General features: G+C 51.0%; 3 protein-coding genes across 3 annotated transcripts in view; all 3 read right to left on the reverse strand.

Moving 5' to 3' along the window:
- Window positions 1-10,125: 10,125 nt before the first annotated feature.
- On the reverse strand, window positions 10,126-18,614 carry MRPL51 (mitochondrial ribosomal protein L51). The gene is made up of 4 exons (XM_072130025.1): window positions 18,474-18,614; window positions 15,869-15,941; window positions 12,149-12,259; window positions 10,126-10,421 (listed from the first exon to the last, which is right to left on the reverse strand). Exons 2-4 carry the CDS (start codon window positions 15,939-15,941, stop codon window positions 10,225-10,227), a joined length of 381 nt encoding a protein of 126 aa, XP_071986126.1. The 5' UTR covers window positions 18,474-18,614; the 3' UTR covers window positions 10,126-10,224.
- Window positions 18,615-23,978: 5,364 nt separating this feature from the next.
- Window positions 23,979-70,315, reverse strand: TNFRSF1A (TNF receptor superfamily member 1A). The gene is made up of 10 exons (XM_072131401.1): window positions 70,057-70,315; window positions 65,245-65,452; window positions 60,438-60,566; window positions 51,898-52,044; window positions 51,729-51,810; window positions 42,614-42,672; window positions 33,606-33,749; window positions 32,865-32,890; window positions 29,273-29,426; window positions 23,979-26,227 (listed from the first exon to the last, which is right to left on the reverse strand). Exons 1-10 carry the CDS (start codon window positions 70,075-70,077, stop codon window positions 25,968-25,970), a joined length of 1,230 nt encoding a protein of 409 aa, XP_071987502.1. The 5' UTR covers window positions 70,078-70,315; the 3' UTR covers window positions 23,979-25,967.
- A 32,012-nt stretch (window positions 70,316-102,327) lies between these two features.
- The window catches only part of SCNN1A (sodium channel epithelial 1 subunit alpha), a 191,677-nt gene continuing 150,304 nt past the window's right edge, over window positions 102,328-143,700 (reverse strand). The window contains exons 10-13 of the mRNA XM_072129606.1: window positions 114,551-114,608; window positions 112,677-112,720; window positions 109,708-109,783; window positions 102,328-103,564 (exon numbers count right to left, since the gene is read on the reverse strand). Of these exons, the coding sequence (XP_071985707.1) occupies window positions 103,169-103,564; window positions 109,708-109,783; window positions 112,677-112,720; window positions 114,551-114,608 (574 nt within the window). The 3' untranslated portion in view covers window positions 102,328-103,168. The remainder of the gene's footprint in view (window positions 103,565-109,707; window positions 109,784-112,676; window positions 112,721-114,550; window positions 114,609-143,700) is intronic.

A 143,700-nucleotide genomic window follows, 5' to 3' on the forward strand; every position in this document is an offset into this window, starting at 1 on the left:
TCCTCAGGGACAAACAATGGTGGTAAGAGGCTCCTCAGGGACACAGAATGGTGGTAAGAGGCTCCTCAGGGACACAGAATGGTGGTAAGAGGCTCCTCAGGGACACAGAATAGTGGTAAGAGGCTCCTCAGGGACACATAATGGTGGTAAGAGGCTCCTCAGGGACACAGAATGGTGGTACGAGGCTCCTCAGGGACACAATGGTGGTAAGAGGCTCCTCAGGGAAACAGAATGGTGGTAAGAGGCTCCTCGGTACACAGAATGGTGGTAAGAGGTTCCTCGGGACACAGAATGGTGGTAAGAGGCTCCTCAGGGAAACAGAATGGTGGTAAAATTCTCCTCAGGGACACAATGGTGGAAAGAGGCTCCTCAGGGAAACAGAATGGTGGTAAGAGGCTCCTCAGGGACACAATGGTGGTAAGAGGCTCCTCAGGGACACAATGGTGGTAAGAGGCTCCTCAGGGACACAATGGTGGTAAGAGGCTCCTCAGGGACACAATGGTGGTAAGAGGCTACTCAGGGAAACAGAATGGTGGTAAGAGGCTCCTCAGGGACAGAGAATGGTGGTAAGAGGCTCCTCAGGGACACAGAATGGTGGTAAGAGCCTCCTTAAGGACACAATGGTGGTAAGAGGCTCCTCAGGGACACAATGGTGGTAAGAGGCTCCTCAGGGACACAGAATGGTGGTAAGAGGCTCCTCAGGGACACAGAATGGTGGTAAGAGGCTCCTCAGGGACACAGAATGGTGGTAAGAGGCTCCTCAGGGACACAGAATGGTGGTAAGAGGCTCCTCAGGGACACAGAATGGTGGTAAGAGGCTCCTCGGGACACAGAATGGTGGTAAGAGGCTCCTCAGGGAAACAGAATGGTGGTAAGATTCTCCTCAGGGACACAATGGTGGAAAGAGGCTCCTCAGGGAAACAGAATGGTGGTAAGAGGCTCCTCAGGGACACAGAATGGTGGTAAGAGGCTCCTCAGGGACACAAAGGTGGTAAGAGGCTCCTTAGGGACACAATGGTGGTAAGAGGCTCCTCAGGGACACAATGGTGGTAAGAGGCTCCTCAGGGACACAGAATGGTGGTAAGAGCCTCCTCAGGGACACAGAATGATGGCAAGAGGCTCCTCAGGACACAGAATGGTGGTAAGAGGCTCCTCAGGGACACAATGGTGGTAATAGGCTCCTCAGGGACACAGAATGGTGGTAAGAGGCTCCTCAGGGACACAGAATGATGGCAAGAGGCTCCTCAGGACACAGAATGGTGGCAAGAGGCTCCTCAGGGACACAATGGTGGTAATAGGCTCCTCAGGGACACAGAATGGTGGTAAGAGGCTCCTCAGGGACACAGAATGGTGGTAAGAGGCTCCTCAGGGACACACAATGGTGGTAAGAGGCTCCTCAGGGACACACAATGGTGGTAAGAGGCTCCTCAGGGACACACAATGGTGGTAAGAGGCTCCTCAGGGACACACAATGGTGGTAAGAGGCTCCTCAGGGACAAACAATGGTGGTAAGAGGCTCCTCAGGGAAACAAAGGTGGTAAGAGGCTCCTCAGGGACACAGAATGGTGGTAAGAGGCTCCTCAGGGACACAGAATGGTGGTAAGAGGCTCCTCAGGGAAACAATGGTGGTAAGAGGCTCCTCAGGGAAACAATGGTGGTAAGAGGCTCCTCAGGGAAACAATGGTGGTAAGAGGCTCCTCAGGGACAGAGAATGGTGGTAAGAGGCTCCTCAGGGACACACAATGGTGGTAAGAGGCTCCTCAGGGACACACAATGGTGGTAAGAGGCTCCTCAGGGACACACAATGGTGGTAAGAGGCTCCTCAGGGACACAGAATGGTGGTAAGAGGCTCCTCAGGGAAACAAAGGTGGTAAGAGGCTCCTCAGGGACACAGAATGGTGGTAAGAGGCTCCTCAGGAAAACAATGGTGGTAAGAGGCTCCTCAGGGAAACAATGGTGGTAAGAGGCTCCTCAGGGAAACAATGGTGGTAAGAGGCTCCTCAGGGACACAGAATGGTGGTAAGAGGCTCCTCAGGGACAGAGAATGGTGGTAAGAGGCTCCTCAGGGACAGAGAATGGTGGTAAGAGGCTCCTCAGGGACACAGAATGGTGGTAAGAGGCTCCTCAGGGACACAGAATGGTGGTAAGAGGCTCCTCAGGGACACAGAATGGTGGTAAGAGGCTCCTCAGGGACACAGAATGGTGGTAAGAGGCTCCTCAGGGACACAGAATGGTGGTAAGAGACTCCTTAGGGACACAATGGTGGTAAGAGACTCCTCAGGGACACAATGGTGGTAAGTGGCTCCTCAGGGACACAGAATGGTGGTAAGAGGCTCCTCAGGGACACAGAATGGTGGTAAGAGGCTCCTCAGGGACACCGAATGGTGGTAAGAGGCTCCTCAGGGACACAGAATGGTGGTAAGAGCCTCCTCAGGACACAGAATGGTGGTAAGAGGCTCCTCAGGGACACAGAATGGTGGTAAGAGGCTCCTCAGGGACACAGAATGGTGGTAAGAGGCTCCTCAGGGACACAGAATGGTGGTAAGAGGCTCCTCAGGGACACACAATGGTGGTAAGAGGCTCATCAGGGACACAATGGTGGTAAGCGGCTCCTCTGGGACACAGAATGGTGGTAAGAGGCTCCTCAGGGACACAGAATGGTGGTAAGAGGCTCCTCAGGTACACAGAATGGTGGTAAGAGGCTCCTCAGGGACACAGAATGGTGGTAAGAGGCTCCTCAGGGACACAATGGTGGTAAGAGGCTCCTCAGGGACACAATGGTGGTAAGAGGCTCCTCAGGGACACAATGGTGGTAAGAGACTCCTCAGGGACACAGAATGGTGGTAAGAGGCTCCTCAGGGACACAGAATGGTAGTAAGAGGCTCCTCAGGGACACAGAATGGTGGTAAGAGGCTCCTCGGGGACACAGAATGGTGGTAAGAGGCTCCTCAGGACACAGAATGGTGGTAAGAGGCGCCTCAGGGACACAGAATGGTGGTAAGAGGATCCTCAGGGACTGAGAATGGTGGTAAGAGGCTCCTCAGGGACACAATGGTGGTAAGAGGCTCCTCAGGGAAACAGAGTGGTGGTAATAGCCTCCTTAGGGACACAGAATGGTGGTAAGAGGCTCCTTAGGGACACACAATGACAATGGTGGTAAGAGCCTCCTCAGGGACACAATGGTGGTAAGAGCCTCCTTCGGGACACAGAATGGTGGCAAGATTCTCCTCAGGGACACAGAATGGTGGTAAGAGGCTCCTCAGGGACACAGAATGGTGGTAAGAGGCTCCTCAGGGACACAATGGTGGTAATAGGCTCCTCAGGGACACAGAATGGTGGTAATAGGCTCCTCAGGGACACAGAATGGTGGTAAGAGGCTCCTCAGGGACACAGAATGGTGGTAAGAGGCTCCTCAGGGAAACAATGGTGGTAAGAGGCTCCTCAGGGACACAGAATGGTGGTAATAGGCTCCTCAGGGACACACAATGGTGGTAAGAGGCTCCTCAGGGACACACAATGGTGGTAAGAGGCTCCTCAGGGACACACAATGGTGGTAAGAGGCTCCTCAGGGACACAGAATGGTGGTAAGAGGCTCCTCAGGGAAACAATGGTGGTAAGAGGCTCCTCAGGGACACAGAATGGTGGTAAGAGGCTCCTCAGGGAAACAATGGTGGTAAGAGGCTCCTCAGGGAAACAATGGTGGTAAGAGGCTCCTCAGGGAAACAATGGTGGTAAGAGGCTCCTCAGGGAAACAATGGTGGTAAGAGGCTCCTCAGGGACACAGAATGGTGGTAAGAGGCTCCTCAGAGACACAGAATGGTGGTAAGAGGCTCCTCAGGGACACAGAATGGTGGTAAGAGGCTCCTCAGGGACACAGAATGGTGGTAAGAGGCTCCTCAGGGACACAGAATGGTGGTAAGAGGCTCCTCAGGGACACAGAATGGTGGTAAGAGGCTCCTCAGGGACACAGAATGGTGGTAAGAGGCTCCTCAGGGACACACAATGGTGGTAAGAGGCTCATCAGGGACACAATGGTGGTAAGCGGCTCCTCAGGGACACAGAATGGTGGTAAGAGGCTCCTCAGGGACACAGAATGGTGGTAAGAGGCTCCTCAGGGACACAGAATGGTGGTAAGAGGCTCCTCAGGGACACACAATGGTGGTAAGAGGCTCCTCAGGGACACACAATGGTGGTAAGAGGCTCCTCAGGGACGCAGAATGGTGGTAAGAGGCTCCTCAGGGACACAGAATGGTGGTAAGAGGCTCCTCAGGGACGCAGAATGGTGGTAAGAGGCTCCTCAGGGACGCAGAATGGTGGTAAGAGGCTCCTCAGGGACACAGAATGGTGGTAAGAGGCTCCTCAGGGACACAGAATGGTGGTAAGAGGCTCCTCAGGGACACAGAATGGTGGCAAGAGGCTCCTCAGGGACACAATGGTGGTAAGAGGCTCCTCAGGGACACAGAATGGTGGCAAGAGACTCCTCAGGGACACAGAGTGGTGGTAAGCGGCTCCTCAGGGACACAGAATGGTGGTAAGAGGCTCCTCAGGGACACAATGGTGGTAAGCGGCTCCTCAGGGACACAGAATGGTGGTAAGAGGCTCCTCAGGGACACAGAATGGTGGTAAGAGGCTCCTCAGGGACACAGAATGGTGGTAAGAGGCTCCTCAGGGAAACAATGGTGGTAAGAGGCTCCTCAGGGACACAGAATGGTGGTAAGAGGCTCCTCAGGGACGCAGAATGGTGGTAAGAGGCTCCTCAGGGACACAGAATGGTGGCAAGAGACTCCTCAGGGACACAGAATGGTGGTAAGAGGCTCCTCAGGGACACAATGGTGGCAAGAGGCTCCTCAGGGACGCAGAATGGAGTGAGAATGATTACGTTTCTGAATAAAGTAATGAAAGGTACAAAGATCCGGGATCAGCGTGAGACGTAGCTGGAGGCGGGCTCGGTTTTCCGCTAGAGAAGTAGTTAATCATAATGAGATAGCTGGAGGAGGGCTTGGCTTTTTGTAGCTCCAGGCAAAATTTTTCGGGTCTCTATGACTATTGGATTTTAACCCCTTACCGAAATGTGACGTAGTATTTCATCACATGCCGGGTGCATGGAGAGGGGGCACGGGCCAAGCCCTCTCCACAGCCGGTAAATCTTTGCTGCATATTGGTGCCGACATCTTTCCGAGGATCATTATGAGGGAGCGGCGATCTGTCGCCATGGTAGCCTCGGGTCTTTCGGGTTAACCCATGCATTACAATGTGCTATCGGCTATCAGCACATTGTAATGTATAAGGAGTAAAATCCCCATATACTGCCATACTGTAGTATGATAGGATTGTACAGACTCCCTACGGTTAAATTACCCTAGGGAGTCTGAAAAATAGTAAAAATAAAAAAAAAAAGTTACAAAAATTACAATAAAAAAACCTAAAAACTCAAATCCCCCTCCTTTTCCCTAGAACTGATATAAATATAAACACTAAAAATCATAAACACATTAGGTATCGCCGCGTCCGAAAATGCCCGATCGATCAAAATATGATAACGTTTTTTCACTGTGTTTAACCCCGTAACGGAAAATCGCGCCCAAAGTCCACAATGGCACTTTTTTGCCATTCAAAAAAAAATACAAAATTCGATAAAAAGTGATCAAAAGGTCGCACAGTCCTAAAAAAATAATAACACTGAAAATGTCATCAAAATCCACAAAAAACGGCACCTCCCACAACTCCATACACCAAAGTATGAAAAAGTTATTAGCGCCAGAAGACGGCAAAATCCCCCCCAAAATTTTGTACAGGAGGTTTTAATTTTTGTAAATGTATAAAAACATTATGAAACCTATGCAAATTTGGTATCTCTGTAATTGTACGGACTCAAAGAATAAAGTAGACATTTGGGTCGCACAGTGAAATCCTTAAAATCCAAGCCCACAAGAATACGGTGTAAAGCCAATTTTACACCAATTTTACTTCATTTGCCATTTTTTGCCGCTTCCCAGTACACGGCATGGAATATTAAATACCGCCATTTTGAAGTGTAATTTGTTACGTAGAAAATAAGCCGCCGCACAGCTCTGCACATGGAAAAATAAAAAAGTTATAGATTTTTGAAGGTGGGGAGTGAAAAATGAAAACGCAAAAACAAAAATGGGCTGCGGCAGGAAGGGGTTAGAAATGTTGGGTTGTCATAAGAACCAGGATTAACAATAAATCTTAATTACACCTGTGACATTACAGCTGATTATTGTGGCCTGGGACTAAAGTACAGTAAATTATCAAAATCCAGAGGTCCGTTTGTAACTAGGGGTCGCCTGTAAGTCGGGTGTTCTTAAGTAGGGGACGGCCTGTAATGAAAAAATTTAAAATTTTATATCCTACAAAAGGGGCCAATGAGGAAAGTAAAATCCCAGCAGCTGCAGGTCCCTCCTCCCCTCCTGCACCTCGCTGTGCCCCCATAACACAAATAACAGCCACATGTGGGGGGTCTCTGCACTCGGGAGAAGTAACGGCCACATGTGGGGGGTCTCTGCACTGGGGAGAAGTAACGGCCACATGTGGGGGGTCTCTGCACTCGGGACAAGTAACGGCCACATGTGGGGGGTCTCTGCACTCGGGACAAGTAACGGCCACATGTGGGGGGTCTCTGCACTCGGGATAAGTAACGGCCACATGTGGGGGGTCTCTGCACTCGGGACAAGTAACGGCCACATGTGGGGGGTCTCTGCACTCGGGACAAGTAACGGCCACATGTGGGGGGTCTCTGCACTCGGGAGAAGTATCAGCCACATGTGGGGGGTCTCTGCACTCGGGAGAAGTAACAGCCACATGTGGGGGGTCTCTGCACTCGGGAGAAGTAACAGCCACATGTGGGGGGTCTCTGCACTCGGGAGAAGTAACAGCCACATGTGGGGGGTCTCTGCACTCGGGAGAAGTAACAGCCACATGTGGGGGGTCTCTGCACTCGGGAGAAGTAACAGCCACATGTGGGGGGTCTCTGCACTCGGGAGAAGTAACAGCCACATGTGGGGGGTCTCTGCACTCGGGAGAAGTAACAGCCACATGTGGGGGGTCTCTGCACTCGGGAGAAGTAACAGCCACACGTGGGGGGTCTCTGCACTCGGGAGAAGTAACAGCCACACGTGGGGGGCCTCTGCACTCGGGAGAAGTAACAGCCACACGTGGGGGGGTCTCTGCACTCGGGAGAAATCACGGCCAAACGTGGGGGGGTCTCTGCACTCGGGAGAAGTCACGGCCACACAAGGGGGGGTCTCTGCACTCGGGAGAAGTCACGGCCACACAAGGGGGGGTCTCTGCACTCGGGAGAAGTCACGGCCACACAAGGGGGGGTCTCTGCACTCGGGAGAAGTCACGGCCACACAAGGGGGGGTCTCTGCACTCGGGAGAAGTCACGGCCACACAAGGGGGGGTCTCTGCACTCGGGAGAAGTCACGGCCACACAAGGGGGGGTCTCTGCACTCGGGAGAAGTCACGGCCACACAAGGGGGGGTCTCTGCACTCGGGAGAAGTCACGGCCACACAAGGGGGGGTCTCTGCACTCGGGAGAAGTCACGGCCACACAAGGGGGGGTCTCTGCACTCGGGAGAAGTCACGGCCACACAAGGGGGGGTCTCTGCACTCGGGAGAAGTCACGGCCACACAAGGGGGGGTCTCTGCACTCGGGAGAAGTCACGGCCACACAAGGGGGGGTCTCTGCACTCGGGAGAAGTCACGGCCACACAAGGGGGGGTCTCTGCACTCGGGAGAAGTCACGGCCACACAAGGGGGGGGTCTCTGCACTCGGGAGAAGTCACGGCCACACAAGGGGGGGTCTCTGCACTCGGGAGAAGTCACGGCCACACAAGGGGGGGTCTCTGCACTCGGGAGAAGTCACGGCCACACAAGGGGGGGTCTCTGCACTCGGGAGAAGTCACGGCCACACAAGGGGGGGTCTCTGCACTCGGGAGAAGTCACGGCCACACAAGGGGGGGTCTCTGCACTCGGGAGAAGTCACGGCCACACAAGGGGGGGTCTCTGCACTCGGGAGAAGTCACGGCCACACAAGGGGGGGTCTCTGCACTCGGGAGAAGTCACGGCCACACAAGGGGGGGTCTCTGCACTCGGGAGAAGTCACGGCCACACAAGGGGGGGTCTCTGCACTCGGGAGAAGTCACGGCCACACAAGGGGGGGTCTCTGCACTCGGGAGAAGTCACGGCCACACAAGGGGGGGTCTCTGCACTCGGGAGAAGTCACGGCCACACAAGGGGGGGTCTCTGCACTCGGGAGAAGTCACGGCCACACAAGGGGGGGTCTCTGCACTCGGGAGAAGTCACGGCCACACAAGGGGGGGTCTCTGCACTCGGGAGAAGTCAAAGCCACACAAGGGGGGGTCTCTGCACTCGGGAGAAGTCAAAGCCACACAAGGGGGGGTCTCTGCACTCGGGAGAAGTCACGGCCACACAAGGGGGGGGGTCTCTGCACTCGGGAGAAGTCACGGCCACACAAGGGGGGGGTCTCTGCACTCGGGAGAAGTCACGGCCACACAAGGGGGGGTCTCTGCACTCGGGAGAAGTCACGGCCACACAAGGGGGGGTCTCTGCACTCGGGAGAGGTAACGGCCACATGAAGGGATCATGAAGTGTCTGCTCAGAGAGTCCCCGCTCACAGCACAGAGGGATCATGAAGTGTCTGCTCAGAGAGTCCCCGCTCACAGCACAGAGGGATCATGAAGTGTCTGCTCAGAGAGTCCCCGCTCACAGCACAGAGGGATCATGAAGTGTCTTCTCAGAGAGTCCCCGCTCACAGCACAGAGGGATCATGAAGTGTCTGCTCAGAGAGTCCCCGCTCACAGCACAGAGGGATCATGAAGTGTCTGCTCAGAGAGTCCCCGCTCACACTCTGGGATCTTACACTGACATCACGGAGTGACATTGTAACGTTAGGGATCATAAATGATCTTTGTGTAAATATTACTGGGGGTTGAGATTAGGAATAGGGGGAGTCACGGCTCGTACCTTGTTCTTACGGATGGGAGGTTCCACATTGTTGCCGTTTCAGGTTTTGGATTGAATCCCTGGCGGATGATAGAGCGTCCAATCACATTCCGCCTTCCTCGGACTTTGGCGTCTTTGCGTCCTGTCCCTTCCGAGGTCTTTGGTTTAGGGAACCCCCTCGTCTGCGGCCTCTAATTCAGATCCAAAAACGTATCGACCAGACGACATAACTCGTTCTTTGATTTAACCCCTTGTTTTCCCGTGTAGCACATTGTACTTTTCATACCGAGCACCGGAATCGAATTCAAAAAGTGGAAAAATTGACATAAAGAGAATCACAGCTTTCACTGAGCTCTCCAGTCCAGGAATAGAAACCAAACATCAGGGAGCGGTCCCTTACAGGACTCTGTGCCCCGGGTACTGAGCAGGTCTGGGCCCAGTATAAGGCAGCACCTAGTGATGGGACCTCTAAGGCCACGTGGGACATATTATCCAGGTGTGGTCCCTTACAGGACTCTGTGCCCCGGGTACTGAGCAGGTCTGGGCCCAGTATAAGGCAGCACCTAGTGATGTGACCACTAAGGCCACGTGGGACATATTATCAGGGAGCGGTCCCTTACAGGACTCTGTGCCCCGGGTACTGAGCAGGTCTGGGCCCAGTATAAGGCAGCACCTAGTGATGGGACCTCTAAGGCCACGTGGGACATATTATCAGGTAGTGGTCCCTTACAGGACTCTGTGCCCCGGGTGCTGAGCAGGTCTGGGCCCAGTATAAGGCAGCACCTAGTGATGGGACCTCTAAGGCCACGTGGGACATATTATCCGGGTGTGGTCCCTTACAGGACTCTGTGCCCCGGGTACTGAGCAGGTCTGGGCCCAGTATAAGGCAGCACCTAGTGATGGGACCTCTAAGGCCACGTGGGACATATTATCCGGGTGTGGTCCCTTACAGGACTCTGTGCCCCGGGTACTGAGCAGGTCTGGGCCCAGTATAAGGCAGCACCTAGTGATGGGACCTCTAAGGCCACGTGGGACATATTATCAGGGACACGGCTCCAGGAGACTGCGGGGGGCAATGGCGTAAATCTTCTGTGTGGTCTGGCAGATAAAAGGAACAGAAAAAACCCGACACGTGACTACTAAAGAGCGATCATTTATTGGGGGGGGCGGCAGGTGAGGAGGGGGAGGGGCAGGTGAGGAGGGGAGGAGGGGGCGGCGGCAGGTGAGGGGGCGGGGTCATCGGTGCTTCCCGTAGCGGTTGAACCTCTTGTACAGGTAGCGGATCCTCTTGTTCAGGTTATGTCTCTCCTCGTAGAACATGCGACTTCCGATCATCATCTTCTTCCTGATGCATCTCTGCAGCTCGTTTCCCTTCCAGCCCCGGAGCCACGAGGGGCCCACAATCAGGTGCTTGGGGTGCGCCTTAAAGTCACCTGGAAATGGTACAAGATAAGAATCAGGACTTGTCTTAAAGGGATCTCCCTAGAATTCTGGAAAACCACATGAGGGCTGAGGCATAGGGTGTAGCTGTACTTCCCAGAGGTCACCAGATCCCGTCACTCCCAGCGGGGCAGAAAGTCTTAGGGTCAGGGAGCCGGTTGCCATTGACCTCCCCAGAGGGCTTAGTGCACAGCAGTGTGAGGACATACACAGAGCAGAAGTGATATATCACAGTCCTGCTGCTACTAACAGCATACAAAGGTCTGATGACACATCTCTCCAGGGACAATACATAACACTGGCTGCAGAGAGCACAGAGCACAGCAGTGTGAGGTCTGATTACACATCTCTCCAGGGACAATATATAACACTGGCTGCAGAGAGCACAGAGCACAGCAGTGTGAGGTCTGATTACACATCTCTCCAGGGACAATACATAACACTGGCTGCAGAGAGCACAGAACACAGCAGTGTGAGGTCTGATTACACATCTCTCCAGGGACAATACATAACACTGGCTGCAGAGAGCACAGAGCACAGCAGTGTGAGCTCTGATTACACATCTCTCCAGGGATAATACATAACACTGGCTGCAGAGAGCACAGAGCACAGCAGTGTGAGGTCTGATTACACATCTCTCCAGGGACAATACATAACACTGGCTGCAGAGAGCACAGAGCACAGCAGTGTGAGGTCTGATTACACATCTCTCCAGGGACAATACATAACACTGGCTGCAGAGAGCACAGAGCACAGCAGTGTGAGGTCTGATTACACATCTCTCCAGGGACATTACATAACACTGGCTGCAGAGAGCAGAGAGCACAGAGCACAGCAGTGTGAGGTCTGATTACACATCTCTCCAGGGACATTACATAACACTGGCTGCAGAGAGCAGAGAGCACAGAGCACAGCAGTGTGAGGTCTGATTACACATCTCTCCAGGGACAATACATAACACTGGCTGCAGAGAGCACAGAGCACAGCAGTGTGAGGTATGATTACACATCTCTCCAGGGACAATACATAACACTGGCTGCAGAGAGCACAGAGCACAGCAGTGTGAGGTCTGATTACACATCTCTCCAGGGACAATACATAACACTGGCTGCAGAGAGCACAGAGCACAGCAGTGTGAGGTCTGATTACACATCTCTCCAGGGACAATACATAACACTGGCTGCAGAGAGCACAGAGCACAGCAGTGTGAGGTCTGATTACACATCTCTCCAGGGACAGTACATAACACTGGCTGCAGAGAGCACAGAGCACAGCAGTGTGGGGATATAAATCCATATATACACAAAGATGGGATCACACATTTCTCCTGGGACAATACGTAACACATCTCAGAGGGGGAGGGGGGGATGTGTCTATATCTGTAGGATGTGTTTGGCCCATCTACTCATCCTGTGGCTGCCAGGCCACGCTGAGAGTTGTAGTTCTGAGCATAATAGGGTGCGAACCTAAAGTACAGACGGTCCCCGACTTACAGACGGACCTCTGGATGTTGGTAATTTCCTGGACTTTAGCCCCAGAATACAATAAGCATCCTGGTTCCCATGACAACGCAACATTTTTTAAATGAATCGTCACAGAGACCAAAAGCATTTTGGCTGTGGTTACAATTATAAAATATACAGATCCGAGTTACATACAAATTCAACTTACAAACTGATCTTGTACATAACCCGGGGCTGCCAGTTTACATCTTACTTACCCAATATCCCGATGTTATCGTACACCCCAAACTGCGCCCGCTTCCGCTCCCAGCGATCTGTATTCTTTGGCTCCGGCAAACCGGTCCAAGTCCGAGCAAGACTACAGCTCCCTGCAAAACACGACAGAGAGGGGTCATAAGGGGGTGACCTGCCTCCCCCCAAACATGTAGGGAACATTGCCCCTGCAGGATGTGGCCCTGACTGCAGCCCGGAGCAGGGGGACACGACGGCTGCCGCACCTCTAACACGACCCCTGATCTAGGGATTGATGGCTGCTTATCCTTTATCCTGTGGATGGGGGATTGTCCGCAGCATCTCGGGGGTTAACTGGCGGGTGCCTTCTATATAATCCGGCAGCTCCTGAACCCTCTGCCACATCAGAACAGTCCGGCAGGACACATTGTATCCCTGCACAGGGGAGAACTCAATGACTGAGCTGTGATTGGACGGGTCATGAGGTCACGTGTCTAACGGCTTCATGTGCCACTAACTGCGCTCATTCTCTATGTGCAGAGGACAGTGGTGGTGGTGGTGGGGGGTCCTTCAGGCAGAGGACAGTGGTGGTGGTGGGGGTCCTTCAGGCAGAGGACAGTGGTGGTGGTGGTGGAGGGTCCTTCAGGCAGAGGACAGTGGTGGTGGTGGGGGGGGTCCTTCAGGCAGAGGACAGTGGTGGTGGTGGAGGGGTCCTTCAGGCAGAGGACAGTGGTGGTGGTGGGGGGTCCTTCAGGCAGAGGACAGTGGTGGTGGTGGTGGTGGTGGAGGGTCCTTCAGGCAGAGGACAGTGGTGGTGGTGGTGGAGGGTCCTTCAGGCAGAGGACAGTGGTGGTGGTGGTGGAGGGTCCTTCAGGCAGAGGACAGTGGTGGTGGTGGTGGAGGGTCCTTCAGGCAGAGGACAGTGGTGGTGGTGGTGGTGGGGGTCCTTCAGGCAGAGGACAGTGGTGGTGGTGGTGGTGGGGGTCCTTCAGGCAGAGGACAGTGGTGGTGGTGGTGGTGGGGGTCCTTCAGGCAGAGGACAGTGGTGGTGGTGGTGGTGGGGGTCCTTCAGGCAGAGGACAGTGGTGGTGGTGGTGGTGGGGGTCCTTCAGGCAGAGGACAGTGGTGGTGGTGGTGGTGGGGGTCCTTCAGGCAGAGGACAGTGGTGGTGGTGGTGGTGGGGGTCCTTCAGGCAGAGGACAGTGGTGGTGGTGGTGGTGGGGGTCCTTCAGGCAGAGGACAGTGGTGGTGGTGGTGGTGGGGGTCCTTCAGGCAGAGGACAGTGGTGGTGGTGGTGGTGGGGGTCCTTCAGGCAGAGGACAGTGGTGGTGGTGGTGGTGGGGGTCCTTCAGGCAGAGGACAGTGGTGGTGGTGGTGGTGGGGGTCCTTCAGGCAGAGGACAGTGGTGGTGGTGGTGGGGGTCCTTCAGGCAGAGGACAGTGGTGGTGGTGGTGGGGGTCCTTCAGGCAGAGGACAGTGGTGGTGGTGGTGGGGGTCCTTCAGGCAGAGGACAGTGGTGGTGGTGGTGGGGGTCCTTCAGGCAGAGGACAGTGGTGGTGGTGGTGGGGGTCCTTCAGGCAGAGGACAGTGGTGGTGGTGGTGGGGGTCCTTCAGGCAGAGGACAGTGGTGGTGGTGGTGGGGGTCCTTCAGGCAGAGGACAGTGGTGGTGGTGGTGGGGGTCCTTCAGGCAGAGGACAGTGGTGGTGGTGGTGGTGGGGGTCCTTCAGGCAGAGGACAGTGGTGGTGGTGGTGGGGGTCCTTCAGGCAGAGGACAGTGGTGGTGGTGGTGGGGGTCCTTCAGGCAGAGGACAGTGGTGGTGGTGGTGGGGGTCCTTCAGGCAGAGGACAGTGGTGGTGGTGGTGGGGGTCCTTCAGGCAGAGGACAGTGGTGGTGGTGGTGGGGGTCCTTCAGGCAGAGGACAGTGGTGGTGGTGGTGGGGGTCCTTCAGGCAGAGGACAGTGGTGGTGGTGGTGGGGGTCCTTCAGGCAGAGGACAGTGGTGGTGGTGGTGGGGGTCCTTCAGGCAGAGGACAGTGGTGGTGGTGGTGGGGGTCCTTCAGGCAGAGGACAGTGGTGGTGGTGGTGGGGGTCCTTCAGGCAGAGGACAGTGGTGGTGGTGGTGGGGGTCCTTCAGGCAGAGGACAGTGGTGGTGGTGGTGGGGGTCCTTCAGGCAGAGGACAGTGGTGGTGGTGGTGGGGGTCCTTCAGGCAGAGGACAGTGGTGGTGGTGGTGGGGGTCCTTCAGGCAGAGGACAGTGGTGGTGGTGGTGGGGGTCCTTCAGGCAGAGGACAGTGGTGGTGGTGGTGGGGGTCCTTCAGGCAGAGGACAGTGGTGGTGGTGGTGGGGGTCCTTCAGGCAGAGGACAGTGGTGGTGGTGGTGGGGGTCCTTCAGGCAGAGGACAGTGGTGGTGGTGGTGGGGGTCCTTCAGGCAGAGGACAGTGGTGGTGGTGGTGGGGGTCCTTCAGGCAGAGGACAGTGGTGGTGGTGGTGGGGGTCCTTCAGGCAGAGGACAGTGGTGGTGGTGGGGGGGGTCCTTCAGGCAGAGGACAGTGGTGGTGGTGGGGGGGGTCCTTCAGGCAGAGGACAGTGGTGGTGGTGGTGGTGGGGGTCCTTCAGGCAGAGGACAGTGGTGGTGGTGGTGGGGGTCCTTCAGGCAGAGGACAGTGGTGGTGGTGGTGGTGGGGGTCCTTCAGGCAGAGGACAGTGGTGGTGGTGGTGGGGGTCCTTCAGGCAGAGGACAGTGGTGGTGGTGGTGGGGGTCCTTCAGGCAGAGGACAGTGGTGGTGGTGGTGGGGGTCCTTCAGGCAGAGGACAGTGGTGGTGGTGGTGGGGGTCCTTCAGGCAGAGGACAGTGGTGGTGGTGGTGGGGGTCCTTCAGGCAGAGGACAGTGGTGGTGGTGGTGGGGGTCCTTCAGGCAGAGGACAGTGGTGGTGGTGGTGGGGGTCCTTCAGGCAGAGGACAGTGGTGGTGGTGGTGGGGGTCCTTCAGGCAGAGGACAGTGGTGGTGGTGGTGGTGGGGGTCCTTCAGGCAGAGGACAGTGGTGGTGGTGGTGGTGGGGGTCCTTCAGGCAGAGGACAGTGGTGGTGGTGGTGGTGGGGGTCCTTCAGGCAGAGGACAGTGGTGGTGGTGGTGGTGGGGGTCCTTCAGGCAGAGGACAGTGGTGGTGGTGGTGGGGGGGGTCCTTCAGGCAGAGGACAGTGGTGGTGGTGGTGGTGGGGGTCCTTCAGGCAGAGGACAGTGGTGGTGGTGGTGGTGGGGGTCCTTCAGGCAGAGGACAGTGGTGGTGGTGGTGGGGGTCCTTCAGGCAGAGGACAGTGGTGGTGGTGGTGGTGGGGGTCCTTCAGGCAGAGGACAGTGGTGGTGGTGGGGGGGGGGGTCCTTCAGGCAGAGGACAGTGGTGGTGGTGGTGGGGGTCCTTCAGGCAGAGGACAGTGGTGGTGGTGGTGGGGGTCCTTCAGGCAGAGGACAGTGGTGGTGGTGGTGGGGGTCCTTCAGGCAGAGGACAGTGGTGGTGGTGGGGGGGGGGTCCTTCAGGCAGAGGACAGTGGTGGTGGTGGGGGGGGGTCCTTCAGGCAGAGGACAGTGGTGGTGGTGGGGGGGGGTCCTTCAGGCAGAGGACAGTTGTGGGGGGGGGGGGGGGGTCCTTCAGGCAGAGGACAGTTGTGGGGGGGGGGGGGGTCCTTCAGGCAGAGGACAGGTGTGTGTGTTTGTGGGGGGTCCTAGACTTTCTGAGGATCTCACCAGTAGATAATGTTCGTGCAGCCCCAGACAGCGGGGGGGCGCCCCCCCAGAACAGCCGCGTCACCGCCCACATCTACAACACACAAGAAAGACGATCAGTAATGACAGAAAGTGACAGCGAATCAGATACAATTCATAGGGGGGGGGGGGCCCGGGACACACACACACACACTACAGCCCAGCGGGCCCGGGGGACACACACACACACACTACAGCCCAGCGGGGCCGGGGGACACACACACACACTACAGCCCAGCGGGGCCGGGGGACACACACACACACTACAGCCCAGCGGGGCCGGGGGACACACACACACACTACAGCCCAGCGGGGCCGGGGGACACACACACACACTACAGCCCAGCGGGGCCGGGGGACACACACACACACTACAGCCCAGCGGGGCCGGGGGACACACACACACACTACAGCCCAGCGGGGCCGGGGGACACACACACACACTACAGCCCAGCGGGGCCGGGGGACACACACACACACACTACAGCCCAGCGGGGCCGGGGGACACACACACACACTACAGCCCAGCGGGGCCGGGGGACACACACACACACTACAGCCCAGCGGGGCCGGGGGACACACACACACACTACAGCCCAGCGGGGCCGGGGGACACACACACACACTACAGCCCAGCGGGGCCGGGGGACACACACACTACAGCCGGGACACACACACACACACTACAGCCCAGCGGGCCCGGGGGACACACACTACAGGGCCAGGGGGACACACACTACAGGGCCAGGGGGACACACACACACACTACAGCCCAGCGGGCCCGGGGGACACACACACACTACAGCCCAGCGGGGCCGGGGGACACACACACTACAGCCCAGCGGGGCCGGGGGACACACACACTACAGCCCAGCGGGCCCGGGGGACACACACACTACAGCCCAGCGGGGCCGGGGTACACACACTACAGCCCAGCGGGGCCGGGGGACACACACACACACTACAGCCCAGCGGGGCCGGGGGACACACACACACACTACAGCCCAGCGGGGCCGGGGGACACACACACACACACTACAGCCCAGCGGGGCCGGGGGACACACACACACACACTACAGCCCAGCGGGGCCGGGGGACACACACACACACACTACAGCCCAGCGGGGCCGGGGGACACACACACACACACACTACAGCCCAGCGGGGCCGGGGGACACACACACACACTACAGCCCAGCGGGGCCGGGGGACACACACACACACTACAGCCCAGCGGGGCCGGGGGACACACACACTACAGCCGGGACACACACACACACACACTACAGCCCAGCGGGCCCGGGGGACACACACTACAGGGCCAGGGGGACACACACTACAGGGCCAGGGGGACACACACACACACTACAGCCCAGCGGGCCCGGGGGACACACACACACTACAGCCCAGCGGGGCCGGGGGACACACACACTACAGCCCAGCGGGGCCGGGGGACACACACACTACAGCCCAGCGGGCCCGGGGGACACACACACTACAGCCCAGCGGGGCCGGGGTACACACACTACAGCCCAGCGGGGCCGGGGGACACACACACTACAGCCCATCGGGCCCGGGGGACACACACACTACAGCCCAGCGGGGCCGGGGGACACACACACACACTACAGCCCAGCGGGGCCGGGGGACACACACACTACAGCCCAGGGGGGCCGGGGGACACACACACACACTACAGCCCAGCGGGGCCGGGGGACACACACACACACTACAGCCCAGCGGGGCCGGGGGACACACACACTACAGCCCAGCGGGGCCGGGGGACACCACACTACAGCCCAGGGGGGCCGGGGGACACACACACACACTACAGCCCAGCGGGGCCGGGGGACACACACACACACTACAGCCCAGCGGGGCCGGGGGACACACACACTACAGCCCAGCGGGGCCGGGGGACACACACACTACAGCCCAGCGGGGCCGGGGGACACACACACTACAGCCCAGCGGGGCCGGGGGACACACACACTACAGCCCAGCGGGGCCGGGGGACACACACACTACAGCCCAGCGGGGCCGGGACACACACACACTACAGCCCAGCGGGGCCGGGACACACACACACACACTACAGCCCAGCGGGGCCGGGGGACACACACACTACAGCCCAGCGGGGCCGGGGGACACACACACTACAGCCCAGCGGGGCCGGGGGACACACACACTACAGCCCAGCGGGGCCGGGGGACACACACACTACAGCCCAGCAGGCCCGGGGGACACACACTACAGGGCCAGGGGGAGGGGGAAAGACTTCTCTGCTTCTGCATTATCTATTGTGAAGTAAGATCCGCCATATTGAGATACATCCAGGGTTATTATCACATATTATTATATCTTATTATAACATATTATTATATACATTATTATCACAGATTCGCCTGTGACATCAGATCAGTCATTATTAACCAAACTGCAAAGTGTTAAAGCACTACAACTCTCTGCGAGGTGGCACTGCATGCTGGGAGTTGTAGTCCTTCTCCCTCCAGTACACAGTGTAGGGGCCCTAGCGGGACAAGTCATGGAGGAGACCCGGGTGTGAGAGCGGGGAGCACGCGCATACCTCCGTGTGCCGCACAGGTCACAAGCTTCTCATGGAGGCCGCCATGTTTCTTTCCCAGGATGCACCACAATTTCCGCAATGGTGAAGTGACGTCACGGCGGCCTTTTTGTTGTAGTGGAAAACCATAACATGACAGAGATTGTTTGCGCGATGTAACCCCGCCCCTTACATCTGATTGGTTTATCCGTGTGTCTATCGTTCATGACGTCGGAAGACCCGCCCCCTTACTGTCCTGCAGCACGTGCAGAGGTCGTGTGAGGGTGATATGGGCGGTATTCATTATGTGGCGGCTCCATGGTCACACGTGACTACTGCAGCCAATCAGGAGCTTCAGTGATGATGTAAGGACCACAGATTGGCTAGTGACTGGTGAGGTCATGTGTGTGATGTCATCACCGGAGCCACAAGGGATTTCATGGGTTAATATTCAGTGGCCTCCGTGGACGATGCAGGAATGGGCGCCCAGTGCGCTGTCTGTTCAGAACCGCGGACCCGTTTCCCACGTGGCTCCTTTACTTCAGCGCGGCCGTAGGTGCTGGGGGCTTAGAGGAATCTTCCATGTGATGTGATATCTAACACAGACATAACATTCTGTCCTCTCCATGGCTGCTCCAGCGCTTGTCCTAGCGCGTGACTAACGCTGTACGATAGAAAACGCCGGAGCGCGCTGTGACGCCTTGGGTCATGATGGTCAAAGCCGCTTGTATCGCGGTGAGGTTGTTACAGAGGACCCGTCCCCTGTTTGTGCAGTCTCACCCCATACCCTATCATGGCCTCGTGCACGTGTCTGGCTGGGTGAGTGCTGCCCCCCTGCCAGGTCCACAGCACTGACCCTTCCTGCTGCTGTGTTGGCACATTTCTAGAGTTTGCACTGCAATTTGCTCAATAGTAGGCTATAGGGCGTGAGCTAGATGCAGTCTGTGTGGCAAGAGGGAATGCTTATAGGGAACCTGTCAGCAGGGGTGTCATTTCTAGCTGGTGACAGGTTCCTATAGCCTCTGATATGCTGATTTGACAATTCCTTTGTCAGCATTCTGAATCATTTCAGTACTTTTTAGAAGTTTAATTCCAATTACCTGGCTCCTCCGTACCCCCAGCACCTATCAACATATCTGGGCCTGATGACTACGGGGAAAGGGCAAGACCCCACTGAACCCCCAACACCTGTAGCACCTGCCGCGCCGTGTCTGCTCCGGGCCGCCTGCGCCTCTCATCCCCAGACTCCGACACCTCTCCGCTCCTCACCCACCAAAGCCTCTGTGGGCAGTCCACAGACACCTACCTGTTGTGAGATGGCGCAGGAAACCGCTGGCACATACGGCAGCAGTGCTACCACTTCACAGCCTGCCCGACACCCACTGCCAGGCAGCGGCATGCAGGAGAGACGTGATGCACCGGGGTCTACATCCGCGCTACATCCCGCCACAGTAATACTGCCACCTCTCCTGCCGCACAGGAACTCACCTCACTGGCTTCCTGCTCATCGGATGCCTCCCAGCACTTCATCCTGGCCCATCTGTCGTCTGCGAGAACTGCAGCGGCCCCAGACCCCTCCACATCAGCTTCCATGGGGTAGTGCACCAGACCCCCCTTTCTCCAGCCACTCAGTGCCCTCGGGCCCCACCATGTGTCATAGACACCCCCCTGGCCTGCAACATTCTCACCCCCCCTTCTCTATTGCCCACTTACCAGCTGACTGGAGCAGCCCCTGGAACCCCCCAAAGCACAGCCCCGGTCCATGCCCTGCTGGCAGTGCTCCCTCTACCAACCCCTTCTGGGGTTCAGACTTTCCACGATGCAGGACATTAAATCTCTACTTTCCTACCCACCAAGGAAGACACGTCACACTTTGCTTCACAAATCCTAGCTGAATGCCAACAAGAATTTGCTAATTTGCGTTCTGACGTTACTTCACTGGCGACTAGAATAGATGACCTGGATCAGGCACAATCCTCTACTAGCCGGGGTCTATAGGCCATGCAAGATACCCTGCAACAACACCAAATGCATCTACAGGCGCTGCAGCAACACATGGACGACACTGAGAATAGAAGCCGCGCAACAATTTGTGTATAAAAGTCCTGCCGCAATCCGTTCAACCTGCATCACTATTCTCCTCTGTTACAGAAATTCACGAAACGCGCATCGGGGTATCTCATCCACGCTCACCAAACAACCATACACCATGGGTAAGCTGACCTAGAAAATATAGGTGACATGAAATTATTAGGAATTTTTGTAATTACCCTGTTGTATCTTTGAAATACATTATTGGTAATATTCAGGCACTTTATGGGAATAGATGGAAAATCGGTTCACCCTAAGTTGACCTTGCAATAGAACTTTTTTGTGAAACCATCGCAATTTGCACATATTAAGATGCGATTTTCGTGATGCGGTGAGGAACTAGACGGACCTTCGGGAACCATTTATTTTGTGTTACACTTCAATGTTGTACCAGGTTTTTTAGATGTTGTGATGTGCTGTGTATGGACCGGTCTTCACTCATCTGCTTTTGGTAAAGTGTTGAATATTTTAATTGTACTAATCTTCTGGACTGCGCTGATCTCCCAACGTTACATCGGCCTCTTCCAGATGATGGAACTAAAGATCGCCTCCCTCAACGCCCAGATCAAAACGCTCACAGGTACAGACACAGGGCCCAGATCTTATGCTTACCGGAGACCCATTTCAAGAGCAACCATGGCCAAACAATCAAACACTACACTTCATGGTTTTATGCCAACAACCCACGGCCACAATCTGGTGGCGTAGCAATCGGTGTCCACAAGTCCTTTACACACACGATAGTGGATTGCACCACAGACCCCAATGGCAGGTATATTCTCCTGATGCCCCTAACCAAAACCAGTTTACATTCCTCACTCAACTCATAGACAACATCACCCCTTATCAAAGGAACACTGGTGCTAGGGGGCAACCTCAATCTGACTTTAGACCCCACACTAGACAATTCACCTGGCAGATCGAGTATACCCTACTCTGCCTTGAGGAAGATTAAACTTCTCTACTGCACCTCCAACTCTGTGACGCCTGGAGGCTGCAACATCCATTGAATAGGGACTTCAGCTTTTTCTCTGCTCCTCACGGGGTTTACAGTAGGCTGGATTATATCCTTTTCCAGCATAAAGCGCTCCATTGACTAATGTCCTCCTCCATCCGGAATATTGTCCTCTCGCACCCCCGTCTAGTGCCCATTTAAACTCCCATTCCTTAACAGGAAACAATGGTTGTGGAGACTCAACAAGTTGTACCACAGAGGTCACCCGTAACATTGCCCAATTTAACAACCGATCACATGTCAGACCCCACTCCCGCACTGTCACAATGGGAAACCCCTAAGGGATCCATACGACAGGGTTTTATCAATCATGGCGCTCGCATTAAGCGAGAAAGATCACACACGCTACGGACAGGAATCTGTTGCGGACAGTGCCTCTATGGAACTGAGACACAAACAGGTTCTATCCAACCCAATTCTACGTGACCTCCAAGCGGCTAGGCTAGAGGTTAAACGCCTATTAGAAAAAGCCTATGCAGGTTTGTCATAGCAAATTTTACCAGTACGTCAACAAATGAAGCTGCATGCTCACTAAAGGCCTCAGGAGTCGCACAGTCCTTCATTTCCTTCTTTAAATCCACCCAAAATAAAGTGGCACACACCACCCTAGAGATAGCAGACATCTTTCTCTCCTTCTACACATCGCTCAACAACCTAATGACCGAACCCCAAGACCCAACCCCTTGTCACCCCTCTCCACACCCTATGTCACTATTCACTACCCCACTGGCATGCTCCATCACTGATTTGGAGGAACCATTCACCCCATCAAAATTTGGATGGTAAAAGCCCAGGCCCAGACGGATTCACAGGCAAATTCTTTAAACATATTTTACTAATAAAGGCCTTTATTACAGTCTCCCCTGACTGGCCCTTCCTGTCACAACATCTGCTCATGTTGTTGTCATCCCCAAGCCCAGCAAAGACCCACAATTGTGTTCCAACTACCGTCCCCTCTCTGGCATTATGCCCAGTCGCACCAAACACCCTGATTGATTCTCTCACTAGATGCCGAAAATGCTTTCGATCTATTGGCCCTCCCTTAGACAGCCCCTTTTCCCGAACTTCCCGCTCTGATGACTTGGCTAGTGGTCCAACTTCAAGGTCAACATGACCAAATCTGAAGCCCTCAATGTCTCGCTCCCTCCTGCCGACCTGTCTCCCTTGATGTTTGCATTAAATACCTGGGGATCAAAATCTGCAAATACTTGTCCAAGCTATTTGCCGACATCTTTTCTCCCCTACTATTTTCCTGGTTCGGATGACTGGTCCGGATGCCTGAAGATGACCCCGCTGCCACGACTGTTCTATCTTGTACAGACTATCCCGATCTTCATACCCTTCTACTTCTGGAAGAAGGTCTGAAAATTCTTCAGGTCCTTCACCTGGTCCACTGGTCGCCCTAGAATCCGAATGGATACCCTGACTTGCCCCAAAGACATAGAATGAATTGGGCTACCCTAATGTCGTCTCTATTACTTGTCAGCAGCCTATTCAGAGGTCCTAGACTTTTTCCACGGCATGACCTCTAAGGCTTGTAAAGTACTCCCGAACACCCCTGAAGCAACTCTTCTGCTCATGTTTGACCTGCCATCTCACAAATATAGGAAGTCCCTCGCACGCCACCTTCTTTAAGCCGCCAAGACAGTAATTCCAAGGAGATAGCGTTCAGATCCCCCCCAATCTCTGAATGGTTGGCAGAAGTGGATGGAAGAACACACAGGATGGAAGAACTTATAGCACAGTCCCCCGAAGACCGTTCCCGATCCTCCGATACCTGGCTGCACTGCCAATCATTTCTATCCTCTCCTGAGCCGTCGGCTGCCCCCCTCCCCGATACCTCCCTAACCTTCCCCTCCTATCCACCCTGATCCCCCCCTTTTTTTCTTCTTTCTTCCCCCTGTTTTTCAGTTATCTCGAGTTATAGATATGACCATACAAGTTAATGTCATATTCTGCATTGTACCTGCACCATGCTGATGGCACCATCCTTGTTTGGCTTTGGATTCGCGGATTGCCCTAAAAGGTGTTATATTGCTACCATACGTATGTCATGCCAATGGTGATATGTCTGTTGTCTAATAAAGTTTTAAACTTCAATTAAATGTGGTAATACAGAATGGGATGGGGAAATGCTTCTGCACAGTGTAACAGCCTGGGAAGATATAGAATGCAGGGGCTCTGGTAGCTCCACCAGATGCTTTCTGGCGCATTAGCAAAACAATAACAGTTGATATTAGATGGCAGGAGACCATGGATAAGAAATACAAGAAGATCCCACAGTCCCGGTGCCAGCATCTATGAGTAATGTCCCTGGTCTATCAGGATGGATTTTCATGGTAGTTTTCTAATTTAGGTTATTACTATTTTTTTGAAGGGGGAGGGGGCTAAAGCAAGAAAAAAATTATACATCCAATTTAGAATAGGATTCACACTGTTATTTATTACAATGGAAGACTTGTCAAATCCTTTTTTTTTTTTTAGAAGTTTTGGAAATATTTCGTCAATGCTCAGGTTAGTAAATCTTTGTGCATGTTCACACCATGGGGAGATTTACCTCAGGAAGTGACCGAGGTAAAACGGTTCTAGTTGCCCATGGAAACCAACCAGAGCTCAGCTTTAGGCTAGCTTCACATGAATGCGTGCTGCACACCCGTCTCCATGTGGACACCTGGCGCGGCCGGACGGACTTACGGGAAGAGATCGAGCATGCTCACCTGACTACGGAGCGTTGGCGCATGTGTGTTCTTACCGTCGCATGTTCGGGCGCTGTAGGTCTCTATGGGGACACGTGTCCAGCTGAAAATATGCGGCCAGATATACATCCCACAATGTCCATGTGAATGGGGCCTTAAGAGGCAGCTGTGGGAAAATGAAAGCTGAGCTCTGATTGGCCGCCATAGGCAACTAGAACAGTTTTACCTCAGACATTGCTGCTAAATCTTCCCTAATGTTTTTTCTGGATTTACTAATAATATGCAACAAAATTCTCAGAATCTGCCTCCATTCATTCTAATTGGAGGAGGAGGAGGCAGCTTTTCACACAAGATAAAAAAAATTGACAGCGAGTAAAACTGTGAGTGAAGCCGGGAGCAACCTGGAGAAACTCACTGCATACAAAAATATACAACATCTAAACTTCCAAAAATAAATTCCTTTACATTGAGATATTTACATGGTAGTATAAGACAAACCATTTATAGGTGCACAGAGAGAATCTTCTTATCCACTGACGACGCGTCCTGCCGCGTTATCCGAGGCCGCCCCATTCTCCTAGGTTATCCGAGGCCGCCCCGTTCTCCTAGGTTATCCGAGGCCGCCCCGTTCTCCTAGGTTATCCGAGGCCGCCCCGTTCTCCTAGGTTATCCGAGGCCGCCCCGTTCTCCTAGGTTATCCGAGGCCGCCCCGTTCTCCTAGGTTATCCGAGGCCGCCCCGTTCTCCTAGGTTATCCGAGGCCGCCCCGTTCTCCTAGGTTATCCGAGGCCGCCCCGTTCTCCTAGGTTATCCGAGGCCGCCCCGTTCTCCTAGGTTATCCGAGGCCGCCCCGTTCTCCTAGGTTATCCGAGGCCGCCCCGTTCTCCTAGGTTATCCGAGGCCGCCCCGTTCTCCTAGGTTATCCGAGGCCGCCCCGTTCTCCTAGGTTATCCGAGGCCGCCCCGTTCTCCTAGGTTATCCGAGGCCGCCCCGTTCTCCTAGGTTATCCGAGGCCGCCCCGTTCTCCTAGGTTATCCGAGGCCGCCCCGTTCTCCTAGGTTATCCGAGGCCGCCCCGTTCTCCTAGGTTATCCGAGGCCGCCCCGTTCTCCTAGGTTATCCGAGGCCGCCCCGTTCTCCTAGGTTATCCGAGGCCGCCCCGTTCTCCTAGGTTATCCGAGGCCGCCCCGTTCTCCTAGGTTATCCGAGGCCGCCCCGTTCTCCTAGGTTATCCGAGGCCGCCCCATTCTCCTAGGTTATCCGAGGCCGCCCCATTCTCCTAGGTTATCCGAGGCCGCCCCATTCTCCTAGGTTATCCGAGGCCGCCCCATTCTCCTAGGTTATCCGAGGCCGCTCCATTCTCCTACTCGTTCTAAGTCCTTAGAGGTTTAGTTTTGGAGAAACCCCATGAAAACAGTCCGGCAGGTAACGGCATCCATGGGATTGTTGGTCCAGTATCCGGAGATTCATGTCCACCAGCACCAGACAATCCGAATGTGAAGATCCTTCTTGGCTCAGTCGCATTGTCCCGCTATTGTATCCTGGGTTTATAACCTCAGTCAAAGTTTTAGCTATAAATATAAGCATCGGATGGGTATTTCGAGATGAGCAGAAGTCGCCAATATGTCCTTGTTTTAGCTTTGACCTTAAATGAGAATGTAAAAAAGCAGAAGCAGCCTGAAAATCCTATTCTAATACATCTAGAGCAATGTGGTTCATCATAAGAACTCCTGGATCTTCTCCACGCATCCTCCTAGATGCATCTCTCTCAGCACATTGAAGAGCGTTTCCCTCGCCACTTGGGAGGAACCAGCACCATGAACCCAATAGGAGAGCATCTCATACTGGGCTTCCTTGTAATGTCTGTTCTCCTGCATACACCTCTCAATGTTGTTGTCACTGACACCCAGAAGACGGATCATCTCCTTCCATCTGGGGACCGGAATGCAGTCAATGATTTTGTAGAGGACTTCTGTGCCTAGAAGACAAAATAAAATACATTTCCACAAATGTTGTTCAGGTGTCATTTTCTGGTTCACATCTCATGGGGCTTTACTAACAGTCAACAAGTCAAAACTATTTTTGTCAAAGCCTAAAAACCGTTATTATTACTCTGGCCGAGTTATACTTCTCTCCATTCTAACTTTTCTCTAGAAATATACTCTACATATCCTGGAGTAGTCTTCTTTCTGGTCCTCCTTCTACTGGGCTGTCATTGAGATTTGTAGCTCTGGTAGAGACAAATGACCATAGATCCATGTTACATCTGTCTCGGTTTTCTGCAGTTCGTACTGTAAGGTGAAGCTTTTCAGCAGTCTGAACAGTGCTGTGGACCTCCCTTTGGTTTTATTTGTCTGTCTTTTGGGGGCTGTTTGGGAGGCTCAGAATTATGCCTCACAGTACATGTCCTGCCCTTACAATCTACTTGTCCACTTTCCTATCCATCTTCTCTTTAAAGGACAACAGGTTGTAGGGTTGTAACCCCAGCACACTGACACACTGGCATTTTATAAATAATGCATATTAGCTTGAGGGGCTCCATTAACAGCTGATGAGCCCGGAGCCCCTCATTTGCATTTTTTTTGTAGAAACCAGGATGTAAGAAGCTAAAAGAAGACAGGATCTTGCCAGAGGGGGCGCTCTCCAATATTTCCGTGTGCTGGCTTTACAATGCGGGTGTTAGATTTCCTCTAGACATCTCATTCATGGCCCCATGTATGGGGCAAAGCCTAACCCTAGATATAGGTATAGAGAGGTATGTATGGGGCAAAGCCTAACCCTAACCCTAGATATAGGTATAGAGAGGAATGTATGGGGCAAAGCCTAACCCTAGATATAGGTATAGAGAGGTATAAGACAAAGCCTAACCCTAGATATAGGTATAGAGAGGAATGTATGGTATAAAGCCTAACCCTAACCCTAGATATACACTCACCGGCCACTTTATTAGGTACACCTGTCCAACTGCTCGTTAACACTTAATTTCTAATCAGCCAATCACATGGCGGCAGTGCATTTAGGCATGTAGACATGGTCAAGACAATCTCCTGCAGTTCTCCCGAGCATCAGTATGGGGAAGAAAGGTGATTTGTGGCCTGTGAACGTGGCATGGTTGTTGGTGCCAGAAGGGCTGGTCTGAGTATTTCAGAAACTGCTGATCTACTGGGATTTTCACGCACAACCATCTCTAGGGTTTACAGAGAATGGTCCGAAAAAGAAAAAACATCCAGTGAGCGGCAGTTCTGTGGGCGGAAATGCCTTGTTGATGCCAGAGGTCAGGGGAGAATGGGCAGACTGGTTCGAGCTGATAGAAAGGCAACAGTGACTCAAATCGCCACCCGTTACACCCAAGGTAGGCAGAAGAGCATCTCTGAACGCACAGTACGTCCAACTCAGAGGCAGATGGGCTACAGCAGCAGAAGACCACACCGGGTGCCACTCCTTTCAGCTAAGAACAGGAAACTGAGGCTACAATTTGCACAAGCTCATGGAAATTGGACAGTAGAAGATTGGAAAAACGTTGCCTGGTCTGATGAGTCTCGATTTCTGCTGCGACATTCGGATGGTAGGGTCAGAATTTGGCGTCAACAACATGAAAGCATGGATCCATCCTGCCTTGTATCAGCGGGTCAGGCTGGTGGTGGTGGTGTCATGGATCCATCCTGCCTTGTATAAGCGGGTCAGGCTGGTGGTGGTGGTGTCATGGATCCATCCTGCCTTGTATCAGCGGGTCAGGCTGGTGGTGGTGGTGTCATGGATCCATCCTGCCTTGTATCAGCGGCTCAGGCTGGTGGTGGTGGTGTCATGGATCCACCCTGCCTTGTATCAGCGGGTCAGGCTGGTGGTGGTGGTGTCATGGTGTGGGGAATATTTTCTTGGCACTCTTTGGGCCCCTTGGTACAACGCCACAGCCTACCTGAGTATTGTTGCTGCCCATGTCCATCCCTTTATGAGCACAATGTACCCTGTAACATCTGATGGCTACTTTCAGCAGGATAATGCGCCATGTCATAAAGCTGGAAGCATCTCAGACTGGTTTCTTGAACATGACAATGAGGTCACTGGACACAAATGGCTCCACAGTCACCAGATCTCAGTCCAATAGAGCATCTTTGGGATGTGGTGGAACGGGAGATTCGCATCATGGATGTGCAGCCGACAAATCTGCGGCAACTGTGTGATGCCATCATGTCACTATGGAGCAAAATCTCTGAGGAGCTTCCAGCACCTTGTTGTATCTATGCCACGAAGAATTGAGGCAGTTCTGAAGGCAAAAGGGGGTCCAACCCGTTACTAGCATGGTGCACCTAATAAAGTGGCCGGTGAGTGTAGGTATAGGGAGGTATGCGACAAAGCCTAACCCTAGATATAGGTATAGAGAGGTATGTATAGGGCAAAGCCTAACCCTAACCCTAGATATAGGTATAGAGAGGTATGAGACAAAGCCTAACCCTAACCCTAGATATAGGTATAGAGAGGTATGAGACAAAGCCTAACCCTAGATATAGGTATAGAGAGGTATGTATGGGGCAAAGCCTAACCCTAACCCTAGATATAGGTATAGAGAGGAATGTATGGGGCAAAGCCTAACCCTAGATATAGGTATAGAGAGGTATAAGACAAAGCCTAACCCTAGATATAGGTATAGAGAGGTATAAGACAAAGCCTAACCCTAGATATAGGTATAGAGAGGTATGAGACAAAGCCTAACCCTAGATATAGGTATAGAGAGGAATGTATGGGGCAAAGCCTAACCCTCTCCCACGCAGGCAGGACAAGCCTTGGAGATTGATAACTTTCATTTGAAAAGGGGATTAGTCTCTCCAAAACGCGTTGTGACTCTGTACAGCATTAATTTGTAGTATTTATTCATAAACCGACTTCTATCCATACCTGGACCTTTGGAGAACATGGATACATTGGTGTGCGCCCCTTTGTCCCCAATTCTTGGCTCTGCTCTGATTTTACATCTACATGGTACCCAGGTATCTCCTCTTACATGGACTCTTGAATCTCCACTTACTCTTTAGGCTTGGAGTCTTTGTCTGTAATGTGATGTCCGGCAATGGAAGCGGAGTAGACTGAGCTTCATTTTGAATCTGAGGTCCACCATCAACAACATAAACTTTGTGTCCAGGGAGATATTCTGGTTTATCCGGAGAACTGTAGCTTTCCATCTAAACAAAGAAGAAAGGAGTTTTTAACGTTTTTGTTATTTTATACATTAGGTGCCGCTTAAAACCTACAGAATAGGTTATAGAGGGAACCACCAAGTCACTGTGACGGGATAGGGTGGCAATAGTTGACAGATGAGGAAGCTTGAAGGACTAAAGAAAGACTAGGCTGGAGACTAGACGGATGATGAGAATATCAAGGATGGGTTATGTTTACACAGGGAGGGGGCAATGACTTTTTGGTGTAGAATAAGGCATAAACCTCTGAATTGACACCATAAAACTGGCGTGAAAGTTTCTGCAATTGACTCCAGTCCCTTAATGGAAATAATAGTAGCGGATCTGTTCACCTAATGTATGACCTGTACCTCATCATAAATTGGGTGCACTGGGGTAACAGGGTGTCAAAAACGAGGGAGAAAAATGTTGGTCTTTATATGTTCCCTCCACGGTGTTTACTTAATAGAATGCAGAGGAGGTGAGAAAAATCCCTTTAAATCTGCCATTAAATCCAGTTAGTCCAGTTCCACCAGCTACATAGTGTTATATTATATATATAATAGTGTATTATATACCAGCTGTATATACTGTTAATGCTATTCAATAACAGGAACTGATCCCAATGTTCTATGGCGGAAAATCCCTTCAGCTTGTTTTATAGTCACACAGTTCCTGGAGTTACCGGCAGAACACACCGGTCCTTCCTATTCCAAGTACCGGCAGTAGCGGAACACACCGGTCCTTCCTATTCCAAGTACCGGCAGTAGCGGAACACACCGGTCCTTCCTATTCCAGGTACTGGCAGTAGCGGAACACAACGGTCCTTCCTATTCCAGGTACTGGCAGTAGCGGAACACACCGATCCTTCCTATTCCAAGTACCGGCAGTAGTGGAACACAACGGTCCTTCCTATTCCAAGTACCGGCAGTAGCGGAACACACCGGTCCTTCCTATTCCAGGTACTGGCAGTAGCGGAACACAACGGTCCTTCCTATTCCAAGTACCGGCAGTAGCGGAACACACCGGTCCTTCCTATTCCAAGTACCGGCAGTAGCGGAACACAACGGTCCTTCCTATTCCAAGTACCGGCAGTAGCGGAACACACCGGTCCTTCCTATTCCAGGTACCGGCAGTAGCGGAACACACCGGTCCTTCCTATTCCAAGTACCGGCAGTAGCGGAACACACCGGTCCTTCCTATTCCAGGTACCGGCAGTAGCGGAACACACCGGTCCTTCCTATTCCAGGTACCGGCAGTAGCAGAACACACCGGTCCTTCCTATTCCAGGTACCGGCAGTAGCGGAACACACCGGTCCTTCCTATTCCAAGTAGCGGAACACACCGGTCCTTCCTATTCCAAGTACCGGCAGTAGCGGAACACACCGGTCCTTCCTATTCCAAGTACCGGCAGTAGCGGAACACACCGGTCCTTCCTATTCCAGGTACCGGCAGTAGCGGAACACACCGGTCCTTCCTATTCCAAGTACTGGCAGTAGCGGAACACACCGGTCCTTCCTATTCCAAGTACCGGCAGTAGCGGAACACACCGGTCCTTCCTATTCCAAGTACCGGCAGTAGCGGAACACACCGGTCCTTCCTATTCCAAGTACCGGCAGTAGCGGAACACACCGGTCCTTCCTATTCCAAGTACCGGCAGTAGCGGAACACACCGGTCCTTCCTATTCCAAGTACCGGCAGTAGCGGAACACACCGGTCCTTCCTATTCCAGGTACTGGCAGTAGCGGAACACACCGGTCCTTCCTATTCCAAGTACCGGCAGTAGCGGAACACACCGGTCCTTCCTATTCCAAGTACCGGCAGTAGCGGAACACACCGGTCCTTCCTATTCCAAGTACCGGCAGTAGCGGAACACACCGGTCCTTCCTATTCCAAGTACCGGCAGTAGCGGAACACACCGGTCCTTCCTATTCCAGGTACTGGCAGTAGCGGAACACAACGGTCCTTCCTATTCCAGGTACTGGCAGTAGCGGAACACACCGGTCCTTCCTATTCCAGGTACTGGCAGTAGCGGAACACACCGATCCTTCCTATTCCAAGTACCGGCAGTAGCGGAACACAACGGTCCTTCCTATTCCAAGTACCGGCAGTAGCGGAACACACCGGTCCTTCCTATTCCAGGTACTGGCAGTAGCGGAACACAACGGTCCTTCCTATTCCAAGTACCGGCAGTAGCGGAACACACCGGTCCTTCCTATTCCAAGTACCGGCAGTAGCGGAACACAACGGTCCTTCCTATTCCAAGTACCGGCAGTAGCGGAACACACCGGTCCTTCCTATTCCAGGTACCGGCAGTAGCGGAACACACCGGTCCTTCCTATTCCAAGTACCGGCAGTAGCGGAACACACCGGTCCTTCCTATTCCAGGTACCGGCAGTAGCGGAACACACCGGTCCTTCCTATTCCAGGTACCGGCAGTAGCGGAACACACCGGTCCTTCCTATTCCAGGTACCGGCAGTAGCGGAACACACCGGTCCTTCCTATTCCAAGTAGCGGAACACACCGGTCCTTCCTATTCCAAGTACCGGCAGTAGCGGAACACACCGGTCCTTCCTATTCCAAGTACCGGCAGTAGCGGAACACACCGGTCCTTCCTATTCCAAGTACCGGCAGTAGCGGAACACACCGGTCCTTCCTATTCCAAGTACCGGCAGTAGCGGAACACACCGGTCCTTCCTATTCCAAGTACCGGCAGTAGCGGAACACACCGGTCCTTCCTATTCCAAGTACCGGCAGTAGCGGAACACACCGGTCCTTCCTATTCCAAGTACCGGCAGTAGCGGAACACACCGGTCCTTCCTATTCCAGGTACTGGCAGTAGCGGAACACACCGGTCCTTCCTATTCCAAGTACCGGCAGTAGCGAAACACACCGGTCCTTCCTATTCCAAGTACCGGCAGTAGCGGAACACACCGGTCCTTCCTATTCCAAGTACCGGCAGTAGCGGAACACACCGGTCCTTCCTAATCCAAGTACTGGCAGTAGTGGAACACACCGGTCCTTCCTATTCCAAGTACCGGCAGTAGCGGAACACACCGGTCCTTCCTATTCCAAGTACCGGCAGTAGCGGAACACACCGGTCCTTCCTATTCCAAGTACTGGCAGTAGCGGAACACACCGGTCCTTCCTATTCCAGGTACCGGCAGTAGTAGTAGGAGTAGAAAAGAGGCTATTGGGCCGTGGAGTAGCCGCGACGTGTAGCCTCATATCCGGCTAGTCCACGCCCCAGAAGCCACTTTACAAAATTTACATTTTAGGGCAATAAAGATTTTAAAAAGATGGTGGGACGTGAGGATTAGCTCTAAAAAGGTCTATCCTCACGTCCAATACATGCACCTACCACCTGTTCTATCTTTATAGGTAGAATCGTGGTGGTAGATTCTCTTTAGTAGGAGAACCCTTTAAATGCATCAGATACTTACCAGGGGGTTGCTCAGTTGGCTGCTTCCTGCAAAACAAATAGTCAAAGTTAATAAGTATAATATAATAATCCTACAGTGACACTGGAGCTTAAACTCTGGTACTAAAGGGACTAGCGGGATGACATCTGGGACCAACATAGTACAGTGATGCTGGCGTGTAAGTGAACCCCCAGCCAATTTCCAAGGGACCGAGTGCCACGTCTAGTTCAAACCTAAAAGCACCATGCTCAGCGTAATGCCCAAGTCACATTAAAGGACCCTAAGCCGCAGTAACCAAGTATGGCCACTACACAGAGAATTGTGCTGTGCATTCAGCTAGTGTGAGGCTGCTGCAAACTGATCGCTGGGGAGGTCTTAAGGATACGTCATCAGTATCAATTACCCCCAAAAAAATGATTGGGACAAGACATTCCCAGAAGTGTCCAATCAGATGACAACTCCATCAGAGTGGAAGTTCTTCTTACAAGTCAAAGTCCAACCCATTAGTTTTAGCTCTCAATAGGCTTCGGTTTTTACTGTTAGGCGTGGTGGTGAGAGGCAGCCGTTGTAGGACTTGAGGATACGGGACTGAAGATCTTAAAGGCAATGTTCCCTGTATGCAAATGTAAACTCTCAACTACATCTAACCATCTTGTAAGTTGATGCCAGACCCACTAAAAAGCCTTGGAGCAAACCAGAGTCTTGTATACAGCCAGCAGTGTCATGGCCCAGCTCTGGGGATCATACAGTCACGGTCTCTACCTGATTCCACGGTCACCGGGAGGGGGCTCTTTTTCTTGAAAGCAGAGACGAGTCTCTTACGATTCTTGAAAATGATTGTAGCCACCAGAGCCAGGATAATGAGCGCCATGACACCGGCTACGAGCGGCATCACCATGTCCAGTTCTGAAGAGGATGGATAAAAACAGGTTTATTGCAGCAGGAACTATCATTTTTATTCATTTCTTTGATCACTTTTAATTGGTCTTTTTCATTTTTGTTTGACAAAGTGACCAAAAATCAGTATAATAATAATAAAATCCATTTTTACTACAGCGTGTACATTATAATACATTATACTATAGTGTGTACATTATAATACATTATACTACAGCGTGTACATTATAATACATTATACTATAGTGTGTACATTATAATACATTATACTACAGCGTGTACATTATAATACATTATACTATAGTGTGTACATTATAATACATTATACTACAGCGTGTACATTATAATACATTATACTATAGTGTGTACATTATAATACATTATACTACAGCATGTACATTATAATACATTATACTACAGCATGTACATTATAATACATTATACTACAGCATGTACATTATAATACATTATACTATAGTGTGTACATTATAATACATTATACTACAGCGTGTACATTATAATACATTATACTACAGCGTGTACATTATAATACATTATACTACAGCGTGTACATTATAATACATTATACTATAGCGTGTACATTATAATACATTATACTACAGCGTGTACATTATAATACATTATACTACAGCATGTACATTATAATACATTATACTACAGCATGTACATTATACTACATTATACTACAGCATGTACATTATAATACATTATACTACAGCGTGTACATTATACTACATTATACTATAGCGTGTACATTATACTATATTATACTACAGCGTGTACATTATAATACATTATACTACAGCGTGTACATTATACTACATTATACTATAGCGTGTACATTATACTATATTATACTACAGCGTTTACATTATAATACATTATACTACAGCGTGTACATTATAATACATTATACTACAGCGTGTACATTATAATACATTATACTATAGCGTGTACATTATACTATATTATACTACAGCGTGTACATTATAATACATTATACTACAGCGTGTACATTATACTACATTATACTACAGCGTGTACATTATACTACATTATACTATAGCGTGTACATTATACTATATTATACTACAGCGTGTACATTATAATACATTATACTACAGCGTGTACATTATAATACATTATACTACAGCATGTACATTATAATACATTATACTATAGTGTGTACATTATAATACATTATACTATAGCGTGTACATTATACTACATTATACTATAGCGTGTACATTATACTATATTATACTACAGCGTGTACATTATAATACATTATACTACAGCGTGTACATTATAATACATTATACTATAGCGTGTACATTATAATACATTATACTACAGCGTGTACATTATACTACATTATACTACAGCGTGTACATTATACTACATTATACTACAGCGTGTACATTATAATACATTATACTATAGTGTGTACATTATAATACATTATACTACAGCGTGTACATTATAATACATTATACTACAGCGTGTACATTATAATACATTATACTACAGCGTGTACATTATACTACATTATACTATAGCGTGTACATTATAATACATTATACTATAGCGTGTACATTATAATACATTATACTATAGCGTGTACATTATACTACATTATACTACAGCGTGTACATTATACTACATTATACTACAGCGTGTACATTATAATACATTATACTATAGTGTGTACATTATAATACATTATACTACAGCGTGTACATTATACTACATTATACTACAGCGTGTACATTATAATACATTATACTATAGTGTGTACATTATAATACATTATACTATAGCGTGTACATTATAATACATTATACTACAGCGTGTACATTATAATACATTATACTATAGTGTGTACATTATAATACATTATACTACAGCGTGTACATTATACTACATTATACTACAGCGTGTACATTATACTACATTATACTACAGCGTGTACATTATAATACATTATACTATAGTGTGTACATTATAATACATTATACTACAGCGTGTACATTATAATACATTATACTACAGCGTGTACATTATAATACATTATACTATAGTGTGTACATTATAATACATTATACTATAGCGTGTACATTATACTACATTATACTATAGCGTGTACATTATACTATATTATACTACAGCGTGTACATTATAATACATTATACTACAGCGTGTACATTATAATACATTATACTATAGCGTGTACATTATACTACATTATACTACAGCGTGTACATTATACTACATTATACTACAGCGTGTACATTATACTACATTATACTATAGCGTGTACATTATAATACATTATACTATAGTGTGTACATTATAATACATTATACTACAGCGTGTACATTATAATACATTATACTACAGCGTGTACATTATACTACATTATACTACAGCGTGTACATTATAATACATTATACTATAGCGTGTACATTATAATACATTATACTATAGTGTGTACATTATAATACATTATACTACAGCGTGTACATTATAATACATTATACTACAGCGTGTACATTATACTACATTATACTACAGCGTGTACATTATAATACATTATACTATAGTGTGTACATTATAATACATTATACTACAGCGTGTACATTATAATACATTATACTATAGCGTGTACATTATACTACATTATACTACAGCGTGTACATTATAATACATTATACTACAGCGTGTACATTATAATACATTATACTACAGCGTGTACATTATAATACATTATACTATAGTGTGTACATTATAATACATTATACTATAGCGTGTACATTATAATACATTATACTACAGCGTGTACATTATACTACATTATACTATAGCGTGTACATTATACTATATTATACTACAGCGTGTACATTATACTACATTATACTATAGCGTGTACATTATACTATATTATACTACAGCGTGTACATTATACTACATTATACTATAGCGTGTACATTATACTACATTATACTACAGCGTGTACATTATACTATATTATACTACAGCGTGTACATTATACTATATTATACTACAGCGTGTACATTATACTACATTATACTATAGCGTGTACATTATACTACATTATACTATAGCGTGTACATTATACTACATTATACTACAGCGTGTACATTATACTACAGCGTGTACATTATACTACAGCGTGTACATTATAATACATTATACTACAGCATGTACATTATAATACATTATACTACAGCGTGTACATTATAATACATTATACTACAGCGTGTACATTATAATACATTATACTACAGCATGTACATTATAATACATTATACTACATTATACTACAGCGTGTACATTATAATACATTATACTACAGCGTGTACATTATAATACATTATACTACAGCGTGTACATTATAATACATTATACTACAGCGTGTACATTATAATACATTATACTACAGCATGTACATTATAATACATTATACTACATTATACTACAGCGTGTACATTATAATACATTATACTATAGTGTGTACATTATAATACATTATACTATAGCGTGTACATTATACTACATTATACTACAGCGTGTACATTATAATACATTATACTACAGCGTGTACATTATAATACATTATACTACAGCATGTACATTATAATACATTATACTACAGCGTGTACATTATAATACATTATACTACAGCGTGTACATTATAATACATTATACTATAGTGTGTACATTATAATACATTATACTACAGCGTGTACATTATACTACATTATACTACAGCGTGTACATTATAATACATTATACTATAGTGTGTACATTATAATACATTATACTATAGCGTGTACATTATAATACATTATACTATAGCGTGTACATTATAATACATTATACTACAGCGTGTACATTATACTACATTATACTACAGCGTGTACATTATAATACATTATACTATAGTGTGTACATTATAATACATTATACTACAGCGTGTACATTATAATACATTATACTATAGTGTGTACATTATAATACATTATACTACAGCGTGTACATTATAATACATTATACTACAGCGTGTACATTATAATACATTATACTACAGCGTGTACATTATACTACATTATACTATAGCGTGTACATTATAATACATTATACTACAGCATGTACATTATAATACATTATACTATAGTGTGTACATTATAATACATTATACTACAGCGTGTACATTATACTACATTATACTACAGCGTGTACATTATAATACATTATACTATAGCGTGTACATTATAATACATTATACTACAGCGTGTATTGTATTTTATTTACAAGGTAACGGAAACAAAGGGGTACAAGTAAATGGTGCAAATATATATGGGTCAATGTAACCAGTGAAGAGACGCTTATAATGTCACTTGTTGCAGCCTCTGATACTAAGGGTCCTGGGTTGAAATCTGCGCTACGGTATAATAATCCCCTGGAGAGCGTCAGATGTGTGATTACTACATACACTTGTCACGGGTGCTCCCATGATCCATGTAGCAGATGGCGGGTACATCCGTGCTCCACTGGCTGCCGGTCCCCGTTCCCCTGCACGCACTTTCCTCTCCTGGCTGTGCTCCGGGTCCCGGCGTGCAGGCTGCACGCCTCCTGCCTTCCAAGCCGCGCGGTCCCGCTGCTAGGGCGTGCATGCGCTGACTTCTCTGAACTTAAAGAGCCAGCGTCCTTCCCATTGGCGCTAGTCACTCCTGGGTTTCCTATATAACCCGGCGGCTCCCTTCACTCTCGCCGGATCTTAAAGTCTTCCCAACTGAAGTGAAAGCCAACTGTGTGTATCCCGAGGTCCCATTTCTGTGTGTGTCCTGTGGGCCGTATCCAGTGGTCAGTACCATGTGGTCCGTATCCTGTGGTCCATGTTCTGTGGTCCATATCCTGTGGTCTGTTCCCATACGACTGTCCTCCTGCTGTGCCGTCCAGGGTTCCAGCCCAGCGATGTCTTCACTCCGTACCAGCGTTACCAGTGCTCCTCTGCGTTCCTGCTGTCATCTCAGGTTGTGACTGTTTCCTGAATTTGTTACCTTGGCTGCCACTGTGGGTCTCATGCCATCCCCCCCGGTGGTCCAGAGGGCCCACAGACACTTTCCAAAGAGACTCTCAGACGGTTCAGCCTTCAAAAACCGTGACAACATTTACTGGGGGTCCGCCGACCACATTTCCGCTGGGTTTCCCGACTTTTTCCGTTCTGCGCCGCAATTAACTGAGGTTTTTGGCGCACGCAGTAGAATTTTGCCGCAATCGCGCCGACTTTTACACTACACAAATTAAGGAGCGGGTGGTCGGACGATCCGACGGATTCGGACAACACGTGGGATTTAAGATTTCAAATTGTGTCGCAAGCCAAGCACTTACATGGACCAGGAAGAAGAAGGTGAACTCCGGGGACCTGAGCGGGGAAGCGAGACATGCAGGATATCGGGGGCAGGATCTTAGTGACTCCCCGCACAGCGCATTATACACGGACAATGCACTTACATGCACCAGGAAGAAGAAGGGGAACTCCAGGGACCTGAGCGGGGAAGCGACACATGCAGGATATCGGGCGCAGGATCTTAGTGACTCCCTGCACAGCGCATTATACACGGACAATGCACTTACATGCACCAGGAAGAAGAAGGTGAACTCCAGGGACCTGAGCGGGGAAGTGACACATGCAGGATATCGGGCGCAGAATCTTAGTGACTCCCCGCACAGCGCATTATACACGGACAATGCACTTACATGCACCAGGAAGAAGAAGGTGAACTCCAGGGACCTGAGCGGGGAAGTGACACATGCAGGATATCTGGCGCAGGATCTTAGTGACTCCCCGCACAGCGCATTATACACGGACAATGAACTTACATGCACCAGGAAGAAGAAGGTGAACTCCTGGGACCTGAGCGGGGAAGCGACACATGCAGGATATCGGGCGCATGATCTTAGTGACTCCCCGCACAGCACATTATACACGGACAATGCACTTACATGCACCAGGAAGAAGAAGGTGAACTCCAGGGACCTGAGCGGGGAAGCGACACATGCAGGATATCGGGGGCAGGATCTTAGTGACTCCCTGCACAGCGCATTATACACAGACAATGCACTTACATGCATCAGGAAGAAGAAGGTGAACTCCAGGGACCTGAGCGAGGAAGTGACACATGCAGGATATCGGGCGCAGGATCTTAGTGACTCCCCGCACAGCGCATTATACACGGACAATGCACTTACATGCACCAGGAAGAAGAAGGTGAACTCCAGGGACCTGAGCGGGGAAGCCACACATGCAGGATATCGGGCGCAGGATCTTAGTGACTCCTCGCACAGCGCATTATACACGGACAATGCACTTACATGCACCAGGAAGAAGAAGGTGAACTCCGGGGACCTGAGCGGGGAAGCGAGACATGCAGGATATCGGGGGCAGGATCTTAGTGACTCCCCGCACAGCGCATTATACACGGACAATGCACTTACATGCACCAGGAAGAAGAAGGGGAACTCCAGGGACCTGAGCGGGGAAGCGACACATGCAGGATATCGGGCGCAGGATCTTAGTGACTCCCTGCACAGCGCATTATACACGGACAATGCACTTACATGCACCAGGAAGAAGAAGGTGAACTCCAGGGACCTGAGCGGGGAAGTGACACATGCAGGATATCGGGCGCAGGATCTTAGTGACTCCCCGCACAGCGCATTATACACGGACAATGCACTTACATGCACCAGGAAGAAGAAGGTGAACTCCGGGGACCTGAGCGGGGAAGCGAGACATGCAGGATATCGGGGGCAGGATCTTAGTGACTCCCCGCACAGCGCATTATACACGGACAATGCACTTACATGCACCAGGAAGAAGAAGGGGAACTCCAGGGACCTGAGCGGGGAAGCGACACATGCAGGATATCGGGCGCAGGATCTTAGTGACTCCCCGCACAGCGCATTATACACGGACAATGCACTTACATGCACCAGGAAGAAGAAGGTGAACTCCAGGGACCTGAGCGGGGAAGTGACACATGCAGGATATCGGGCGCAGGATCTTAGTGACTCCCCGCACAGCGCATTATACACGGACAATGCACTTACATGCACCAGGAAGAAGAAGGTGAACTCCGGGGACCTGAGCGGGGAAGTGACACATGCAGGATATCGGGTGCACGATCTTAGTGACTCCCCGCACAGCGCATTATACACGGACAATGCACTTACATGCACCAGGAGGAAGAAGGTGAACTCCGGGGACCTGAGCGGGGAAGTGACACATGCAGGATATCGGGCGCAGGATCTTAGTGACTCCCCGCACAGCGCATTATACACAGACAATGCACTTACATGTACCAGGAAGAAGAAGGTGAACTCCAGGGACCTGAGTGGGGAAGCGACACATGCAGAATATCGGGCGCAGGATCTTAGTGACTCCCCGCACAGCGCATTATACACGGACAATGCACTTACATGCACCAGGAAGAAGAAGGTGAACTCCAGGGACCTGAGCGGGGAAGCGACACATGCAGGATATTGGGCACAGGATCTTAGTGACTCCCCGCACAGCGCATTATACACGGACAATGCACTTACATGCACCAGGAAGAAGAAGGTGAACTCCAGGGACCTGAGCGGGGAAGTGACACATGCAGGATATCGGGCGCAGGATCTTAGTGACTCCCCGCACAGCGCATTATACACGGACAATGCACTTACATGTACCAGGAAGAAGAAGGTGAACTCCAGGGACCTGAGAGGGGAAGTGACACATGCAGGATATTGGGCACAGGATCTTAGTGACTCCCCGCACAGCGCATTATACACGGACAATGCACTTACATGCACCAGGAAGAAGAAGGTGAACTCCAGGGACCTGAGCGGGGAAGCGACACATGCAGTATATCGGGCGCAGGATCTTAGTGACTCCCCGCACAGCGCATTATACACGGACAATGCACTTACATGCACCAGGAAGAAGAAGGTGAACTCCGGGGACCTGAGCAGGGAAGTGACACATGCAGGATATCGGGTGCAGGATTTTAGTGACTCCCCACACAGCACATTATACACAGACAATGCACTTACATGCACCAGGAAGAAGAAGGTGAACTCCAGGGACCTGAGCGGGGAAGCGACACATGCAGAATATCGGGCGCAGGATCTTAGTGACTCCCCACACAGCACATTATACACGGACAATGCACTTACATGCACTGGGAAGAAGAAGGTGAACTCCGGGGACCTGAGCGGGGAAGTGACACATGCAGGATATCGGGTGCAGGATTTTAGTGACTCCCCACACAGCGCATTATACACGGACAATGCACTTACATGCAGCAGGAAGAAGAAGGTGAACTCCGGGGACCTGAGCGGGGAAGTGACACATGCAGGATATCGGGTGCAGGATCTTAGTGACTCCCCGCACAGCGCTTTATACACGGACAATGCACTTACATGCACCGGGAAGAAGAAGGTGAACCCCGGGGACCTGAGCAGGGAAGCGACACATGCAGGATATCGGGCGCACGATCTTAGTGACTCCCCGCACAGCGCATTATACACAGACAATGCACTTACATACACCAGGAAGAAGAAGGTGAACTCCGGGGACCTGAGCGGGGAAGTGACACATGCAGGATATCGGGCGCAGGATCTTAGTGACTCCCTGCACAGCGCATTATACACGGACAATGCACTTACATGCACTGGGAAGAAGAAGGTGAACTCCGGGGACCTGAGCGGGGAAGTGACACATGCAGGATATCGGGTGCAGGATTTTAGTGACTCCCCACACAGCTGATGCTTTTTGCACTCACCTTCTGGCTTTTTCAGGCCCGTTGGGCAGTGCTTGGCACAGTCTTCTGTGAGGTTACATCTGAAAGCAGAAGTGTTTATTAGTTGATTTTTTTACCACACTAAAAACTATCCCATTGCAAGACTGTTGTACGTGATATGAAGCAGTTCAGCCTTAAATGTAATTCAGATGTCCACTGATATCTGAAGTGGGTAAGAATTCAGAAACTGCTCTCATCTCAGCGCTCTCATACTACTTCTGTATCCAGGGACAGTCTCCTCTCATCGCTCTCATACTTCCCCTCCTCCCTTCTGTGTCCGTGGAAAAGTGTACTCTCAGCACGCTCATACTACTCCTCCATCCTTCTGTATCCAGGGACAGTCTTCCCTCAGCACTCTCATACTACTCCTCCACCCTTCTGTATCCAGGGACAGTCTCCTCTCATCGCTCTCATACTTCCCCTCCTCCCTTCTGTATCCAGGGACAGTCTCCTCTCATCGCTCTCATACTTCCCCTCCTCCCTTCTGTATCCAGGGACAGTCTCCTCTCAGCGCTCTCATACTGCCCCTCCTCCCTTCTGTATCCAGGGACAGTCTCATCTGAGCCCTCTCATACAACTCCTCCCCCTTCTATGTCCGTGGAACAGTCTCCTCTCAGCGCTCTCATACTACTCCTCATCCCTTCTGCACCTGGTGACAGTCTCCTCTAAGCACTCTTACACTGCTCTCCCTTCTGTACCTGGGGACAGTCTCCTCTAAGCACTCTTACACTGCTCTCCCTTCTGTACCTGGGGACAGTCTCCTCTAAGCACTCTTACACTGCTCTCCCTTCTGTACCTGGGAACAGTCTCCTCTAAGCACTCTTACACTGCTCTCCCTTCTGTACCTGGGGACAGTCTCCTCTAAGCACTCTTACACTGCTCTCCCTTCTGTACCTGGGGACAGTCTCCTCTAAGCACTCTTACACTGCTCTCCCTTCTGTACCTGGGGACAGTCTCCTCTAAGCACTCTTACACTGCTCTCCCTTCTGTACCTGGGGACAGTCTCCTCTAAGCACTCTTACACTGCTCTCCCTTCTGTACCTGGGGACAGTCTCCTCTAAGCACTCTTACACTGCTCTCCCTTCTGTACCTGGGGACAGTCTCCTCTAAGCACTCTTACACTGCTCTCCCTTCTGTACCTGGGGACAGTCTCATCTAAGCACTCTTACACTGCTCTCCCTTCTGTACCTGGGGACAGTCTCCTCTAAGCACTCTTACACTGCTCTCCCTTCTGTACCTGGTGACAGTCTCCTCTAAGCACTCTTACACTGCTCTCCCTTCTGTACCTGGGGACAGTCTCCTCTAAGCACTCTTACACTGCTCTCCCTTCTGTACCTGGTGACAGTCTCCTCTAAGCACTCTTACACTGCTCTCCCTTCTGCACCTGGTGACAGTCTCCTCTAAGCACTCTTACACTGCTCTCCCTTCTGTACCTGGGGACAGTCTCCTCTAAGCACTCTTACACTACTCTCCCTTCTGTACCTGGGGACAGTCTCCTCTAAGCACTCTTACACTGCTCTCCCTTCTGTACCTGGGGACAGTCTCCTCTAAGCACTCTTACACTGCTCTCCCTTCTGTACCTGGGGACAGTCTTCTCTAAGCACTCTTACACTGCTCTCCCTTCTGCACCTGGGGACAGTCTCCTCTAAGCACTCTTACACTACTCTCCCTTCTGTACCTGGGGACAGTCTCCTCTAAGCACTCTTACACTACTCTCCCTTCTGTACCTGGGGACAGTCTCCTCTAAGCACTCTTACACTGCTCTCCCTTCTGTACCTGGGGACAGTCTCCTCTAAGCACTTTTACACTGCTCTCCCTTCTGTACCTGGTGACAGTCTCCTCTAAGCACTCTTACACTGCTCTCCCTTCTGCACCTGGGGACAGTCTCCTCTAAGCACTCTTACACTGCTCTCCCTTCTGTACCTGGGGACAGTCTCCTCTAAGCACTCTTACACTACTCTCCCTTCTGTACCTGGGGACAGTCTCCTCTAAGCACTCTTACACTGCTCTCCCTTCTGTACCTGGGGACAGTCTCCTCTAAGCACTCTTACACTGCTCTCCCTTCTGTACCTGGGGACAGTCTCCTCTAAGCACTCTTACACTGCTCTCCCTTCTGTACCTGGGGACAGTCTCCTCTAAGCACTCTTACACTGCTCTCCCTTCTGTACCTGGGGACAGTCTCCTCTAAGCACTCTTACACTGCTCTCCCTTCTGTACCTGGGGACAGTCTCCTCTAAGCACTCTTACACTGCTCTCCCTTCTGCACCTGGTGACAGTCTCCTCTAAGCACTCTTACACTGCTCTCCCTTCTGCACCTGGTGACAGTCTCCTCTAAGCACTCTTACACAGCTCTCCCTTCTGTACCTGGGGACAGTCTCCTCTAAGCACTCTTACACTGCTCTCCCTTCTGTACCTGGGGACAGTCTCCTCTAAGCACTCTTACACTGCTCTCCCTTCTGCACCTGGTGACAGTCTCCTCTAAGCACTCTTACACTGCTCTCCCTTCTGTACCTGGGGACAGTCTCCTCTAAGCACTCTTACACTGCTCTCCCTTCTGCACCTGGTGACAGTCTCCTCTAAGCACTCTTACACTGCTCTCCCTTCTGCACCTGGTGACAGTCTCCTCTAAGCACTCTTACACTGCTCTCCCTTCTGTACCTGGGGACAGTCTCCTCTAAGCACTCTTACACTGCTCTCCCTTCTGTACCTGGGGACAGTCTCCTCTAAGCACTCTTACACTGCTCTCCCTTCTGTACCTGGGGACAGTCTCCTCTAAGCACTCTTACACTGCTCTCCCTTCTGTACCTGGGGACAGTCTCCTCTAAGCACTTTTACACTGCTCTCCCTTCTGCACCTGGTGACAGTCTCCTCTAAGCACTCTTACACTGCTCTCCCTTCTGTACCTGGGGACAGTCTCCTCTAAGCACTCTTACACTGCTCTCCCTTCTGCACCTGGGGACAGTCTCCTCTAAGCACTCTTACACTGCTCTCCCTTCTGTACCTGGGGACAGTCTCCTCTAAGCACTCTTACACTGCTCTCCCTTCTGTACCTGGGGACAGTCTCCTCTAAGCACTCTTACACTGCTCTCCCTTCTGTACCTGGGGACAGTCTCCTCTAAGCACTCTTACACTGCTCTCCCTTCTGTACCTGGGGACAGTCTCCTCTAAGCACTCTTACACTACTCTCCCTTCTGTACCTGGGGACAGTCTCCTCTAAGCACTCTTACACTGCTCTCCCTTCTGTACCTGGGGACAGTCTCCTCTAAGCACTCTTACACTGCTCTCCCTTCTGCACCTGGTGACAGTCTCCTCTAAGCACTCTTACACTGCTCTCCCTTCTGTACCTGGGGACAGTCTCCTCTAAGCACTCTTACACTGCTCTCCCTTCTGTACCTGGGGACAGTCTCCTCTAAGCACTCTTACACTGCTCTCCCTTCTGTACCTGGGGACAGTCTCCTCTAAGCACTCTTACACTGCTCTCCCTTCTGTACCTGGGGACAGTCTCCTCTAAGCACTCTTACACTGCTCTCCCTTCTGCACCTGGTGACAGTCTCCTCTAAGCACTCTTACACTGCTCTCCCTTCTGCACCTGGTGACAGTCTCCTCTAAGCACTCTTACACTGCTCTCCCTTCTGTACCTGGGGACAGTCTCCTCTAAGCACTCTTACACTGCTCTCCCTTCTGTACCTGGTGACAGTCTCCTCTAAGCACTCTTACACTGCTCTCCCTTCTGCACCTGGTGACAGTCTCCTCTAAGCACTCTTACACTGCTCTCCCTTCTGTACCTGGTGACAGTCTCCTCTAAGCACTCTTACACTGCTCTCCCTTCTGCACCTGGTGACAGTCTCCTCTAAGCACTCTTACACTGCTCTCCCTTCTGTACCTGGGGACAGTCTCCTCTAAGCACTCTTACACTGCTCTCCCTTCTGTACCTGGGGACAGTCTCCTCTAAGCACTCTTACACTGCTCTCCCTTCTGTACCTGGGGACAGTCTCCTCTAAGCACTCTTACACTGCTCTCCCTTCTGTACCTGGGGACAGTCTCCTCTAAGCACTCTTACACTGCTCTCCCTTCTGTACCTGGGGACAGTCTCCTCTAAGCACTCTTACACTGCTCTCCCTTCTGCACCTGGTGACAGTCTCCTCTAAGCACTCTTACACTGCTCTCCCTTCTGCACCTGGTGACAGTCTCCTCTAAGCACTCTTACACTGCTCTCCCTTCTGTACCTGGTGACAGTCTCCTCTAGGCACTCTTACACTGCTCTCCCTTCTGCACCTGGTGACAGTCTCCTCTAAGCACTCTTACACTGCTCTCCCTTCTGTACCTGGGGACAGTCTCCTCTAAGCACTCTTACACTGCTCTCCCTTCTGTACCTGGGGACAGTCTCCTCTAAGCACTCTTACACTGCTCTCCCTTCTGTACCTGGGGACAGTCTTCTCTCACCACACTCACACTTCTCCTTCTAAATTCTGTATCGAGGGACAGTCGCTTTTCAGCACTCTTCCACTGCGCTCACTTCTGCTCAGGCCTCATTTAAGCACTCTCACACTGCTCCCCATGTGCTCCTGCAGACGGTCTCCTCTCAACACTCTTACACGTCTTCTGAGATGCCTAAAATTACTGACCATTTCATGATGCATGGGAGTTATATTAGTAATATTGTGCAGAGCCACAAATTTGGATTTTTCTACTTCATGTATTTATGACATATTTATAGGATAGGTGAAAAAAATCTAATGGGGCAGATTTACTTACCCGGTCCCTGGGAGTTCCCGAAAGTGCACTGTCCATCCGGAATGCACTGTGCCGTGATTCGTGCTCCCGATATCCTGCATGTGTCGCTTCCCCGCTCAGGTCCCCAGAGTTCTCCTTCTTCTTCCTGGTCCATGTAAGTGCATTGTCCATCCGGAATGCACTGTGACGTAATTCCCTAAGATATAGCGGCCGATTTCCTGCATGTGTCGCTTCCCCGCTCAGGTCCCTGGAGTTCTCCTTCTTCTTCCTGGTCCATGTAAGTGCATTGTCCATCCGGAATGCACTGTGCCGTGATTCCCTAAGATATAGCGGCCGATTTCCTGCATGTGTCGCTTCCCCGCTCAGGTCCCTGGAGTTCTCCTTCTTCTTCCTGGTCCATGTAAGTGCATTGTCCATCCGGAATGCACTGTGACGTAATTCCCTAAGATATAGCGGCCGATATCCTGCATGTGTCGCTTTCCCGCTCAGGTCCCTGGAGTTCTCCTTCTTCTTCCTGGTCCATGTAAGTGCATTGTCCATCCGGAATGCACTGTGACGTAATTCCCTAAGATATAGCGGCCGATATCCTGCATGTGTCGCTTTCCCGCTCAGGTCCCTGGAGTTCACCTTCTTCTTCCTGGTGCATGTAAGTGCATTGTCCGTGTATAATGCGCTGTGCAGGGAGTCACTAAGATCCTGCCCCTGATATCCTGCATGTGTCGCTTCCCCGCTCAGGTCCCCGGAGTTCACCTTCTTCTTCCTGGTGCATGTAAGTGCATTGTCCGTGTATAATGCGCTGTGCGGGGAGTCACTAAGATCCTGTGCCCGATATCCTGCATGTGTCACTTCCCCGCTCAGGTCCCCGGAGTTCACCTTCTTCTTCCTGGTGCATGTAAGTGCATTGTCCGTGTATAATGTGCTGTGTGGGGAGTCACTAAGATCCTGCGCCCGATATCCTGCATGTGTCGCTTCCCCGCTCAGGTCCCCGGAGTTCACCTTCTTCTTCCTGGTGCATGTAAGTGCATTGTCCGTGTATAATGCGCTGTGCAGGGAGTCACTAAGATCCTGCCCCTGATATCCTGCATGTGTCGCTTCCCCGCTCAGGTCCCCGGAGTTCACCTTCTTCTTCCTGGTGCATGTAAGTGCATTGTCCGTGTATAATGCGCTGTGCGGGGAGTCACTAAGATCCTGTGCCCGATATCCTGCATGTGTCACTTCCCCGCTCAGGTCCCCGGAGTTCACCTTCTTCTTCCTGGTGCATGTAAGTGCATTGTCCGTGTATAATGTGCTGTGCAGGGAGTCACTAAGATCGTGCGCCCGATATCCTGCATGTGTCACTTCCCCGCTAAGGTCCCCGGAGTTCACCTTCTTCTTCCTGGTGCATGTAAGTGCATTGTCCGTGTATAGTGTGCTGTGCAGGGAGTCACTAAGATCCTGCGCCCGATATCCTGCATGTGTCACTTCCCCGCTCAGGTCCCTGGAGTTCACCTTCTTCTTCCTGGTGCATGTAAGTGCATTGTCCGTGTATAATGCGCTGTGCGGGGAGTCACTAAGATCCTGCGCCTGATATTCTGCATGTGTCGCTTCCCCACTCAGGTCCCCGGAGTTCACCTTCTTCTTCCTGGTGCATGTAAGTGCATTGTCCGTGTATAATGTGCTGTGCGGGGAGTCACTAAGATCCTGCACCTGATATCCTGCACATGTGTCACTTCCCCGCTCAGGTCCCCAGAGTTCACCTTCTTCTTCCTGGTGCATGTAAGTGCATTGTCCGTGTATAATGTGCTGTGCAGGGAGTCACTAAGATCCTGCGCCCGATATCCTGCATGTGTCGCTTCCCCGCTCAGGTCCCCGGAGTTCTCCTTCTTCTTCCTGGTGCATGTAAGAGCGTTGTCCGTGTATAATGCGCTGTGCAGGGAGTCACTAAGATCGTGCGTCCGATATCCTGCATGTGTCGCTTCCCCGCTCAGGTCCCAGGAGTTCACCTTCTTCTTCCTGGTGTATGTAAGTGCATTGTCCGTGTATAATGCGCTGTGCGGGGAGTCACTAAGATCATGCACCCGATATCCTGCATGTGTCGCCTCCCCGCTCAGGTCCCCGGAGTTCACCTTCTTCTTCCTGGTGCATGTAAGTGCATTGTCCGTGTATAATGCGCTGTGCGGGGAGTCACTAAGATCATGTGCCTGATATCCTGCATGTGTCACTTCCCTGCTCAGGTCCCCGGAGTTCACCTTCTTCTTCCTGGTGCATGTAAGTGCATTATCTGTGTATAATGCGCTGTGCGGGGAGTCACTAAGATCGTGTGCCCGATATCCTGCATGTGTCACTTCCCCGCTCAGGTCCCCGGGGTTCACCTTCTTCTTCCTGGTGCATGTAAGTGCATTGTCCGTGTATAATGCGCTGTGCGGGGAGCCACTAAGATCCTGCGCCCGATATCCTGCATGTGTCACTTCCCCGCTCAGGTCCCCGGAGTTCACCTTCTTCTTCCTGGTGCATGTAAGTGCATTGTCCGTGTATAATGCGCTGTGCGGGGAGTCAATAAGATCCTGCGCCCGATATCCTGCATGTCTCGCTTCCCCGCTCAGGTCCCCGGAGTTCACCTTCTTCTTCCTGGTGCATGTAAGTACATTGTCCGTGTATAATGCGCTGTGCGGGGAGTCACTAAGATCCTGTGCCCGATATCCTGCATGTGTCGCTTCCCCGCTCAGGTCCCTGGAGTTCACCTTCTTCTTCCTGGTGCATGTAAGTGCATTGTCCGTGTATAATGCGCTGTGCGGGGAGTCACTAAGATCGTGTCCCAGATATCCTGCATGTGTCGCTTCCCCGCTCAGGTCCCCGGAGTTCACCTTCTTCTTCCTGGTGCATGTAAGTGCATTGTCGGTGTATTATGCGCTGTGCATGGAGTCACTTAGATCCTGCCCCCGATATCCTGCATGTGTCACTTCCCCGCTCAGGTCCCCGGAGTTCACCTTCTTCTTCCTGGTGCATGTAAGTGCATTGTCCGTGTATTATGCGCTGTGCATGGAGTCACTAAGATCCTGCCCCCGATATCCTGCATGTGTCTCTTCCCCGCTCAGGTCCCCGGAGTTCACCTTCTTCTTCCCGGTGCATGTAAGTGCATTGTCCGTGTATAATGTGCTGTGCGGGGAGTCACTAAGATCCTGCCCCCGATATCCTGCATGTGTCACTTCCCCGCTCAGGTCCCTGGAGTTCACCTTCTTCTTCCTGGTGCATGTAAGTGCATTGTCCGTGTATAATGCGCTGTGTGGGGAGTCACTAAGATCGTGCGCCCGACATCCTGCATGTGTCGCTTCCCCGCTCAGGTCCCCGGAGTTCACCTTCTTCTTCCTGGTGCAATTTTTAAGTGAAATCCTGTGGTTTGTCTGAATCCGTCAGATCGTCTGACGACCCACCCCCCGATTTGTGTTGCATGAAAGCCGGCGCGATTGTGGCAAAATCCAATCGCGTGCACCAAAAACCCCTTTTAAATCCCTGTCCGGAAATCGGCGGGATGTCCCACGAAAGTGCGGTCTGCTGGGCCGTTAGTAAATGAGCCCCTATATGTGCAGATTTCACTTGTGACTCGAAGCCATTGTAAAATCAATTGAGTAACGCCCTTTCTTGAATGGATCAGTTGTTGGACTGGCCGCACACCCCATTCTAGTCACTAGTAATAATGGAGTAATTATGGAATAATGGAGACTCTCACAACAAGAAAGAGATGAGGTGTGACCCCTACCTATGAATTTTAAGCCTAAAGGCCTGAATAGCTCTCTCTCTCTCTCTTTCTCTCTCTCTCTTTCTCTCTCTCTCTTTCTCTTTCTCTCTTTCTCTCTCTCTCTTTCTCTCTCTCTCTCTCTCTTTCTCCTTTCCATATTCCAGTATTACTACTTTTAGGTTTAGAAAATTCTGTGGTTTACAGCACGGTGTTGCTACCCAGAGGATACCAAGGGTTGAAATCCCATATAAAACACATTATAAAAGATGCATATACTACTATTTATAGGCATCTCCGGACCAGTACAAGAGTGCTGAGAGGAGACTGCCCCCGGATCACATCCTGCCATATGATTTCATTGTCATTTTTAATGACATTTTATAAGTTTATGTTTATTAAGCAGTAACTTGTTGAGTGATGTAAATGGCTTCACCCTGACCCTAGGAATTCTCCTGCTGCAGTACAACCTAAAGGCACCAGAGGGCAGTGGGAGCCATAGATCTGTACAGCTGATATTTTATTAATTAGTGACGGATTAATCCTATGGATCATGTGGGATACGGATCCAGGGAAAGGAACCTAAGAACACTTTTTATAATTACAACGATTGTGTCCCTTTTACCCCTGGAGGTCACAGGTTCCACTTACTCATCACATGAGCGGCATTGGCCGGTGGGGTCGGGATAATAGTTTCCATAGCAGTGACAAATCGTGTTACGGTCGGATGTACCTGTTTAGAAACAAAGTAAATTTCGTTTTATCCGAGATGAATGGCAGCTTATTCACACAAAATAAATTTCTAATGTTGAAAACTTACAACTGGACTGTATACTCCCATTTGGACATTTACTGCACTCCAGGCAAGTAAATTTCCGGTCACTGTTAGACTTATAATATCCTTTAGGACATCCGCACACAGTATCATTTATTGTAGTGCAGGGCTGGACCTCAACTTGGCCAAATTCTGAAAGAAATACGATAATTCATTAATCTCACTTATCAAACTCTCTTCAAACTCCTGTGTGGTGTAGTATATAGAGGATGTGTCTCCTGTGTGGTGGAGTATATAGAGGATGTGTCTCCTGTGTGGTGTAGTATATAGAGAATGTGTCTCCTGTGTGGTGTAGTATATAGAGGATGTGTCTCCTGTGTGGTGGAGTATATAGAGGATGTGTCTCCTGTGTGGTGTAGTATATAGAGAATGTGTCTCCTGTGTGGTGTAGTATATAGAGGATGTGTCTCCTGTGTGGTGTAGTATATAGAGGATGTGTCTCCTGTGTGGTGGAGTATATAGAGAATGTGTCTCCTGTGTGGTGGAGTATATAGAGGATGTGTCTCCTGTGTGGTGGAGTATATAGAGAATGTGTCTCCTGTGTGGTGTAGTATATAGAGGATGTGTCTCCTTTGTGGTGTAGTATATAGAGGATGTGTCTCCTGTGTGGTGTAGTATATAGAGGATGTGTCTCCTGTGTGGTGGAGTATATAGAGAATGTGTCTCCTGTGTGGTGGAGTATATAGAGAATGTGTCTCCTGTGTGGTGGAGTATATGGAGGATGTGTCTCCTGTGTGGTGGAGTATATAGAGGATGTGTCTCCTGTGTGGTGTAGTATATAGAGGATGTGTCTCCTGTGTGGTGTAGTATATGGAGGATGTGTCTCCTGTGTGGTGTAGTATATAGAGGATGTGTCTCCTGTGTGGTGTAGTATATGGAGGATGCGTCGGCTCTCCTCCTGTGTGGTGTAGTATATAGAGGATGTGTCGGCTCTCCTCCTGTGTGGTGTAGTATATGGAGGATGTGTCGGCTCTCCTCCTATGTGGTGTAGTATATAGAGGATGTGTCGGCTCTCCTCCTGTGTGGTGTAGTATATAGAGGATGTGTTGTCTCTCCTCCTGTGTGCTGTAGTATATAGAGGATGTGTTGTCTCTCCTCCTGTGTGGTGGAGTATATAGAGGATGTGTCAGCTCTCCTCCTGTGTGGTGTAGTATATAGAGGATGTGTTGTCTCTCCTCCTGTGTGGTGTAGTGTATAGAGGATGTGTCGGCTCTCCTCCTGTGTGCTGTAGTATATAGAGGATGTGTCTCCTGTGTGGTGTAGTATATGGAGGATGTGTCTCCTGTGTGGTGTAGTATATAGAGGATGTGTCTCCTGTGTGGTGTAGTATATGGAGGATGCGTCGGCTCTCCTCCTGTGTGGTGTAGTGTATAGAGGATGTGTCGGCTCTCCTCCTGTGTGCTGTAGTATATAGAGGATGTGTCAGCTCTCCTCCTGTGTGGTGTAGTGTACAGAAGATGTCTGAGCTCTCCTCCTGTGTGGTGTAGTATATAGAGGATGTGTCTCCTGTGTGCTGTAGTATATAGAGGATGTGTCTCCTGTGTGCTGTAGTATATAGAGGATGTGTCTCCTGTGTGGTGTAGTATATGGAGGATGTGTCTCCTGTGTGCTGTAGTATATAGAGGATGTGTCGGCTCTCCTCCTGTGTGTTGTAGTATATAGAGGATGCGTCGGCTCTCCTCCTGTGTGGTGTAGTATATGGAGGATGCGTCTCCTGTGTGGTGTAGTATATAGAGGATGTGTCAGCTCTCCTCCTGTGTGCTGTAGTATATAGAGGATGTGTCAGCTCTCCTCCTGTGTGCTGTAGTATATAGAGGATGTGTTGTCTCTCCTCCTGTGTGGTGTAGTATATAGAGGATGTGTCTCCTCCTCCTGTGTGGTGTAGTATATAGAGGATGTATCAGATCTCCTGTGTGGTGTAGTATATAGAGGATGTGTCAGCTCTCCTCCTGTGTGGTGTAGTATATAGAGGATGTGTCAGCTCTCCTTTTGTGTGGTGTAGTATATAGAGGATGTGTCGGCTCTCCTCCTGTGTGGTGTAGTATATAGAGGATGTATCAGATCTCCTGTGTGGTGTAGTATATAGAGGATGTGTCGGCTCTCCTCCTGTGTGGTGTAGTATATAGAGGATGTGTCGGCTCTCCTCCTGTGTGGTGTAGTATGTAGAGGATGTGTCGGCTCTCCTCCTGTGTGGTGTAGTATATGGAGGATGTGTCGGCTCTCCTCCTGTGTGGTGTAGTATATAGAGGATGTGTCGGCTCTCCTCCTGTGTGGTGTAGTATATGGAGGATGTGTTGGCTCTCCTCCTGTGTGGTGTAGTATATAGAGGATGTGTCTCCTGTGTGCTGTAGTATATAGAGGATGTGTCTCCTGTGTGCTGTAGTATATAGAGGATGTGTCTCCTGTGTGCTGTAGTATATAGAGGATGTGTCGGCTCTCCTCCAGTGTGGTGTAGTATATAGAGGATGTGTCAGCTCTCCTCCTGTGTGGTGTAGTATATAGAGGATGTATCAGATCTCCTGTGTGGTGTAGTATATAGAGGATGTGTCAGCTCTCCTCCTTTGTGGTGTAGTATATGTAGGATGTGTCGGCTCTCCTCCTGTGTGGTGCAGTATATAGAGGATGTGTTGTCTCTCCTCCTGTGTGGTGTAGTATATAGAGGATGTGTCAGCTCTCCTCCTGTGTGCTGTAGTATATAGAGGATGTGTTGTCTCTCCTCCTGTGTGCTGTAGTATATAGAGGATGTGTTGTCTCTCCTCCTGTGTGGTGGAGTATATAGAGGATGTGTCAGCTCTCCTCCTGTGTGGTGTAGTATATAGAGGATGTGTTGTCTCTCCTCCTGTGTGGTGGAGTATATAGAGGATGTGTCAGCTCTCCTCCTGTGTGGTGTAGTATATGGAGGATGTGTCGGCTCTCCTCCTGTGTGGTGGAGTATATAGAGGATGTGTTGTCTCTCCTCCTGTGTGGTTTAGTATATAGAGGATGTGTCTCCTCCTCCTGTGTGGTGTAGTATATAGAGGATGTATCAGATCTCCTGTGTGGTGTAGTATATAGAGGATGTGTCAGCTCTCCTCCTGTGTGGTGTAGTATATAGAGGATGTGTTGTCTCTCCTCCTGTGTGGTGTAGTATATAGAGGATGTGTCGGCTCTCCTCCTGTGTGGTGTAGTATATAGAGGATGTGTCAGCTCTCCTTCTGTGTGGTGCAGTATATAGAGGATGTGTCGGCTCTCCTCCTGTGTGGTGTAGTATATAGAGGATGTGTCTCCTGTGTGGTGTAGTATAAAGAGGATGTGTCTCTTGTGTGCTGTAGTATATAGAGGATGTGTCGGCTCTCCTCCTGTGTGCTGTAATATATAGAGGATGTGTCTCCTGTGTGGTGTAATATATAGAGGATGTGTCAGCTCTCCTCCTGTGTGGTGTAGTATAGAGGATGTGTCAGCTCTCCTCCTGTGTGGTGTAGTATAGAGGATGTGTCAGCTCTCCTCCTGTGTGGTGTAGTATATGGAGGATGTGTCGGCTCTCCTCCTGTGTGGTGTAGTATATAGAGGATGTGTCGGCTCTCCTCCTGTGTGGTGTAGTATATAGAGGATGCGTCTGCTCTCCTCCTGTGTGGTGTAGTATATAGAGGATATGTCGGCTCTCCTCCTGTGTGGTGTAGTATATAGAGGATGTGTCAGCTCTCCTCCTGTGTGCTGTAGTATATAGAGGATGCGTCTGCTCTCCTCCTGTGTGGTGTAGTATATAGAGGATATGTCGGCTCTCCTCCTGTGTGGTGTAGTATATAGAGGATGTGTTGTCTCTCCTCCTGTGTGCTGTAGTATATAGAGGATGTGTTGTCTCTCCTCCTGTGTGGTGGAGTATATAGAGGATGTGTCAGCTCTCCTCCTGTGTGGTGTAGTATATAGAGGATGTGTTGTCTCTCCTCCTGTGTGGTGGAGTATATAGAGGATGTGTCAGCTCTCCTCCTGTGTGGTGTAGTATATGGAGGATGTGTCGGCTCTCCTGTGTGGTGGAGTATATAGAGGATGTGTTGTCTCTCCTCCTGTGTGGTTTAGTATATAGAGGATGTGTCTCCTCCTCCTGTGTGGTGTAGTATATAGAGGATGTATCAGATCTCCTGTGTGGTGTAGTATATAGAGGATGTGTCAGCTCTCCTCCTGTGTGGTGTAGTATATAGAGGATGTGTCGGCTCTCCTCCTGTGTGGTGTAGTATATAGAGGATGTGTCTCCTGTGGTGTAGTATATAGAGGATGTGTCGGCTCTCCTCCTGTGTGGTGTAGTATATAGAGGATGTGTCGGCTCTCCTCCTGTGTGGTGTAGTATATAGAGGATGTGTCAGCTCTCCTTCTGTGTGGTGCAGTATATAGAGGATGTGTCGGCTCTCCTCCTGTGTGGTGTAGTATATAGAGGATGTGTCTCCTGTGTGGTGTAGTATAAAGAGGATGTGTCTCTTGTGTGCTGTAGTATATAGAGGATGTGACGGCTCTCCTCCTGTGTGCTGTAATATATAGAGGATGTGTCTCCTGTGTGGTGTAATATATAGAGGATGTGTCAGCTCTCCTCCTGTGTGGTGTAGTATAGAGGATGTGTCAGCTCTCCTCCTGTGTGGTGTAGTATAGAGGATGTGTCAGCTCTCCTCCTGTGTGGTGTAGTATATGGAGGATGTGTCGGCTCTCCTCCTGTGTGGTGTAGTATATAGAGGATGTGTCGGCTCTCCTCCTGTGTGGTGTAGTATATAGAGGATGTGTCTCCTCCTCCTGTGTGGTGTAGTATATAGAGGATGTGTCTCCTCCTCCTGTGTGGTGTAGTATATAGAGGATGTGTCTCCTCCTCCTGTGTGGTGTAGTATATAGAGGATATGTCGGCTCTCCTCCTGTGTGGTGTAGTATATAGAGGATGTGTCTCCTGTGTGGTGTAGTATATAGAGGATGTGTCTCCTGTGTGGTGTAGTATATAGAGGATGTGTCTCCTCCTCCTGTCTGGTGTAGTATATAGATGATGTATCAGATCTCCTGTGTGGTGTAGTATATAGAGGATGTGTCTCCTCCTCCTGTGTGGTGTAGTATATAGAGGATGTGTCGGCTCTCCTCCTGTGTGGTGTAGTATATAGAGGATGTGGCAGCTCTCCTCCTGTGTGGTGTAGTATATAGAGGATGTGTCTCCTCCTCCTGTGTGGTGTAGTATATAGAGGATGTGTCTCCTGTGTGGTGTAGTATATAGAGGATGTGTCTCCTCCTCCTGTCTGGTGTAGTATATAGAGGATGTATCAGATCTCCTGTGTGGTGTAGTATATAGAGGATGTGGCAGCTCTCCTCCTGTGTGGTGTAGTATATAGAGGATGTGTCTCCTCCTCCTGTGTGGTGTAGTATATAGAGGATGTGTCTCCTGTATGGTGTAATATATAGAGGATGTGTCTCCTCCTCCTGTCTGGTGTAGTATATAGAGGATGTATCAGATCTCCTGTGTGGTGTAGTATATAGAGGATGTGGCAGCTCTCCTCCTGTGTGGTGTAGTATATAGAGGATGTGTCTCCTCCTCCTGTGTGGTGTAGTATATAGAGGATGTGTCGGCTCTCCTCCTGTGTGGTGTAGTATATAGAGCAGCGATTTTCAACCAGTGTGCCGTGGCACACTAGTGTGCCACGACACATGGTCAGGTGTGCCGCGGGGAAAGTTCCCCAAACTATGGTGCCCCCTGTGTTTTGTTTCCTGGCAATGCACAGCGATGTGCAGTCACGGCTTTTTACAATGTAGGAGACGTGTACAATAACACATGCACAAGCTTTGAACCGCGCGCGACAAAATGACATCACCGAGGCCGGCGCATCATCCTGAGAGCGGAGAAACTCTCGCATTTGCCCGCCACCAAGGTAATGCCCACCAATAATGCTGACTATATGAGCTTTCGCCTGAGTATATGAACTGTTGGCAGAATACTCAGCATATGAGCTGGTACTTGTAGTACTCCAGCAGTATACTGCATATAACAATGAGAAATACTATAGTCATGAGGCTGGGGTACTACAAGTACCAGCTCATATGCTGTATATATGAGCTGGCACTTGTACTCTGGCCTCATGGCCATAGTACTTCTCATTGTACCCCTTTATATTGCAGTATATGAGCCACATAATAATCAGCACCATATACTAAAAACAGGGAGAAACTGAGAACTGCTGAGGAAGAGCTTCGTGTGTGTCTTTCCACCATTCCTGCCAGGATATCCCTTTTGTGTTTATCGAAACAGGCCCAGGTTTCACACTGAGTGAGTAAAATAAATTTAGAATCTATATTATTAACCATATGTATATAATATGACTGTTTTTGTGCTATTTTGGTTGGTGGTGTGCCCGAGGATTTTCTAAGTATAAAAAGTGTGCCGCGGCTCAAAAAAGGTTGAAAATCACTGATATAGAGGATGTGTTGTCTCTCCTCCTGTGTGGTGTAGTATATAGAGGATGTGTCTCCTGTGTGCTGTAGTATATAGAGGATGTGTCGGCTGTCCTCCTGTGTGGTGTAGTATATAGAGGATGTGTCGGCTCTCCTCCTGTGTGGTGTAGTATATAGAGGATGTGTCTCCTCCTCCTGTGTGGTGTAGTATATAGAGGATGTGTCAGCTCTCCTCCTGTGTGGTGTAGTATATAGAGGATGTGTTGTCTCTCCTCCTGTGTGGTGTAGTATATAGAGGATGTGTTGTCTCTCCTCCTGTGTGGTGTAGTATATAGAGGATGTGTCAGCTCTCCTCCTGTGTGGTGTAGTATATAGAGGATGTGTCGGCTCTCCTCCTGTGTGGCGTAGTATATAGAGGATGTGTCAGCTCTCCTCCTGTGTGGTGTAGTATATAGAGGATGTGTCAGCTCTCCTCCTGTGTGGTGTAGTATATAGAGGATGTGTCAGCTCTCCTCCTGTGTGGTGTAGTATACAGAAGATGTCTGAGCTCTCCTCCTGTGTGGTGTAGTATATAGAGGATGTGTCTCCTCTCCTCCTGTGTGGTGTAGTATATAGAGGATGTGTCGGCTCTCCTCCCGTGTGGTGTAGTATATAGAGGATGTGTCTCCTGTGTGCTGTAGTATATAGAGGATGTGTCTGCTCTCCTCCTGTGTGGTGTAGTATATAGAGGATGTGTCAGCTCTCCTCCTGTGTGGTGTAGTATATAGAGGATGTGTCGGCTCTCCTCCCGTGTGGTGTAGTATATAGAGGATGTGTCTCCTCCTCCTGTGTGGTGTAGTATATAGAGGATGTGTCAGCTCTCCTCCTGTGTGGTGTAGTATATAGAGGATGTGTCTCCTGTGTGGTGTAGTATATAGAGGATGTGTTGGCTCTCCTCCTGTGTGGTGTAGTATATAGAGGATGTGTCAGCTCTCCTCCTGGTGTAGTATATAGAGGATGTGTTGTCTCTCCTCCTGTGTGGTGTAGTATATAGAGGATGTGTCAGCTCTCCTCCTGTGTGGTGTAGTATATAGAGGATGTGTCTCCTGTGTGCTGTAGTATATAGAGAATGTGTCTCCTGTGTGGTGTAGTATATAGAGGATGTGTCTCCTGTGTGGTGTAGTATATAGAGGATGTGTCTCCTGTGTGCTGTAGTATATAGAGGATGTGTCTCCTGTGTGGTGTAGTATATAGAGGATGTGTCTCCTGTGTGCTGTAGTATATAGAGGATGTGTCTCCTGTGTGGTGTAGTATATAGAGGATGTGTCGGCTCTCCTCCTGTGTGGTGTAGTATATAGAGGATGTGTCGGCTCTCCTCCTGTGTGGTGTAGTATATGGAGGATGTGTTGGCTCTCCTCCTGTGTGGTGTAGTATATAGAGGATGTGTCTCCTGTGTGCTGTAGTATATAGAGGATGTGTCTCCTGTGTGGTGTAGTATATAGAGGATGTGTCTCCTGTGTGGTGTAGTATATAGAGGATGTGTCGGCTCTCCTCCTGTGTGGTGTAGTATATAGAGGATATGTCGGCTCTCCTCCTGTGTGGTGTAGTATATAGAGGATGTGTCTCCTGTGTGGTGTAGTATATAGAGGATGTGTCTCCTGTGTGATGTAGTATATGGAGGATGTGTCGGCTCTCCTCCTGTGTGGTGTAGTATATAGAGGATGTGTCGGCTCTCCTCCTGTGTGGTGTAGTATATAGAGGATGTGTTGTCTCTCCTCCTGTGTGGTGTAGTATATAGAGGATGTGTCTCCTCCTCCTGTGTGGTGTAGTATATAGAGGATGTGTCGGCTCTCCTCCTGTGTGGTGTAGTATATGGAGGATGTGTCGGCTCTCCTCCTGTGTGGTGTAGTATATAGAGGATGTGTCTCCTGTGTGCTGTAGTATATAGAGGATGTGTCTCCTGTGTGCTGTAGTATATAGAGGATGTGTCGGCTCTCCTCCTATGTGGTGTAGTATATAGAGGATGTGTCGGCTCTCCTCCTGTGTGGTGTAGTATATGGAGGATGTGTCGGCTCTCCTCCTGTGTGGTGTAGTATATAGAGGATGTGTCTCCTGTGTGCTGTAGTATATAGAGGATGTGTCAGGTCTTTACTTACGGGTTAGACATTCTGTACAGTCCTCACAGCTGTGATCGCCGTGTGGATATTTTGTGTACTGTCCGTCTTCACACGTTGCACATTCAGTTTTCAGTCCTTCTCGTGGACAGTCCTGGGCCACCTTATAACCTGAAGAGATACAGCAGATGTCAGTCAGATGATACTACTGTATTTTACAGCAATGAGCTCCGGTCAGCTGGAACTTTCTGATATCTGGTCCTTGACTGAACTCATCTTCTATTTCTGGTTTCTGGGGGTGGACTGACATTAGGAGCTTACAGAAGATTCCTCATGATGTTCAGTGGATTCAATGTATTTTCAGCTCAGAATTAAATATTTATGTGTGGATTGAAGTACAAGGACAGGAGGGACTCAGTGATTCAGTCTAATTATGCATCCCCCATGAGACTTCTGGGACAGATTACAGGATCGCCAGTGATGGCGCTCAGGTGTGTCCTTAGGTGTCGTAAGACGATATTAGGAAATCTTGGCAGGGGTTTTTAAGTTTCTCTTTAAGTCATTGAACTCTTTATCTTTGAAGGATTTTTGTTTGTTTTCCGTTTTGTCGGCCTGGCACTTCTTCAGGCGCCTCGGGGACGGTCCGTACGGATTCCGCCTCTTAATTCCCACTAATCTTGGCAACCCACATGTATCCGGAGTCATACAACATTCCTTTAGCTACTGCAGATGCCAAGTCAATCTAATGGAGCTCCTACCGATTCCCCTTTAATAAAGCTGGGGACCCCCATTGGTTACTGGCGCCCATCATGTATGTTTCACTTTCTCCTCAAAATCAGTAAATTATTCAATAGAATTTTTAGGTGGTTTCTGGGACACTGTGGGGCTCTGTTATGGGACACTGTGGGGCTCTGTTAGGGGACACTGTGGGGCTCTGTTAGGGGACACTGCGGGGCTCTGTTAGGGGACACTGTGGGGCTCTGTTAGGGGACACTGTGGGGCTCTGTTAGGGGACACTGTGGGGCTCTGTTAGGGGACACTGTGGGGCTCTGTTAGGGGACACTGTGGGGCTCTGTTAGGGGACACTGTGGGGCTCTGTTAGGGGACACTGTGGGGCTCTGTTAGGGGACACTGTGGGGCTCTGTTAGGGGACACTGTGGGGCTCTGTTAGGGGACACTGTGGGGCTCTGTTAGGGGACACTGTGGGGCTCTGTTAGGGGACACTGTGGGGCTCTGTTAGGGGACACTGTGGGGCTCTGTTAGGGGACACTGTGGGGCTCTGTTAGGGGACACTGCGGGGCTCTGTTAGGGGACACTGCGGGGCTCTGTTAGGGGACACTGCGGGGCTCTGTTAGGGGACACTGCGGGGCTCTGTTAGGGGACACTGCGGGGCTCTGTTAGGGGACACTGCGGGGCTCTGTTATGGGACACTGTGGGGCTCTGTTAGGGGACACTGTGGGGCTCTGTTATGGGACACTGTGGGGCTCCTGTTAGGGGACACTGTGGGGCTCTGTTAGGGGACACTGTGGGGCTCTGTTAGGGGACACTGTGGGGCTCTGTTAGGGGACACTGCGGGGCTCTGTTAGGGGACACTGCGGGGCTCTGTTAGGGGACACTGCGGGGCTCTGTTATGGGACACTGTGGGGCTCTGTTATGGGACACTGTGGGGCTCTGTTATGGGACACTGCGGGGCTCTGTTATGGGGCACTGCGGGGCTCTGTTATGGGGCACTGTGGGGCTCTGTTAGGGGACACTGTGGGGCTCTGTTAGGGGACACTGTGGGGCTCTGTTAGGGGACACTGTGGGGCTCTGTTAGGGGACACTGTGGGGCTCTGTTAGGGGACACTGTGGGGCTCTGTTAGGGGACACTGTGGGGCTCTGTTAGGGGACACTGTGGGGCTCTGTTAGGGACACTGTGGGGCTCTGTTAGGGGACACTGTGGGGCTCTGTTAGGGGACACTGCGGGGCTCTGTTAGGGGACACTGCGGGGCTCTGTTAGGGGACACTGTGGGGCTCTGTTAGGGGACACTGTGGGGCTCTGTTAGGGGACACTGTGGGGCTCTGTTAGGGGACACTGTGGGGCTCTGTTAGGGGACACTGTGGGGCTCTGTTAGGGGACACTGTGGGGCTCTGTTAGGGGACACTGTGGGGCTCTGTTAGGGGACACTGTGGGGCTCTGTTAGGGGACACTGTGGGGCTCTGTTAGGGGACACTGTGGGGCTCTGTTAGGGGACACTGTGGGGCTCTGTTATGGGACACTGTGGGGCTCTGTTAGGGGACACTGTGGGGCTCTGTTAGGGGACACTGTGGGGCTCTGTTAGGGGACACTGTGGGGCTCTGTTAGGGGACACTGTGGGGCTCTGTTAGGGGACACTGTGGGGCTCTGTTAGGGGACACTGTGGGGCTCTGTTAGGGGACACTGCGGGGCTCTGTAAGGGGGCACTGCGGGGCTCTGTTAGGGGACACTGCGGGGCTCTGTTAGGGGACACTGCGGGGCTCTGTTAGGGGACACTGCTCCATGGACACAACCAAGACACATAGGGGTCATTTACTAAGGGCCCGATTCGCGTTTTCCCGACGTGTTACCCGAATATTTCCGATTTGCGCCGATTGTACCTGAATTGCCCCGGGATTGTGGCGCACGCGATCGGATTGTGGCGCATCGGCGCCGGCATGCGCGCAACGGAAATCGGGGGGCGTGGCCGAACGAAAACCCGACGTATTCGGAAAAACCGCCGCATTTAAAAACCGCAAAAGTGTCGCTTGGGGAGCGCTCACCTTCACCTGGTCCGAGGTGGTGCATTCCGGCGCGATGAGATGACTTTCAGCGCAGCAGCGCCACCTGGTGGACGGCGGAGGAACTGCCTTCATAGATCCTGGCCGGACCCGAATCCAGAGCAGAGAACGCGCCGCTGGATCGCGAATGGGCCGGGTAAGTAAATTTGCCCCATAGGGTTTGTGGCCCGTTTTCGGACAGGTGAATGTTGGTCACCCCTCCTATCTCCATCGGCAGCTGTTACCCCATTTGTGTTCATGCGCGAGGCCTTAAGCTGCTATGCTGTGCTGTGCCCCTTATAGTTCTCCCAGGATACTTCTGTATGTATATACAGGATGTACGTGTATCAGGATGAGACTGTCACCTGTATATGAGCTCAGGGCGTTGCCAGGATTGTGGGCTCAGACATTGGGGGTCATTTACTAACGGCCCGATTCGCGTTTTCCCGACGTGTTACCCGAATATTTCCGATTTGCGCCGCTTGTACATGAATTGCCCCGGGTTTTTGGCGCACGCGATCGGATTGTGGCGCATCGGGGCCGGCATGCGCGCGACAGAAATGGGGGGGGCGTGGCCGAATGAAAACCCGACGTATTCGGAAAAACCGCCGCATTTAAAAACCGAAATGTGTCGCTTGGGAAGCGCTCACCTTCACCTGCTATGGGATGGTGCATTCCGGGGCGTTAAGATTATTTTCGGCGCAGCAGCGCCACCTGGTGGACGCCGGAGGAACTACCATCTTAAATCCCAGCCGGACCCGAATCCTGTGCAGAGAACGCGCCGCTGGATCGCAAATGGGCCGGGTAAGTAAATCTGCCCCATTGATTATTATAAATAGTGAATGTTGTGGTCACGCAGCTTTTATAGAGACACTGCTAGTCCGTGATCTGGGACCGTGTGGTCCATCATCAGACATGGTAATGGGGCGCTGCGCATCCATGAGGCCAGAACTTTTATAGTCTTTTTCTTGCATTTTACACTTAAAACATTGATCTTTACAATAACCCCCGATTCTCCTCACCCCCCGGCCAGGACTGTCATTACCCATGAGCTTCAGTCACCCTCACACTGCAGAGCGGGCACCTATGAGCTGCCACAGACCCCAGCCGCACGGTGAGCAGCTCCGCCTGACTACAACAGCTTTGTGTGGGGTGTGACCATGGGAGTTGGCGAGTCACGGGTGGAACATCTGACAAAGAGCTAACCTTGTGGAGAACTGTGCTAGTCCTAAAAGTGAGCCTGACCTCCTTGGGCTTCCTCAGGTTCCCCACTCTGGTTCGACAATAACTCATGTGGCTGATTGGATGTGGGATGTACCAGGGACTGTCCTCAGTTAACGACTTCCCATTTTTCTTATTTCCGTTGTGACCACCTTAGTCCACGTCCCTGACCACCATCAGTGGTCACTTCATGGTGGGGTGCAGGAGAGAGGAAATGCATTAACTCTTCCTAAACCTTTAGATTCAGGTGATTATAGGGACCAAGGTGATCTGACGAAGTATCCAGGGTTACAATTAGTCAGTAAATAACTGGACTTATCGCCATAGCAATGATGAGCCGATTTATCCCGATACCAGTGATCATCTCATCTCCATACCAATGAGGGATCTACTTATCTCAAAGCCAGTGAGAAATATTCTGCCCCCGCTCCTGGACGCTGACCCCCGAGTGTCCTCACAATACGTGGAGCGCCTCAGCTGCTTCCGCTTCCTACGGAAACTTTCCTTTGCCTTGGAAGATGTTGATCCCTAACAATTGTGCTGGAAAGCAGCGGCTCCTTTCCTGGCACCCGTCATTTACATGAAATCAATGAAATTCTTGGAAGAAATTCTGATCCCCAACCAATAAATCAGGAAAAAATCGGAAAAAAGGCAAATGATTTGTTTCATCTCTAACCAGCGAATAGTTAATATCTTGGATTGACCTGATCTTCTTTAGTCGCTCTTCATGACTGTCTATGATGCACGACTAGAGGTTCCTGATGTTCGGTGGGACTGCCCAATATTCCCTCTACCAGGTCCAGAACCAGAATTAGATCACATGACCGCCTCCGCCATTCGCTCGGATACTCACCGGCCAGACATTTGTTGCAGCAGAAATTTCTGTTCCTCGGCCTGTACTCATCTTCTTTGCAGACCACGTTTCCATTCAACATCTCGGATCTCTTGTGCCTGAGAGTAGAACTGCCGAGCCCCACCGGCCGACCACGGACAAGCAGAGCCGGCGCTGACGGGATGTCCAACGCGTGGCAAATGACGGGGAGAAGCCAGAATATGGAGATCTGCAAGGGGTTAAAACTATGCTTCAGCAAAAAGAATTTTTTAAGAAATATGGCGAGAGGGGGGGGGGGGGGAGATGGGGGGGGGGGTCATGCACATCAGAGGCTATAAGAAACCAAAAAGAAAAAGCACCAGCACCAAGCCCGTCCACAGCTTATTCTCTCTGATAGAGGAGCATCTGGTGGAGCACCGTTTTTGGAAGAAAGCAGCCATGTTGTTCTACTTTGACCTGTCATCAGATTTGACCTGTCATACGTGCCGCCTCTCAGGTTGGGAATGAAATGTCCTTCCCCAAATTCCCTCTTTTCTGTTAAATCTCAGAATTTGCCTGAGATGAGTCGAGTTTAGGGAGTGTCATTTCTGATGCCTCTATCTTTGGTTCTGAAGCAACCAAAAACCAGAAACAGGAAGGTAAAGACGAGGATAGAAACGTCAGATACAGATAAAAATCTAATTCCCATCTTTCTTTACGTGCCGATATCTTCAGCTTTAAAAATTCCTGTTTTTAATATGACGCCAGCAGCAGCGTCCACAGTGACTCTTCACATGCAGACTCTAAACTTGACTCATCTCAGGTAAAATCCATCTCTTCTCTGCTTATTCTCACATGAAGGGACGTTTCATCCTCTTCCTGATTTAATAGGGTAAAATCTGTGTCCGGTTTCCTTGTAAAAATAACTTATTCACAGATGTCTCCTCCTGTGCTAGATATACATGTTTCCCCCATCTGCAGAAGCCATTGGTGGAGGATGGGGGTTGTAGTACAGTCCATGTATTGTACAAGCAGCATGCCTGCCATTTCCCGTAATACAAGCAGATTTCCTAATCCAGGAAGCAGAGACTGCGGAGAGAGAATTGCTTCACTGACTGGAATGAGCCTGCAGAGCCGGGTAATGACAAGGTGTAGCAGAGCCGGGTAATGACAAGGTGTAGCAGAGCCGGGTAATGACAAGGTGTAGCAGAGCCGGGTAATGACAAGGTGTAGCAGAGCCGGGTAATGACAAGGTGCAGCAGAGCCGTGTAATGACAAGGTGCAGCAGAGCCGGGTAATGACAAGGTGCAGCAGAGCCGGGTAATGACAAGGTGCAGCAGAGCCGGGTAATGACAAGGTGCAGCAGAGCCGTGTAATGACAAGGTGCAGCAGAGCCGGGTAATGACAAGGTGTAGCAGAGCCGGGTAATGACAAGGTGTAGCAGAGCCGGGTTATGACAAGGTGTAGCAGAGCCGGGTAATGACAAGGTGTAGCAGAGCCGGGTAATGACAAGGTGTAGCAGAGCCGGGTAATGACAAGGTGTAGCAGAGCCGGGTAATGACAAGGTGCAGCAGAGCCGGGTAATGACAAGGTGCAGCAGAGCCGGGTAATGACAAGGTGCAGCAGAGCCGGGTAATGACAAGGTGCAGCAGAGCCGGGTAATGACAAGGTGTAGCAGAGCCGGGTAATGACAAGGTGTAGCAGAGCCGGGTAATGACAAGGTGTAGCAGAGCCGGGTAATGACAAGGTGTAGCAGAGCCGTGTAATGACAAGGTGTAGCAGAGCCGGGTAATGACAAGGTGTAGCAGAGCCGGGTAATGACAAGGTGTAGCAGAGCCGGGTAATGACAAGGTGTAGCAGAGCCGGGTAATGACAAGGTGCAGCAGAGCCGGGTAATGACAAGGTGCAGCAGAGCCGGGTAATGACAAGGTGCAGCAGAGCCGTGTAATGACAAGGTGCAGCAGAGCCGGGTAATGACAAGGTGTAGCAGAGCCGGGTTATGACAAGGTGTAGCAGAGCCGGGTAATGACAAGGTGTAGCAGAGCCGGGTAATGACAAGGTGTAGCAGAGCCGGGTAATGACAAGGTGTAGCAGAGCCGGGTAATGACAAGGTGCAGCAGAGCCGGGTTATGACAAGGTGTAGCAGAGCCGGGTAATGACAAGGTGTAGCAGAGCCGGGTAATGACAAGGTGTAGCAGAGCCGGGTAATGACAAGGTGTAGCAGAGCCGGGTAATGACAAGGTGTAGCAGAGCCGGGTAATGACAAGGTGTAGCAGAGCCGGGTAATGACAAGGTGCAGCAGAGCCGGGTAATGACAAGGTGCAGCAGAGCCGGGTAATGACAAGGTGTAGCAGAGCCGTGTAATGACAAGGTGTAGCAGAGCCGGGTAATGACAAGGTGTAGCAGAGCCGTGTAATGACAAGGTGCAGCAGAGCCGGGTAATGACAAGGTGTAGCAGAGCCGGGTAATGACAAGGTGTAGCAGAGCCGGGTAATGACAAGGTGCAGCAGAGCCGTGTAATGACAAGGTGCAGCAGAGCCGGGTAATGACAAGGTGCAGCAGAGCCGGGTAATGACAAGGTGTAGCAGAGCCGTGTAATGACAAGGTGCAGCAGAGCCGGGTAATGACAAGGTGTAGCAGAGCCGGGTAATGACAAGGTGTAGCAGAGCCGGGTAATGACAAGGTGTAGCAGAGCCGTGTAATGACAAGGTGTAGCAGAGCCGGGTAATGACAAGGTGTAGCAGAGCCGGGTAATGACAAGGTGTAGCAGAGCCGTGTAATGACAAGGTGTAGCAGAGCCGGGTAATGACAAGGTGCAGCAGAGCCGGGTAATGACAAGGTGCAGCAGAGCCGGGTAATGACAAGGTGTAGCAGAGCCGTGTAATGACAAGGTGCAGCAGAGCCGGGTTATGACAAGGTGTAGCAGAGCCGGGTAATGACAAGGTGTAGCAGAGCCGGGTAATGACAAGGTGTAGCAGAGCCGGGTAATGACAAGGTGTAGCAGAGCCGGGTAATGACAAGGTGTAGCAGAGCCGGGTAATGACAAGGTGTAGCAGAGCCGGGTAATGACAAGGTGTAGCAGAGCCGGGTAATGACAAGGTGCAGCAGAGCCGGGTAATGACAAGGTGTAGCAGAGCCGTGTAATGACAAGGTGTAGCAGAGCCGGGTAATGACAAGGTGTAGCAGAGCCGGGTAATGACAAGGTGTAGCAGAGCCGTGTAATGACAAGGTGTAGCAGAGCCGGGTAATGACAAGGTGCAGCAGAGCCGGGTAATGACAAGGTGCAGCAGAGCCGGGTAATGACAAGGTGTAGCAGAGCCGTGTAATGACAAGGTGCAGCAGAGCCGGGTAATGACAAGGTGTAGCAGAGCCGGGTAATGACAAGGTGTAGCAGAGCCGGGTTATGACAAGGTGTAGCAGAGCCGGGTAATGACAAGGTGCAGCAGAGCCGGGTAATGACAAGGTGTAGCAGAGCCGGGTAATGACAAGGTGTAGCAGAGCCGGGTAATGACAAGGTGTAGCAGAGCCGGGTAATGACAAGGTGTAGCAGAGCCGGGTAATGACAAGGTGTAGCAGAGCCGGGTTATGACAAGGTGTAGCAGAGCCGGCTTTGTTATTGTAGTCACTCTTTTAGATTTGCATAGATAATAAGGTCAAAGCAAACTCAGCACTGCTATATCTACATGGATTTGGATCATATAGTCAATGTTACATATTGAAGATGTAGCAGAGCTGGATTTGTCATTCACCAGTTTTTTGGTGGATTATAATTGTGCTACGTAGAGTCCTCCACAAAACCCCAGAAGGTTTCAACACCTGACTATGTACCAAAACAGATTCCTCTCTGCTACATCTGTAGACAACTTTAGTATGTAACCAACACAAATTCATCTCTGCTACATCTATAGATGACATCTAATCTAAAGATTAAGATGAACTTAAACACAAACCCTTTAGTTAATATTTGCCCATTACAGATGTAGCAGAGCTGTTTTATTAGTGCCTTGTCATGTCTTAGTAGAAGGCTCCTTATTGTAAGCCGTAGACAACACATCATGGCATTACGAGAAATGATGCTTAAAACCCACTCAGCTCTGCTACATCTGTGCGTAGAACAATAAATAAAACAGATGTAGCAGTAATGGATTTGTCTTCTATTGTGTTGAGTCATCGTGAGAAGAGCAACCTGCATAGAAAGCCGCATCGTTGTGAACCAAAACACAAACTCCACTCTGCTACATTTGTGAGTATACCGCAGCCAAAACACAAAGAGCTCTGCTACATCTGCATTTTATTGTAAATTAGGAGCTAACGGTGTATAAAGATACATAATATAGAGATATAGCAGAGCTGGTTGTGTAATTTCACTGTCTCTTGTGCAGCATAGTAGCTGGTTTCTACAGCAAATTGCGCACTACTACATTATTTTATGCCGGGCAGACAGCGTGACTGTATATAGCAGAGGTGAATGTGTACAATGTATCTCTGTCATCTTTATTATTAGAACTAATTTGTGTTGATGGCAAACACAACTCTACTACTTCTCTATTACTGGGAGTAAATGTTGTGTATTCTGATGTAGCAGAGCTGAATGTGTAATTGGTCTATTTCTTGTGTAGAGTAATAGATAAGTTATTCTAGTAGAATCAGTTCCACAGTAACAAACTCAGCTCTGCTGCACCGGAACGTACTCCCAATGGGAAACCAGTAAAATGTACTGGACATTGAAGGGATTCCAGTATTGTTCCTGCACTTGGTGCAGTAATTTGGTGGCTCTGAGTAGATTTGGGGGTGTATGCGCCTCATTCCCCTATGTCGTGATATGGGGGTGACACGTAGCCCCCCGTTACTCACCGCCGCGTAGAGCCCACTCATCTTCCCTTATTTCCAGCGCACAGTCTGCATTTTATCTGAGACTCCGGACGAGGTGAACTCCGCTCTTCAGTCTTTACATTCCAGTGTGACCTTTACCCCCTGCCGGTACAGGAGCCCCCAACCTCATGTCAGATCCTAGAAGGGCTCCCAGCCCTCACCTCTGCCCTGACTTGTTCCTCCTCCTCCCCGATCACAGAGTATCCCGGAGACAGAGAAACTCAGGAAGTGACAAAGCTACAGATGAGGAGGCGGATGTGCTGCAGGGAGAGGCCGAGAGGGGGGAGCAGAGCCCGAGAGAGGGAAGGAGGCCGAGAGGGGGGAGCGGAGCCCGAGAGAGGGGGGAGCGGAGCCCGAGAGAGGGAAGGAGGCCGAGAGGGGGAGAAGAGCCCGAGAGAGGGAAGGAGGCCGAGAGGGGGGAGCGTAGCCCGAGAGAGGGAAGGAGGCCGAGAGGGGGGAGCGGAGCCCGAGAGAGGGAACGAGGCCGAGAGGGGGGAGAGGAGCCCGAGAGAGGGAACGAGGCCGAGAGGGGGGAGCGGAGCCCGAGAGAGGGAAGGAGGCCGAGAGGGGGAGAGGAGCCCGAGAGAGGGAACGAGGCCGAGAGGGGGGAGCGGAGCCCGAGAGAGGGAAGGAGGCCGAGAGAGGGGGAAGGAGGCCGAGAGGGGGGAGCGGAGGCCGAGAGGGGGGAGCGGAGGCCGAGAGGGGGGAGCGGAGGCCGAGAGAGGGGGAGCGGAGGCCGAGAGAGGGGGAGCGGAGCCCGAGAGGGGGGAGAGGAGCCCGAGAGAGGGAAGGAGGCCGAGAGGGGGGAGAAGAGCCCGAGAGAGGGAAGGAGGCCGAGAGGGGGAGAGGAGCCCGAGAGAGGGAACGAGGCCGAGAGGGGGGAGCGGAGCCCGAGAGAGGGAAGGAGGCCGAGAGAGGGGGAAGGAGGCCGAGAGGGGGGAGCGGAGGCCGAGAGGGGGGAGCGGAGGCCGAGAGAGGGGGAGCGGAGGCCGAGAGAGGGGGAGCGGAGCCCGAGAGGGGGGAGAGGAGCCCGAGAGAGGGAAGGAGGCCGAGAGGGGGGAGCGTAGCCCGAGAGAGGGAAGGAGGCCGAGAGAGGGGGAAGGAGGCCGAGAGGGGGGAGCGGAGGCCGAGAGGGGGGAGCGGAGGCCGAGAGAGGGGGAGCGGAGCCCGAGAGGGGGGAGAGGAGCCCGAGAGAGGGAACGAGGCCGAGAGGGGGGAGCGGAGCCCGAGAGAGGGAAGGAGGCCGAGAGAGGGGGAAGGAGGCCGAGAGGGGGGAGCGGAGGCCGAGAGGGGGGAGCGGAGGCCGAGAGAGGGGGAGCGGAGGCCGAGAGAGGGGGAGCGGAGCCCGAGAGGGGGGAGAGGAGCCCGAGAGAGGGAAGGAGGCCGAGAGGGGGGAGCGTAGCCCGAGAGAGGGAAGGAGGCCGAGAGAGGGGGAAGCAGGCCGAGAGAGGGGGAAGGAGGCCGAGAGGGGGGAGCGGAGCCCGAGAGAGGGGGAAGGAGGCCGAGAGAGGGGGAAGGAGGCCGAGAGGGGGGAGCGGAGCCCGAGAGAGGGAAGGATGCCGAGAGGGGGGAGCGGAGCCCGAGAGAGGGGGGGAGGAGGCCGAGAGAGGGGAGCGGAGCCCGAGAGAGGGGGAAGGAGGCCGAGAGAGGGGGAAGGAGGCCGAGAGGGGGGAGCGGAGCCCGAGAGAGGGAAGGAGGCCGAGAGAGGGGGAAGCAGGCCGAGAGAGGGGGAAGGAGGCCGAGAGGGGGGAGCGGAGCCCGAGAGAGGGGGAAGGAGGCCGAGAGAGGGGGAAGGAGGCCGAGAGGGGGGAGCGGAGCCCGAGAGAGGGAAGGATGCCGAGAGGGGGGAGCGGAGCCCGAGAGAGGGGAGGAGGAGGCCGAGAGAGGGGAGCGGAGCCCGAGAGAGGGGGAAGGAGGCCGAGAGAGGGGGAAGGAGGCCGAGAGGGGGGAGCGGAGCCCGAGAGAGGGAAGGAGGCCGAGAGGGGGGAGTGGAGCCTGAGAGAGGGAAGGAGGCCGAGAGGGGGGAGCGGAGCCCGAGAGAGGGGGAAGGAGGCCGAGAGGGGGGAGAGGAGCCCGAGAGAGGGAAGGAGGCCGAGAGGGGGGAGCGGAGCCCGAGAGAGGGAAGGAGGCCGAGAGGGGGGAGCGGAGCCCGAGAGAGGGAAGGAGGCCGAGAGGGGGGAGCGGAGCCCGAGAGTGGGGGGGAGGAGGCCGAGAGAGGGGAGCGGAGCCCGAGAGAGGGGGAAGGAGGCCGAGAGAGGGGGAAGGAGGGCGAGAGAGGGGGAAGGAGGCCGAGAGGGGGGAGCGGAGCTCGAGAGGGGGAAGGAGGCCGAGAGGGGGGAGCGGAGCCCGAGAGAGGGGGGGAGGAGGCCGAGAGAGGGGAGCGGAGCCCGAGAGAGGGGGAAGGAGGCCGAGAGAGGGGGAAGGAGGCCGAGAGGGGGGAGCGGAGCCCGAGAGAGGGAAGGAGGCCGAGAGGGGGGAGTGGAGCCTGAGAGAGGGGGAAGGAGGCCGAGAGGGGGGAGAGGAGCCCGAGAGAGGGAAGGAGGCCGAGAGGGGGGAGCGGAGCCCGAGAGAGGGAAGGAGGCCGAGAGGGGGGAGCGGAGCCCGAGAGAGGGAAGGAGGCCGAGAGGGGGGAGCGGAGCCCGAGAGAGGGGGGGAGGAGGCCGAGAGAGGGGAGCGGAGCCCGAGAGAGGGGGAAGGAGGCCGAGAGAGGGGGAAGGAGGGCGAGAGAGGGGGAAGGAGGCCGAGAGGGGGGAGCGGAGCTCGAGAGGGGGAAGGAGGCCGAGAGGGGGGAGCAGAGCCCGAGAGAGGGGGGAAGGAGGCCGAGAGGGGGGAGCGGAGCCCGAGAGAGGGGGGGAGGAGGCCGAGAGAGGGGAGCGGAGCCCGAGAGAGGGAAGGAGGCCGAGAGGGGGGAGTGGAGCCCGAGAGAGGGGGGAAGGAGGCCGAGAGGGGGGAGCGGAGCCCGAGAGAGGGGGGGAGGAGGCCGAGAGAGGGGAGCGGAGCCCGAGAGAGGGGGGAAGGAGGCCGAGAGGGGGGAGCGGAGCCCGAGAGAGGGGGGGAGGAGGCCGAGAGAGGGGAGCGGAGCCCGAGAGAGGGAAGGAGGCCGAGAGGGGGGAGCGGAGCCCGAGAGAGGGGGGAAGGAGGCCGAGAGGGGGGAGCGGAGCCCGAGAGAGGGGGGGAGGAGGCCGAGAGAGGGGAGCGGAGCCCGAGAGAGGGAAGGAGGCCGAGAGGGGGGAGTGGAGCCCGAGAGAGGGAAGGAGGCCGAGAGGGGGGAGCGGAGCCCGAGAGAGGGGGAAGCAGGCTGAGAGAGGGGAGCGGAGCCCGAGAGAGGGAAGGAGGCCGAGAGAGGGAAGGAGGCCGAGAGGGGGGAGTGGAGCCCGAGAGAGGGAAGGAGGCCGAGAGGGGGGAGCGGAGCCCGAGAGAGGGGGAAGCAGGCTGAGAGAGGGGAGTGGAGCCCGAGAGAGGGAAGGAGGCTGAGAGAGGGGAGCGGAGCCCGAGAGAGGGAAGGAGGCCGAGAGGGGGGAGTGGAGCCCGAGAGAGGGAAGGAGGCCGAGAGGGGGGAGCGGAGCCCGAGAGAGGGGGAAGCAGGCCGAGAGAGGGGGAAGGAGGCCGAGAGGGGGGAGCGGAGCCCGAGAGAGGGAAGGAGGCCGAGAGGGGGGAGCGGAGCCTGAGAGAGGGGGGGAGGAGGCCGAGAGGGGGGAGCAGAGCCCGAGGGAGGGAAGGAGGCCGAGAGGGGGGAGAGGAGCCCGAGAGGGGGGAGCGGAGCCCGAGAGAGGGGGAAGGAGGCCGAGAGAGGGAAGGAGGCCGAGAGGGGGGAGCGGAGCCCGAGAGAGGGAAGGAGGCCGAGAGGGGGGAGTGGAGCCCGAGAGAGGGGGAAGCAGGCCGAGAGGGGGGAGCGGAGCCCGAGAGAGGGAAGGAGGCCGAGAGGGGGAGAGGAGCCCGAGAGAGGGGGGAAGGAGCCCGAGAGAGGGGGGAGCGGAGCCCGAGAGAGGGGGGGAGGAGGCCGAGAGAGGGGAGCGGAGCCCGAGAGAGGGAAGGAGGCCGAGAGGGGGGAGTGGAGCCCGAGAGAGGGAAGGAGGCCGAGAGGGGGGAGCGGAGCCCGAGAGAGGGGGAAGCAGGCCGAGAGAGATGGAAGGAGGCCGAGAGGGGGGAGCGGAGCCCGAGAGAGGGTAGGAGGCCGAGAGGGGGGAGCGGAGCCCGAGAGAGGGGGGGAGGAGGCCGAGAGGGGGGAGCAGAGCCCGAGAGAGGGAAGGAGGCCGAGAGGGGGGAGAGGAGCCCGAGAGGGGGGAGCGGAGCCCGAGAGAGGGGGAAGGAGGCCGAGAGAGGGAAGGAGGCCGAGAGGGGGGAGCGGAGCCCGAGAGAGGGAAGGAGGCCGAGAGGGGGGAGTGGAGCCCGAGAGAGGGGGAAGGAGGCCGAGAGAGGGAAGGAGGCCGAGAGGGGGGAGCGGAGCCCGAGAGAGGGAAGGAGGCCGAGAGGGGGGAGTGGAGCCCGAGAGAGGGGGAAGGAGGCCGAGAGAGGGGGGAGCGGAGCCCGAGAGAGGGAAGGAGGCCGAGAGAGGGGGAAGCAGGCCGAGAGAGGGGAGCGGAGCCCGAGAGAGGGAAGGAGGCCGAGGGGGGGAGCGGAGCCTGAGAGAGGGAAGGAGGCCGAGGGGGGGAGCGGAGGCCGAGAGGGGGGAGCGGAGGCCGAGAGAGGAGGAAGGAGGGCGAGAGAAGACACATAGTGTCCTATCTGCAGGCAGCATGTTATAGAGCAGGAGGAGCTGAGCAGGTTGTACATAGTGTCCTATCTGCAGGCAGCATGTTATAGAGTAGGAGGAGCTGAGCACATTGTACATAGTGTCCTATCTGCAGGCAGCATGTTATAGAGCAGGAGGAGCTGAGCGGATTGTACATAGTGTCCTATCTGCAGGCAGCATACTATAGAGCAGGAGGAGCTGAGGAGATTATACATAGTGTCCTATCTGCAGGCAGCATATTATAGAGCAGGAGGAGCTGAGCACATTGTACACAGTGTCCTATCTGCAGGCAGCGGGTTATAGAGCAGGAGGAGCTGAGCAGATTGTATGTAGTGTCCTATCTGCAGGCAGCATGTTATAGAGCAGGAGGAGCTGAGCAGATTGTATGTAGTGTCCTATCTGCAGGCAGCATGTTATAGAGCAGGAGGAGCTGAGCACATTGTACACAGTGTCCTATCTGCAGGCAGTGGGTTATAGAGCAGGAGGAGCTGAGCGGATTGTACATAGTGTCCTATCTGCAGGCAGCATGTTATAGAGCAGGAGGAGTGGAGCCCATTGTACATAGTGTCCTATCTGCAGGCAGCATGTTATAGAGCAGGAGGAGCTGAGCAGATTGTACATAGTGTCCTATCTGCAGGCAGCATGTTATAGAGCAGGAGGAGCTGAGCAGATTGTACATAGTGTCCTATCTGCAGGCAGCATGTTATAGAGCAGGAGGAGCTGAGCAGATTGTACATAGTGTACTATCTGCAGGCAGCATGTTATAGAGCAGGAGGAGCTGAGCAGATTGTATGTAGTGTCCTATCTGCAGGCAGCATGTTATAGAGCAGGAGGAGCTGAGCAGATTGTACATAGTGTCCTATCTGCAGGCAGCATGTTATAGAGCAGGAGGAGCTAAACAGATTGTATGTAGTGTCCTATCTGCAGGCAGCATGTTATAGAGCAGGAGGAGCTGAGCGGATTGTACATAGTGTCCTATCTGCAGGCAGCATGTTATAGAGCAGGAGGAGTTAAGCACATTGTACACAGTGTCCTATCTGCAGGCAGCAGGTTATAGAGCAGGAGGAGCTGAGCGGATTGTACATAGTGTCCTATCTGCAGGCAGCATGTTATAGAGCAGGAGAAGTTGAGGAGATTGTACATAGTGTCCTATCTGCAGGCAGCATGTTATAGAGCAGGAGGAGCTAAACAGATTGTATGTAGTGTCCTATCTGCAGGCAGCATGTTATAGAGCAGGAGGAGCTGAGCGGATTGTACATAGTGTCCTATCTGCAGGCAGCATGTTATAGAGCAGGAGGAGCTGAGCACATTGTACACAGTGTCCTATCTGCAGGCAGCAGGTTATAGAGCAGGAGGAGCTGAGCGGATTGTACATAGTGTCCTATCTGCAGGCAGCATGTTATAGAGCAGGAGAAGTTGAGGAGATTGTACATAGTGTCCTATCTGCAGGGAGCATGTTATAGAGCAGGGGGAGCTGAGCAGATTGTACATAGTGTCCTATCTGCAGGCAGCATGTTATAGAGCAGGAGGAGCTGAGCAGATTGTACATAGTGTCCTATCTGCAGGCAGCATGTTATAGAGCAGGAGGAGCTGAGCAGATTGTACATAGTCTCCTATCTGCTGACAGCATGTTATAGAGCAGGAGGAGCTGAGCGGATTGTACATAGTGTCCTATCTGCAGGCAGCATTTTATAGAGCAGGGGCAGAATGTACATAGTGTCCTATCTGCAGGCAGCATGTTATAGGGCAGGAGAAGTTGAGGAGATTGTACATAGTGTCCTATCTGCAGGCAGCTTGTTATAGAGCAGGAGCAGCTGAGCACATTGTACATTGTGTCCTATCTGCAGGCAGCATGTTATAGAGCAGGAACAGAATGTACATAGTGTCCTATCTGCAGGCAGCATGTTATAGAGCAGGAGCAGCTGAGCACATTGTACATAGTGTCCTATCTGCAGGCAGCATGTTATAGAGCAGGAGGAGCTGAGCAGATTGTACATAGTGTCCTATCTGCAGGCAGCATGTTATAGAGCAGGGGGAGCTGAGCAGATTGTACATAGTGTCCTATCTGCAGGCAACATGTTATAGAGCAGGAGGAGCTGAGCAGATTGTACATAGTGTCCTATCTGCATTCAGCATGTTATAGAGCAGGAGGAGCGGAGCAGATTGTACATAGTGTCCTATCTGCAGGCAGCATGTTATAGAGCAGGAGCAGATTGTACATAGTGTCCTATCTGCAGGCAGCATGTTATAGAGCAGGAGGAGCTGAGTAGATTGTACATAGTGTCCTATCTGCAGGCAGCATGTTATAGAGCAGGAGGAGCTGAGCAGATTGTACATAGTGTCCTATCTGCAGGCAGCATGTTATAGAGCAGGAGCAGATTGTACATAGTGTCCTATCTGCAGGCAGCATGTTATAGAGCAGGAGGAGCTGAGCAGATTGTACATAGTGTCCTATCTAAAGGCAGCATGTTATAGAGCAGGAGGAGCTGAGCACATTGTACATAGTGTCCTGTCTGCAGGCAGCATGTTATAGAGCAGGAGGAGCTGAGCAGATTGTACACAGTGTCCTATCTGCAGGCAGCATGTTATAGAGCAGGAGGAGCTGAGCAGATTGTACATAGTGTTCTATCTGCAGGCAGCATGTTATAGAGCAGGAGGAGCTGAGCAGATTGTACATAGTGTCCTATCTGCAGGCAGCATGTTATAGAGCAGGAGCAGATTGTACATAGTGTCCTATCTGCAGGCAGCATGTTATAGAGCAGGAGGAGCTGAGCAGATTGTACATAGTGTCCTATCTAAAGGCAGCATGTTATAGAGCAGGAGCAGATTGTACATAGTGTCCTGTCTGCAGGCAGCATGTTATAGAGCAGGAGGAGCTGAGCAGATTGTACACAGTGTCCTATCTGCAGGCAGCATGTTATAGAGCAGGAGGAGCTGAGCAGATTGTACATAGTGTTCTATCTGCAGGCAGCATGTTATAGAGCAGGAGGAGCTGAGCAGATTGTACATAGTGTCCTATCTGCAGGCAGCATGTTATAGAGCAGGAGGAGCTGAGCAGATTGTACATAGTGTCCTATCTGCAGGCGGCATGTTATAGAGCAGGAGGAGCTGAGCAGATTGTACATAGTGTCCTATCTGCAGGCAGCATGTTATAGAGCAGGAGAAGCTGAGCAGATTGTACATAGTGTCCTATCTGCAGGCAGCATTTTATAGAGCAGGGGCAGAATGTACATAGTGTCCTATCTGCAGGCAGCATGTTATAGGGCAGGAGAAGTTGAGGAGATTGTACATAGTGTCCTATCTGCAGGCAGCTTGTTATAGAGCAGGAGCAGCTGAGCACATTGTACATTGTGTCCTATCTGCAGGCAGCATGTTATAGAGCAGGAACAGAATGTACATAGTGTCCTATCTGCAGGCAGCATGTTATAGAGCAGGAGGAGCTGAGCAGATTGTACATAGTGTCCTATCTGCAGGCAGCATGTTATAGAGCAGGGGGAGCTGAGCAGATTGTACATAGTGTCCTATCTGCAGGCAGCATGTTATAGAGCAGGAGGAGCTGAGCAGATTGTACATTCTGTCCTATCTGCAGGCAGCATGTTATAGAGCTGGAGGAGCTGACCAGATTGTACATAGGGTCCTATCCGCAGGCAACATGTTATAGAGCAGGAGGAGCTGAGCAGATTGTACATAGTGTCCTATCTGCATTCAGCATGTTATAGAGCAGGAGGAGCGGAGCAGATTGTACATAGTGTCCTATCTGCAGGCAGCATGTTATAGAGCAGGAGCAGATTGTACATAGTGTCCTATCTGCAGGCAGCATGTTATAGAGCAGGAGGAGCTGAGTAGATTGTACATAGTGTCCTATCTGCAGGCAGCATGTTATAGAGCAGGGGGAGCTGAGCAGATTGTACATAGTGTCCTATCTGCAGGCAACATGTTATAGAGCAGGAGGAGCTGAGCAGATTGTACATAGTGTCCTATCTGCAGGCAACATGTTATAGAGCAGGAGGAGCTGAGCAGATTGTACATAGTGTCCTATCTGCATTCAGCACGTTATAGAGCAGGAGGAGCGGAGCAGATTGTACATAGTGTCCTATCTGCAGGCAGCATGTTATAGAGCAGGAGCAGATTGTACATAGTGTCCTATCTGCAGGCAGCATGTTATAGAGCAGGAGGAGCTGAGTAGATTGTACATAGTGTCCTATCTGCAGGCAGCATGTTATAGAGCAGGAGGAGCTGAGCAGATTGTACATAGTGTCCTATCTAAAGGCAGCATGTTATAGAGATTGTACATAGTGTCCTGTCTGCAGGCAGCATGTTATAGAGCAGGAGGAGCTGAGCAGATTGTACACAGTGTCCTATCTGCAGGCAGCATGTTATAGAGCAGGAGGAGCTGAGCAGATTGTACATAGTGTCCTATCTGCAGGCAGCATGTTATAGAGCAGGAGGAGCTGAGCAGATTGTACATAGTGTCCTATCTGCAGGCAGCATGTTATAGAGCAGGAGGAGCTGAGCAGATTGTACATAGTGTCCTATCTGCAGGCAGCATGTTATAGAGCAGGAGGAGCTGAGCAGATTGTACATAGTGTCCTATCTGCAGGCAGCATGTTATAGAGCAGGAGGAGCTGAGCAGATTGTACATAGTGTCCTATCTGCAGGCGGCATGTTATAGAGCAGGAGGAGCTGAGCAGATTGTACATAGTGTCCTATCTGCAGGCAGCATGTTATAGAGTAGGAGGAGCTGAGCACATTGTACATAGTGTCCTATCTGCAGGCAGCATGTTATAGAGCAGGGGGAGCTGAGCAGATTGTACATAGTGTCCTTTCTGCAGGCAGCATGTTATAGAGCAGGAGGAGCTGAGCACATTGTACACAGTGTCCTATCTGCAGGCAGCATGTTATAGAGCAGGAGGAGCTGAGCACATTGTACATAGTGTCCTATCTGCAGGCAGCATGTTATAGAGCAGGATGAGCTGATAAAATTGTACATGGTGTCCTATCTGCAGGCAGCATGTTATAGAGCAGGAGGAGCTGAGCAGATTGTACATAGTATCCTATCTGCAGGCAGCATGTTATAGAGCAGGAGGAGCTGAGCAGATTGTATGTAGTGTCCTATCTGCAGACAGCATGTTATAGAGCAGGAGGAGCTGAGCGGATCGTACATAGTGTCCTATCTGCAGGCAGCATGTTATAGAGCAGGAGGAGCTGAGCAGATTGTACATAGTGTCCTTTCTGCAGGCAGCATGTTATAGAGCAGGAGGAGCTGAGCACATTGTACACAGTGTCCTATCTGCAGGCAGCGGGTTATAGAGCAGGAGGAGCTGAGCGGATTGTACATAGTGTCCTATCTGCATGCAGCATGTTATAGAGCAGGAGGAGCTGAGCAGATTGTACATAGTGTCCTATCTGCAGGCAGCATGTTATAGAGCAGGAGGAGCTGAGCAGATTGTACATAATGTCCTATCTGCAGGCAGCATGTTATAGAGCAGGAGGAGCTGAGCAGATTGTACATAGTGTCCTATCTGCAGGCAGCATGTTATAGAGCAGGAGGAACTGAGCAGATTGTACATAGTGTCCTATCTGCAGGCAGCATGTTATAGAGCAGGAGGGGCTGAGCAGATTGTACATAGTGTCCTATCTACAGGCAGCATGTTATAGAGCAGGAGGAGCTGATAAAATTGTACATGGTGTCCTATCTGCAGGCAGCATGTTATAGAGCAGGAGGAGCTGAGCAGATTGTACATAGTGTCCTATCTGCAGACAGCATGTTATAGAGCAGGAGGAGCTGAGCACATTGTGCATAGTGTCCTATGTGCAGGTAGCATGTTATAGAGCAGAAGGAGCTGATAAGATTGTACATAGTGTCCTATCTGCAGGCAGCATGTTATAGAGCAGGAGAAGTTGAGGAGATTGTACATAGTGTCCTATCTGCAGGCAGCATGTTATAGAGCAGGAGGAGCTGAGCAGATTGTACATAGTGTCCTATGTGCAGGTAGCATGTTATAGAGCAGAAGGAGCTGATAGGACACTATGTACAATCTTATCTGCAGGCAGCATGTTATAGAGCAGGAAGAGCTGAGCAGATTGTACATAGTGTCCTATCTGCAGGCAGCATGTTATAGAGCAGAAGGAGCTGAGCAGATTGTACATAGTGTCCTATCTGCAGGCAGCATGTTATAGAGCAGGAGCAGCTGAGCAGAGTGTACATTGTGTCCTATCTGCAGGCAGCATGTTATAGAGCAGGAACAGAATGTACATAGTGTCCTATCTGCAGGCAGCATGTTATAGAGCAGGAGCAGCTGAGCACATTATACATAGTGTCCTATCTGCAGGCAGCATGTTATAGAGCAGGAGGAGCTGAGCAGAATGTAGATAGTGTCTTATCTGCAGGCAGCATATTATAGAGCAGGATGAGCTGAGCAGATTGTTCATAGTTTTCTGTCTGCAGGCAGTAGGTTATAGAGCAGGAGGAGCTGAGCAGATTGTACACAGTGTACTATCTGCAGGTAGCATGTTATAGAGCAGGAGGAGCTGATAAAAATGTACATGGTGTCCTATCTGCAGGCAGCATGTTATAGAGCAGGAGGAGCAGAGCAGATTGTACACAGTGTCCTATCTGCAGGCAACATGTTATAGAGCAGGAGGAGCTGAGCAGATTGTACATAGTGTCCTATCTGCAGGCAGCATGTTATAGAGCAGGAGGAGCTGAGCACATTGTACATAGTGTCCTATCTGCATTCAGCATGTTATAGAGCAGGAGGAGCGGAGCAGATTGTACATAGTGTCCTTTCTGCAGGCAGCATGTTATAGAGCAGGAGCAGATTGTACATAGTGTCCTATCTGCAGGCAGCATGTTATAGAGCAGGAGGAGCTGAGTAGATTGTACATAGTGTCCTATCTGCAGGCAGCATGTTATAGAGCAGGAGGAGCTGAGCAGATTGTACATAGTGTCCTATCTGCAGGCAGCATGTTATAGAGCAGGAGCAGATTGTACATAGTGTCCTATCTGCAGGCAGCATGTTATAGAGCAGGAGGAGCTGAGCAGATTGTACATAGTGTCCTATCTAAAGGCAGCATGTTATAGAGCAGGAGGAGCTGAGCACATTGTACATAGTGTCCTGTCTGCAGGCAGCATGTTATAGAGCAGGAGGAGCTGAGCAGATTGTACACAGTGTCCTATCTGCAGGCAGCATGTTATAGAGCAGGAGGAGCTGAGCAGATTGTACATAGTGTTCTATCTGCAGGCAGCATGTTATAGAGCAGGAGGAGCTGAGCAGATTGTACATAGTGCCCTATCTGCAGGCAGCATGTTATAGAGCAGGAGCAGATTGTACATAGTGTCCTGTCTGCAGGCAGCATGTTATAGAGCAGGAGGAGCTGAGCAGATTGTACACAGTGTCCTATCTGCAGGCAGCATGTTATAGAGCAGGAGGAGCTGAGCAGATTGTACATAGTGTTCTATCTGCAGGCAGCATGTTATAGAGCAGGAGGAGCTGAGCAGATTGTACATAGTGTCCTATCTGCAGGCAGCATGTTATAGAGCAGGAGGAGCTGAGCAGATTGTACATAGTGTCCTATCTGCAGGCGGCATGTTATAGAGCAGGAGGAGCTGAGCAGATTGTACATAGTGTCCTATCTGCAGGCAGCATGTTATAGAGCAGGAGAAGCTGAGCAGATTGTACATAGTGTCCTATCTGCAGGCAGCATTTTATAGAGCAGGGGCAGAATGTACATAGTGTCCTATCTGCAGGCAGCATGTTATAGGGCAGGAGAAGTTGAGGAGATTGTACATAGTGTCCTATCTGCAGGCAGCTTGTTATAGAGCAGGAGCAGCTGAGCACATTGTACATTGTGTCCTATCTGCAGGCAGCATGTTATAGAGCAGGAACAGAATGTACATAGTGTCCTATCTGCAGGCAGCATGTTATAGAGCAGGAGCAGCTGAGCACATTGTACATAGTGTCCTATCTGCAGGCAGCATGTTATAGAGCAGGAGGAGCTGAGCAGATTGTACATAGTGTCCTATCTGCAGGCAGCATGTTATAGAGCAGGGGGAGCTGAGCAGATTGTACATAGTGTCCTATCTGCAGGCAACATGTTATAGAGCAGGAGGAGCTGAGCAGATTGTACATAGTGTCCTATCTGCATTCAGCATGTTATAGAGCAGGAGGAGCGGAGCAGATTGTACATAGTGTCCTATCTGCAGGCAGCATGTTATAGAGCAGGAGCAGATTGTACATAGTGTCCTATCTGCAGGCAGCATGTTATAGAGCAGGAGGAGCTGAGTAGATTGTACATAGTGTCCTATCTGCAGGCAGCATGTTATAGAGCAGGGGGAGCTGAGCAGATTGTACATAGTGTCCTATCTGCAGGCAACATGTTATAGAGCAGGAGGAGCTGAGCAGATTGTACATAGTGTCCTATCTGCAGGCAACATGTTATAGAGCAGGAGGAGCTGAGCAGATTGTACATAGTGTCCTATCTGCATTCAGCATGTTATAGAGCAGGAGGAGCGGAGCAGATTGTACATAGTGTCCTATCTGCAGGCAGCATGTTATAGAGCAGGAGCAGATTGTACATAGTGTCCTATCTGCAGGCAGCATGTTATAGAGCAGGAGGAGCTGAGTAGATTGTACATAGTGTCCTATCTGCAGGCAGCATGTTATAGAGCAGGAGGAGCTGAGTAGATTGTACATAGTGTCCTATCTGCAGGCAGCATTTTATAGAGCAGGGGCAGAATGTACATAGTGTCCTATCTGCAGGCAGCATGTTATAGGGCAGGAGAAGTTGAGGAGATTGTACATAGTGTCCTATCTGCAGGCAGCTTGTTATAGAGCAGGAGCAGCTGAGCACATTGTACATTGTGTCCTATCTGCAGGCAGCATGTTATAGAGCAGGAACAGAATGTACATAGTGTCCTATCTGCAGGCAGCATGTTATAGAGCAGGAGCAGCTGAGCACATTGTACATAGTGTCCTATCTGCAGGCAGCATGTTATAGAGCAGGAGGAGCTGAGCAGATTGTACATAGTGTCCTATCTGCAGGCAGCATGTTATAGAGCAGGGGGAGCTGAGCAGATTGTACATAGTGTCCTATCTGCAGGCAACATGTTATAGAGCAGGAGGAGCTGAGCAGATTGTACATAGTGTCCTATCTGCATTCAGCATGTTATAGAGCAGGAGGAGCGGAGCAGATTGTACATAGTGTCCTATCTGCAGGCAGCATGTTATAGAGCAGGAGCAGATTGTACATAGTGTCCTATCTGCAGGCAGCATGTTATAGAGCAGGAGGAGCTGAGTAGATTGTACATAGTGTCCTATCTGCAGGCAGCATGTTATAGAGCAGGGGGAGCTGAGCAGATTGTACATAGTGTCCTATCTGCAGGCAACATGTTATAGAGCAGGAGGAGCTGAGCAGATTGTACATAGTGTCCTATCTGCAGGCAACATGTTATAGAGCAGGAGGAGCTGAGCAGATTGTACATAGTGTCCTATCTGCATTCAGCATGTTATAGAGCAGGAGGAGCGGAGCAGATTGTACATAGTGTCCTATCTGCAGGCAGCATGTTATAGAGCAGGAGCAGATTGTACATAGTGTCCTATCTGCAGGCAGCATGTTATAGAGCAGGAGGAGCTGAGTAGATTGTACATAGTGTCCTATCTGCAGGCAGCATGTTATAGAGCAGGAGGAGCTGAGCAGATTGTACATAGTGTCCTATCTAAAGGCAGCATGTTATAGAGATTGTACATAGTGTCCTGTCTGCAGGCAGCATGTTATAGAGCAGGAGGAGCTGAGCAGATTGTACACAGTGTCCTATCTGCAGGCAGCATGTTATAGAGCAGGAGGAGCTGAGCAGATTGTACATAGTGTCCTATCTGCAGGCAGCATGTTATAGAGCAGGAGGAGCTGAGCAGATTGTACATAGTGTCCTATCTAAAGGCAGCATGTTATAGAGCAGGTGGAGCTGAGCAGATTGTACATAGTGTCCTATCTGCAGGCAGCATGTTATAGAGCAGGAGGAGCTGAGCAGATTGTACATAGTGTCCTATCTGCAGGCAGCATGTTATAGAGCAGGAGGAGCTGAGCAGATTGTACATAGTGTCCTATCTGCAGGCGGCATGTTATAGAGCAGGAGGAGCTGAGCAGATTGTACATAGTGTCCTATCTGCAGGCAGCATGTTATAGAGTAGGAGGAGCTGAGCACATTGTACATAGTGTCCTATCTGCAGGCAGCATGTTATAGAGCAGGATGAGCTGATAAAATTGTACATGGTGTCCTATCTGCAGGCAGCATGTTATAGAGCAGGAGGAGCTGAGCAGATTGTACATAGTATCCTATCTGCAGGCAGCATGTTATAGAGCAGGAGGAGCTGAGCAGATTGTATGTAGTGTCCTATCTGCAGACAGCATGTTATAGAGCAGGAGGAGCTGAGCGGATCGTACATAGTGTCCTATCTGCAGGCAGCATGTTATAGAGCAGGAGGAGCTGAGCAGATTGTACATAGTGTCCTTTCTGCAGGCAGCATGTTATAGAGCAGGAGGAGCTGAGCACATTGTACACAGTGTCCTATCTGCAGGCAGCGGGTTATAGAGCAGGAGGAGCTGAGCGGATTGTACATAGTGTCCTATCTGCATGCAGCATGTTATAGAGCAGGAGGAGCTGAGCAGATTGTACATAGTGTCCTATCTGCAGGCAGCATGTTATAGAGCAGGAGGAGCTGAGCAGATTGTACATAATGTCCTATCTGCAGGCAGCATGTTATAGAGCAGGAGGAGCTGAGCAGATTGTACATAGTGTCCTATCTGCAGGCAGCATGTTATAGAGCAGGAGGAACTGAGCAGATTGTACATAGTGTCCTATCTGCAGGCAGCATGTTATAGAGCAGGAGGGGCTGAGAAGATTGTACATAGTGTCCTATCTACAGGCAGCATGTTATAGAGCAGGAGGAGCTGATAAAATTGTACATGGTGTCCTATCTGCAGGCAGCATGTTATAGAGCAGGAGGAGCTGAGCAGATTGTACATAGTGTCCTATCTGCAGACAGCATGTTATAGAGGAGGAGGAGCTGAGCACATTGTGCATAGTGTCCTATGTGCAGGTAGCATGTTATAGAGCAGAAGGAGCTGATAAGATTGTACATAGTGTCCTATCTGCAGGCAGCATGTTATAGAGCAGGAGAAGTTGAGGAGATTGTACATAGTGTCCTATCTGCAGGCAGCATGTTATAGAGCAGGAGGAGCTGAGCAGATTGTACATAGTGTCCTATGTGCAGGTAGCATGTTATAGAGCAGAAGGAGCTGATAGGACACTATGTACAATCTTATCTGCAGGCAGCATGTTATAGAGCAGGAAGAGCTGAGCAGATTGTACATAGTGTCCTATCTGCAGGCAGCATGTTATAGAGCAGAAGGAGCTGAGCAGATTGTACATAGTGTCCTATCTGCAGGCAGCATGTTATAGAGCAGGAGCAGCTGAGCAGAGTGTACATTGTGTCCTATCTGCAGGCAGCATGTTATAGAGCAGGAACAGAATGTACATAGTGTCCTATCTGCAGGCAGCATGTTATAGAGCAGGAGCAGCTGAGCACATTATACATAGTGTCCTATCTGCAGGCAGCATTTTATAGAGCAGGAGGAGCTGAGCAGAATGTAGATAGTGTCTTATCTGCAGGCAGCATATTATAGAGCAGGATGAGCTGAGCAGATTGTTCATAGTTTTCTGTCTGCAGGCAGTAGGTTATAGAGCAGGAGGAGCTGAGCAGATTGTACACAGTGTACTATCTGCAGGTAGCATGTTATAGAGCAGGAGGAGCTGATAAAAATGTACATGGTGTCCTATCTGCAGGCAGCATGTTATAGAGCAGGAGGAGCAGAGCAGATTGTACACAGTGTCCTATCTGCAGGCTGCATGTTATAGAGCAGGAGGAGCTGAGCAGATTGTACATAGTGTCCTATCTGCAGGCAGCACGTTATAGAGCAGGAGGAGCTGAGCAGATTATACATAGTGTCCTATCTGCAGGCAGCATGTTATAGAGCAGGAGGAGCTGAGCAGATTGTATATAGTGTCCTATCTGCAGGCAGCATGTTATAGAGCAGGAGGAGCTGAGCACATTGTACATAGTGTCCTATCTGCAGGCAGCATGTTATAGAGCAGGAGGAGCTGAGCAGATTGTACATAATGTCCTATCTGCAGGCAGCATGTTATAGAGCAGGAGGAGCTGAGCAGATTGTACACAGTGTCCTATCTGCAGGCAGCATGTTATAGAGCAGGAGGAGCTGAGCAGATTGTACATTGTGTCCTATCTGCAGGCAGCATGTTACGGAGCAGGAGGAGCTGAGCACATTGTACATACTGTCCTATCTGCAGGCAGCATGTTATAGAGCAGGAGGAGCTGAGCAGATTGTACATAGTGTCTTATCTGCATGTTATAGAGCAGGAGGAGCTGAGCAGATTGTACACAGTGTACTATCTGCAGGCAGCATGTTATAGAGCAGGAGGAGCTGATAAAAATGTACATGGTGTCCTATCTGCAGGCAGCATGTTATAGAGCAGGAGGAGCTGAGCAGATTGTACATAATGTCCTATCTGCAGGCAGCATGTTATAGAGCAGGAGGAGCTGTTCAGATTGTACACAGTGTCCTATCTGCAGGCAGCATGTTATAGAGCAGGAGGAGCTGAGCAGATTGTACATAGTGTCCTATCTGCAGGCAGCTTGTTATAGAGCAGGAGCAGCTGAGCAGATTGTACATTGTGTCCTATCTGCAGGCAGCATGTTATAGAGCAGGAACAGAATGTACATAGTGTCCTATCTGCAGGCAGCATGTTATAGAGCAGGAGGAGTTGAGCACATTGTATATAGTGTCCTATCTGCAGACAGAATGTTATAGAGCAGGAGGAGCTGAGCACATTGTACATAGTGTCCTATCTGCAGGCCACATGTTATAGAGCAGGAGGAGCTGAGCAGAATGTACATAGTGTCCTATCTGCAGGCAGCATGTTATAGAGCAGGAGGAGCTGAGCAGATTATACATAGTGTCCTATCTGCAGGCAGCATGTTATAGAGCAGGAGGAGCTGAGCAGATTGTACATAGTGTCCTATCTGCAGCCAGCATGTTATAGAGCAGGAGGAGCTGAGCAGATTGTACATAGTGTCCTATCTGCAGGCAGCATGTTATAGAGCAGGAGGAGCTGAGCAGATTGTACATAGTGTCCTATCTGCAGGCAGCATGTTATAGAGCAGGAGCAGCTGAGCACATTGTACATAGTGTCCTATCTGCAGGCAGCATGTTATAGAGCAGGAGGAGCTGAGCAGATTGTACATAGTGTCCTATCTGCAGGCAGCATGTTATAGAGCAGGAGGAGCTGAGCAGATTGTAGATAGTGTCCTATCTGCAGGCAGCATGTTATAGAGCAGGAGGAGCTGAGCAGATTGTACATAGTGTCCTATCTGCAGGCAGCATGTTATAGAGCAGGAGGAGCTGAGCAGATTGTACATAGTGTCCTATCTGCAGGCAGCATGTTACGGAGCAGGAGGAGCAGAGCAGATTGTACATAGTGTCCTATCTGCAGGCAGCATGTTACGGAGCAGGAGGAGCTGAGCACATTGTACATAGTGTCTTATCTGCAGGCAGCATATTTTAGAGCAGGAGGAGCAGAGCAGATTGTACATAGTGTCCTATCTGCAGGCAGCATTTTACGGAGCAGGAGGAGCTGAGCACATTGTACATAGTGTCTTATCTGCAGGCAGCATATTTTAGAGCAGGAGGAGCAGAGCAGATTGTACATAGTGTCCTATCTGCAGGCAGCATGTTACGGAGCAGGAGGAGCTGAGCACATTGTACATAGTGTCTTATCTGCAGGCAGCATGTTATAGAGCAGGAGGAGCAGAGCAGATTGTACATAGTGTCCTATCTGCAGGCTGCATGTTATAGAGCAGGAGCTGAGCAGATTGTACATAGTGTCCTATCTGCAGGCAGCATGTTATAGAGCAGGAGGAGCTGAGCACATTGTACATAGTGTCCTATCTGCAGGCAGCATGTTATAGAGCAGGAGGTGCTGAGCAGATTGTACACAGTGTCCTATCTGCAGGCAGCATGTTATAGAGCAGGAGGAGCTGAGCAGATTGTACACAGTGTACTATTTGCAGGCAGCATGTTATAGAGCAGGAGGAGCTGATAAAAATGTACATAGTGTCCTATCTGCAGGCAGCATGTTATAGAGCAGGAGGAGCTGAGCAGATTGTACATAGTGTCCTATCTGCAGGTAGCATGTTATAGAGCAGGAGGAGCTGAGCAGATTGTACATAGTGTCCTATCTGCAGGCTGCATGTTATAGAGCAGGAACAGAATGTACATAGTGTCCTATCTGCAGGCAGCATGTTATAGAGCAGGAGCAGCTGAGCACATTATACATAGTGTCCTATCTGCAGGCAGCATGTTATAGAGCAGGAGGAGCTGAGCAGAATGTAGATAGTGTCTTATCTGCAGGCAGCATATTATAGAGCAGGATGAGCTGAGCAGATTGTTCATAGTTTTCTGTCTGCAGGCAGTAGGTTATAGAGCAGGAGGAGCTGAGCAGATTGTACACAGTGTACTATCTGCAGGTAGCATGTTATAGAGCAGGAGGAGCTGATAAAAATGTACATGGTGTCCTATCTGCAGGCAGCATGTTATAGAGCAGGAGGAGCAGAGCAGATTGTACACAGTGTCCTATCTGCAGGCTGCATGTTATAGAGCAGGAGGAGCTGAGCAGATTGTACATAGTGTCCTATCTGCAGGCAGCACGTTATAGAGCAGGAGGAGCTGAGCAGATTATACATAGTGTCCTATCTGCAGGCAGCATGTTATAGAGCAGGAGGAGCTGAGCAGATTGTATATAGTGTCCTATCTGCAGGCAGCATGTTATAGAGCAGGAGGAGCTGAGCACATTGTACATAGTGTCCTATCTGCAGGCAGCATGTTATAGAGCAGGAGGAGCTGAGCAGATTGTACATAATGTCCTATCTGCAGGCAGCATGTTATAGAGCAGGAGGAGCTGAGCAGATTGTACACAGTGTCCTATCTGCAGGCAGCATGTTATAGAGCAGGAGGAGCTGAGCAGATTGTACATAGTGTCCTATCTGCAGGCAGCTTGTTATAGAGCAGGAGCAGCTGAGCAGATTGTACATTGTGTCCTATCTGCTGGCAGCTTGTTATAGAGCAGGAGCAGCTGAGCAGATTGTACATTGTGTCCTATCTGCAGGCAGCATGTTACGGAGCAGGAGGAGCTGAGCACATTGTACATACTGTCCTATCTGCAGGCAGCATGTTATAGAGCAGGAGGAGCTGAGCAGATTGTACATAGTGTCTTATCTGCATGTTATAGAGCAGGAGGAGCTGAGCAGATTGTACACAGTGTACTATCTGCAGGCAGCATGTTATAGAGCAGGAGGAGCTGATAAAAATGTACATGGTGTCCTATCTGCAGGCAGCATGTTATAGAGCAGGAGGAGCTGAGCAGATTGTACATAATGTCCTATCTGCAGGCAGCATGTTATAGAGCAGGAGGAGCTGAGCAGATTGTACATAGTGTCCTATCTGCAGGCAGCTTGTTATAGAGCAGGAGCAGCTGAGCAGATTGTACATTGTGTCCTATCTGCAGGCAGCATGTTATAGAGCAGGAACAGAATGTACATAGTGTCCTATCTGCAGGCAGCATGTTATAGAGCAGGAGGAGTTGAGCACATTGTATATAGTGTCCTATCTGCAGACAGAATGTTATAGAGCAGGAGGAGCTGAGCACATTGTACATAGTGTCCTATCTGCAGGCCACATGTTATAGAGCAGGAGGAGCTGAGCAGAATGTACATAGTGTCCTATCTGCAGGCAGCATGTTATAGAGCAGGAGGAGCTGAGCAGATTATACATAGTGTCCTATCTGCAGGCAGCATGTTATAGAGCAGGAGGAGCTGAGCAGATTGTACATAGTGTCCTATCTGCAGCCAGCATGTTATAGAGCAGGAGGAGCTGAGCAGATTGTACATAGTGTCCTATCTGCAGGCAGCATGTTATAGAGCAGGAGGAGCTGAGCAGATTGTACATAGTGTCCTATCTGCAGGCAGCATGTTATAGAGCAGGAGCAGCTGAGCACATTGTACATAGTGTCCTATCTGCAGGCAGCATGTTATAGAGCAGGAGGAGCTGAGCAGATTGTACATAGTGTCCTATCTGCAGGCAGCATGTTATAGAGCAGGAGGAGCTGAGCAGATTGTAGATAGTGTCCTATCTGCAGGCAGCATGTTATAGAGCAGGAGGAGCTGAGCAGATTGTACATAGTGTCCTATCTGCAGGCAGCATGTTATAGAGCAGGAGGAGCTGAGCAGATTGTACATAGTGTCCTATCTGCAGGCAGCATGTTATAGAGCAGGAGGAGCTGAGCAGATTGTAGATAGTGTCCTATCTGCAGGCAGCATGTTATAGAGCAGGAGGAGCTGAGCAGATTGTACATAGTGTCCTATCTGCAGGCAGCATGTTATAGAGCAGGAGGAGCTGAGCAGATTGTACATAGTGTCCTATCTGCAGGCAGCATGTTACGGAGCAGGAGGAGCAGAGCAGATTGTACATAGTGTCCTATCTGCAGGCAGCATGTTACGGAGCAGGAGGAGCTGAGCACATTGTACATAGTGTCTTATCTGCAGGCAGCATATTTTAGAGCAGGAGGAGCAGAGCAGATTGTACATAGTGTCCTATCTGCAGGCAGCATTTTACGGAGCAGGAGGAGCTGAGCACATTGTACATAGTGTCTTATCTGCAGGCAGCATATTTTAGAGCAGGAGGAGCAGAGCAGATTGTACATAGTGTCCTATCTGCAGGCTGCATGTTATAGAGCAGGAGCTGAGCAGATTGTACATAGTGTCCTATCTGCAGGCAGCATGTTATAGAGCAGGAGGAGCTGAGCACATTGTACATAGTGTCCTATTTGCAGGCAGCATGTTATAGAGCAGGAGGTGCTGAGCAGATTGTACACAGTGTCCTATCTGCAGGCAGCATGTTATAGAGCAGGAGGAGCTGAGCAGATTGTACACAGTGTACTATTTGCAGGCAGCATGTTATAGAGCAGGAGGAGCTGATAAAAATGTACATAGTGTCCTATCTGCAGGCAGCATGTTATAGAGCAGGAGGAGCTGAGCAGATTGTACATAGTGTCCTATCTGCAGGTAGCATGTTATAGAGCAGGAGGAGCTGAGCAGATTGTACATAGTGTCCTATCTGCAGGTAGCATGTTATAGAGCAGGAGGAGCTGAGCAGATTGTACATAGTGTCCTATCTGCAGGCAGCATGTTATAGAGCAGGAGGAGCTGAGCAGATTGTACATAGTGTCCTATCTGCAGGCAGCATGTTATAGAGCAGGAGGAGCTGAGCAGATTGTACATGCTTTGTAGAGTGCAATAGTTTATGTATGTTATAGGGCAGTGATGGGCAACCTTTTTAGCTTGGTGTGTAAAAATTCGCCAAAAAACCGAACATAACTCGGGTGGTGTGTCACCTTGACAAAAAAACATAATTTTGTGATATTTATAGTTTAAATAACAAATAATCTATAATTATTTAACTTCTAGGGTACTTTAACCCTCGGTTGTGTGATTGATCCTACCATGTACTGCCATACTACATCTATGTATTACAATGTGCTGGACAATCTCTCAGCCTCCCGGCTACTGCACCGGGCCGTGTAGGAGCCGAGGATGAAGCTTAACTCTCCGGCGGCCGCGTGTCACTGAGAATGGCTGGGCGTGTCACTGAGAATGGCTATGCGTGTCACTGAGAATGGCTATGCGTGTCACTGAGAATGGCTAGGCGTGTCACTGAGAATGGCTATGCGGGTCACTGAGAATGGCTAGGCGTGTCACTGAGAATGGCTAGGCGTGTCACTGAGAATGGCTAGGCGTGTCACTGAGAATGGCTGGGCGTGTCACTGAGAATGGCTAGGCGTGTCACTGAGAATGGCTAGGCGTGTCACTGAGAATGGCTAGGCGTGTCACTGAGAATGGCTGAGCGTGTCACTGAGAATGGCTAGGCGTGTCACTGAGAATGGCTGAGCGTGTCACTGAGAATGGCTGGGCGTGTCACTGAGAATGGCTAGGCGTGTCACTGAGAATGGCTAGGCGTGTCACTGAGAATGGCTATGCGTGTCACTGAGAATGGCTGAGCGTGTCACTGAGAATGGCTAGGCGTGTCACTGAGAATGGCTGAGCGTGTCACTGAGAATGGCTATGCGTGTCACTGAGAATGGCTAGGCGTGTCACTGAGAATGGCTAGGCGTGTCACTGAGAATGGCTAGGCGTGTCACTGAGAATGGCTAGGCGTGTCACTGAGAATGGCTATGCGTGTCACTGAGAATGGCTATGCGTGTCACTGAGAATGGCTAGGCGTGTCACTGAGAATGGCTATGCGTGTCACTGAGAATGGCTATGCGTGTCACTGAGAATGGCTGGGCGTGTCACTGAGAATGGCTAGGCGTGTCACTGAGAATGGCTATGCGTGTCACTGAGAATGGCTAGGCGTGTCACTGAGAATGGCTATGCGTGTCACTGAGAATGGCTAGGCGTGTCACTGAGAATGGCTATGCGTGTCACTGAGAATGGCTATGCGTGTCGCTGAGAATGGCTAGGCGTGTCACTGAGAATGGCTGAGCGTGTCACTGAGAATGGCTATGCGTGTCGCTGAGAATGGCTAGGCGTGTCACTGAGAATGGCTGGGCGTGTCACTGAGAATGGCTATGCGTGTCACTGAGAATGGCTATGCGTGTCGCTGAGAATGGCTAGGTGTGTCACTGAGAATGGCTGAGCGTGTCGCTGAGAATGGCTGAGCGTGTCACTGAGAATGGCTATGCGTGTCACTGAGAATGGCTATGCGTGTCACTGAGAATGGCTATGCGTGTCACTGAGAATGGCTATGCGTGTCGCTGAGAATGGCTAGGTGTGTCACTGAGAATGGCTGAGCGTGTCGCTGAGAATGGCTGGGCGTGTCACTGAGAATGGCTGAGCGTGTCACTGAGAATGGCTGAGCGTGTCACTGAGAATGGCTATGCGTGTCACTGAGAATGGCTAGGCGTGTCACTGAGAATGGCTATGCGTGTCACTGAGAATGGCTAGGCGTGTCACTGAGAATGGCTATGCGTGTCGCTGAGAATGGCTGAGCGTGTCGCTGAGAATGGCTGAGCGTGTCGCTGAGAATGGCTAGGCGTGTCACTGAGAATGGCTATGCGTGTCACTGAGAATGGCTGAGCGTGTCACTGAGAATGGCTAGGCGTGTCACTGAGAATGGCTGAGCGTGTCACTGAGAATGGCTATGCGTGTCACTGAGAATGGCTGAGCGTGTCACTGAGAATGGCTAGGTGTGTCACTGAGAATGGCTATGCGTGTCACTGAGAATGGCTATGCGTGTCACTGAGAATGGCTGGGCGTGTCACTGAGAATGGCTAGGCGTGTCACTGAGAATGGCTATGCGTGTCACTGAGAATGGCTAGGCGTGTCACTGAGAATGGCTAGGCGTGTCACTGAGAATGGCTATGCGTGTCATAGGTTGGCCATCACTGTTCTAGAGCAATGAAATAAAAATAGTAGTATGGAGATAATATCAGGACTGATTACGGTGTTATGGCCATGGCATAGATGGTAATGGTCTCTGGGACTTTATGGCTGGTGCAGTTATGAGTACAAAATGGTGAAATAAAACATAACTTTTAATAAAGCAAATATAAAAGGAGGAGCCAGACGCAGTGTATACAGAATATACAGAATATACTATATACTGCCCCCCCAGGAGGGTCCCTGAGAAAGCCCAAACACAATCAGCCAATTGCAGTGACTCATTCAATGTGTATGAGAAAAGTACCGGCAGCCCCCGGGTTACGGACAAGATGGGTTCTGTAGGTTTGTTCTTAATTTGTAGATCCAGACAAAAAAATGTTTTTCCCCAGTGACAATCGTTTCAAAATTTTTGGCTGTAATGGGACAAGGATTCTTCATTGCAGGCACGGGAGGAGGCGCGGGGGGAGGCGCGGCAGGAGGCGCGGGAGGAGGCGCGGCAGGAGGCACGGCGGGAGGAGGCGCGGCAGGAGGCACGGCAGGGGGCGCGGCGGGAGGCGCGGCAGGAAGCGTGGCGGGAGGCGCGGCGGGAGAGACGGCTGGAGGCGCGGCGGGAGGGACGGCTGGAGGCGCGGCAGGAAGCGTGGCGGGAGGCGCGGCTGGAGGCGCGGCAGGAAGCGTGGCGGGAGGCGCGTCTGGAGGCGCGGCGGGAGGGACGGCTGGAGGCACGCAGGAGGCGCGGCGGGAGGGACGGCTGGAGGCACGCAGGAGGCGCGGCGGGAGGGACGGCTGGAGGCACGCAGGAGGCGCGGCAGGAGGCACGGCTGGAGGCCCGGCGGGAGGGACGGCTGGAGGCACGGCAGGAGGCACGGCAGGATGCTTGAGACGTAGCTCCTCAGCGCACTTCTTAAAACGAATATCAATCCGAGTGGCCAGAGTGAGAAGACCACTCAAAGTAGACGGCAGGTCTCGTGCAGACAGTGCACCTTAACTGTCCCGACAGTCCCTTTTTAAAGGTCGCAGACTGGGTCAGGGCTCGGGGTCAGTGAACCCCCTGGACCCCCGCGGACAATGACACAAGCCGACACCTGGGAGCAGAATCCAAGTGGCACCCGGTCTTCACCAGAGCCGCCGCAGAGCAGGATGGTCTTACTGTGGCGGGTGCCACCAGGTCCTTCCACTGGTGCCACTTATCTGCGTGGCAGCCATGATTGTGGTACCAATTCAGCGGGATACAGTATACAACTATTAATACAACCCTGTCAGCACGATCCCGCTTACAACTCTAGATTCAACACTGAATACTCCCACTAGAGCTCGTCCCATTGGATTTCCTGGAATTGAAGATCCCAGGGTTAGATTTGGGGAATTGGAAACTAAAGGGGATGACAGATAAACAAGATGTTTCCTCTCAGAGTAACAAATCCTCCTTTTTCTCCAGCTAAATCTAATATTCATGGAGACACTTCAGCTATTCCAGAACTAGAAGAAGTGTGAGGGGATCTCCTTACTGTATAACATCTTAGGTGACCATGATGAAACGTTCCCATACGATTATTGAACCTTCTATGGCTCTTCCTTCGGTGCATAAATCACTTCATTCATCAGGAAACAATCGCTAACACTAGAATGAGACGGTACATTACTCCCTCTAAAGTTCTTAATCCGGGTGCGGTGAGTCGCCCTCAGGGGATCGGCGGAGCCTCCACACAGAGGTCAAGACCCTCATATATTTGATTTATCACTATAGAAGGGTCCGGTACTGGGAAAAGTCTAAACTTAACAGCGGCCGTGGTTTTGTTATCATTGGATGCAGATCCTATCCAAACTAAATCTAGAATAGTGGTCAACCATATTGTGATGGCCACTAAATTACGAGAGCATGGAAGTCGCCATCGTACCCAGGAAAGCAGTACCTGCTCATACGTGGAATGGACGATGTAGACTGTAGGAAGAGCAAATACTAATTGGTTTATGGAGATTACCGCGTGACTTATGGCTCGGCGCGCTCCCATTAATACTCAGACATTTCTTATTCTTGTCTTTATAAATAAATAAAACAGAAACGGAAAGAGACTTGAAATGGGGAGATTCTCCGCTGCAGCTTGGACCTCTTCCACATGCGGACCTCCAGATTCTTTCTTCTTGGTCCAGTCTCCAGGGTCTGTTTTATATCTCAATGTTATTTCCTTATCTTATCGGTTCCTGTAACTTTCGAGAATGCAGTGGGGTGCAACATTTTTTCCTGTATATCCTGCAGTATTTGTCTCAGACAGTATTTCCTCCAACAATGCCAAGTATCCTCCAAGGTGCCAACTATTACCAGATAATAACAATAATCCTTATAACAAAGTGCGCAGCGCTTTATACATCATAGCGGACATAAAGAAACATAATATTACTGCCCAAGTGCACACAATGTACAGAATATATTATGTCTGTGTTATATAGAAAGAAGATCATTCAGCTAATAGTGATCCCGCACGTATCCAAGAGAAGTGATGGTCGGGACTTCTACAGCAGATTGGGTAGACCACAGTGACATCATATTGTTGGTCAAATTCTTCAAAGACGATGGCACTTATGAAGGAAAAGTCAACCTCAAAACTTAATTAGTGACACATTGCCTAGAGAATAGCCATCAGATGACTTCCCAACAGGTTAATATTCCTAGACAAGTGTCTTCATGGTTACAGACTACGTCATGTTTTGTAGTCTGATCCTGCAGTTATTCACATCTACCAGATTTTTTGTACCATAATAACACATGTAACATTGAGAAGGAAGGACCTGGATCCAGGTCGGACTGGCCCATCAGAGGATCCTCTGGTGGGTCCATACTTTAAAGGTACAATAAGTCCAAGAGGTGCAGTAATAGAGAACCACATTTTACAGTTCTTAAAGTCTATTTTCTAGGTTGTCCCACTATATTCTTTCATCTGATTGGCCAAAGGAGCCCCAATCCACCATCTGCACCATGACTTCCAAATAGCAAATCTTGTTAATAGTTCTTGATGATTTATTGAAGGACTTTGTGGTCCCCCTCAGTCTGTATTCTGGGGACTGTGTACCCCTAATAGTCAGACTCATGATAAAAAGTATTTGCCTTGGAGACCAACTTCTGCAAAGGGATGAAATGTAGGTCAGCCACTCATTCCCGAATGCTGCTCATGTCTTACTAACTTCTCGAGACAATCTAGTGGGTTCATTTATCATGGAAGTAAAACCCACAGTCAGATTTTCACAGATCCAGATTGAGCAAACACCAGAGATCGTGAAGAACAGAATCTACAAGTAGAAGATGATGATTAATCTGATCCTGCAATGTGACGGCTTCACGCTTGGGTGATCTTATATGGAGCGGATCTGCCCGAACCACAGACATCCTAAGGCTCCTAAATGTACTACACGATATATGGTCCTCAACTTACCAGCGAGCAGCAAGAGATGCCACAAGCCACAAGTTCTCACAGTCCCAGATGATGGATCATTTAGATGGATGTATACAAGCTCCAGCCGTGTGAGGCCAAAACATACAAAATGTCTCATGGAGGTCATGGAGAATATATAAAAACGCTAAAGCTAGAGCCGTGTGCACATGGTCATAATCTAACCCTTTAACGCCTTCTTCATTTTTGCGTTTTCATTTTTCACTCCCCACCATGTGCAGAGCTGAGCGAGGGCTTGTTTTCTGTGTAACTAATTGCATTTCATAGTGACCGTATATAATATTCCCGGCCGTCTACTGGGAAGAGGAAAAATGCTGTGAAATTGGTGAAAAATGCATTTGCGCCATTTTCTTGTGGGCTTGGATTTTATGACTTTCATTGTGCGCCCCAAACAATATGTCTACTTTATTCTGTGCGAGACACCAAACTTATGCAGGTTTTATAATGTTTCCATACATTTACAAAAATGAAAACTTCCTGTACAAAAAGAAAAAACTCTTCTGGCACTAAAGACTTTTCATACTTCGGTGCACGGAGCTGGGGGTGGGGTCGTTTTTTGCGGGATGAGATGACTTTTTCATTGCTACCATTTTGTACGGCCTTTTGATCACTTTTCATCAAAAATTTTTTATGCTGCAAAATGGCTAAAAAGTGTCAAACGTGTAAAACTTTTTTCCATTACGGGAACAAGCGTCCGGAATAACCGTTATTACAGTGTGGACATTTTGGGACGCAGCGATACCCAATGTGTTTATGATTTTTACTGTTCATTTAGATTTTATATCAGTTCTAGGGAAAGAATTTAAAGTTTTTTGTTATTTGTTTATTTTTTCCTTTTTTTTATTTTTCTTTTTTTACGGTTTTTCAGCCCCTTTTAACCCTAGGTTGTCTGATTTATCCTACCATATACTACTATCATCTATCACAATATGCAAATCACACATTGCGCCTAGGGTGTCATGGTAACAGATGTAAGCCAGTATGACGATGGAGGGTTTGACATGGGCGATCGGTGCTATCTAAGCCGTTGTATATAGAGAGGGGGCGCAGCCTGTGAGCAGCTGACGTGTCACATGCTGGTAAGGGGTTAATAGTCTGTGTCCTCTCTGGTTGTAGACCTCCGGCTCCCCCACTGCTCTCCTCCGGCTCTCATCTGCAGCTTGTAGAAAGAAGGAAATCTTAGACCAACCGAAATAAAAAAAAAAGACTGCTAAACTCCGCCTACTGTGCACTAAACTGGGAACACGAAATGTGCCGCCCCCTTGTAGCTCAAAATCATGGCTCCTCCCTATTTTTCTTGAATATGACCTTTCCATTATCACACATTTGCGTGGATTTGCAGCCGAATGACAATGAATCGCGATTCCATGAATCAATGTTTATTCCCATCTTTGCATATTCTTCTAGTTACATTTATTTTGATTTTGTTGGACAGAAGAAAAAGGAAAGATGTTCCCCCCCGGCGCCTCCAATCCTCCAACCAGCAGCGGAAGGTAAGAACCTCTATGTTAGTAATGGCCAAAAATAAAACTAAACAAGTTAAAAACAGACACTAAAGAAATCAATAGAAAACTCAGTAAATTGAAGGGAGGTGTCAGCAGGACCTGTCCGATTATATATTATTCTTATTCTATTATTCGTATATTATAAAGATTCTAATAATGGCAGCTCTAAGGAGGCGGGCCTCACTCCATGGGCGTCACATGGCCATTCACAGGGCTGCTGAGTGGCTGAAGCAGGAGAGGGGGAGGAGCATCGACATACAAGTGTAAAGTTTACTATTAGAATGTTTACTTTTACTAATACATTATATTCACTGTTGGTTTCTTCATAGCAGCAGCTGGTGGCAGATTTTCAATGCAAATGTCACATGTTATGTTAATTACCCCGGCCTGGGGCACATCCTGAGAAGGTGAGTGAGGGTTAGGGCATGGAGTAGTCGTGTAGGACTTTACCCTGCAAAGAAGAGGAAACTGAACTGGAAGAGCCTCATAGTATAGAACGCTTCAGTTTCCTGCCACAACAGGTTTGTACTGGAGCCTAAAGAGTTAACAAGTAACACAATTAACCCTTTCATTCCAAAAATGTAAGCACTACTCTAGACCAACAAGGGCGCTAATGTTAAAACAGTAGGTTCTGTACTGGTGGTGGGCTTCTGTACTGGTGGTGGGGTTCTGTACTGGTGGTGGGGTTCTGTATTGGTGGTGGGGTTCTGTACTGGTGGTGGGCTTCTGTATTGGTGGTGGGGTTCTGTACTAGTGGTGGGGTTCTGTACTGGTGGTGGGGTTCTGTATTGGTGGTGGGGTTCTGTACTGGTGGTGGGGTTCTGTACTGGTGGTGGGGTTCTGTATTGGTGTTGGGGTTCTGTATTGGTGGTGGGCTTCTGTATTGGTGGTGGGCCTCTGTACTGGTGGTGGGGTTCTGTACTGGTGGTGGGGTTCTGTATTGGTGTTGGGGTTCTGTATTGGTGGTGGGCTTCTGTATTGGTGGTTAGGTTCTGTACTGGTGGTGGGCTTCTGTACTGGTGGTGGGCTTCTGTACTGGTGGTTAGGTTCTGTGGTGGTGGGCTTCTGTACTGGTGGTGGGGTTCTGTACTGGTGGTGGGCTTCTGTATTGGTGGTGGGCTTCTGTATTGGTGGTGGGGTTCTGTACTGGTGGTGGGCTTCTGTACTGGTGGTGGGCTTCTGTATTGGTGGTGGGGTTCTGTATTGGTGGTGGGCTTCTGTATTGGTGGTGGGGTTCTGTACTGGTGGTGGGCTTCTGTATTGGTGGTGGGGTTCTGTACTGGTGGTGGGCTTCTGTATTGGTGGTGGGGTTCTGTACTGGTGGTGGGCTTCTGTATTGGTGGTGGGGTTCTGTACTGGTGGTGGGCTTCTGTATTGGTGGTGGGCTTCTGTATTGGTGGTGGGCTTCTGTACTGGTGGTGGGGTTCTGTACTGGTGGTGGGCTTCTGTATTGGTGGTGGGCTTCTGTATTGGTGGTGGGCTTCTGTATTGGTGGTGGGGTTCTGTATTGGTGGTTAGGTTCTGTACTGGTGGTTGGGTTCTGTACTGGTGGTGGGCTTCTGTACTGGTGGTGGGCTTCTGTATTGGTGGTTAGGTTCTGTACTGGTGGTGGGGTTCTGTACTGGTGGTGGGGTTCTGTATTGGTGGTGGGGTTCTGTACTGGTGGTGGGCTTCTGTATTGGTGGTGGGCTTCTGTATTGGTGGTTAGGTTCTGTACTGGTGGTGGGGTTCTGTACTGGTGGTGGGCTTCTGTACTGGTGGTGGGCTTCTGTATTGGAGTGGGCTTCTGTATTGGTGGTTAGGTTCTGTATTGGTGGTGGGCTTCTGTATTGGTGGTGGGCTTCTGTACTGGTGGTGGGCTTCTGTACTGGTGGTGGGGTTCTGTACTGGTGGTGGGCTTCTGTATTGGTGGTGGGCTTCTGTACTGGTGGTGGGGTTCTGTATTGGTGGTGGGGTTCTGTATTGGTAGTGGGCTTCTGTACTGGTGGTTGGGTTCTGTATTGGTGGTGGGTTTCTGTATTGGTGGTGGGCTTCTGTACTGGTGGTGGGCTTCTGTACTGGTGGTGGGGTTCTGTACTGGTGGTGGGGTTCTGTATTGGTGGTGGGCTTCTGTACTGGTGGTGGGCTTCTGTATTGGTGGTGGGCTTCTGTATTGGTGGTGGGCTTCTGTATTGGTGGTGGGGTTCTGTATTGGTGGTTAGGTTCTGTACTGGTGGTGGGGTTCTGTACTGGTGGTGGGCTTCTGTATTGGTGGTGGGCTTCTGTATTGGTGGTTAGGTTCTGTACTGGTGGTGGGGTTCTGTACTGGTGGTGGGGTTCTGTACTGGTGGTGGGGTTCTGTATCGGTGGTGGGGTTCTGTACTGGTGGTGGGCTTCTGTACTGGTGGTGGGCTTCTGTATTGGTGGTTAGGTTCTGTACTGGTGGTGGGGTTCTGTACTGGTGGTGGGCTTCTGTACTGGTGGTGGGCTTCTGTACTGGTGGTGGGCTTCTGTATTGGTGGTTAGGTTCTGTACTGGTGGTGGGGTTCTGTACTGGTGGTGGGCTTCTGTACTGGTGGTGGGCTTCTGTATTGGAGTGGGCTTCTGTATTGGTGGTTAGGTTCTGTATTTGTGTTGGGGTTCTGTATTGGTGGTGGGCTTCTGTATTGGTGGTGGGCTTCTGTACTGGTGGTGGGCTTCTGTATTGGTGGTTAGGTTCTGTACTGGTGGTGGGGTTCTGTACTGGTGGTGGGCTTCTGTACTGGTGGTGGGCTTCTGTATTGGAGTGGGCTTCTGTATTGGTGGTTAGGTTCTGTATTGGTGGTGGGCTTCTGTATTGGTGGTGGGCCTCTGTACTGGTGGTGGGGTTCTGTACTGGTGGTGGGGTTCTGTATTGGTGGTGGGTTTCTGTATTGGTGGTGGGCTTCTGTATTGGTGGTGGGCTTCTCTACTGGTGGTGGGCTTCTGTATTGGTGGTGGGCTTCTGTATTGGTGGTGGGGTTCTGTACTGGTGGTGGGGTTCTGTACTGGTGGTGGGGTTCTGTACTGGTGGTGGGCATCTGTATTGGTGGGTGGGTTCTGTACTGGTGTTGGGCTTCTGTATTGGTGGTGGGCTTCTGTACTGGTGGTGGGGTTCTGTACTGGTGGTGGGCTTCTGTATTGGTGGTTAGGTTCTGTATTAGTGTTGGGGTTCTGTATTGGTGGTGGGGTTCTGTATTGGTGGTTAGGTTCTGTATTAGTGTTGGGGTTCTGTATTGGTGGTGGGGTACTGTATTGGTGGTGGGCTTCTGTATTGGTGGTTAGGTTCTGTACTGGTGGTGGGCTTCTGTATTGGTGGTGGGGTTCTGTACTGGTGGTGGGGTTCTGTACTGGTGGTGGGGTTCTGTACTGGTGGTGGGCTTCTGTACTGGTGGTGGGCTTCTGTACTGGTGGTTAGGTTCTGTACTGGTGGTGGGCTTCTGTATTGGTGGTGGGCTTCTGTATTGGTGGTGGGGTTCTGTATTGGTGGTGGGGTTCTGTATTGGTGGTTAGGTTCTGTATTAGTGTTGGGGTTCTGTATTGGTGGTGGGGTTCTGTATTGGTGGTGAGCTTCTGCCACTGATCCTCTGCTCGGAGATTTCCTGGGCGTCCATTGATCATTTGGTTGAGACTCTGTTCCATGTGAGTTGCAGTACTTGGCAGAGCCACTATACAGTACAGAGGATTTTCACTTGATATTTGTTTTGGTCATACGGATAAGAGTAGGTCAAGTTGTAGGGTTATGGTCATGTCTATAATTTCCCACGTTCTATTTAACCTTGGTTACCTGATTGTCCCTCCCTTTAATATAATGATTCAATTTATTTGCACCTCTCTTCTAACTCATTCACCCCTCCATGGGACCTCTGCATGATGTGAAACGTGACTGCGGAGGCTGGAGTTTCGAGATGATCCTCCTCCCATAGATCTCAAGTCGAGAGTCTCATAGGCCGGCGGAGGAGTGATATCGGCTACAACTCTCATTTGACTCTGTGAAGGGAGGGTTTGCGGCATCTCGGGGTGTTGGTGCTCCCTTTGTCCGTACGAGGGATCAGGTGTTGGCGCTCTTCCTGCCTCTTCCACGGACTGATTGCGTTTGGCCAAGCGACGATGAGCAAGAATGATCACACCAATAGCAATGACGTCAAAGACCAACTCTCCCATCTCCACTACTGACAGGACTGAAGAGCCAAACCAAAGACTCCATTGGCTTCCCATCAAGGATAAAAGCATCACCATCTGCGGAGAAAGAAAGATGGAAGACATTAATATTTACCATCTACTGGGAAACCTACTATAAAAAGAGGTGGTTCAACCTGTAAACCTTCCTCATGTGTCCAATCCAGAAGGCCCCACAAGTTTCTGCTATGAATGGCTACCCTTTGCCAAAAGTTGTAACACGCCCAGCTTCTGCTTGGGTAATGGCCCAGTGTTGGCCAAAGAACCATCTAGAACCACCCATTGCTGTAGCGGAAGGCAGGGGATGCAGGTGGTTGAGAAAACTGATCCCACTTCATCCAGGTGTTTCCCCCTCCAGTGAGTTTGGGAACTCCAGGGTCACCATTTCTGCTCCTCGGGCTTCATGTTTAGGTTTCCCACAATCCGGGTCATTGGATTATGTACAAAATATTCTTTACGGATTGTCACATTCATGACATGGATTTTCAATAGAAAAGTAAATGTGGCTCGTGTTTGCAGGAGCCTGCGGCATTAGCCGACCACCCGGGAGAATCGAATACAGGGAAGAGGTGGGTGGTTTAGGGTAAGTACCATCCACCAGGACAGTTCAGGCTAAACGCTGGAGCCTCGATAAAACTCTCACATCAATCTGTATCAGGAAACATCTATTCTATGTCATCTCCACAGGTTCACGCTCCGATGTGACTGACAATAAGACAAGTCTCTATTCATACAATGAGATCATTCCAGGATATTCCCATCCAGGTCTCCACACTGTGCTTCACCTATATCACATGTGGGAAACCTATGGCTTAGGGCAGTAGAATTAGAAGAAATAGGAGCTAGGTGGCCCTGATGTTGGATGTGCCCATCCCAGTCCCCCATTGGTTCCTCTTGGTTACGCAACAATTTGCAAGAATGAAGTGAATATATGCAGATCCATCCTACCACTTCCAAAGCTCTTTATATTTGGCCTAGAAAAGATTGGACCAAAAATAAAACAAAGATAAAAAGTGGCTGTGCAAATTAAATAGCCAACAAAGAGGCAAGGGAGTAGGTTATACAATCCAAGTTAAATACATTTAAGAGCACAAGGAAGGCATGAGAAACATAATAAACATGAACCAGTGTGACACATATAAACGGGTTGTACTGATACCATACCAGGGATGCACGCCACAAACCCCGACACGTGTTTCGCCGCTTAGGCTTTCTCAAGGGGAAACCTAAGCGGCGAAACACGTGTCGGGGTTTGTGGCGTGCATCCCTGGTATGGTATCAGTACAACCCGTTTATATGTGTCACACTGGTTCATGTTTATTATGTTTCTCATGCCTTCCTTGTGCTCTTAAATGTATTTAACTTGGATTGTATAACCTACTCCCTTGCCTCTTTGTTGGCTATTTAATTTGCACAGCCACTTTTTATCTTTGTTTTATTTTTGGTCCACTCATTACTCATATGTTTCCAATTTTTGTTATTTTTTGCTACTAATAAAATATAAATTTAATATATAAACTTAGTGATTGTTATTGTTTTGTTCAAATTTTTGGTGTTCTATGCATACTGCCCGCAGTGGATGGCCCCCACTGCTGGCTCTTCTTTTTGTGTACTAGAAAAGATTGGGCAAGGCTAAGGGTCTTGTTATTAATCCCTTGTTCTCCCAATGGTTGCAAACATGAGAATCAGTTAGTTACAGATAATGGGGCTCATTTACTAAGGGTTTGCGTGTGCACTTTCGTTGGATATTCCAACATTTTCTGGGATTGTACGGCTTGGGCAGGTATATAACAGGTGTCTGCGCTGGGATTGTGTTGCACGTGATCAGCATGCTTCCATGCGACACAATTTAGGGGGCGGACGATCCGACTAATTCAAACTGAGCGAGGGATTTCAAACTTTCAAATTGTGTCGCAAGACAATGCACTTACATGCACCAGGAAGAAGAAGGTGAACTCCGGGGACCTGAGTGGGGAAGCGACACATGCAGGATATCGGGCGCACGATCTTAGTGACTCCCCGCACAGCACATCATACACGGACAATGCACTTATATGCACCAGGAAGAAGAAGGTGAACTCCAGGGCCCTGAGCGGGGAAGCGAAACATGCAGGATATCGGGTGCAGGATCTTAGTGACTCCCCGCACAGCGCATTATACACAGACAATGCACTTACATGCACCAGGAAGAAGAAGGTGAACTCCGGGGACCTGAGCGGGGAAGTGACACTTGCAGGATATCGGGCGCAGGATCTTAGTGACTCCCCGCACAGCGCATTATACACGGACAATGCACTTACATGCACCAGGAAGAAGAAGGTGAACTCCAGGGCCCTGAGCGGGGAAGCGAAACATGCAGGATATCGGGTGCAGGATCTTAGTGACTCCCCGCACAGCGCATTATACACAGACAATGCACTTACATGCACCAGGAAGAAGAAGGTGAACTCCGGGGACCTGAGCGGGGAAGTGACACTTGCAGGATATCGGGCGCAGGATCTTAGTGACTCCCCGCACAGCGCATTATACACGGACAATGCACTTATATGCACCAGGAAGAAGAAGGTGAACTCCAGGGCCCTGAGCGGGGAAGCGAAACATGCAGGATATCGGGTGCAGGATCTTAGTGACTCCCCGCACAGCGCATTATACACAGACAATGCACTTACATGCACCAGGAAGAAGAAGGTGAACTCCGGGGACCTGAGCGGGGAAGTGACACTTGCAGGATATCGGGCGCAGGATCTTAGTGACTCCCTGCACAGCACATTATACACGGACAATGCACTTACATGCACCAGGAAGAAGAAGGTGAACTCCAGGGACCTGAGCGGGGAAGCGACACATGCAGGATATTGGGTGCACGATCTTAGTGACTCCCTGCACAGCGCATTATACACGGACAATGCACTTACATGCACCAGGAAGAGGAAGGTGAACTCCAGGGACCTGAGCGGGGAAGTGACACATGCAGGATATCGGGCGCAGGATCTTAGTGACTCCCCGCACAGCGCATTATACACGGACAATGCACTTACATGGACCAGGAAGAAGAAGGGAACTCCGGGGACCTGAGCGGGGAAGCCACACATGCAGGATATCGGGTGCAGGATCTTAGTGACTCCCCGCACAGCGCATTATACACGGACAATGCACTTACATGCACCAGGAAGAAGAAGGTGAACTCCTGGCACCTGAGCGGAGAAGTGACACATGCAGGATATCGGACGCACGATCTTAGTGACTCCCCGCACAGCGCATTATACACGGACAATGCACTTACATGCACCAGGAAGAAGAAGATGAACTCCGGGGACCTGAGCGGGGAAGTGACACATGCAGGATATCGGGTGCACGATCTTAGTGACTCCCCGCACAGCGCATTGTACACGGACAATGCACTTACATGCACCAGGAAGAAGAAGGTGAACTCCTGGCACCTGAGCGGAGAAGTGACACATGCAGGATACCGGGTGCATGATCTTAGTGACTCCCCGCACAGCGCATTATACACGGACAATGCACTTACATGCACCAGGAAGAAGAAGGTGAACTCCGGGGACCTGAGCGGGGAAGCGACACATGCAGGATATCGGGCGCAGGATCTTAGTGACTCCCCGCACAGCGCATTATACACGGACAATGCACTTACATGCACCAGGAAGAAGAAGGTGAACTCCGGGGACCTGAGCGGGGAAGTGACACATGCAGGATATCGGGGCAGGATCTTAGTGACTCCCCGCACAGCGCATTATACACGGACAATGCACTTACATGCACCAGGAAGAAGAAGGTGAACTCCGGGGACCTGAGCGGGGAAGCGACACATGCAGGATATCGGGTGCAGGATCTTAGTGACTCCCCACACAGCGCATCATACACGGACAATGCACTTTCTGTGAACTCCGTGGACCGGGTAAGTAATTGTGCCCCAATGTATACTGGGCAACTCCTGAAGGTCACAATCAACCTCCAGTAGCTTCCAACCATGAACCTCCAGCACATAATACTTTTTCTGCACCACATTTTGTCAAACTAAGGAAATCCTACTGTAACTAGACCCGATGTGGCAGCTTCAGATGATTCCGGAAATCCTTGTCACAGGCAGAAGGCGAGGTCATGACATAAGTAAGATGCTACTCACACAATAAAGCTCTTTGCATCTTGTGGTTGTGAAGATGTTTAGTTGATGACCACAGACTTGTTGTGCAAGGTCCAGGAGATCCCTCCCAGATCTCACATCACATCTTCAGAGACACAGTTATTGGCGTGCGCTATTGGACTTGGACACCAAAGGCTCATCGCCATTTATCATCAGATCCCCGGAGATTCATGCTGCACCCTTACACCCTATTATTTCCCAAGAGCAGCTATAGGAGAACAGGACGCCCCCTCTGTGTTCCTCATGGCTTCTCAACATGGTCACCACAGATCGTTCTCATTTATAGAATGGATTTCTGTCCCGTAAACAAAGAGTTAAACTGAGCAAAGATCAGATAGACGGGGCAAGGCAGACTTTGTATGTAACCAGGGGCCTCATAATAAGATCCACTGTATATGTTAATGTGAAGTTATATGAATGTGTCCTGGGAAGCAATCAGCTAGAAGTGTGCAGATTCCTTAGAAACAATTGTATCATCAGTTATAAATGGATTCCCTCCAAGCTGCGCAGCCGTTCTCCAAACTGAGGCCATTCCTAAGTTACTCCTGGCTACCGCCTCCAGGTCAGCCAAGGAGATTAAGTGCTGCACTTTAGAAGGCCTTGGTTTTTGGAGGGTGCCCCCTGGATCTCTCATGGATGTTGGAGACGTGTCTGAGTATGTGCATCGCTTTCTCATATGTAACAATAGACAGAAGCCTCTAGATCGTCTGCTCTTCATGGTGACACTTGCTTTGCAACTTTTTGAGGTCCATTTTTTGTATCTTTAGTAACAATCTGCACATAAGATGTTGATTATTGGTAACCCCCAAGGGGTCCCGTGTCCTAACTACAAGCCCCAGCCCTGAGGTTCTGAGCAGATCCTCTTTTTATGTTGGTATTAGGCAGAGATTGAAGGAGACGGAACGAGAAGAATGGGTGTGGGACCTGCAATGCGTCATCACTATGATAATTAGTTAGGGACGACGCCTCTGGATCAGGCAGGACCGGTTCCACCGCCGCCTTATGCAAATCATCCTCAATGCTTTTATGTGAGCCAATCCCAGCCCCGCGACCGGTCTGTTCTCTGATCCGTCTATACTTCCTTGTTTCTGCTTCTTCCTCCTTCCTTAGGTCAAGGACTATATATTAATATACAAAGTCATATACAAGTCCCCGGAACTAGGACACCACGTCACCCACGTGTGCAGCCACATGTCAGGAGGACACGGCCATATTCCATATACAGTCACAGTATACAATGTGTATATAGAATCTTGTATGACAACATTCAGTGTCCCCGGTAGATCGATGGAGGTCAACACCTCCGACCCCTAACCCTAACCCCATCAGAAAGTCTTAAAAGTGTCACTGACTATATGTACGAGAAATCTAAGAGACGCAACTTTCCACCACCCACCTCATGACTGCCAGGACCTTCCACCTACTCTACTTTCCACCACCCACCTCATGACTGCCAGGACCTTCCACCTACTCTACTTTCCACCACCCACCTCATGACTGCCAGGACCTTCCACCTACTCTACTTTCCACCACCCACCTCATGACTGCCAGGACCTTCCACCTACTCTACTTTCCACCACCCCCCTCATGACTGGCAGGACCTTTTTCCTACTCTACTTTCCACCACCCACCTCATGACTGCCAGGACCTTCCACCTACTCTACTTTCCACCACCCACCTCATGCCTGGCAGGACCCTCCACCTACTCTACTTTCCACCACCCACCTCATGCCTGGCAGGACCCTCCACCTACTCTACTTTCCACCACCCACCTCATGCCTGGCAGGACCCTCCACCTACTCTACTTTCCACCACCCACCTCATGACTGGCAGGACCTTCCACCTACTCTACTTTCCATCACCCCCCTCATGACTTGCAGGACCCTCCACCTACTCTACTTTCCACCACCCACCTCATGCCTGGCAGGACCCTCCACCTACTCTACTTTCCACCACTCATCTCTGCCGTGGCGGCTCCTGCAGACTATGTGTGGAGTTACGTGCCGTGGACCCTGACACTGAGGGTATTCTGTCCACTTACATTGATGGCTGCAGATTCCTGGATGGTTTTGTAGTTCATCTCCTCAAAGTAAATGTTGAGTTTCGCCACATTGTTCCTGGCAAAAAGAAAAACAAGTGATGAAAACGAGATTAAAGGGAAACTGTCAGCAGGATTAAGCATAAAAAGCTAGAATACTGGCTGCAGGTTCCACAGTCCTGCCCTGACTGCTGATACCAATAAGCTCTAAAGTTATGAAAATCTTATTTGTATTGTACCCAAAGAATGTAAATGTTTCCTGCGATTCCCCCTGAACATGACATTGTCATATAAACCGTCCACCTCCTCCACTTGTTGTCTGTGTATCGGTGGCCGAAATCAGATGTCACCGATCACCTTCATGCCAGAAGGAAGGTCCGGAGCATTTCCTGAGCCGTCCATAGGGTGTAAAGGACACGGCACACAAGGCTTCCTGTTTCCCGCACTGATCACACGATCATTAGTGTAACTTCACATACGTCGCACGTTGGGCTAATATACCTACATTCCCAAAAAAATGGAACCTGGCTTGGAAAGTGTTAAATCCTCAAACAGAATCAACCCCCCCATTCATCATTGTAAACAGCCGCCTCTTCAAAACTGCGTTCCCGTCACTCGTAACACGTTTCCACAGGACAAAAGCCTCAATCTGCTGGATTACAGCGCGGGTGGGGCTGTTCTGGCACAGCAAGTACCCCCCAGGGGGAGCAACTCCAGGTGATAGAGGCTGGGATAGTCAATGGGTTAAAAAAACTGGCAGAGCTTTAAGTCATTTCACAGACTCTCGTAGCTGCTTAAATGTTAAGAAAAAGGATTTAACATTTAAAAATGTAGCTTTGAATGTTTGTTCCCTAAGGAGGTGGGAAAACTGCGCCCCCAGCTGCCCAGGTTGTGTCTGGCACTGCAGGTCGGCTCCAATAAGCTATGGACGGGTGGTCGGCTCCAATAAGCTATGGACGGGTGGTCGGCTCCAATAAGCTATGGACGGGTGGTCGGCTCCAATAAGCTATGGACGGGTGGTCGGCTCCAATAAGCTATGAATGGGTGGTCAACTCCAATAAGCTATGGACGGGTGGTCGGCTCCAATAAGCTATGGACGGGTGGTCGGCTCCAATAAGCTATGGACGGGTGGTCGGCTCCAATAAGCTATGAATGGGTGGTCAGCTCCAATAAGCTATGGACGGGTGGTTGGCTCCAATAAGCTATGAATGGGTGGTCAGCTCCAATAAGCTATGGACGGGTGGTCGGCTCCAATAAGCTATGAATGGGTGGTCAGCTCCAATAAGCTATGGACGGGTGGTCGGCTCCAATAAGCTATGGACGGGTGGTCGGCTCCAATAAGCTATGGACGGGTGGTCGGCTCCAATAAGCTATGGACGGGTGGTTGGCTCCAATAAACTATGAATGGGTGGTCAGCTCCAATAAGCTATGGACGGGTGGTCGGCTCCAATAAGCTATGAATGGGTGGTCAGCTCCAATAAGCTATGGACGGGTGGTCGGCTCCAATAAGCTATGGACGGGTGGTCGGCTCCAATAAGCTATAGATGGGTGGTCTGCTCCAATAAGCTATGGACGGGTGGTCGGCTCCAATAAGCTATGGACGGGTGGTCGGCTCCAATAAGCTATGGACAGGTGTGGAGATGTTCCCTTCCAGCTGCGACCTCAGTTGGTGCCTCATCCTCCTATGCGGTGGCCTGGTCCTTGTTACTGTAGGACTCTTTGTATAATTCCCTCCCACAGAGTCCCCAGTTCTGCTCTATACATAGGCGAGATTGCACAATATAAATTCTTATACAAGATTAGACATAATAGAGATGAATCACGCCCTGAATGTAGGGATCACGAGACGAGCGCAGCACTGGAGGGATCACTGGGGGTGTAGGGAGGCTGCACCAATTACATACTAACAAGCCACCCAACAGATACGTCCTTAGGAGTTTATAAGTGTCCTGATAACGTCTTCACACCACATCAGAATAAGGACCTGCTGCTGCTGGGATCTCCCTCTAATGCACATGATGGAATGGGGACCACCCTGTAATCTAATCACACATGGGGGGCATTAGGCATAAATGAAGGCGGTCTAACCATACACATTAGATTTAAGGTGGCCAAGTCTTCTAATTGTAGAGGGATTACAGGTAAAAGGTAAAAGCAGAGAGTTTCCAAGTAATGTTCTTCTGTATGTGGAGAACCTGTGTAATATCTATCCCCGGGTGCGCTCCAGCGTGCCGCACAGTAATGGGGTCTTATTCTCATTCATAGTCACTGCATTACCAGCAGGGGGTTACTGACTTCTGAAGAGTTAATAAACGCTTCCCCAATGTCACTATAGAAATTAAAGGGATATTTAAAGTATCTGATAAAATGTACTTGGCATCATGACAAGACAATGAGGTAAGTGCAGGCTCTCCCTGTCCTCACAGTAGGGATTATTATCCCTATTATGGGAGATGGCCTCTGATGACGTGATAAAGTGCTACACGTACATAGACCTCCAGACCAAACCAAACTGATAGGTGATTGGAGGGAGCCCCCAGCACCCCAACCGATCAGACGATTGCAGCTGGTGACCCCACGCTCCAGGGATCTGACAGTGGGGTGTGATCTTCTGCCGCTGATTGGCTGTCGCAGTCCCACTCATCACCTCTTAATCATCCTACATATTAATAAGCTTGGACTGGGAATCCCAGAGACCCCACATGAAGCCATCGGTCACACGGACATTCTTCCACACCCAGTTTTCAGGGTCCGGATATCTTCTGATCTTCATGATTTTGGGGAATCATATCATGTCCACCCCCAGGACCAGTTGAAAGGGGTGGATTGGGTAAAACGATACCTCACTAGTGAATCAGACTCTATCTAGGATGTCCAAATAACGGGATTTGATAGTTAATGGACATCGTTCCGCTTTTGCGATTTGTGTCCCATGGATGATGAAGAGCGAGTGTTAGTGAGGGTGGTCTTACCTCGCCGTGGTATTGGACTTGGACAGTGTTTGAAGCACCCAGTTCTGTAAATGGGAAACATTGCAAGTGTTATTATGCATAAAAGAGAAGAATACTAATAATTCTAGAACAAAAGGAAAGCCCCTTGGGGCTAGTCCTGCAGCCGCTGTGTGGGTAGTGCCCTGGGCTGCTCCTTTAACCCCTAGGAAAGTATTTCATCTTGGTTACATGATAGAAACATGGAAAGACAGAGACCGATGGACAAGCTGAGGTCAAGACAGAAAATCTAGGCAGAGGTCAGGGGTCACATCTCTATTCTGAGGCCGGGACAGGAAGGGTAGAAACAGGTAATTTGGGTAAGTGATTGCAGGCAGCGTTGTAGGACACCAAGAACTAGGGATCTATTGCATCTTCCCATGATTGTGCCCTGTAACATATCTAGTGCCAGGTCCTAAGTGGACGGGAGGAATGTAATATCATTACACATAGTAGATTATAGATGATTCCACATTTTATGCCACTGTAAAAGGAACCTGATACCAGACTTTGCCCGATTAAACTACCTGCCCCCTCCGGTCAGGTATGAAACGTCCTTTCTACTATGGGAAATTTTGCCATTTACCTATAAGAAATCTCTTCCAAAGTTATGTGATCATGAGCAGAGAAGAGTCATATTTGCCTGAGATTAATCAAATTCAGAAGCTGCAGGAGGGGAGGGGGTGGTCCTTTCAGAAACCCCAAGATATATTATAGATAAGAAGAATGTCACATTTCAGATTGCCTCAGGATTAGGGTTCTGTGAGCTGCAGAACCAGAGCCCTCGATATACTTCTTCATGATTCATCTCATGCAAAAATTACTCTTCTCAACTCAATTTTACATGACCTTGGAGGTGATGTTTTATTGGTGAGACTTCAGATAAAATAGGGAATTCTAGAAATGACATTTCATACCCTACATGGGTAGGTAGGTAGGTAGGTAGGTTAATGGGGTAAGATCTGATGACAGGTTTCCTTTGGATACCCTAGTATGCTTCAGCTTACATACATCTACTGATAATGGTGGTGCATGACATTAAATGTCAAACCTTAGGGAATTGTTACATCTTAATTTTATGGGGACGATTTATCAAGATGTGTGTTTGTTGCATTTGGGACCCACTAAGCAGCTGAGCAAACACGTAGCTACAAGAAATCCTCTAGCGGGTCCCAGGAGAGACAACGAATACAGCAATCCTTTCCCGGGAGCAGATACTTAACCTCTCATTACAAGGACAATTTCTATTAACGATGGTCTAGTGATAACTACACAGGGGGCACAATCCACCTTCCACTATCAGATCCACAAATGTCAACTCAAGTGGTTTTATTATAGTCTGTAGCCCTGGGGACACACAGATCTGCAAAAGATCACGTGGCAAAAAATCTGAATATTTGCAAATAAAAAAAAAGAAAACAAATTCCATCACTGGAGCGAGAACGAAAGGTGATGAGTAATGTCTGATAGGAGAGGAATTGTAGGATTTCTAACTGTAACATCTTCCCATGTTCCCGCACTCTACAGAACTAGGATATTCTTTGCTGATATTATTAAAGGGAACCTGTCATCAGAGTTTACCCTGCTCAGGTCGGGGATGAAATGTCCTTTCTATTATTCCCTCTTTTATGTGAAATCATCTGTTACCGATAAAAACAATCTCACCCAAAGTCATGTGACAATAAGAAGAGTCATATTGTGCCTTAGATGAGTCAAGTTTACAGGCTTTAGATGCCCCGTCTTCTGTTCTAATTTCTTGGAATTTGCCTTGTTATCTGTCTTGTGTTTTATTTTATGTTCATTAAACAAAATTATAAATTTCCTTCATTTATTTCTTATGAAAAGTACAAGTAACTCACCTCACTGACTTTGGTTGGCCAACGGGAATATCCGGCATTAAGTCGATAATCTGTCAGACTTTAAAGAAAAAGATAAATGTGAGTGCAGCTCTGGAGTATAATACAGGATGTAACTCAGGATCAGTACAGGATAAGTAATGTCATGTATGTACACAGTGACTGCACCAGCAGCAGAATAGTGAGTGCAGCTCTGGGGTATAATACAGGATGTAACTCAGGATCAGTACAGGATAAGTAATGTCATGTATGTACACAGGGACTGCACCAGCAGCAGAATAGTGAGTGCAGCTCTGGAGTATAATACAGGATATAACTCAGGATCAGTACAGGATAAGTAATGTCATGTATGTACACAGTGACTGCACCAGCAGCAGAATAGTGAGTGCAGCTCTGGAGTATAATACAGGATGTAACTCAGGATCAGTACAGGATAAGTAATGTCATGTATGTACAGTGACTGCACCAGCAGCAGAATAGTGAGTGCAGCTCTGGGGTATAATACAGGATGTAACTCAGGATCAGTACAGGATAAGTAATGTCATGTATGTACACAGTGACTGCACCAGCAGCAGAATAGTGAGTGCCGCTCTGGTGTATAATACAGGATGTAACTCAGGATCAGTACAGGATAAGTAATGTCATGTATGTACACCGTGACTGCACCAGCAGCAGAATAGTGAGTGCAGCTCTGGGGTATAATACAGGATGTAACTCAGGATCAGTACAGGATAAGTAATGTCATGTATGTACACAGTGACTGCACCAGCAGCAGAATAGTGAGTGCAGCTCTGGGGTATAATACAGGATGTAACTCAGTATCAGTACAGGATAAGTAATGTCATGTATGTACACAGTGACTGCAGCAGAATAGTGAGTGCAGCTCTGGGGTATAATACAGGATGTAACTCAGGATCAGTACAGGATAAGTAATGTCATGTATGTGCACAGTGACTGCACCAGCAGCAGAATAGTGAGTGCAGCTCTGGGGTATAATACAGGATGTAACTCAGGATCAGTACAGGATAAGTAATGTCATGTATGTACACAGTGATTGCACCAGCAGCAGAATAGTGAGTGCAGCTCTGGGGTATAATACAGGATGTAACTCAGGATCAGTACAGGATAAGTAATGTCATGTATGTACACAGTGACTGCACCAGCAGCAGAATAGTGAGTGCAGCTCTGGGGTATAATACAGGATGTAACTCAGGATCAGTACAGGATAAGTAATGTCATGTATGTACACCGTGACTGCACCAGCAGCAGAATAGTGAGTGTAGCTCTGGAGTATTATACAGGATGTAACTCAGGATCAGTACAGGATAAGTAATGCCATGTATGTACACAGTGACTGCACCAGCAGCAGAATAGTGAGTGCATTGTCATTCTGCTGTGAGCTGTTGGAGGGTGTGGTTGTGTGCTGCTGAGCTCCTGAACCACCTGGAGCAATCTCCATCCACCCAGGCCTGCTCTCTCCTCCCCAGGGAGGGAGTGGGTTACTGGGATGAGTGAGCCAAGAAAATCCCAGGCTTCTGCCTCCCGGACCAGGCCGGCGGGGGGCAGGAAAAGCCAGTTACCGGCCAAAGCGGAGGGGGTGAGAAGATCTGCCCGGAGCCAAGGACGCAGCGATGTGACCTCGGCTGCCACCCCCAAGACCCAGGGAAGCCGCAAGGTCTCCGGAACACTGAAGATAAAGGCAAGTGACATCAGCCTGAGTGCTCCTCCTGGAAAGCTGAGTGACTGTGCGGGAAAGCTGGGTGGTTCAGCTGGAAAGCTGGGTGCTCACGGAGGTGTGGAAAAGGCATGGGGAGATCTAAAAACCCGGGAGTCTGCTACCATCTATGGCTCCCGGATTGCTGAGCACCTCCGTGAGTACGAGGAAGCTGGCAAGGCGCTGAGGAGGCTCCAGGAGGAGGTACGGGAGACCTTGGCCCTAGCGGGGGTGGCTACACAGAAGAAAAAGTCTGATCTTCTAACCACCATCAACAGGCTTAAAGCCGAGGTCACCGCTCTGGAGGAGAAGCGTCGGCTTATCCGGGACAACAGCGGTCCGTTCCGGGAAAAGCTGGAGAACGACGCGAGGTTTGAAGAAATGCGCCAGGAGCAGCTGAGAAAGCTGAAGGGGCTTGAGATCCAGGCGGATGATGGCGATGATGAGGAGGATGAGGAAGATCAGCCGTGTCCGTCTGGTGGCCTGCACCAACACCAGCAGGCCTCGCACGACAGGCTGCCTGCAGAGCAAGCGCCATTACCATCAGGCTGCGGCTCTGCCAACCTGGAGGAGGAAAGTGATGACAGCGGCCAGGGGGGGGCGCTAATGGCTCAGATCCGTCAGCTCGAGTCCCCAGTTCACCTCCAGAACTTCTCCTTCGGCGATGATATGCCAGATGACGACCAAAAGAGGAAAAAGAAGAGAGCCAAGAAGACCAAGGCGTCTCAGGAGGTGAATCTGGTGTTTCGTCCCCTCCCTGTTTCCTCCGGGCGGGCAGCAGTGCCAGCCAGTCGTGTAGGCCCCGTTACCCAGCCCAGCACGAATCCTGCAGTGGACTCGGTGCCAGGGTGCGGGGAGATTGCAAAGCCACGTTCTATCATGGCGCAGAGCACCAGCCTTGTTTGTAGTAGCAAGGATGGTGCAGGGAAGGCATCGGCCGAAAGGCCGGACAGTGAGGGCGATCCAGCAGGTCCTGGTACTGTGCGCTGCCCCCCAGTGGGAGGGGGGGGTGGCCCAGTGCCAGGGGCGGTGGCTCCTGTGGCCCCTAGCGCTGTGGCTGCTGCTAGCTCCGGTGAGCGGCGGTGGCAGTGTGATGGGGCTGCTGGGGCTTGTAGTGCAGCACCTCCCAAGCATCCGGTGCAGCCTGCATTAAAAAGCGCAGGAAACGTGTTATTCTGTATTGGAACATCAGACCCTGGAGATATGAATGGGACAAAGAGACTGTCTGGAATTTATAAGGACAAGCGGCCTCTAGCAGCCAGCGAGCAGCGATGCACAAACATTAAAAAAACTGTGGGACAACAAGGGGTTAATGCCAATGAGGCAGAGGGCACAAATAAGATCGGGGTTGGAGCTGCCTCTTCTCAGGCTGTATCAGCTATGGAGGTGGCTCTACCCCCAGTGTCCAGTGACGCTGAGGCAACCCCAGGTCCTCCTGGCCCAGCTGGTGTGAGTGATGCAAGGAAGCGAGGCAGTAATGCACATAGTGTGGTGAATGTTGGGGTGGTGAATGGTGCTGGGGGGGATCCTGGTAGGAGTGCTGATCCATCTGCACCCCCAGTGGTGGCCGCTCCCATAAGGAGCTATGCGAGTGTCACCGCTGGGGCAAGTGGGGTTAACTCCTTGTCTCCTGGCTCTGGGAATCACGTTTTGCAAAGGCGTCTTCTGGAGGCTCTCAGGAGAGGGGAAAAGTCAATCACTGTAGAGGGGAGAGATGTTGATCTGTCCTTCTGGACAGACAGGCATGGCCTGGCAGCCTTCCAAGAGCAAAGGGGGGGAGAGACTGTATGGTCTTTACCCACAACCGGGCCCGGAGAAGCCCGTAGGAATGTGGTTCGTCTTCGCTGGAGGGGCAGTGACGCATGCCCACCCAGGTCAAGGGTGGTGGAGCTCCTCCTGAAGATGAACTTCAAGGCTAGTGACATCTTTGCCCTGATACATCCTTATGGTACTCCGGAGTTCGATGTCAGCTTTGTTCGGCCGGAGGGCTTAGAGCTCTTCTGGTCGAATTATGAGCTGGCAAAGAACGAGCCTGGCTGGCGAGACTTTGCTGTGCAAGCAGTGTCTCGCCAAAACGCAGTCAAGAAAGTGACCGTTTTGACCCGTAATGAGTCACTTTCTTGCATGGACATCATGACTTGGCTCAGTCGTTATGGCGAAGTAGTTCAGGTACCTCAGAAAAACCGCGATGAATTTGGCATTTGGTCTGGAGCCTGGACCTTCATGATGAAGTTGAAGTGTTCAGGCGGCACAGTCGCCCACATTCCCTCTTCAGCCTTTCTTGGGCGGGACAGAATCCTGATTTTCTACCAGGGGCAGCCGAAGGTCTGTCACAGGTGCGGTGACCCCACACACTTTAGCGCCAGCTGCCAAGTGCAGAAGTGCGCTTTGTGTGGTGGGCTAGGTCATCTCGCTGCATCCTGTAAGGACATTAGGTGTAACCTGTGTGGTGAGCTCGGTCACCCTTTCAGCCGTTGTCCTCGCTCCTTTGCCAATGCGGTTGTGACCCCAGTGGAGGAGAGCCATGAGGTTGCTTCTGCTGGGGAAGGTACCAGCAGAGGTGGAGGAGCTGAGGGGCCTGTGAAGAAAAGTAAGAATAAGTCACCTTCTCAGTTAAGGCGGCTTGAAGCCAGACAAAAAAGGAGAGAACTGGGGAAGCCTCAGGTTGCTGGGGTGACCCTTGGTCCTTCCTCAGAGGCTGGTCATGCTATTGAGGCCCTGAGGGATGATGAGTTGGATGAGGAGGTCAGGAGGATGGAGCGCGAGAAAGGTGCCATGTCCTCCACGTCCTCCCATTATGAGAGTATGGATGAGGATAACAGGATTTGGCTAGAAAATAAGCGCAAGCAGAAAAAGAAAAAACGCGGCCTATCTAAGGTACCTAAGGAAGGGAAAACTTCCTCCCCTCTGGTTGAGCTTTCCAACCAGTTCCTCACCCTCGATGAGATCGCCTCCTCGGAAGGAGGGGCTGAGGGTGGGGTTCTGGAGGTGGCGGCGGAGCAGCCTGCAGGGGGCGCCGAGTCTCTATCCTCTGGGGATGCTGGGTCCTCAGAGTGGGAGACTGACTCAGAGTCAGGAGACAAGGATGAAGGAGAGGGTGGTCCGGGTGGGTCCTTGGGGGCCAATAATAATATGGATACCTCAATTTCGTTAAAGAGAAGTTGCCCCAATTCTGAAGGTAAAATGGAAAAGGGATCATCCTCAGAGGACAGTAGAGGGAAGGGGAATAGTAAGAAAAAAGCCGTCTAACTCAATCACTCATGATGGCGGCACCCACTCCGTTGACGCTGGCGTCCATTAATGTCGCCAGCATTAAGTCTGATGCGGCTAGATTTGCGGCCTTTGATTTTCTCGGCCGCGTTGAAGCCGACATTTTATTTTTGCAGGAGACCAGGCTGCCAGATTTGGCGGCCGTGTTTAAAGCTAAGAGGGAATGGAGACACGGGCCTTCCTATTGGTCTCTTGCGGCCGAGCCGTATAGCGGAGTGGCGGTCCTTTTTACCGCAACGGTAGAATGCCGACGAGTTATTGAGTTAGAAATGGGGAGGTGCCTGATCCTGGATGTCCTCATGAAGGGACAAGAACTTCGTCTTATTAACATCTATGGTCCCCAGTCCAAGTGGGACAGGAAGTGTCTCTTTATGAGGATCAAGCCCTACCTTTTTACAAGTCGGCAGGTGGTCTTTGGAGGGGACTTCAATGCTGTCACGAGGTCCCAGGATAGGGGAGGTTCCAGAGACAAGCTGACTTATGATAGCGTCGCTCTTAATAGCATAGCCAGTGAGGCTCGCCTGGTGGATGTCCACATCCGGCACACCCCAGGCCACGCGGGGTTCACCTACTATAGGGGTAGCTGCAGGTCTAGAATAGACAGGTTTTATTTAAAGGAGGAAGCCATTTCTTCAGCAGTGTCCGTTGTTGAGGTGGAGTTCTCCGACCACTGTCTAATTTTGTTTTCTCTGAATGTTACAGAGACCCCCCGGATGGGAAGAGGCTACTGGAAGCTCAATTCGTCTCTCCTGGAAGAAGCAGAGATCAGACAATCCTTTGAGGACTTTCTTCAGAGCCAGGTACCATTGCTGGGCCTTTGTAGCAGTAAGTCAGAGTGGTGGGAGATGCTCAAGAAAAGGGTGGCGAGATTCTTCCGCCAGCTCTCGAGCCTCAGGAGCCTGGACAGGTACCGCCTGTATCAGGGCCTGAGGAGGAAACTCGAGCATCTCGTCTCGACTGGAGGTAGTCGTGAGGACATCTCCAGAGTGAAATCCTTGCTGAAGAGGTGTCAGTACGATAGACACGCATCTTTGGTTTTTGAGAGGGATTACGGGAAATACCGCTCGCCCGACCCTTACAGAAACTGCAAGATGTCAGTGAATGGTAAAGTTGTCACAGGACTGGTTGACAGTACGGGATCCCTGAAAAGGTCCAGATCAGGGATTCTGGAGGTCGTCAGATCCTTCTACTCGCACCTCTTGGGCAGGAAGGATCTAGATCGGGATGTGATGTCGGATTTCCTGGCTGAAACTGTCCCTGAGCAAGGAGTAGACCCCTCTCTTGATGTTTTGACAGAGATGATTAGGGAAGAGGAAGTCAGCCGGGCGATTGAAGGGCTCGCCCTCAAGAAATCGCCAGGTCCGGATGGCTTAACATCTGAGTTTTATAAGACCTTTAAGGACGCCTTGGTTCCCCTCTTGACTGAGGTATATAATGAGTGTCTTTCCTCGGGCGCTCTGCCGAAGTCAATGAGGAGGTCTGCCCTGATCATCCTGTCAAAGGGTAAGGACCGATCTCGTATTGAGAATTGGCGTCCCATAGCGCTTCTCAATACGGACAGAAAGGTTTTGGCAAAGGTGCTGTTTAATCGGCTGGTGCAGTTTGCGCCCCGGCTCCTTTCGGGGACCCAGCACTGCTCTGTTCCAGGCCGCAGTACATTTAGTGCTGTGCTCTGTGTTCGGGAGGCAGTGGAGCAGGGCAGGGCTGGTAACTGGAAGGGGTACTTGCTGTCCTTGGATCAGGCAAAAGCATTTGATCGGGTTAACCACGAGTACCTCTGGTCTGTCCTTCTGAGGTATGGCCTGCCGGGGGAGTTTGTCAATTGGCTAAAGGTTTTGTACACAGGGGCAGAGAGTTTCCCGCTTGTGAACGGTTGGATTGGCCGCTCTTTTGAGGTCGGGTCTGGTGTTCGCCAGGGTTGTCCTCTGAGCCCACTTTTATACGTGTTCGCGATTGACCCATTCCTTAGGAGGGTTGATCGTGGGCCGTTGGTGGGAGTCGGGATGGACCAGGCGGCACCGGAAGCCACTCTAAGGGTGGTAGCGTACGCTGATGATGTCACCGTTTTTGTGTCCTCGCGAGGGGAGGCGCAATGGGTGATGTCAGAGGTTGACCGCTACTCAGAGGCTTCTGGGTCCAAGATCAACCGGGATAAGTGTGAGAGTCTCTGGCTGGGAGAGGGGGATCCAGGCTTTGATCTCCCGGACACTCTTCCAGGGCCCCAGGACTCTGCCAAAGTTCTCGGCATCGAATTTGGCCAAGGGGATTACCCCATGCAAAACTGGGACGGCAGGCTTAAGATCGCCGCTCAGAGGGTGGACCAGTGGAAGGGTTGGTCTTTGACCCTCAGGGAAAGGGTAAACCTGATTAAAACTTACCTGCTCCCATTGCTGATATATCTGGGCAGTGTGTGCATGTTGCCAGAACCCCTCTGGACTCGGGTCTACAGTCTGTTCTTCCAACTGTTATGGGGGAATAGGCTGAACCTAATCAAGAGGGAGGTTACTTACCGCACGAGGAGACAAGGAGGGTTGTGTATGGTCAACCCTGTGGTATTCCTAGTGAATACCTTTCTTAAGATCAATGTAGCAAACCTCTGGAAAGAGGGGGCTCCTCCGTGGGTATACTCCTGTAGGGGATGGTTTCGGCCTTTCTTCCAGGAATGGGAGACAGGAGGGCGAGTGAAGGATCTCCGTACACCGCATGGGCATCTTCCGGCTTATGCTACTCCGGCTTATGCTACCCCGGTTCTGAAGGTGATTCGCCGGTGGGGTCTGGGAATGTGGGAGATCAGGACCATGTCGAGGAAACTCCTTGACAAAAGGGTTCTGTTTGCCCGTTTCCAGAAGCCTCTGGCCCTCAGGGATTGCCCAAGTCGGGATCTGGGGGTGGGTTTGAGTTTATTGAATTCTATCCGGATCCCCTTGAAGTTTTGGGACTTGACTTGGCGCTGCTTCCATGGAAAGCTGTGTGTGAGGGACAATCTGAAGTGTAGGAGCTCTGAGGAAAGGGGTTGTCCCCGGGAGGAGTGCGGTGGCCTGCTGGAGTGCATGGACCACTTCCTGCTTCAGTGCCCCTTTAACACAGAGGTGTACAACCGGGTGGGCGCTTCCATCCATTGGCCCGGGTTGGCCGGTCTCTCCTATGCGGAGTGGGCCTATGGAGCATTCAGAGGCCTGGGTGGCCGGGACCGCTGCACGTTATTCCTAGTCAGTCTAGTGGTCAGGTACCACACGTGGAACGCACGGTGTTTAGTGTCGACGCAGCGTAAAATCCTCCCGGTGGATGAGGTGGTTAGGAACATTGTGGGTGACCTGGTGAAGGTGCGCTCTCTGGAGTATGAGAGGCTGGGCACGGGGAGGGCCTCTCTCCTTTGGAGGGGGTTCTCCTTTAGTGTCCCTTAGTCTGTCATCTCCGCTCCTGGTGTTGGGCTGAAGCTGACACTGTAGATTTTTGTTTTGTATCTGAGGTTATAGAGATGTAGGGGCTTGCAGGCACCGAACCTGGGCTTTATGTGGTTTTGATATATGTTGGTATGTTTAATGTGTTTGTATCTTGTGTTATATGTAGTTATAGTTCTTGTGTATATAGGTTGGTTGGTTTTGGGGTTTTGGTGTTAGGGTGTTAGGTTGGGAGGGGGGTGGACGGGACTTGGACTATACGATCCTGGGCACTGGTCTGGACTATATAGCGCAAACTTTGGACGTTAGACCAGTGTCTGGGTGGGAGGGTGATGGGCGTGGGATTTAGTTAGTTATATTTATTGTTATTTAATGTTAATGTTATTTCCGTTATATTCATTGTTATTTCTGTGTTTATTTATTGTTTATTTATTTATGTGTATTTTGCTGTGTATTTCGATATAAAAAAAAAAAAAAAAAAAAAAAAAAAATTAGGTGGTGGGACTGGGTGAAGGTTTTGTTTGTTTTCATGCTGAGTGTGTGGTGTGTGTGTGGCTGGGCCAGGAGGTTTTGTAAGTTTATTTTCGTTTATATTTGTTCTTTTGTAATTCTTTTGCCAGAAGTTATGGCTTTATTTATGTTTATTATTGTTATGTTTTTCACTTTTATATAAAATAAAAGATTTACAGGATGTAACTCAGGATCAGTACAGGATAAGTAATGTCTTGTATGTACACAGTGACGGCACCAGCAGCAGAATAGTGAGTGCAGCTCTGGAGTATAATACAGGATGTAACTCAGGATCAGTACAGGATAAGTAATGTCATGTATGTACACAGTGACTGCAGCAGCAGCAGAATAGTGAGTGCAGCTCTGGGGTATAATACAGGATGTAACTCAGGATCAGTACAGGATAAGTAATGTCAAGTATGTACACAGTGACTGCAGCAGCAGCAGCAGAATAGTGAGTGCAGCTCTGGAGTATAATACAGGATGTAACTCAGGATCAGTACAGGATAAGTAATGTCATGTATGTACATAGTGACTGCACCAGCAGCAGAATAGTGAGTGCAGCTCTGGGGTATAATACAGGATGTAACTCAGGATCAGTACAGGATAAGTAATGTCATGTATGTACACAGTGACTGCACCAGCAGCAGAATAGTGAGTGCAGCTCTGGGGTATAATACAGGATGTAACTCAGGATCAGTACAGGATAAGTAATGTCATGTATGTACACAGTGACTGCACCAGCAGCAGAATAGTGAGTGCAGCTCTGGGGTATAATACAGGATGTAACTCGGGATCAGTACAGGATAAGTAATGTCATGTATGTACACAGTGACTGCACCAGCAGCAGAATAGTGAGTGCAGCTCTGGAGCTCGTTACATCGTTAAGCTCTGTCTGTTGCTGTGAGAGGCTGTGTGCTGCTGCTGCTCTTAGCTCCAGGCAGGTTCCATCTCCACCTGGGGCCTGCTCTCTCCCTTCCCAGGGAGGGGGTGGGTTTCCGGGCATGAGCCAGAGCGGCAAGCCCCAGGCTCCTGCTTCCCGGGCCAGGCCGGCGGGGGGCAGGGGTAGCCAGGAACCGGCCAGTGCTATGGAGGACTCAGGGGTGAGACATTCCACCAGGAGTCGTAGTAATACTGCTCCTACTCCCCCTGAGTCTAGTGTGAAGCGGCGTAGCAAGAAGCTGGATGTCAGTGCGGGTGAGAGCGGTCCTTCCGGGGCTGGAGACATGAAGCGGAGTGCTCACGGAGGTAAGGCTGACCATGCGGGGGGAGGCTGGGCGGTGCAGGGGCCCCGGGAGTCTTTGTCCACCTATGCCTCCCGGGTCCAGAGCCACCTCTGTGAGTATGAAGAGGCAACCAAGACCATCAGGAGGCTCCGGGAGGAGCTGCGATGTGCCCGCGCCATGGCTGTTACAGCGCAAAAGAAGCGCAAGATAGCGATAAATGGTGAGATTAATCGCCTAAAAGAAGAAATCGCAAAGTTGGATTCCAGAAAGATCTTTATTTGTGATAATAGCGGACCATTTAAGGAAAAACTTTTAAATGATGACAGATTCTCAGAAATGGCTGACAACAGAGAGCAAAGGCTGAAGGGGTTGCAGCCTGCGAGCCAGGTGGAGGAGGAGGATGATGATGATGATGACGAGCAGCAGTTCCCACCTGGCGGCCTGCAGGAAGATCAGCAGGCCTCGTGCAGTGGGCCCCCTGCAGGACAGCCAGCAGTAACACCTCGCTCGGGGGAGGACAGTGACACCGGCAGCCAGGGAGGGGCGCTCATGGCGGAGATCCGGCTGCTCGAGTCCCCAGTGCGCATGGAGAACTTTTCGTTTGGTGATGAACTCCCAGAGGAAGCCACTGGGGGGAGCAGCCGGAGGAAGAGTAAGAAGACCAGGCCAAAGCAGCAAGAAGAGGTACGTTTTATCTTTACCCCCCTCCCTGTACACCCCCCCGGGCAAAGCGCAGGGTCAGCTCACTGTGCAAGCCCTGCTACCCAAACCCCCCCGAGTTCTGCTGTGGACCCGGTGCAAAGGTGCAGGGAGATTACAGGTGTGACATCTGATGTGGCGATGGGCTCCGTCTCTGTTTGTGGTAACAGCGGGGGAGCAGGGGAGGCATCGGCCGCAAGGCCGGACAATCAGGGCGGCTCGGATGTGGCGATACCACCAAAATCCAGTGCTGTGGTGCGTCCCCCGGTGGGAGGGGGGGATAGCCCGGCACTGGTGGCAGCTTCCGGTGCCTCGGCGCCTCTTCATGCTGTCGCTGCTGATCACTCAGTTGAGGGGCGGCGGCAGTGTGGAGGGGTCGCTGAGGCTGAGGGCTCCGAACCTCCCAAACAAAAAGTATTATTTTGTGTCGGTGTTGGGGATAATGCACATTCTGTAGAGACTGGAGATCAGCGGCGCCTCACACCGGCTAAAGAGCAGCGGCGAATACTACCAAGCAACAGAAAAAGTAAAATAACATCTGCTACCGATGATGCGGAGGGCACAAGTGTGACAAGAGTTAGTGTCCCCTTTGGGCGATGCTCTGCGAGGGGACCTCCGTCCCTTGTGCCCGAAGATGCGGAGGTGGTCATGTCCCCTGATGTTGGTGCTGGTCCAGCCAGTGTGAATGGTGTCAGTAATGTTGTGGTGGATAATGTGAATGGTGTGAGTGGTGGAGAACCGTTACCAGTTATGGGAGTGAGTGATGGAGTGACTGGTGGTGTGGGTGGCGCGGCTGAGGTGGGTAGTGTTAATGAGGTGAGTGCAGGGGTTGGTCCGGTTGCTCCCCCAGTGGCGGCCCCCGTTAAGAGCTATGCCAGTGTCGCTGCTGGGGGAAGTAGGGTTCTATCATCCTCGTCTCTGGGCTCTGGGGACGGCTTTTTGCAACGGCGCCTCCTGCAGGCCTTACAGAAGGGAGAAAGGTCGATCAATGTAGCGGGGCAGGAGGTTGATTTGTCATTTTGGATAGAGAGGCACGGCCTGTCTGCCTTCCGAGAGCAAAGAGGCAGGGAGACATCATGGTCGCTCCCGACAACCGGGCCGGGTGCTAACCGTAGGAATGTGGTCCGTCTTCGGTGGCGTGGCAGTGATGTGTGTCCCCCTCGGGCACGGGTAGTTGAGCTGCTGCTGAAGATGGACTTCAAGGCGGCTGACATCTTTGCCTTGATCCATCCCTATGGTACATCTGAGTTTGATATCAGCTTTGTTCGGCCGGAGGGGCTTGAGCTCTTCTGGTCCAACTATGAGCTGAGATACAACGAGCCCGAGTGGCGGGACTTTGCTGTGCAAGCAGTGTCCCGCCAGAGCGAACTCAAGAAAGTGACCGTTCTTACCCGTAACGAATCACTATCTTGTTTTGACATCATGACCTGGATGAATCATTATGGAGTGGTACTGGGAGTACCTGAGAAAAATCGTGACGAGTATGGTATCTGGTCAGGGGCCTGGACCTTCATGGTGAAGTTGAGACGTTCAGGTAACTCAGTCGCCCACATCCCTTCATCAGCCTTCCTGGGGAGGGATCGGATCCTGATCTTCTACCGGGGGCAGCCGAAGCTGTGTCACGGGTGCGGAGACCCCACACATTTCAGCGCAAACTGCACCGTGCAGAAGTGTGCGTTGTGTGGGGGTGTCGGCCATCTCGCTGCATCCTGTATGGGACAGATTAGGTGTAACCTGTGTGGTGATCTCGGTCACCCGTACAGTCGTTGTCCTCTTTCCTTCGCTAATGCAGGCTCAGCCTCAGCGGATGAAAGCCATGAGGCTGAATCTGCTGGGGAGGGGACTAGCAGAGGCGGAGGAATGGAGGGGCCAGGGAAGAAAGACAGGAAAAAGACGCCTGCCCAGCTAAGGCGTCTAGAGAAGCGTCAACAGGAGAGAGAGCGGGGGGAGTCTCGGGCTGCTGGGACGACCTCTGGTACTGTCCTGGAGACCACACTTGTCGCTGAGGTCCCAGGGGATGATGTACTGGATGAGGAGGTCAGGAGGATCAAGAGAGAGGAAGGTGCCACATCCTCAGACTCCTCCCATTATGAGAGTATGGACGAGGATAATAGGGCGTGGCTAGAGGAAAAGCGTAAGCGTGGCGCCAAAAAGAAGAAAAAGGGTAAAAAGAAGGGAGGTGTAAGATCTTCTCCCTCCCTGACTAAGGTACCCAAGGAAGGTGCAACCGACCCCCCGCTGGTCGAACTTTCAAATCGATTCCTGGCCCTGGATGGAGCCTCTCCTGCCGATGGAGGGGCTGAGGGTGAAGGGCCAGAGGTGGCGGAGCCTGCAGGGGGTGCCGAGTCTCCCCCTGGGGAGTCAGGGTCCTCAGGAGGGGAGACTGGCCCAGAGTCTGGAGACGAGGATGAGGGGGCAGGTCCTGGATCTGCCCCTGAAGCATCAGAGGTGCGGGAGATGGACACCACAATATGTCTAAAAAGGGGGTGTTCATTTCCCGAGGGTGGTGGTAAGATGGGTAAAAAGAAAGCCGTCCAACTCAATCACTCATGATGGCGGCACCCACTCCGTTGACGCTGGCGTCCATTAATGTCGCCAGCATTAAGTCTGATGCGGCTAGATTTGCGGCCTTTGATTTTCTCGGCCGTGTTGAAGCCGACATTTTATTTTTGCAGGAGACCAGGCTGCCAGATTTGGCGGCCGTATATAAAGCTAAGAGGGAATGGAGACACGGGCCTTCCTATTGGTCTCTTGCGGCCGAGCCGTATAGCGGAGTGGCGGTCCTTTTTACCGCACCGGTAGAATGCCGACGGGTTATTGAGTTAGAAATGGGGAGGTGCCTGATCCTGGATGTCCTCATGAAGGGACAAGAACTTCGCCTAATTAACATCTATGGTCCTCAGTCCAAGTGGGACAGGAAGTGTCTCTTTATGAGGATCAAGCCCTACCTTTTTACAAGTCGGCAGGTGGTCTTTGAAGGGGACTTCAATGCTGTCACGAGGTCCCAGGATAGGGGAGGTTCCAGAGACAAGCTGACTTATGATAGCGTCGCTCTTAATAGCATAGCTAGTGAGGCTCGCCTGGTGGATGTCCACATCCGGCACACCCCAGGCCACGCGGGGTTCACCTATTATAGGGGTAGCTGCAGGTCTAGAATAGACAGGTTTTATTTAAAGGAGGAAGCCATCTCTTCAGCAGTGTCCGTTGTTGAGGTGGAGTTCTCCGACCACTGTCTAATTTTGTTTTCTCTGAATGTTACAGAGACCCCCCGGATGGGAAGAGGCTACTGGAAGCTCAATTCGTCTCTCCTGGAAGAAGCGGAGATAAGACAATCCTTTGAGGACTTTCTTCAGAGCCAGGTACCTTTGCTGGGCCTTTGTAGCAGTAAGTCAGAGTGGTGGGAGATGCTCAAGAAAAGGGTGGCGAGATTCTTCCGCCAGCTCTCGAGCCTCAGGAGCCTGGACAGGTACCGCCTGTATCAGGGCCTGAGGAGGAAACTCGAGCATCTCGTCTCGACTGGAGGTAGTGGTGAGGACATCTCCAGAGTGAAATCCTTGCTGAAGAGGTGTCAGTACGATAGACACGCATCTTTGGTTTTTGAGAGGGATTACGGGAAATACCGCTCGCCCGACCCTTACAGGAACTGCAAGATGTCAGTGAATGGTAAAGTTGTCACGGGACTGGTTGACAGTACGGGGTCCCTGAAAAGGTCCAGATCAGGGATTCTGGAGGTCGTCAGATCCTTCTACTCACACCTCTTGGGCAGGAAGGATCTAGATCGGGATGTGATGTCGGCTTTCCTGGCTGAAACTGTCCCTGAGCCAGGAGTAGACCCTTCTCTTGATATTTTGACAGAGATGATCAGGGAAGAGGAAGTCAGCCTGGCGATTGAAGGGCTCGCCCTCAAGAAATCGCCAGGTCCGGATGGCTTAACATCTGAGTTCTGTAAGACCTTTAAGGACGCCTTGGTTCCCCTCTTGACTGAGGTATTCAATGAGTGTCTTTCCTCGGGCGCTCTGCCGAAGTCAATGAGGAGGTCTGCCCTGATCATTTTGTCAAAGGGTAAGGACCGATCTCGTATTGAGAACTGGCGTCCCATAGCGCTTCTCAATACGGACAGAAAGGTTTTGGCAAAGGTGCTGTTTAATCGGCTGGTGCAGTTTGCGCCCCGGCTCCTTTCGGGGACCCAGCACTCCTCTGTTCCAGGCCGCAGTACATTTAGTGCTGTGCTTTGTGTTCGGGAGGCAGTGGAGCAGGGCAGGGCTGGTAACTGGAAGGGGTACTTGCTGTCCTTGGATCAGGCAAAAGCGTTTGATCGGGTTGACCACGAGTACCTCTGGTCTGTCCTTCTGAGGTATGGCCTGCCGGGGGTGTTTGTCAATTGGCTAAAGGTTTTGTATGCAGGGGCAGAGAGTTTCCCGCTTGTGAATGGTTGGATTGGCCGCTCTTTTGAGGTCGGGTCTGGTGTTCGCCAGGGTTGTCCTCTGAGCCCACTTTTATACGTGTTCGCGATTGACCCATTCCTTAGGAGGGTTGATCGTGGGCCGTTGGTGGGAGTCGGGATGGACCAGGCGGCACCGGAAGCCACTCTAAGGGTGGTAGCTTATGCCAATGATGTCACCGTTTTTGTGTCCTCGAGAGGGGAGGCGCAATGGGTGATGTCAGAGGTTGACCGCTACTCAGAGGCTTCTGGGTCCAAGATCAACCGGGATAAGTGTGAGAGTCTCTGGCTGGGAGAGGGGGATCCAGGCTTTGATCTCCCGGACACTCTTCCAGGGCCCCAAGACTCTGCCAAAGTTCTCGGCATCGAATTTGGCCAGGGGGATTACCCCATGCAAAACTGGGACGGCAGGCTTAAGATCGCCGCTCAGAGGGTGGACCAGTGGAAGGGTTGGTCTTTGACCCTCAGGGAAAGGGTGAACTTGATTAAAACTTACCTGCTCCCATTGCTGATATATCTGGGCAGTGTGTGCATGTTGCCAGAACCCCTCTGGACTCGGGTGTACAGTCTGTTCTTCCAGCTGTTATGGGGGAATAGGCTGAACCTAATCAAGAGGGAGGTTACTTACCGCACGAGGAGACAAGGAGGGTTGTGTATGGTCAACCCTGTGGTGTTCCTAGTGAATACCTTTCTTAAGATCAATGTAGCAAACCTCTGGAAAGAGAGGGCTCCTCCGTGGGTATACTCCTGCAGGGGATGGGCTCCTCCGTGGGTATACTCCTGCAGGGGATGGTTTCGGCCTTTCTTCCAGGAATGGGAGACAGGAGGACAAGTGAAGGATCTTCGCACACCGCATGGGCATCTTCCGGCTTACGCTACCCCGGTTCTGAAGGTGATTCGCCGGTGGGGTCTGGGAATGTGGGAGATCAGGACCATGTCGAGGAAAGTCCTTGACAAAAGGGTTCTGTTGACCCATTTCCAGAAGCCTCTGGCCCTCAGGGATTGCCCAAGTCGGGATCTAGGGGTGGGTTTAGGTCTTTTGAATTCCATCAGGATCCCCTTGAAGTTTTGGGACTTGACTTGGCGCTGCTTCCATGGAAAGCTGTGTGTGAGGGACAATCTGAAGTGTAGGAGCTCTGAGGAAAGGGGTTGTCCCCGGGAGGAGTGCGGTGGCCTGCTGGAGAGCATGGACCACTTCCTGCTTCAGTGCCCCTTTAACACAGAGGTGTACAACCGGGTGGGCGCTTCCATCCATTGGCCCGGGTTGGCCGATCTCTCCTATGCGGAGTGGGCCTATGGAGCATTCAGAGGCCTGGGTGTCCGGGACCGCTGCACGTTATTCTTAGTCAGTCTAGTGGTCAGGTACCACACGTGGAACGCACGGTGTTTAGTATCGACGCAGCGTAAAATCCTCCCTGTGGTTGAGGTGGTTAGGAACATTCTGGGTGACCTGGTGAAGGTGCGCTCTCTGGAGTATGAGAGGCTGGGCACGGGGAGGGCCTCTCTCCTTTGGAGGGGGTTCTCCTTTAGTGTCCCTTAGTCTGTCATCTCCTCTCCTGGTGTTAGGGCTGAAGCTGACACTGTAGATTTTTGTTTTGTGTCCTGAGGTTATAGTGATGTTGGGCTTGCAGGCGCCGAACCTGGGCTTTATGTGGTTGGTTTGTTATATGTTGATATGTTTAATGTGTTTGTATTTTGTGTACAGTGTGTATTTATGTAGTTATAGTTCTTGTGTATATAGCTTGGTTGGTTTTTGGGGTGTTGGTGTTAGGGTGTTAGGTTGGGAGGGGGGTGGACGGCATTTTGACAATATGATCCTGGGCACTGGTCTGGACTATATAGCGCGAACTTTGGACGTTAGACCAGTGTCTGGGTGGGAGGGTGATGGGCGTGGGATTTAGTTAGTTATATTTAATGTTTTTATTTCCTGTTTGTCTTTTTTTTTGCTGTGTATTCTTTAGTTATTTATGGAAAAAAAAAAAAAAAATTATTATAAAAAATTATATAAAAAAAAAAAAAAAAATTAGGTGGTGGGATTGGGTGAAGGTTTTGTTTTATAATGCTGATTGAGTGGTGTGTGTGTGTGGCTGGGCCAGGAGATTTTTGTAAGTCTCTTTTAGTTTGTATTATTGTTTTGTTATTATTATTATTGTTTTGTTTTGCCAGAAGTTATGGCTTGATTTATGTTTATTGTTGTAATGTTTTTCATTTTTATATATAAAATAAAAGATTTACAGGATGTAACTCAGGATCAGTACAGGATAAGTAATGTCATGTATGTATACCGTGACTGCACCAGCAGCAGAATAGTGAGTGCAGCTCTGGAGCTCGTTAGCTCTTTATCTCTGTCTGTTGCTGTGTGCTGCTGCTGCTCTGAGCTCCAGGAATAATCCACCTCCACCTGGGGCCTGCTCTCTCCCTTCCCAGGGAGGGGGTGGAATTCCAGGCATGAGCCAGAGCGGCAAGCCCCAGGCTCCTGCTTCCCGGGCCAGGCCGGCGGGGGGCAGGGGTAGCCAGGAACCGGCCAGCGCTATGGAGGACTCAGGGGTGAGACGTTCCACCAGGAGTCGTAGTAATACTGCTCCTGCTCCCCCTGGGTCCAGTGTAAAGAGGCAAACCCAGAAGCCGGACGTCCATGATGGTGCGGGTGAGAGCGGTCCTTCCGGGGCTGGAGCCATGAAGCGGAGTGCTCACAGAGGTAAGGCTGACCATGCGGGGGGAGGCTGGGCGGTGCAGGGGCCCCGGGAGTCTTTGTCCACCTATGCCTCCTGCGTCCAGAGCCACCTCTGTGAGTACGAAGAGGCGACTAAGACCATCAGGAGGCTCCGGGAGGAGCTGCGTTGTGCCCGCGCCAGGGCGAACACAGCGCAAAAGAAGCGCAAAATAGAAATTAATGGAGAAATTAACCACCTGAAGGCAGAGATTGCTAAGCTTGATAAAAGAAAAACTTTCATATTAGATAACAGCGGTCCGTTTAAAGAAAAACTTGTAAATGATGATAGATTTGCTCAAATGGCTGATACCAGAGAGCAAAGGCTGAAGGGGTTGCAGCCTGCGAGCCAGGTGGAGGAGGAGGATGATGATGATGATGACGAGCAGCAGTTCCCACCTGGCGGCCTGCAGGGAGATCAGCAGGCCTCGTGCAGTGGGCCCCCTGCAGGACAGCCAGCAGTAACACCTCGCTCGGGGGAGGACAGTGACACCGGCAGCCAGGGAGGGGTGCTCATGGCGGAGATCCGGCTGCTCGAGTCCCCAGTGCGCATGGAGAACTTTTCTTTTGGCGATGAACTCCCAGAGGAAGCCGCTGGGGGGAGCAGCCGGAGGAAGAGTAAGAAGACCAGGCCAAAGCAGCAAGAAGAGGTACGTTTCATCTTTACCCCCCTCCCTGTAAACCCCCCCGGGCAAAGCGCAGGGTCAGCTCACTGTGCAAGCCCTGCTACCCAAACCCCCCCGAGTTCTGCTGTGGACCCGGTGCAAAGGTGCAGGGAGATTACAGGTGTGACATCTGATGTGGCGATGGGCTCCGTCTCTGTTTGTGGTAACAGTGGGGGAGCAGGGGAGGCATCGGCCGCAAGGCCGGACAGTCAGGGCGGCTCAGATGTGGCAATAACATCAAAATCCAGTGCTGTGGTGCGTCCCCCGCTGGGAAGGGGGGATAGCCCGGCACTGGTGGCAGCTTCCGGTGCCTCGGCGCCTCTTCATGCTGTTGCCGCTGATCACTTGGTTATGGAGCGGCGGCAGTGTGGAGGGGTCGCTGAGGCTGAGGGCTCCGGACCTCCCAGACAAAAAGTGTTATTCTGTGTTGGTGTTGGGGATAATGTGAATTCTACGGAAATTGGAGATCAGCGGCGCCTGACACCGGCTAAAGAACAGCGGCAAATGTTACCAAGCCCCAGGAGAAGTAAAATAACATCTGCTACCGATGATGCGGAGGGCACAAGTGTGACAAGAGTTGTGGTCCCCTCTGGGCGATGCTCTGCGAGGGGACCCCCGTCCCTTGTGCCTGAAGATGCGGAGGTGGTCATGTCCCCTGATGTTGTTGCTGGTCCAGCCAGTGTGAGTGGAGTCAGTAATGTTGTGGTGGATAATGTGAATGGTGTGAGTGGTGCTGAATCTTTTCCAGCTTTGGGGGTGAGTGATGGAGTGACTGGTGGTGTGGGTGGCGCGGCTGAGTATAACATGGAGGTGGGTAGTGTTAATGTGGTGGGTGCAGGGGTTGGTCCGGTTGCTCCCCCAGTGGCGGCCCCTATTAAAAGCTATGCCAGTGTCGCTGCTGGGGGAAGTGGGGTTCCATCATCCTCGTCTCTGGGCTCTGGGGACGGCTTTTTGCAACGGCGCCTCCTGCAGGCCTTACAGAAGGGAGAAAGGACGATCAATGTAGCGGGGCAGGAGGTTGATTTGTCATTTTGGATAGAGAGGCACGGCCTGTCTGCCTTCCGAGAGCAAAGAGGCAGGGAGACATCATGGTCGCTCCCGACAACCGGGCCGGGTGCTAACCGTAGGAATGTGGTCCGTCTTCGGTGGCGTGGCAGTGATGTGTGTCCCCCTCGGGCACGGGTAGTTGAGCTGCTGCTGAAGATGGACTTCAAGGCGGCTGACATCTTTGCCTTGATCCATCCCTATGGTACATCTGAGTTTGATGTCAGCTTTGTTCGGCCGGAGGGGTTTGAGCTCTTCTGGTCCAACTATGAGCTGAGATACAACGAGCCCGAGTGGCGGGACTTTGCTGTGCAAGCAGTGTCCCGCCAGAGCGAACTCAAGAAAGTGACCATTCTTACCCGTAACGAATCACTATCTTGCTTTGACATCATGAACTGGATAAATCGTTATGGAGAGGTGCTAGGATTACCAGAAAAAAATCGTGATGAGTATGGTATCTGGTCAGGGGCCTGGACCTTCATGGTGAAGTTGAGGCGTTCAGGTAACTCAGTCGCCCACATCCCTTCATCAGCCTTCCTGGGGAGGGATCGGATCCTACAGGGGGCAGCCTAAGCTGTGTCACAGGTGTGGCGACCCCACACATTTCAGCGCAAACTGCACCGTGCAGAAGTGTGCGTTGTGTGGGGGTGTCGGCCATCTTGCTGCATCCTGTACAGGGCAGATAAGGTGTAACCTGTGTGGTGATCTCGGTCACCCGTACAGTCGTTGTCCTCTTTCCGTCGCTAATGCGGGCTCAGCCTCAGCGGATGAAAGCCATGAGGCTGAATCTGCTGGGGAGGGGACTAGCAGAGGCGGAGGAATGGAGGGGCCAGGGAAGAAAGACAGGAAAAAGACGCCTGCCCAGCTAAGGCGTCTAGAAAAGCGTCAACAGGAGAGAGAGCGGGGGGAGTCTCGGGCTGCTGGGACAACCTCTGGCACTGTCCTGGAGACCACACCTGTCGCTGAGGCCCCAGGGGATGATGTACTGGATGAGGAGGTCAGGAGGATCGAGAGAGAGGAAGGTGCCACGTCCTCAGACTCCTCCCATTATGAGAGTATGGACGAGGATAATAGGGCGTGGCTAGAGGAAAAGCGTAAGCGTGGCGCCAAAAAGAAGAAAAAGGGTAAAAAGAAGGGAGGTGTAAGATCTTCTCCCACCCTGACTAAGGTACCCAAAGAAGGTGCAACCGACCCCCTGCTGGTCGAACTTTCAAATCGATGCCTGGCCCTGGATGGAGCCTCTCCTGCCGATGGAGGGGCTGAGGGTGAAGGGCCAGAGGTGGCGGAGGGGCCTGCAGGGGGTGCCGAGTCTCCCCCTGGGGAGTCAGGGTCCTCAGGAGGGGAGACTGGCCCAGAGTCTGGAGACGAGGATGAGGGGGCAGGTTCTGGATCTGCCCCTGAAGCATCAGAGGTGCGGGAGATGGACACCACAATATGTCTAAAAAGGGGGTGTTCATTTCCCGAGGGTGGTGGTAAGATGGGTAAAAAGAAAGCCATCTAACTCAATCACTCATGATGGCGGCACCCACTCCGTTGACGCTGGCGTCCATTAATGTCGCCAGCATTAAGTCTGATGCGGCTAGATTTGCGGCCTTTGATTTTCTCGGCCGCGTTGAAGCCGACATTTTATTTTTGCAGGAGACCAGGCTGCCAGATTTGGCGGCCGTGTTTAAAGCTAAGAGGGAATGGAGACACGGGCCTTCCTACTGGTCTCTTGCGGCCGAGCCGTATAGCGGAGTGGCGGTCCTTTTTACCGCACCGGTAGAATGCCAACGAGTTATTGAGTTAGAAATGGGGAGGTGCCTGATCCTGGATATCCTCATGAAGGGACAAGAACTTCGCCTAATTAACATCTATGGTCCCCAGTCCAAGTGGGACAGAAAGTGTCTCTTTATGAGGATCAAGCCCTACCTTTTTACAAGTCGGCAGGTGATCTTTGGAGGGGACTTCAATGCTGTCACGAGGTCCCAGGATAGGGGAGGTTACAGAGACAAGCTGACTTATGATAGCGTCGCTCTTAATAGCATAGCTAGTGAGGCTCGCCTGGTGGATGTCCACATCCGGCACACCCCAGGCCACGCGGGGTTCACCTATTATAGGGGTAGCTGCAGGTCTAGAATAGACAGGTTTTATTTAAAGGAGGAAGCCATTTCTTCAGCAGTTTCTGTTGTTGAGGTGGAGTTCTCCGACCACTGTTTAATTTTGTTTTCTCTTCCGGATGGGAAGAGGCTACTGGAAGCTCAATTCGTCTCTCCTGGAAGAAGCGGAGATCAGACAATCCTTTGAGGACTTTCTTCAGAGCCAGGTACCATTGCTGCGCCTTTGTAGCAGTAAGTCAGAGTGGTGGGAGATGCTCAAGAAAAGGGTGGCGAGATTCTTCCGCCAGCTCTCGAGCCTCAGGAGCCTGGACAGGTACCGCCTGTATCAGGGCCTGAGGAGGAAACTCGAGCATCTCGTCTCGACTGGAGGTAGTCGTGAGGACATCTCCAGAGTGAAATCCTTGCTGAAGAGGTGTCAGTACGATAGACACGCATCTTTGGTTTTTGAGAGGGATTACGGGAAATACCGCTCGCCCGACCCTTACAGAAACTGCAAGATGTCAGTGAATGGTAAAGTTGTCACAGGAATGGTTGACAGTACGGGATCCCTGAAAAGGTCCAGATCCGGGATTCTGGAGGTCGTCAGATCCTTCTACTCGCACCTCTTGGGCAGGAAGGATCTAGATCGGGATGTGATGTCGGCTTTCCTGGCTGAAACTGTCCCTGAGCCAGGAGTAGACCCTTCTCTTGATGTTTTGACAGAGATGATCAGGGAAGAGGAAGTCAGCCTGGCGATTGAAGGGCTCGCCCTCAAGAAATCGCCGGGTCCGGATGGCTTAACATCTGAGTTTTATAAGGCCTTTAAGGACGCCTTGGTTCCCCTCTTGACTGAGGTATTCAATGAGTGTCTTTCCTCAGACGCTCTGCCGAAGTCAATGAGGAGGTCAGCCCTGATCATCCTGTCAAAGGGTGAGGACCGATCTCATATTGAGAACTGGCGTCCCATAGCGCTTCTCAATACGGACAGAAAGGTTTTGGCAAAGGTGCTGTTTAATCGGCTGGTGCAGTTTGCGCCCCGGCTCCTTTCGGGGACCCAGCACTGCTCTGTTCCAGGCCGCAGTACATTTAGTGCTGTGCTTTGTGTCCGGGAGGCAGTGGAGCAGGGCAGGGCTGGTAACTGGAAGGGGTACTTGCTGTCCTTGGATCAGGCAAAAGCGTTTGATCGGGTTAACCACGAGTACCTCTGGTCTGTCCTTCTGAGGTATGGCCTGCCGGGGGAGTTTGTCAATTGGCTAAAGGTTTTGTACGCAGGGGCAGAGAGTTTCCCGCTTGTGAACGGTTGGATTGGCCGCTCTTTTGAGGTCGGGTCTGGTGTTCGCCAGGGTTGTCCTCTGAGCCCACTACTGTACGTGTTCGCGATTGACTCATTCCTTAGGAGGGTTGATCGTGGGCCGTTGGTGGGAGTCGGGATGGATCGGGCAGCACCGGAAGCCACTCTAAGGGTGGTAGCGTATGCCGATGATGTCACTGTTTTCGTGTCCTCGGGAGGGGAGGCGCAATGGGTGATGTCAGAGGTTGACCGCTACTCAGAGGTTTCTGGGTCCAAGATCAACCGGGATAAGTGTGAGAGTCTCTGGCTGGGAGAGGGGGATCCAGGGTTTGATCTCCCGGACACTCTTCCAGGGCCCCAAGATTCTGCCAAAGTTCTCGGCATCGAATTTGGCCAGGGGGATTACCCCATGCAAAACTGGGATGGCAGGCTTAAGATCGCCGCTCAGAAGGTGGACCAGTGGAAGGGTTGGTCTTTGACCCTCAGGGAAAGGGTGAACTTGATTAAAACTTACCTGCTCCCATTGCTGATATATCTGGGCAGTGTGTGCATGTTGCCAGAACCCCTCTGGACTCGGGTCTACAGTCTGTTCTTCCAGCTGTTATGGGGGAATAGGCTGAACCTAATCAAGAGGGAGGTTACTTACCGCACGAGGAGACAAGGAGGGTTGTGTATGGTCAACCCTGTGGTGTTCCTAGTGAATACCTTTCTTAAGATCAATATCGCAAACCTCTGGAAAGAGAGGGCTCCTCCGTGGGTATACTCCTGCAGGGGATGGTTTTGGCCTTTCTTCCAGGAATGGGAGACAGGAGGGCGAGTGAAGGATCTTCGTACACCGCATGGGCATCTTCCGGCTTATGCTACCCCGGTTCTGAAGGTGATTCGCCGGTGGGGTCTGGGAATGTGGGAGATCAGGACCATGTCAAGGAAAGTCCTTGACAAAAGGGTTCTGTTGACCCATTTCCAGAAGCCTCTGGCCCTCAGGGATTGCCCAAGTCGGGATCTGGGGGTGGGTTTAGGTCTTTTGAATTCCATCAGGATCCCCTTGAAGTTTTGGGACTTGACTTGGCGCTGCTTCCATGGAAAGCTGTGTGTGAGGGACAATCTGAAGTGTAGGAGCTCTGAGGAAAGGGGTTGTCCCCGGGAGGAGTGCGGTGGCCTGCTGGAGAGCATGGACCACTTCCTGCTTCAGTGCCCCTTTAACACAGAGGTGTACAACCGGGTGGGCGCTTCCATCCATTGGCCCGGGTTGGCCGGTCTCTCCTATGCGGAGTGGGCCTATGGAGCATTCAGAGGCCTGGGTGCCCGGGACCGCTGCACGTTATTCCTAGTCAGTCTAGTGGTCAGGTACCACACGTGGAACGCACGGTGTTTAGTATCGACGCAGCGTAAAATCCTCCCGGTGGATGAGGTGGTTAGGAACATTCTGGGTGACCTGGTGAAGGTGCGCTCTCTGGAGCATGAGAGGCTGGGCACGGGGAGGGCCTCTCTCCTTTGGAGGGGGTTCTCCTTTAGTGTCCCTTAGTCTGTCATCTCCACTCCTGGTGTTGGGGCTGATGCTGCACAGTAGATTTTTGTTTTGTATCTGAGCGTGTAGTGATGTGGGGCTTGCAGGCGCCGAACCTGGGCTTTATGTGGTTTGGTTTTGTTATGTTGATTTGTTTAATGTATTTGTATCTTGTGTACAGTGTGTATTTATTTATAGTTATATGTAGTTATAGTTCTTGTGTATATAGGCTGGTTGGTTTTGGGGTGTTGGTGTTAGGGTGTTAGGTTGGGAGGGGGGTGGACGGGATTTGGACTATACGATCCTGGGCACTGGTCTGGACTATATAGCGCAAACTTTGGACGTTAGACCAGTGTCTGGGGGGAGGGTGATGGGCGTGGGATTTAGTTAGTTATATTTAATGTTTTTATTTCCTGTTTTATGTCTTTTTTTTGTTGTGTATTCTTAAGTTATTTATGGGAAAAAAAAATATATATATATATATAAAAAAAAAAAAAATTATTAAAAAAAAAAAAAAAAATTAGGTGGTGGGACTGTGTGAGGGTTTTGGTTGTTCTCATGCTGAGTATGTGGTGAGTGTGTGTGGCTGGGCCAGGAGGTTTTGTAAGTTTATTTTCGATTATATTTGTTGTAATTATTTTGCCAGAAGTTATGGCTTCATTTATGTTTATTGTTGTTATGTTTTTCATTTTTATATAAAATAAAAGATTTACAGGATGTAACTCAGGATCAGTACAGGATAAGTAATGTCATGTATGTACACAGTGACTGCACCAGCAGCAGAATAGCTCGTGCTGGCTCATTCCACTGTGAGCTGCTGACGGGTGTGGTTGTGTGCTGCTGAGCTCCTGCACCACCTGGAGCAATCTCCATCCACCCAGGCCTGCTCTCTCCTCCCCAGGGAGGGAGTGGGTTCTGTGGGATGAATCCAGCAGGAAAATCCCAGGCTTCTGCCTCCCGGACCAGGCCGGCGGGGGGCAGGAGAAACCAGTTACCGGCCAAAGCGCAGGGGGTGAGAAGATCTGCCCGGAGCCAAGGACGCAGCGATGTGACCTCGGCTGCCACCCCCAAGACCCAGGGAAGCCGCAAGGTCTCCGGAACACAAAAGATCAAGGCAAGTGACATCAGCCTAAGTGCTCCTCCTGGAAAGCTGGGTGTATGTGCGGGAAAGCTGGGTGGTTCAGCTGGAAAGCTGGGTGCTCATGGAGGTGTGGAAAAGGCATGGGGAGATCTAAAAACCCGGGAGTCTGCTACCATCTATGGCTCCCGGATTGCTGAGCACCTCCGTGAGTACGAGGAAGCCGGAAAAGCGCTGAGGAGGCTCCAGGAGGAGATAAGGGAGACCTTGGCCCTAGCGGGGGTGGCCACTAAGAAGAAGAAACCTGATCTTCTTATCACCATCAACAGGCTTAAAGCCGAGGTCACCGCTCTGGAGGAGAAGCGTCGGCTTATCCGTGACAACAGCGGTCCGTTCCGGGAAAAGCTGGAGAACGACATGAGGTTTGAAGAAATGCGCAAGGATAAGCTGAGAAAGCTGAAGGGGCTTGAGATCCAGGCGGATGATGGCGATGATGAGGAGGATGAGGAAGACCTGCCGTGTCCGTCTGGTGGCCTGCACCAACACCAGCAGGCCTCGCACGACAGGCTGCCTGCAGAGCAAGCGCCATTACCATCAGGCTGCGGCTCTGCCAACCTGGAGGAGGAAAGCGATGACAGCGGCCAGGGGGGGGCGCTAATGGCTCAGATCCGTCAGCTCGAGTCCCCAGTTCACCTCCAGAACTTTTCCTTCGGCAATGATATGCCAGATGACGACCTAAAGAGAAAGAAGAGAGCCAAGAAGATCAAGGCGTCTCAGGAGGTGAATCTGGTGTTTCGTCCCCTCCCTGTTTCCTCCGGGCAGGCAGCAGTGCCAGCCTGTCGTGTAGGCCCCGTTACCCAGCCCAGCACGAATCCTGCAGTGGACTCGGTGCCAGGGTGCGGGGAGAGTGCAAAGCCACGTTCCATCATGGCGCAGAGCACCAGCCTTGTTTGTAGTAGCAAGGATGGTGCAGGGAAGGCATCGGCCGAAAGGCCGGACAGTGAGGGCGATCCAGCAGGTCCTGGTACTGTGCGCTGCCCCCCAGTGGGAGGGGGGGGTGGCCCGGTGCCAGGGACGGTGGCTCCTGTGGCCCCTAGCGCTGTGGCTGCATCTAGCTCCGGTGAGCAGCGGCAGTGTGATGGGGCTGCTGGGGCTTGTGGTGCAGCGCCTCCCAATCGTCCTGTGCAGCCTGTGGGAAAGGGCACAGGAAAAGTGTTATTTTGTATTGGTGCATCTGACCCTGGAGATGACCATAAGAGACTGTCCGGAGTTAATAAAGACAAGAGGCCTCTTACATCCAGCGAGCAGCGAAAAACTACTGGACAACAAGGGGTTAATGCCAATGAGGCAGAGGGCACAAGTAAGATCGGGGTTGGAGCTGCCTCTTCTCAGGCTGCATCAGCTATGGAGGTGGCTCTACCCCCAGTGCCCAGTGACGCCGAGGCAACCCCAGGTCCTCCTGGCCCAGCTGGTGAGTGATGCAAGGAAGCGAGGCAGTAATGTACATAGTGTGGTGAATGTGGGGGTGGTGAATGGTGATGGGGGGTGATCCTGTTGTGCGTGCTGATCCATCTGCACCCCCAGTGGTGGCCGCTCCCATAAGGAGCTATGCGAGTGTCACCGCTGGGGAAAGTGGGGTTAACTCCTTGTCTCCTGGCTCTGGGAACAGCGTTTTGCAAAGGCGTCTTCTGGAGGCTCTCAGGAGAGGGGAAAAGTCAATCACTGTAGAGGGGAGAGAGGTTGATCTGTCCTTATGGACAGACAGGCATAGCCTGGCAGCCTTCCAAGAGAAAAGGGGGGGAGAGACTGTATGGTCTTTACCCACAACCGGGCCCGGAGCTTCCCGTAGGAATGTGGTTCGTCTTCGCTGGAGGGGCAGTGACGCATGCCCACCCAGGTCAAGGGTGGTGGAGCTCCTCCTGAAGATGAACTTCAGGGCTAGTGACATCTTTGCCCTGATACATCCTTATGGTACTCCGGAGTTCGATGTCAGCTTTGTCCGGCCGGAGGGCTTAGAGCTCTTCTGGTCGAATTATGAGCTGGCAAAGAACGAGCCTGGCTGGCGAGACTTTGCTGTGCAAGCAGTGTCTCGCCAAAACACAGTCAAGAAGGTGACCGTTTTGACCCGTAACGAGTCACTTTCTTGCATGGACATCATGACTTGGCTCAGTCGTTATGGTGAGGTTGTACAGGTACCTCAGAAAAACCGTGATGAATTTGGCATTTGGTCTGGGGCCTGGACCTTCATGATGAAGTTGAAGTGTTCAGGCGGCACAGTCGCCCACATTCCCTCTTCAGCCTTTCTTGGGCGGGACAGAATCCTGATTTTCTACCAGGGGCAGCCGAAGGTCTGTCACAGGTGCGGTGACCCCACACACTTTAGCGCCAGCTGCCAAGTGCAGAAGTGCGCTTTGTGTGGTGGGCTAGGTCATCTCGCTGCATCCTGTAAGGACATTAGGTGTAACCTGTGTGGTGAGCTCGGTCACCCTTTCAGCCGTTGTCCTCGCTCCTTTGCCAATGCGGTTGTGACCCCAGTGGAGGAGAGCCATGAGGTTGCTTCTGCTGGGGAAGGTACCAGCAGAGGTGGAGGAGCTGAGGGGCCTGTGAAGAAAAGCAAGAATAAGTCACCTTCTCAGTTGAGGCGGCTTGAAGCCAGACAAAAAGGGAGAGAACTGGGGAAGCCTCAGGTTGCTGGGGTGACCCTTGGTCCTTCCTCAGAGGCTGGTCATGCTACTGAGGCCCTGAGGGATGATGAGTTGGATGAGGAGGTCAGGAGGATGGAGCGCGAGAAAGGTGCCATGTCCTCCACGTCCTCCCATTATGAGAGTATGGATGAGGATAACAGGATTTGGCTAGAAAATAAGTGCAAGCAGAAAAAGAAAAAACGTGGCGTATCTAAGGTACCTAAGGAAGGGAAAACTTCCTCCCCTCTGGTTGAGCTTTCCAACCGGTTCCTCACCCTCGATGAGATCGCCTCCTCGGAAGGAGAGGCTGAGGGTGGGGTTCTGGAGGTGGCGGCGGAGCAGCCTGCAGGGGGCGCCGAGTCTCTATCCTCTGGGGATGCTGGGTCCTCAGAGTGGGAGACTGACTCAGAGCCAGGAGACAAGGACGAAGGAGAGGGTGGTCCGGGTGGGTCCTTGGGGGCCAGTAATAACATGGACACCTCAATTTCGTTAAAAAGAAGTTGCCCCAATTCTGAAGGGAAAAGGGAAAAGGCATCATCTTCAGAGGAGAGTCGGGGGAAGGGAAATAGTAAGAAAAAAGCCGTCTAACTCAATCACTCATGATGGCGGCACCCACTCCGTTGACGCTGGCGTCCATTAATGTCGCCAGCATTAAGTCTGATGCGGCTAGATTTGCGGCCTTTGATTTTCTCGGCCGTGTTGAAGCCGACATTTTATTTTTGCAGGAGACCAGGCTGCCAGATTTGGCGGCCGTGTTTAAAGCTAAGAGGGAATGGAGACACGGGCCTTCCTATTGGTCTCTTGCGGCCGAGCCGTATAGCGGAGTGGCGGTCCT

Source organism: Engystomops pustulosus, chromosome 11, assembly GCF_040894005.1.
Source record: "Engystomops pustulosus chromosome 11, aEngPut4.maternal, whole genome shotgun sequence".
Classification (NCBI taxonomy): domain Eukaryota; kingdom Metazoa; phylum Chordata; class Amphibia; order Anura; family Leptodactylidae; genus Engystomops; species Engystomops pustulosus.

Bases quoted from the DNA above. Each gene is read 5' to 3' on its own strand.
- MRPL51 (XM_072130025.1), bottom strand. From the start codon at position 15,941: ATGTGGGCGGTGACGCGGCTGTTCTGGGGGGGCGCCCCCCCGCTGTCT. The intron at 12,260-15,868 runs GTGAGATCCTCA...CGTGTTTTGCAG, and splicing joins TGCACGAACATTATCTACTG to GGAGCTGTAGTCTTGCTCGG. The intron at 10,422-12,148 runs GTAAGTAAGATG...TACCATTTCCAG, and splicing joins CGATAACATCGGGATATTGG to GTGACTTTAAGGCGCACCCC.
- TNFRSF1A (XM_072131401.1), bottom strand. From the start codon at position 70,077: ATGAGTGGGCTCTACGCGGCG. The intron at 42,673-51,728 runs GTAAGTGGAACC...TTCTGCTTTCAG, and splicing joins CAATGCCGCTCATGTGATGA to ATGTAACCTCACAGAAGACT. The intron at 29,427-32,864 runs GTAAGTATCTGA...TTCTTTGTTTAG, and splicing joins GCCAACTGAGCAACCCCCTG to ATGGAAAGCTACAGTTCTCC.